The 133,339-nt window shown below is 45.5% G+C and overlaps 1 protein-coding gene and 1 pseudogene across 1 annotated transcript; both read left to right on the forward strand.

The window, feature by feature from the left end:
• Positions 1–1,669: 1,669 nt before the first annotated feature.
• LOC143923554 (putative methyltransferase DDB_G0268948) lies at positions 1,670–41,747 on the forward strand. The gene is made up of 7 exons (XM_077447322.1): positions 1,670–1,793; positions 19,373–19,533; positions 23,952–24,054; positions 24,985–25,095; positions 37,113–37,213; positions 39,501–39,638; positions 40,983–41,747. Exons 1-7 carry the CDS (start codon positions 1,683–1,685, stop codon positions 41,071–41,073), a joined length of 816 nt encoding a protein of 271 aa, XP_077303448.1. The 5' UTR covers positions 1,670–1,682; the 3' UTR covers positions 41,074–41,747.
• A 612-nt stretch (positions 41,748–42,359) lies between these two features.
• Positions 42,360–63,636, forward strand: LOC143925652 (uncharacterized; annotated as a pseudogene).
• The last annotated feature ends 69,703 nt before the right edge of the window (positions 63,637–133,339 follow it).

Raw genomic sequence — 133,339 nt, forward strand, 5'->3', positions numbered from 1 at the left:
GCATCTAAGGATAAAAAGAAGCCTTTGCTCTGGGATGTGGTTAGCCAATGATGTATATTTAGGGTCTTGGTGGTGTTGTCTCTGGCTTCTCTGCCGGGGACAAAACCAACTTGATCGGTCGATATGAGTTGGGGAAGTAGGGGCATGATGCGATTGGCTAAAATTTTGGCATATAACTTAAAGGGGTTGTAAAGTAAAAATTTTTCTTTTTTTAAAATAACAAACATGTCATACTTACCTCCACTGTGCGGCTCGTTTTGCACAGAGTGGCCCCGAACCTGCTCTTCTGGGGTCCCTCGGCGGCTGTCTCAGCTTCCTCCTGCAGGTGCTTCTCACGTTAATGCGAGCTCCCTCGCATTGGTGAGAAGCACTGCGGGCGCGCTCCCGTGATACAGCCGGCGGCTATAGCCGCTCGCTGTATCACAAGGCCCCGCCCCCCGGCGCGCTGCGTCATTGGATGTGATTGACAGCAGCGCGAGCCAATGGCTGCGCTGCTTTCAATCCATCCACTCCAGCCAATCAGCGGCCAGGCTGAGCGGCGAAGAGGACGGCGGGGGCGAGCGCGGGATTTTCGAGGGGTCAGGTAAGTAAAACGGGGGGACTGGGGGCGCCGGCAGTGTGAGATGTTTTTTCACCTTAATGCATAGAATGCATTAAGGTGAAAAAATTTTTACCTTTACAACCCCTTTAATGTTCACATTGAGTAGGGAAATAGGGCGGTAGTTAGGGATCAGCGTGTCATCTTTGCCAGGTTTGGGGATCAGTGTAATGTGTGCTTCTATGAGATCTGTAGTGGATTGGGTGGATGGGGTGAGGTTATTAAAGGTTTTCAGGAAGTGTGGTACCAATAGGTCCAAAAATGTTTTGAAATACGCAGCAGATAGGCCGTCTGGGCCTGGACTTTTACCAGCTTTAAGTTGCTGGAGGGCAGAAATCACTTCTTCCCTAGACATGGGAGAAAACAGCATCTGTTGATCCAAGGGATCAATAGGGGACAGGGAGAATTTGGACAAGAAGGCCCGTATTAATTCTGATCTGTCTCCTACGCCGTCAGTTGGAGAATGTTGTGGTAGATTATACAGCGAGTGGAAATATTTGACAAATTGTTTAGCTATAGCGTCTGCGTCTATTACAGGTTCCCATGAGGGCGTTACAATTCTATGTATGGTATGATTCGCTTTTTTAGTCTGCAGGGCTCTCGCTAGGAATTTACCAGCCTTATTGCCAAATTCATAGAAATAGATTTTATTAGTTAGGGCGAATTTACGTCAAAGAGTTTTTTGAAGTTCTTCTAGAAGAAGTTCCCTGGCTTTGATGAGCTCGGTAAGGCAGGCATCAGCTAGAGTACGTTTATGAATGCGTTCGAGAGATTGAATGCGCAAATATAAGGAGTCTAGAATTGCTTTAACGATCACTTTTCTACATAGAAACCTCTGCTTATGCATTTTTTTTCCCATCATATTTTCAATCTGAATTATTGAAGTTTGGGTACAGGTCCACTTTGAAGAGAGACCGTTTCATCTTTCCCATACAGGATAAAGTGACAGTGTATCTGCAAAGAAAAAAAGGACCCCCAGAAGGTTGTTTTTTTGTTTTTTTTTTATATATATATATATATATATATATATTTTTTTTTTTTTTTTCTTCTGTTTTATCATTATAGGTGATAATCTGAGTCCAAAATGTTGACACAGGAGTTTGAAGGAAAAGATCAAGCATCTGATTATCAGAAATTCAGATTTGAGCCATCACAAGAAATAATAGACCTTATCTTCAGTTATGTGGATAAAAAGGTGAGTGACACTTCTGTCTGGTATTCGCCCAGCTAAAAACAATAGGCCACTTGTAAAATTCAAAACAGAATTCCTTTGCTTAGATTAGCAGAGCCACTCGAGTTATTATTTTCTTTAACCACTTGCTTACTGGGCACTTAAACCCCCCTCAGTCCCAGACCAATTTTCAGCTTTCAGCGCTGATGCACTTTGAATGACAACAGGCATGTACTGGCCATTGGGACTACAGGGAGTTTCCCGGTGGGCCGATGGCTCAGTGGGCCACTCTGATGCAAGGGGGCTGGTGATGAGACACTCTGATGTAAGGGGGTGCTGATGAGACACTCTGATGTAAGGGGGTGCTGATGGGACACTCTGATGTAAGGGGGCGCTGATGGGACACTCTGATGTAAGGGGGCGCTGATGGGACACTCTGATGTAAGGGGGCGCTGATGGGACACTCTGATGTAAGGGGGCGCTGATGGGACACTCTGATGTAAGGGGGCGCTGATGGGACACTCTGATGTAAGGGGGCGCTGATGGGATACTCTGATGTAAGGGGGCGCTGATGGGATACTCTGATGTAAGGGGGCGCTGATGGGATACTCTGATGTAAGGGGGCGCTGATGGGACACTGATGTAAGGGGGCGCTGATGGGACACGCTGATGTAAGGGGGCGCTGATGGGACACTCTGATGTAAGGGCGCTGATGGGACACTCTGATGTAAGGGGGTGCTGATAAGACACTCTGATGTAAGGGGGTGCCGATGAGACACTCTGATGTAAGGGGGCTGCTCAGGGGACACTCTGATGTAAGGGGGTGCCGATGAGACACTCTGATGTAAGGGGGTGCCGATGAGACACTCTGATGTAAGGGGGTGCCGATAAGACACTCTGATGTAAGGGGGTGCCGATGAGACAATCTGATGTAAGGGGGTGCCGATGAGACAATCTGATGTAAGGGGGCGGGTGATGGGACACTCTGATGTAAGGGGCTGCTGATGGGACACTCAAAATGTAAGTGGGCCGGTCTGGATGAAGTCCAGGGCCAAATTTCTTTCCCAGTCCAGCCCTGAATGACAATTGCGCAGGCATACAACACTGTACCCAAATGAAATTTTTATCATTTTTTTCCTACAAATAGAGCTTTCTTTTGGTGGTATTTAATCACAGCTGGGAGTTTTATTTTTTGCTAAACAAACAAAAAAAGATGCAAAAAAAATAAAAAATCATGTTTAATAGTTTGTTATAAAATTTTGCAAACATATCATTTTTCTCCTTCATTGAAGTGCGCTGATGAGGCGGCACTCATAGGCTGCACTGGTGGGCACTGATAGGCTGCATTGGTGGGCACTGATAGGCTGCATTGGTGGGCACTGATAGGCTGCACTGGTGGGCACTGATAGGCATAGTTAAGGCGGCACTAATAGGCACAGATAAGGCGGCACCGATGGGCACAGATAAGGCGGCACTGATGGGCAAACATGGGCACAGATAAGATGGCACGGATGGGTGGCAAAGATGGGTGGCACGGATGGGTGGCACAGATGGGCACTGATAGGTACCACTGATAGATGGGACTGATGGGCACTGATAGGTGGCACTGATAGGTGGCTCTGATAGGTGGCACTGCTGAGCACTGATGGGCGGCACTGATGGGCACTGGTAAATGACACTGATGGGCACGGATATGTGGCACTGGGGTGCAGCTCCTTTGTTGAGGCAGATTATGGGCACTGCTGGGTGGCACTGTGGGCACTGCTGGGTGGCACTGCTGGGTGGCACTGTGGGCACTGCTGGGTGGCAATGTGGGCACTGCTGGGTGGCACTATGGGCACTGCTGGGTGGCACTGACGGGGGGCACTTATTTTTTAATTTTGTTTAGTTATGAGGGGGCAGGTGGGCACTGGCAGGGGGCAGGTGGGCACTGGCAGGGCTGGCCGTGATCGGGACTGATGTCCCGATCACGGCCGCCAGTGATCGGCTTTTTTTTTTATCCTCGCGCTGTCAGCGCGAGGAGGAATAATAGCCGATTACCGGCTCCGTTATATCACATGATCAGCTGTCATTGGCTGACAGCTGATCACGTGATAAGGGGTCGGGATCGACCCCTTGCACGGATCGGTGATCAGGCGAGTCTCATAGACTCGCCGATCACAGGGCGCGCAGGCCGCTCGTGCACGGGACGACGTCAATAGACGTAGTCCCGGCAAAGGAGAGCCGCGCTGTAGCCGTCATTCGGCTATAGCGCGGGTCTCAAGTGGTTAAAGGGGTTGTCCAGCCAACATTTTTTTCCCAGGTCAGGGAAGGGTGCTGTCGGGTGCTGTCTGTGACCCAATAGGGAGATTTCCCCCCAACTTCCTGTCCCAATTAGTGGTGCCACCAGGATGGAGTAAAAATATAAGAACATGACAGAGGGTCTAACTCTTCCAAAAAATGTTTTTACATTTTTTCCTAAATAACAATCTTTTCAAATATTTCCTAAATAGTTATGGACACTGGAGATCTATTTATCAAAAAAAAAAAAAAAATTTTGGAGGAATGTCACACACAATTGTACACGCCACACACATTTTGGCTGTAATTTCTCGAATAAATCAATCCCTACGATCGTCAGCTCCATCTAGTGGCTAACGTGGTATAGCTTTCTGAAATACCTCAATGAGAAAATATACCACATTTTGGCTACTAGACGGTATTAACTATCACAGGGTTTACTGTATATGGAGAAATTACAACAAAATTGCACTAATGTGTTTGACACCCCCCCCCCCCCCAAAAAAACAAAAACATATTTGAAAGGTATTGGGGGTTTGTAGTATGTCCTGTCCTATTCCTCCCCTTGCACTTGCCCACAATTCCTAGCTGTGAAAATTACAGTTACTGTGTAAATACAGATGCTGTAATAGATGATGCTGTCAACAAATGGGCCACAGTATAGAAAGATACAAAGTAACATTGTTTATAAACTTGGATCAGACAGGAGATAGAAAGATACAAAGTAACATTGTTTATAAACTTGGATCAGACAGGAGATAGAGAGATACAAAGTAATATTGTTTATAAACATTGATCAGAGGAGATAGAAGGTAACATTGTGACTTTTATATCTGATCTGTTTCATTTATCTGCAGATGACTTTCTATTGACATGCTTTCAATAAAGTGGTTTTGCACAGAGCAGCCCTGATCCTCCTCTTCTGTCCCCCACTGACGTTCCTGCCCCCTCCCTCCTGCTGAGTGCCCCCCATAGCAAGCAGCTTGCTATGCTCACTCCTGATCCACCTCCTGTGTGTCTGAGACACCAAAAGCTCAGCTTATCCCTGCCCCCCACTCCCTCCTCACTGGCTGTGATTGACAGCAGTGGGAGCCATTGTCTCATCCAATGAGGGGGAGACTTGGGAGAGCTTTATCGCTTCTGCACATCACTGGATCAGGATCAGGTGATTATCAAGGAAGGGAGCTGCATTCAGAAGGTTTTTCACCTTCATGGATAGAATGCACAAAGGTAAAAAGAACCTTCATTCTTTAGAACCACTTTAACTAGTTGCCGCCCATCCACTATCAAATGACGGCGGGGTGGTGTGGCTCTTGTTCTGGGACACTGTCATATGACAAGTGCCACCAATCAGTGCCCATTAGTGATGCCCGTCCTGCCTATCAGAGCTGCCCATCAATGCCCATCAGTGCCACCCATCAATGCCCACTGCGCCCCGAGCCCACCCAATTGTGTGACAATAGCGAATTAATATTTGCAATTGTCTTCCTGCTTCTCCTCCCGGCCAATTATGCCGCATATACATGACCGGACTTTCTGGCAGAAAAGGTCTGTCAGAATCATTTCATCGGATATTCCGATCATGTGTGGGCTTTAGCGGACTTTTTTTTTTTTTTTAAAAGTCTGACGGACCTAGAAATAGAACATGTTTTAAATCTTTCTGACCGAATCAATTCCTATCGGGAAAACCGTTCATCTGTATGCTAGTCCGATGGACCAAATACGATGCAAGGGCAGCTATTGGCTACTGGCCATTGAACTTCTTCTTTTTCTAGTCCCGTCTTACGTCATCGCATTCGAAATTAACGGATTTTGGTGTGATTGTGTGTAGGCAAGTCTGTTCGGTCAGAACTCCGTCGGAAAGACTGTCAGAGTTTATTCTGGCAGAAAGTCCAGGCGTGTGTACACGGCATTAGGAAGCGAGTCCTGAAACCTGGTGAAGGAACTGTATTGGCCAGCGGCGGTTCACAATGCAATCCCGGCTCCTTTGTACTGCTAGCCGCTTGTGATTCCAGGAGCAGCTCTGGGTTGCTAGGAGGGGACATCACAAATCCCCCTTTTGTAAAAGGCAAAGACAAAGCAGATATTACTGTGCTAAGGCTGAGCTCTAGAATAAATGAGGCAACAAGTCCCCCTGGCACACCCTGACCTCTGCACTGCTGATATGCTGCCCTGTGCTGGGCACTAACAGGTTACTACCAGCTAATTATGCCACCTGTAATCATCGGTGCACAGAGATGATGATGATAATGTGCCAGCTCCTGCCTTGCCTCTCTGTTCCCGGGGAATTAACCTGCAACAGCAGTTCAGTAGATCTGGGGAAGGTCAGTGTGATCAGTGGGGAAGTTCTCATCAGGTACTCAGCAAGGACCTGACTCTATTACCTACCTACCTGGAGGATGGCTGGAACATGTATGTCCGTCCTGTACAGTCATGAACCTACCTGCTAATACCTAGGTAAGAAGAGAGCCCAGTTTGCTCTACTGCCTGTCACTCAGGGTCGGGACAAGGGGTGGGCAATTACCCTGTGTGCAGTGAAGTAAACGGGGGCCTAAAAATGGATGCAGGGTGGAACACCCATACTATGGCATGTAATAATAGTGGAGGAGGGGGGCATAATTCTGCATCCTTGCCCTGGACATTGGATAGCTGTGTCCCAGTTATGCTCTCACTGATTGCATTTATAACATGTGAGCACATTAAGGGTATATTAGTACCCATATTTGACCGACTGACTGAACTGGGGGGGTTGGGTGGTTTGTTTACTCCAAAAAATAGAGCACCAGCTGCTACTGCCACCCCCACACTGCAATTAAATCACGGTGGACAAATGATTGCATGAGTGAGACATACATAAGAGGATGATCCTAATGCCGTGTACACACAACCAGTTTTTCTGTCAGAATAAACAATGGAGTTCCGACGGAGTTCCGCTGAAATGGATTTGCCTACACACGATCACACCAAAGTCTGTTAGTTTAGAATGTGATGACGTACGACGGGACTAGGAAAGGGAAGTTCAATAGCCAGTAGCCAATAGCTGCCCTTGCGTCATTTTTGGTCTGTTGGAATAGCATACAGATGAACGGTTTTCCCGATAGGAATTGATTCTGGAAAGATTTAAAACATGTTCTATTTCTAGGGTGGCACAGTGGTTAGCACTCTCGCCTAGCAGTAAAAAGTGTCGCTGATTCAAATCCCAAACACGACACTACCTGCCTGGAGTTTGCATGTTCTGCTTGTGCTTGCGTGGGTTTCCTCTGGGTACTCCGGTTTCCTCCCACACTCCAAAGACATGCAGGTAGGTTAATTGGCTTCTGTCAAAAATTGGCCCTAGTTTATGAATGGGGACCTTGGATTGTGGGCTCCTTGAGGGTAGGGACCAATGTGAGTGTGCAATGTACAGGGATAGGGACAATTGTGGACAGTCACTCAGGTTGAACTGGATGGACTGGTGTCTTTATTCAACCTTACCAACTGTGTAACTATAGGTCCATCAAAATTTTTGATAAAAAAAAGTCAGATGAATCCCACACAGGATCGGAATATCTGATGAAATGATTCAGTTGGACCTTTTCTGCCTGAAAGTCCGGTCTTGTGTACGCGGCATAAGAGTTATAACAGACAATAGGAGTAAAATGGTAGCAGCATTTAAACAAACCACCACAGCAGAAGAACCACCCAGCTCTAGGAAGGAAGACTCCCCCATGACAGAATGTGACTGTAAGAGTGCAAAATTAATGATCTGCAGTGAGCCATTTTTATTTTTACATGACGCTACAGTCAATTATCAAGTGGATATGAGACGATTGATCTATGGGCTGTCTGCTCTACTCTACTGTTGTATGTTTCTTTTTTTTCCCCACTTTATTTGCAACTCGTGTAAAACTATTCCGATAAGATGTTGGACTGCACACCGTGTGGTCTCATCTGGTGCATACCCTGTGGTCCACATGATGCAGCAGAAGGAAGCAAGTGTTATGCCCTGTACACACAATAGATTTTTCTGACAACAAATGTTGGATGTGAGCTTGTTGTTGGAAAGTCCAATCATACGTATGCTCCATAGAACATTTGTTGTCGGAATTTCCGCCAACAAATGTTTGAGAGCAGGTTCTCAAATTTTCTGACAGAACTTGTCGGAAATTCAGAGCGTGTGTACACAATTCCAATGCACAAAAGTCCATTAATGCTCGGAATCAAGCAGAAGAACCGCACTGACTATTGAACTTAATTTTTTTATCGGCTCGTTGTACGTCACCACGTTCTTGACGTTTGGAATTTCTGACAACATTTGAGTGACCGTGTGTATGCAAGACAAGTTTGAGCCAACATCCTTCAGAAAAAAATCCATGGTTTTGTTGTCGGAAAATCCTATTGTGTGTACAGGGCATTAGGAGAATCTTTGATAAAGCAAGATCAATAGTGAACAACACTGAAGATACTGAAGCATTGTAATTTTACTCTTTCAACATGATCACAAGACTCCTCAAACTGCTTACTTACAAGATGAGGATCCGTCTGACTCAGGGCCGGACTGGGAATAAAAACCAGCCCTGGAAATAATTTCATACCAGCCCCATAGCATTATTATACCAGTCCAACAGCATAACGTCATTATTTTCTTGTTCATAAAAGGGAAAACCATGCATTTTAAAGCACATTTGAATAGCGTATTATAATAGGATTTTTATATACAGCTTACCTGTAAAATCCTTTTCTTGAGAGTATATCACGGGACACAAGAGCTCATTACACAGTGGGTTATATAGTCACCTCTGGTGATTGGACACTGGTTAATTCCAATTAAGGAGAATTCCTCCCCTATATAACCCCTCCCACATGGGAGGTACCTCAGTTTTGTAGCAAAGCAATAGGAAACCACGTAAAACCCAAGAGGGGTGGGAGCCCTGTGTCCCGTGATGTACTCTCAAGAAAAGGATTTTACAGGTAAGCTGTATATAAAAATCCGGGACACAGGAGCTCATTACATAGTGGGATGTCCCAAAGCAATGCTCAGATTGAGGGGAGGGAGACACAGATCATAATTATAGACCGCCATGGGCCAGAGGACCTAAACTGCAGCCTGCAGTACACTGCGCCCAAAGGCGATATCCTCTTGCCCTCTGACATCCACCTGATAGAATCTGGTGAATGTGTGGACTGATGACCAAGTTGCAGCCTTACAGATCTGAGCCAGGGAGGCCGAGTGATGCACTGCCCAAGAAGCATTTACAGCCCTAGTAGAGTGCGCTTTCACTTGAAAAGGAGGGATTTTCCCTCTAACATTATAGGCCTGAGAAATAATCTGTCTAATCCACCTTGAGAGAGTGGATTTTGATGCCGCCTGGCCCTTCATAGGGCCTTCCGGCAAAATAAATAAGCAATCAGTTTTCCTTATCTGAGCTTTTGCTTGAAGATATATACTGATTGCCCTAACCACATCCAAAGTGTGCAAGGATTCTTCTTCTGCGGACTGTGGGTCCGGAAAAAAGGATGGTAGGATTACATCTTGATTCAAATGGAATCCCGAAACCACCTTAGGTAGAAAGGACCTGTTGGGGCGCATGACCATCCGGTCCTTATGAACAATTAGATACGGCTCTTTGCTGGAGAGAGCTGCTAGTTCTGACACTCTTCTAGCCGTGGAAATGGCTACCAAGAAAACCAATTTTTTGGTCAAAAGAACTAATGAAGCCAGATGCAAAGGTTCAAATGGTTGCCCCTGCAAAACCAAGAGAACCAAATTTAGATCCCATGGGCATACCGGAGGTTTGACTGGTGGCCTTATCCGCATAGCCCCCTGGATGAAAGCCCGCACCAGGGAATGCGATGCAAATGGCTTCTGAAAAAATACTGACAAGGCCGAAATCTGCACCTTGATAGTGCTTACGGCCAAATTCATTTCTAGGCCTGACTGGAGAAAGGCCAAGATCCTGCTAATGACATACTTTCTAGGATGCCATTCCCTGAGTTCACACCAGGAAACATATGCCCTCCAGATTTTGTAGTAAATAAGCCTGGAGGCCGGCTTTCTGGCATTAAAGCGGTTTTGTACAGAAAACTGCAAGTTCATCTTATTCAAATGGCTTTGGAACATAGATGCAGTTATGACCATTGAAATAAAATAATATGCAGTATTTACCTTTTATTTTTAATGTTTATGCCGACTTCCAGGCTCTCCTCCCGTGGGAGTAGGCGTGTTTATCGACTTTGCAATGGTCCCTGGGAACTTTTTTAGCTATTTCCTAGGAATCCGTGGGGGACACAGTCATGCCGAAATCTCGTGAGATTTCGGAAGGAGGACGCCGGTCACGTGACAAGGGCGTGTCCGAAATTACCATTTTGAAAGTGGGCAGGCAGCTCTATCTGTCATTACCACTATAGCACATGAGGCAAGAGGAAGGAAAACAAAGAGGACACTCAATGAGCATGTGCGAGATGGAGCGGTGGATGCTGGGAGCTCAGCGTCATCGTATCCAGGAAGTAAATGCCTGTGGGCTTCAAACGCCCACAGTGAAAATGGAAACCGCCGGACTGCTTTTTTAAAAGTTTTCCTTAGCAATGAAATCGTCACGCCGGGGGTTAAAAAGACGCCGATCATGACTGCAAAGACACTGTAGGAATCGCCCACCAGTGACACAGGTTAAAAAAAAAAAAAAAACGTCAGCGGAATCCCGCTTTAACCAGAGTAGAAAGGACTGGCCCCGAAAGCCCAAGGTCTCTCAGAAGGTGGGTCTCAGCAGCCAAACCGTCAAATTCAGACTGTGTAAAGCAGGATGGTAGATTGGACCCTGTGAGAGCAGATCTGGCCGGAGAGGGAGGATCCATGGCCTGCCTACGGCCAACTTCATGATCTCTGCGTACCACGGTTGCCTGGGCCAAGCCGGGGCTACCAAAACTCTTCCCAGAAACCGCAACAGAAGCGGGTACGGGGGGAAGGCATAAATCAGATTGTACTGATCCCAGGGAACTGTCAGAGCATCTGACCCCTGAGCAAGTGTATCTCTTGTTCTTGACACAAATTTGTCCAGTTTTCTGTTGAACCTGGACGCAAACAGATCTACGTCTGGAGTACCCCACCTGCGACATATGTCCAAAAACACGTCGGGGTGCAGAGCCCATTCTCCTGGGCACAACTTCTGGTGGCTCAGAAAATCCCCCTGCCAATTTTCCACTCCTGGAATGAAGACTGCAGAAAGGCATGGAACATGCTTTTCTGCCCAGACAAGTATGCGATTCACCTCCTTTTTGCGCTACCAGACTCCTGGTACCGCCCTGGTGATTGATATAGGCCACTGCTGTGGCATTGTCGGACTGAACCCGAACAGGGAGACCCCGTAGTCTGAAAGACCACTTTATGAGAGCCATATAAACTGCCCGGATCTCCAAGACATTTATGGGCAATAGCTTCTCGATCGCAGACCATTTCCCCTGCGAGCACGTCTCCTCTAACACTGCTCCCCAGCCTGTCAGGCTGGCATCTGTCGTAATAACCTTCCATGGAAGGGGAAGAAAGGTTTTGCCTTTCAGCAAATTCTCGGTTTGTAACCACCAGACGAGACTCCTGCTTGTCCCTGGGGATAGACGCATAGGAAGATCCAAGGATTGGGGCTTCCTGTTCCAAGCCGAAAGGATGCATCTTTGCAGAGGCCTTGTGTGGAACTGGGCAAATGGAACAGCCTCTAAGGAGGCGACCATTTTCCCTAACAGTCTCATGCATAACCGAATGGGGGAAGATCTCCTGCCCAGAATTAGGCGCACCAGATCCCCGATGGCCAAGGCTTTTGGCCTTGGAAGAAACACCTTGCCCTGAGCGGTGTCGATAAACATACCCAGGTATTCCAACCTGGTAGCAGGCTGTAGGGACGACTTTTCTAGGTTTATAATCCAACCTAGGCGTTCCAGGTGTTCTAGTGATCTGGAAACACTGTGGTTCAGGAACGCTACTGTTTTCTCCATAAGAAGCAAGTCGTCTAGATAAGCCATGACGGCTATACCCTGAGCTCTTAGGTTTGCCAAGAGAGGGTCCAGAATCTTTGTGAAGACTCGAGGGGCCGTAGCGAGCCCGAACGGCAAGGCCACAAATTGAAAATTGCGCCGCTCTACCACAAACCTTAGATACCTTTGGTGTGCGGGGAAACTTGGCACATGGAGATATGCATCCTTGATGTCTATTGATGCCATAAACTCTCCCCCTTGCAGGGAGGAGACCACAGTGCGAATTGACTGCATTCGGAAGGACCGGATGCGTAAAAACCGGTTCAGATCCTTCAGATCCAGGATAGGTCTGACACTTCCATTTGGCTTCGGAACGGTGAAGAGATTCGAGTAAAACCCTGAACCCTGTTCTTTTGGGTTCACTTCTACTATCACCCCTTGGGATAGTAAGTGATCTAAAGCCAGAAATAGCGGTTTTTGCTTTACTGGATCCCTGGGGATCATTGACCTTAGAAAGCGAGAAGGTGGCTCTCCTGAAACTCTAGCTTGTAGCCCAGAGATACCGAAGAGATCACCCACTTGTCCCGGATCTCTTCCCGCCAGGCTTCCGCAAACTGCCGAAGCCTTCCCCCCCCCTTTCCGAGCGGGGGCGCCCCTTCACAAGGAAGCTTTTGGGCTCTGCTTGGCAGGCTTCCGCCCCCAAGTCTTTTTCTGCCCCTGGGCCCGGCCCTGAGCCTTTCCTGTAGAGGAGGGTTGAGAAGGCCGTCGCCACTGCTTAGAGCTTGATGCTCCGGGAGAGAGAGAACGCCTACATGACGGACGTTTGCTCTTTTTGACTGGAAGGAGAGTAGATTTACCCCCTGAAATCTTTTGGACGAATTTGTCTAATTCTTCTCCAAACAGACGTTCCCCTTTAAATGGGAACCCAATCAAATGCTTCTTGCATGACAGCTCAGCTGCCCAATTCTTTAGCCATAGGGCCCTTCTCATGTGTACCAACAGGAGAGACAAACGAGATGCTTGTTGGACAGAATCCAAAATCGCATCAATCATGAAACACAGAATTTGAGGTATTTCTGCATAATTCTCCACTTCCTCACTGGGAAGGAGGCCAAGCATCCGCTTACAAATATACACACCTCAAATATCGCCACCTATGTGTGTCAACACTGCGCCGGCCCCCACCCTCCCCCAGCTGCCACTTGTGTATAAATCGCTTAATCAATCAGAAGGAAAATATAACCTCACACCTTCACTGTGTCAAATTACTATTACCTTGTGGCGCTAAATTTATAAGGTCGGTCCCCCTGTAGACACCTCCAAACGTATCTGGTGGCAGTATACAGAAGGAACTTTCCAATTTTGTTTAATTTCTCTCAAACAAAATATATGTATGTGTAAAAAACAGAAAAAATACAAGCATATAAATCACAAAATCAAATAACCTTAAATCACTCAATAAGTGTATATGCTAAAAATAGATACTGTTAAATAGCACATTCAATTGTGTCCATATCCCTTGAAAAACACAGTGTATCCAAAAAATACTATGCAAATAGGTGTCCCAAAAATTTACATATGTTTTTTAGCATGAAAAAAAAAATAAAAATTATTTGTGTCTCAAAAATAACAATTATTTTCTAAAAAATAAAAATAAAATAAAAAAAGTCCTCAAAAAACAAGTGTCCCAAAGAAAATCAATAGGCAGTGGTGAATCAACAATCAGCACATCCTTCTCCTGTGTACTTTCTTATGAGTGTCCCCAGATGATAAAAATCCTTCACCACACCAACAGTGACCCCCTATAGATGGAGCACTCACCAGATGGAATGCCTAGCACTCTCGCACCAGGCTCAACAAGCGTTGCAAAATAATTAATTGAAGATCACAGGTGTCCAGCACACAATATTCAGGGAGTATTCATTCCTCTTTGCAGATTCCAATAGAAATATTTCCCCAAATTCCTCAAAAAGAAAAACATAGGCTTCCCATGGTGTAATACTATAAAACAACTTTAATAGCACACTAAAAAGCCACTGAGTAATGCACTCACATGTAAAAAACTTATAACAAGCACTCCAAAATCACTGCAATACTTCACATCAGCAAAACTTCACTCTTAAAGGGGTTGTAAAGGTAAATGTTTTTTCACCTTAATGCATTCTATGCATTAAGGTGAAAAAACATCTGATACTGCCGGCGCCCCCAACCCCCCCGTTTTACTTACCTGACCCCTCGAAAATCCTGCGCTCGCCCCCGCCGTCCTTTTCACCACTCAGCCTGGCCGCTGATTGGCTGGAGTGGATGGATTGAAAACAGCGCAGCCATTGGCTCGCGCTGCTGTCAACCACATCCAATGACGCAGCGCGCCGGGGGCGGGGCCTTGTGATACAGCGAGCGGCTATAGCCGCCGGCTGTATCACGGGAGCGCGCCCGCAGGTGCTTCTCACCAATGCGAGGGAGCTCGCATGAACGTGAGAAGCACCTGCGGGAGGAAGCAGAGACAGCCGCCGAGGGACCCCAGAAGACCACTTTCGGGGCCACTCTGTGCAAAACAAGCTGCACAGTGGAGGTAAGTATAACATGTTTGTTATTTTAAAAAAATATTTTTTTTTACTTTACAATCCCTTTAAGGTATTGGTGGTTATAGTAGAAACTGGTTGCAGTAGCAGTGTCAGTGAAATCTCTCACCCCTCCTCCTGCTGTATGGTACCCTACAGCCAGACTCTCAGTGACACTCTCCCTCCAGTCCTATTCCTCGTATCAGAGGCACACACACTTTCGCCTTGTTTGCAGAGTAGGTTCAATCAATAGTTGCCAGATAGCCACGTCCCGACATGTTTCGTCATGTGACTTATTCATACCCTATGAATAAGTCACATGACGAAACATGTCGGGGGCGTGGCTATCTGGCAACTATTGATTGAACCTACTCTGCAAACAAGGCAAAAGTGTGTGTGCCTCTGATACGAGGAATAGGACTTGAGGGAGAGTGTCACTGAGAGTCTGGCTGTAGGGTACCATACAGCAGGAGGAGGGGTGAGAGATTTCACTGACACTGCTACTGCAACCAGTTTCTACTATAACCACCAATGCCTTAAGAGTGAAGTTTTGCTGATGTGAAGTATTGCAGTGATTTTGGAGTGCTTGTTACAAGTTTTTTACATGTGAGTGCATTACTCAGTGGCTTTTTAGTGTGCTATTAAAGTTGGTTTATAGTATTACACCATGGGAAGCCTATGTTTTTCTTTTTGAGGAATTTGGGGAAATATTTCTATTGGAATCTGCAAAGAGGAATGAATACTCCCTGAATATTGTGTGCTGGACACCTGTGATCTTCAATTAATTATTTTGCAACGCTTGTTGAGCCTGGTGCGAGAGTGCTAGGCATTCCATCTGGTGAGTGCTCCATCTATAGGGGGTCACTGTTGGTGTGGTGAAGGATTTTTATCATCTGGGGACACACATAAGAAAGTACACAGGAGAAGGATGTGCTGATTGTTGATTCACCACTGCCTATTGGTTTTCTTTGGGACACTTGTTTTTTGAGGACTTGTTTTTTTTATTTTTATTTTTTAGAAAATAATTGTTATTTTTGAGACACAAATAATTTTTTTTTTTTTCATGCTAAAAAACATATGTAAATTTTTGGGACACCTATTTGCATAGTATTTTTTGGATACACTGTGTTTTTCAAGGGATATGGACACAATTGAATGTGCTATTTAACAGTATCTATTTTTAGCATATACACTTATTGAGTGATTTAAGGTTATTTGATTTTGTGATTTATATGCTTGTATTTTTTCTGTTTTTTACACATACATATATTTTGTTTGAGAGAAATTAAACAAAATTGGAAAGTTCCTTCTGTATACTGCCACCAGATACGTTTGGAGGTGTCTACAGGGGGACCGACCTTATAAATTTAGCGCCACAAGGTAATAGTAATTTGACACAGTGAAGGTGTGAGGTTATATTTTCCTTCTGATTGATCAAGCATCCGCTTAACCTGTTTCTTGAGGAACTGACACAACCCCACGGCTGCGACTGTAGGTTGCACTACAGGGCCAGTCATGGAAAAGGAGGCTTTTAATAATGATTCCAACCTCTTATCAGTTGGATCTTTAAATACCTGAGCATTATCCAACGGACAGGTCAGGTTTTTATTCACACAAGAAACAGCCGCATCAACAGATGGGACCCCCCACTTCTTGGTGAAACTTTCCTCCAGAGGATAATGCATATAAAACCTTTTAGGAGGAGTAAACAGTTTATAGGGATGTCCCCAATCCCCATACATCAATTTATCCATTAAGGGATGAATTGGGAAGGAAAAAAGCAGTCTGTGGGACTTTCCTGACTCCTAGGGAAGAAACAGAGGACGTAGCGACTTCAGCAGCAGGCATTCTGAATGTGGTACGCACCAATTCAGTATAATACTGCACCTGTTTTCTGAGCGCCTGGGAGGAGGGGACTCTCTCTTCCTCTGAATTATCCAGCTGCTCAAGATCCCTGTCCCAAGACAGGGATCTCTCCTCATTGTCAGAAGTGTCATCTGAGAGAGGAATGTTAGCAGAGGGATCTACCCCTTTTCCTGCTATCTTTCAGGGAAGCAGAAATAAAATTCATGATTCTCCCTTCAAAACCCTCCAATGTAGCCCTAAGGGAGACCTCAGTGACATATACCGGGGCTGGGACATTGGGAGAGGCTGCAAATCCTGACAGGGGCACTGACTCGTCCTTTGAGGCTGGCTCCAGTCTTGTAGGGGGGGGATGGTAACTTACAGGCATTTTTAGAACCCCTGGGCCTAGGCGGCGATTTACCAGTGCCCTTGTTACCTCCCCCTGAGACCCTCTTATGAGGAGACATAGTCCTAAGCTACAAAGCAGAGGTACTAATACAAAGTGCAATCACTGTTGTGCTAAAAATCTCAATATAACATATATATGCTTAATACTGCACAATCTGATGCTGAGTAGGTGTCTAAGGTTTGCCTGGATCCAATCCCCTGGGATGCTTACTGCCCACAGCTCCTGTGTCTCTCACTTACAGTCCCCTGACGCTCTGGGCTTTTAAAACTGCCGCCTGGCGCCTGCGCAGTACAGCGTCGTGCACACCGACGTGCATGGCTCACAACCACACTCCCCCCTCCTCCATTAGCCCGGGAGCGTGCCCGCGTGTGTGCACGAGGACCGCCGGAATCCGGGGGGGGGGAAAGGAGTCTCATCAGAGCTGCGTGGGACTCCCAGACTACGAGGGACCCCTGTATTACCTTGTTGTGGCAGGGACTGCAGTGGAGACGTGAGACCTCTGGAGCATCAGGCTTCCCTGAGGGTGTGTACTGAAAGGCATGTAAGTATGCATCAGGCTGCTCTTACTCCCTCTAGTGGTGGAAACCAGGTAAGACATACAACTACTCAAAATTAAGAAATCCATCATATAAATATATATAGGATTAACTTCCCTTACCTGTCCTCACCGCAGGAATTGCTGAAACAGACAGATTCCAGCCTTCACCCATTACAGCGGGCAGAGTTAGCCAACCTTCAGGTTTATCTGGGGTCCTTTCTCAGAAGAACCTCCTACCTGGACCTTGTAAAAGACTCTGCCAGAAACTTTTGTGCGCTCTGTGTAAACAGTACACCAAGTCTGGTTTTCCCAGAGCCCAGTCTTCCAATGGAGAGGACTTACAGGCCAAACCTTGTTTCTTCGGATGACGAGGCCCGGGTACCATACCATCTTGGGAGTCAAATATCGGCCCGAGATATGGATCCGGTTTGTTGTAGCCCTTAGGCCCCCGCAGGGACCTGCACGGAGCTTTCTTCATAGCACATGTTTTACGTGACCAACCACCATAGACACTGGCGAAAAAACTGAGGTGCCTCCCATATGGGAGGGGTTATATAGGGGAGGAATTCTCCTTAATTGGGGTTAACCAGTGTCCAATCACCAGAGGTGACTATATAACCCACTATGTAATGAGCTCCTGTGTCCCGTGATGTATGATCAAGAAATATAGATAACACAGATATGAGAACACATAGAACTAGGGATATATATATAAAACAGCAAATTTCAGTTAATAGTAGTAAAAGTGGAGCAATCATTAAGGGGGACACCTGGGACTCTGGGAATGTGCTGGGGGGGGGGGGGAACTCTGGTGACCAGAGACCACCTTCCGCAGAAAGAATACACTAATGTAAGGAAGGGGAGGTTACTAATATAGGGGGAAACCTTTATATCCGTGCCTCCTTATCTTATTTTATTCACTCCCCCCCTTACATCAGTAAGGAGGGAGTGGGGGGTTATAGGTAATTGTCTAGTAAACTTGTAAGCAAAAATGTCATAAAAGGGCTGGGTCTTTTTAAGAAAATAAAACAAAAAAATAATCAGAAGGAAAATAGTTGAAGAAAGGATACTAAGGAGTTAATGAGGGCTGATTAGAGTAAACCAAGAGTTAAACAAAGGAACATCTTTTATTTTTACCTGTCAGATTGCTTTAACTAACATCATCTACAGATTGAAGTTTTATCCCTTTGATCTGCAGATAAATGAACAGAATGATCTAAAAGTAACAATATGTTAGTTTGTATATTCCCAACTGAGCAGTGTTATTTAATGATAGTTAGGTGTGTGTGGGTGTGTTTTTTTTTTTTTTTGTAGCAAGGCCAAGATGTTTACCAGTCCCTGGAGTCCAGCACTTTCCTCCTACAGCCAGCTCTCAGTTGCCAGACCCTGGTGCCACTAACTTGAAGCTGGGAGCTGACTGACTTTTTCTCAGGAAATTACAGCCGGCTCCCCGCTGCTCATATGAAAGATTGTGCGGCACTTAAAAAGTGATCCCGCGGACTCCTGGGACGTGTGATGCCAAGTTGCATAGGTCTCACCTAGGCCTGTCAGAAAATGGCACCCACTCCCAAGAAAGAAAAAAAATAAACACAAATTCTGGTAAAGCAGGTAGTGAGGTGGAGGATGGGAATCATTTTCAACCAAAAATAAAATAAAAAATCATTGTTAAAACACTTATAAATGTAACCCACCATGCTTCAGCATCCCTTTAAATGGGTCTTTATGCCGAGGAGGGCGGGACAGAGCTCTTAATCACGTGAAAAATGATTGGAAGCCTGTCCCACCAGCTTCCGATTGGGACTAGAGATGGAGAGCTGGCTATGCTGTGGCTATGACTATGCTGGGGGCATGCAGTGAGCGTGTTCTCAACACAAATCTCGGCTTTCCATGGACTCCTATGTGCAGTGTAAGAGCTTTAAAGCCCACCCTCTTTACAACTACACATATGCATGATGTGGGCAGCAAGAGGTTAAACTGGAAACATCAGTGTCATTATGATGTATTATTATAGATGTTTCTGTCTTCCTAGTTTTCCAAACCATATGGATTTGCTGTGGACGCTGGCTGCGGAACGGGGCAGAACACAAGAATTCTCGCTCCATACTTCAAGAAAGTTCTCGGAATCGACATCAGTGAGGCTCAGATAGAAGAGGCCAAGAAAGCCACAGTGTCACCCAATGTCACATACAGGTGAGGACATTCTAAACATGTTTAATTAGTTACATAAAGGGGAGGACTAGGAAGATTTTTTTCTGGGGGAGCACATCCAACCAAGTAGCCCCTTTTCTGATTAGAGTTGGGTAAACGGTTTGGCCCGAGGATGATTTTGGGCCAAACATTGGCTGTTTGCCCATTTAAGGAACACCCGAATTATCAGGGCGTTTGATCTTTTGTTCGGAACAGTGCATTGGAAGCCCTGATTGGCTGAAACAATGAAAGCTTTGCCCAATCAGTGCACAGAGCGCTGTCAGCGCCATGATTGGAGTCATTACTTTTTCTAATCATGGCGCATTGCTCTTAGTCCCACCCCACACTATAAAAATATTCTTCTCATAGCGGCCATTTGTAGTGTGATATTGGCATGGAGAGAGATAGTATAGGGCTGTGCAGTGCTACGATAGTTGGTGTGCTATTGTGATTCTATTGTCAGTGTAGAATATCAGTTTAGTGTGAATCTAGTGATAGTTCAGTGAGAGTGTAGTGTGACCATTCATTTTTACTTTAGTGTCAGTTTATTTTGTCAGGGCAGGTTTCCTGCAATAAATATCAGTGCATTACTGCACATTTAACGCAGTATATTTTAATTTTATTGCATGTTTAATGCAGTAGATTGTAGTACGTCAGTTCAGTTTTACTGCAGTATATTGTGGTGTCAGTGTAGTGTTTCTGTGTAGTGAGTACTCACGTACATCAAGCGCCACTTTCCATTGATTAAAGCACATCCACGTACACCTTTCCACATCTTTAATATGTTTTGGGAGGCCAACAAATAGAGGCAAATGTTCCCATGGCACTGAGAGGGCCAGCAGTGTATGTGTCCACAGGCAAGAGTGGACATTGTCCGTCCTCAAGCAAGTCATCATTTCCTCTGTTTAGTGATGTTGTCCATGCCATCCAGACACAGCATGCAGAGGAGGTGGTGGATTGGCTTACTAAACAATCGTCCTCCGTCACCCAAGCAGAGGCTAGTACGTGGTCCACTGCAGCTGCCAGAGTGCCTAAACCTGACTCCTTGTCCACAGCTATTCCTGCCACAGGCCCAGCATCAGGCATGGAGGAGTCAGCTGAGTTATTTGAACATAGGGTAAACCACTTGTTCCTTGACGATGCACAGCCATTACTTGATTCAGATGTTGGTTCTGAGGTTGAAGGCAGGAACATGAGCCTACAGAGGAGTGAACACTGGTACGCAAATTGGCATTCATGTTCCCCCAGCTACAGCGTAGTGCCAAGTTGTCTCCAGTGGTAATGAGGATGGAGTAGATGATGAGGTCACTGATGTGACTTGGGTGCCAGATAAAGCAGAGGTGGAAAGTGAGGATGAGGCACAACCCCAAGGAGGCAGCCATCATGGAAGAGTGGAGAGCAGCCACCCTATTCCATCACATTGTGAAGCTGTTATCTTCTGGCCCACTTCCCACAGCTCAGAAGTCTGGGTCTATTATAGTACATGTGCAGCCGATCGTACTGTTGCCATTTGCAAACTTTGTCTCAAGCATGGCAAAAACACCAGTCATTTGGGTACCACATGCTTGACCAGGCATTTAACTTCCCACCACTCAGCCTGTTGACAAGAGCACCTAAACACACAAGGGGCACAAATCTGTCCTTCCTCCTTACTCACCTCAATATGCCCCTGCTATACCTCATGACCTCTCAGCAGCCTCCACTGACATGGATGATGGTATAGCGCAGGGTGGCCCAGGTCTTTACAGCACATCTGCCAGCAGCACCCCACCAGCTGTATACTATAGCTGGCAAATTTCTCTGCCCTATCTGTTGCAGCGGAAAAAACTCACTGCCACCCACATGCCCAGCGTCTAAATGCAGGCTTGTCAAAGCTGCTGGCTCTAAAACTTCTGCCTTTCCATCTGGTGGATTCTGCCCCCTTCCGTGAATTTGCAGAATGTGCTGTACCACAATGACAGGTTCCCAGTAGCAATTTCTCTTCATGTTAGGCCATTCCAGCTCTCTACCAAGACATAGAAGGCAAAGTTGTGGCATCGTTGGGCAAGGAAGTCAGCTGCAAAATCCACATTACTGCTGACACATGGTCCACCAAGCATGGGCAGGGACAATATATTTCATTCACAGCACACTGGGTAACTCTGCTAGCATAGCAACTCGGAAGGATGCAGGACAGGGCTCAGTGCTGCAGCTTGTTGTGACCCCCACGTTTCAATACAGCTGGCGATGATGCAAGATTTGTCAGCTCTACCCCCTCCAGTTTTGGAGGCATTGAAGCAGATGAAGACATACGTCAAACAGCAAGAGGGTTTTCCATCCCCATAACTCTTGGGAATAGTATGTGGCTTGGAGGAGGCAGTTCCAGATACTGTAATACTGAGTGACCACAAGGATTCTGCTTCTCATGCCTCCGCAAATTTGCAGTGCATGGGCTCTCTCATGTTTCAAAGCCTGCAAAAGGACCCAAGCATATGTGGCATAAAGAAGGATTACTATTGGTTGGCAACCCTCCTTGACCACCGTTACAAGGGGAAATTTTCAGAACTTATCCCATCCCCACATATTGCAAATGATAATCTCCTGGACGACTTTTAAAGAGGAGTTTATAGAATGCTTTTCCTGACTCTGGTAGGTTACAGTGTTGTGGAAAACGTAGTTTTGAGGCTTCTGTTGGTGAAGAGGAGTGGTGGAGAAAGTGATGCACTTTTCTTTTTTTTTTTTTTTTTTTTTTTTTAAGTGCCGGTTGTCCGGGGCTGTCTGCTTCTGCATCACATGGTGGCCGATTATCTAGGGGTGAAAACAGATGGAGAGCTTTCCAGTCGATGATCCACTGGCTTACTGAGTCATGAGAATAGACCACTGGCCAGAACTTGCCCCATATGAAATTGAGCTGCTGGGCTGCCCTGCAGTGAGTGTGCTTTCCAAACGGCATTTAGTGGTGCTGGAGCTTTTGTTACTGATAATAGAATGAGTCTGTCCACAGACTCCGTGGATCATCTGACTTTTATCAAAATGAATCAGTCCTGGATTACCAGCAGCTATGAAGCCTCTGATGCCAATGTCACGGATTTAAGTGTTTTTGGGATGTGGAATCTCTGCAGGACTTCTCGGCTGTCTAGTTTTGTGGGTGTTTTCATATGGAGAAATTTTTTGTGTAGGTTTCATGGGCACTATTAACACCCAAAGACCAATTTTTCCGCACCTGTTTGACAGGTGCATATCATTGCAATTTTTGACAGCAAGTCTGATTCTTGCTTTAATCAAGAGTACCTTGATTGGGTGTCGGTGATGTCTTCACACTGTAAACCTGAGACCATTTTTTTCCACACTTGTTACTTCTATCCAAAGTCTGTGAAAGACACAAGAATTTATCCAAAAAATCTCTAATCCTGAGTGCACTAAATTGTGGCCTCCATCATACAGACTTGCTCCCTGAGCAGTTGTTTATAAAATAAAGAGCGCTTGAATGGAAAGTCCCTTTTTAGCTCTATAAATGTCATTGCTGCAGCAGGCTCTATACACGGTAAAGATGTGACAGATTACAGGCAGACTAAGGGACCATACTAGGCAATATATTTAAAGGAAATTTTAATTTTTAGTTCTCATTTTGATGGTTTCACTTTAAGCATCAGTAAATAACTGCTCATTTAAAAATTGTTTTTTACAATTTTTTTTTTTTTTTTCATAGATGCGTGTCCCCCAGGGCAGTACCTGGACCCCCCATAACCATTGTATGCCCAGTTACTTGCATATAAGCCTTCAAAATAGTCACTTTTGATTTTTCCAGTTTGGGTCCCATATACTTCAATGGGGTTTGCTATTCGGTTCTGAACTTTTGTGATGTTCGAAAAGTTCTGCCGCAAACCCAACAGGGGGACATTTGGCCCATCTCTTTTCCTGATCTATAGACAGACCTATTTTGGCTAGAAAGTGCAAGAAAATTTACCATGCAAAGTGTGACATAGTGCTGCAATAACTGGTGGGTATTCCTAATGGACATTGTTGGGGTGATTGGTGGGGTATACCTAAATTATATTGCTGGAGAATGGGGGGCAATCTGTTTGTTTACATTTTGTAAAAATAGATAAATGTGGCCCTTCTAGTGTGTAATGAACACAGTTCATCACTAGGGAGGAACTTTAGCTGTAAATGTGACATTGTTGGTGGTTTACTGGCTGCATTGGCCTGGTACACATTCATTCCAGTGTAAACAGGGAACAGGGTGAATGTGACAGGAGCATATCAGTGAAGGATTCATTGGCAATTTTTTTTTTCAGTGAATTCTTTATAAACAGACCAACCCCTTTGTGCCATCTGGGAAGGGATGAGGTAGAAAAGTCAGAAGCACAGAGCCCAGGGTTGGACTTTCAATCCAACCAGATGGTGTCACTACTTAAAGTCTAATCTGTCATTCTCTGCAGTGTCTGTCCAGCTGAAGAGGTGGCGGTTGGTGACGCTTCTGTCGATCTACTAACAGCGAGTATTGCTGCCCATTATTTTACCATTGAGCCGTTTCTAAAAGAGGTAAAACAGTCTTATTATTTCATTTTATTTGACTGCTGTCCCTTGTAAAATGTGCTGTATGTTACATACACCTGACTGGGGATTCTGTACACTGTGCTGCATGTTAACATAATCTGGACTCCTGAGCAATGTGCTGCATGTTGAATACTGCAGACAGCTGTACAATTTATGGATTTTGTGTGGTCTATTCTGTACCGTGTACATTATGATTTTCTTACATAGTCTAAACTGTATGCTGTGCTGTATGTTGCATACAGTGGATAACTGCAATCTGTTTACTGTGCTATGCAATACATACACCAAACTAAACTCAAATAAGACAGACCCCACACTAAAACCCTCTGTTCCACTGCTGTTTAATCAATTGACGACACACACTGAAAATTTCTGCTGGAAGCCATGCTCTAATGCTTTTCACCCATCACAGGGCTTAATGATGAGTGTACCATTTTAGGGACGTGGATTCTGGCAGGAGTTTTCAGTGTGTGCTGTCAGTGGATCAAGAGTGGACTTCTGGGCTTGAGCAACCGGCTGGTATATAGGAGGTGAAGGAGGATACGGGTTGCTTGTGAGTAAGAATGTGAGTTGGGATCATTGAACATACAACATACAAATGAACGAAGGGCGGACTCTGGATGGTGGGCACAGAATGAGCCCCCCTAAATATTGCACCCGGGGCCACGTCCCCTCTGCCCCTATGCTACACCCCTACATACAATGAACTGCTACACTCTCTATACCCTGTGCTATATATTATACACCAAACGTTTGCACTCTATACATTACTTTCCTCAAATCGCTGAACTTTATATGCTAAAATATAAATATTTTAAAACTTTTTTTTTTTTTTTTTTTTATAAAATCAGTATTTCATTCTGTTCAGCGAAGGGGCACTCTTTTGCTGATATATTAATGTTGATGTTATTTCAGGTCGATAGGATCTTAAAGCCAGGAGGCTGTCTTGCTATCTTCACCTTCTTGCCCAGTATAGAAGTCCACTACAAGGACTGCTCAGAACAGATGACTCAAGTCTTTGCAGAGGTAAGTACTGAATATCTTTGTGTTTTCAGTATCCGTTGCCTTACATACTGCCTTGTCTGGGATCACTGTTGTCTTTGTGAGTGATAAGAAAACCTGGCATAAGTCCGATTTATGAATTTGGAAATGGGCACCTGCACTCCCCTTTCTGGGATACTCAATATGCAAATACTGACTGACTCCAAAGTCAGAGCTATGCCCCGCCCACTCCATGTACAATACTTCCATTGGTCAGAAAGTGGCAGTGCATTGTACTGGGGGTGTGTGTGCTGGTAGCCCTCATACACATAATCTCCTGGGGGTTCAGGGGCCCCTCAGCATGAATATATTATATGTTGTTACCGTTTGTGTGATCTGATTTTAAAACCTTTGGTCAGCTTCAGTGATCCTATGTGTTAAGATGTTTGCTTTAAATACAATATTAATCAGGAGGTACTTGTAATTTTTTTTTCAATTATGCCCCGTACACACGAGCGGACTTAAGTCCGACAGACTTCCAAAGGAGTTCCGTCGGAGTTCTGCTGGAATTCCGACGGAGTTCTGACAGACTTTTCGGCCGAACGGACTTGGCCACACACAATCACACTAAACTCCGACGGATTCGAACGTGATGACGTACGACCCGACTCGAATAAGGAAGTTCATAGCCAGTAGCCAATAGCTGCCCTAGCGTCGGTTTTAGTCCGTCGGAGTAGCATACACACGAGCGGAGTTTTCGAAGGGGACCGGGTCTGGCGGAGTTCCTTCGGGAAAATTTGAAGCATGTTCCATATTCTAAAGTCCGTCAGACTTTGGTGAATCAAAAGTCCGTTGCAGCCCACACACGATCGGATAGTCTGACGGACTCGGTCCTTCGGACTTTGGATGTTGAAAAGTCCGCTCGTGTGTACGCGGCATTAGAATCCAGCGTTGACTCCAAATAGATTACTCAGTGCACAATATGCATTACATAAACAAATTAGTTGTGCATATATAGACACATTGGGGTTGATTTATTAAAGGCAAATAGACTGTGCACTTTGCAAGTGCAGTTGCTCCAGAGCTCAGTAAATGGAGGGGAAGCTCTGCTGACTTCCATCATCCAATCATGTGCAAGTAAAAACCTTTTTTTTTTTCTTTCCTTTCATGTGATTGGGTATTCTTTGCAAAGTGAAGCTTCACCTCTTTTACTAAACTCTGGAGAAACTGCACTTGCAAAGTGCACAGTCTGTTTTCCTTTAGTAAATCAACCCCATTAATGTTTAACAGCCAACTCCAAGAAAGAAGCCCCAATCAGTGTTTAACCACTTCAATACTGGGAGACACAGGGCACTTATACCCCTTGCCTGCCCGGACCAATTTTCAGCTTTCAGCACTCTCACACTTTGAAGGAAAATTACTCCTGCTACACTGTACCCAAACAAAATGTTATCATTTTTTTTCACACAAATAGAGCTTTCTTTTGGTATTCATCATTGGACACAGCCAGTCACATGGTAAAGAGTAGGGATGAGCCGAACACCCCCCGGTTCGGTTCGCACCAGAACTTGCGAACGACCCCCGCGTTCGGTACGAACGTTAGAACCCCATTGAAGTCTATGGGACTCGAACGTTCGAATTGGAAAGTGCTAATTTTAACGGCTAATATGCAAGATAGTGTCCTAAAAAGGGTTTGGCGACCTGCCTCCTGCCTCAGGGGACATGGGTCACTGCAAAAAAAAGTTTTAAAAACTACCGTTTTGGTGGGAGTACTGATTTTAATGACGATTAAAGTGAAAAAAAAAGTGAAATATTCCTTTAAATATGGTGCCTGGTGGGTGTCTGTAGTATGCCTGTGAAGTGCCACGTGTTTCCCGTGTTTAGAACAGTCCCTGCACAAAATGACATTAAGCGGAAATAACACCATTTAAAACTGCTTGCGGTTTTAATGTTATATCTGGTTCCTGCAATATGGTTGAAAATCATTCAGAAAAATGGCATGGGTAGCCCTCCCTGCCCATTACCAGCCTATTTGGGTCTTGTACGCATATTAAGGGGAACCCTGTACCCATATTAAAAAAAGGAAATGTGTGTGGCCCCCAGGCCCTATATACTCAGAACAGCAGTATACAGGCGGTGCAAACAAGACTGGGACTGTGTAGGTTTGTTGTGTTAAGTTGAATCTGTTTGTAATTTTCAACTGGTACATTTTTAAAGTGTAGCTCCAGTCAAAAAAAATATTTTTAAGCTTTTTGGAAAACATAGGGAAGGGTTATCACCCCTGTATAATTTGTTTTGTCGTCCATCTTTTTTCATCTCACTTGCTGTTGTCTCCTTCCGTTTGCAAGTAGGAGATGTTTGTAAGTTGGATGTTTGAAAGTAGGGGCCTGCCCTATATGCTCTGCAGAAATGGCGGAACAAGGTGTTGGTTTTGCAACAACATTGTAAGCCCTCAAAGTGACTCTTGGTGGGCGCTGGAGCGCCCTGCTGTGAACGATTATATCAAGAATTGTAATTACATGCCATTGTTGAACAGTGGTAGAAAAATTGACCTTTGGTGGTTGTGGTGCTGGTGCCACAACACTATAAGTCCTCACAGTTACTCTGGGTGGGCACAGGAAGGGGCCCTCCTGTGAAATATTATATCAAGAATTGTAATTACATGTCCCTGTTAAACAGGGGCAGAAAAATTGGGCCTTAGGCACTGGTGCCATCACACTGCAACCTCTGCCATACACTATAGTTTTATTGCAGGAATTAGCCCTGCTGCAAAGCATTGCATCAAAAATTGTACTTAAACGCCCCTGTTAAACAGGGGCAGAAAAATTGGGCCTTAGGCACTGGTGCCATCACACTGCAACCTCTGCCATACACTCTAGTTTTTTTGCAGGAATTGGCCCTGCTGCAAAGCATTGCATCAAAAATTGTACTTAAACGCCCCTGTTAAACAGGGGCAGAAAAATTGGGCCTTAGGCACTGGTGCCATCACACTGCAACCTCTGCCATACACTCTAGTTTTTTTGCAGGAATTAGCCCTGCTGCAAAGCATTGCATCAAAAATTGTACTTAAACGCCCCTGTTAAACAGGGGCAGAAAAATTGGGCCTTAGGCACTGGTGCCATCACACTGCAACCTCTGCCATACACTCTAGTTTTTTTGCAGGAATTGGCCCTGCTGCAAAGCATTGCATCAAAAATTGTACTTAAACGCCCCTGTTAAACAGGGGCAGAAAAATTGGGCCTTAGGCACTGGTGCCATCACACTGCAACCTCTGCCATACACTCTAGTTTTTTTGCAGGAATTAGCCCTGCTGCAAAGCATTGCATCAAAAATTGTACTTAAACGCCCCTGTTAAACAGGGGCAGAAGAATTGGGCCTTAGGCACTGGTGCCATCACACTGCAACCTCTGTCATACACTCTAGTTTTTTTGCAGGAATTAGCCCTGCTGCAAAGCATTGCATCAAAAATTGTACTTAAACGCCCCTGTTAAACAGGGGCAGAAAAATTGGGCCTTAGGCACTGGTGCCATCACACTGCAACCTCTGCCATACACTCTAGTTTTTTTGCAGGAATTAGCCCTGCTGCAAAGCATTGCATCAAAAATTTTACTTAAACGCCCCTGTTAAACAGGGGCAGAAAAATTGGGCCTTAGGCACTGGTGCCATCACACTGCAACCTCTGCCATACACTCTAGTTTTTTTGCAGGAATTAGCCCTGCTGCAAAGCATTGCATCAAAAATTGTACTTAAACGCCCCTGTTAAACAGGGGCAGAAAAATTGGGCCTTAGGCACTGGTGCCATCACACTGCAACCTCTGTCATACACTCTAGTTTTTTTGCAGGAATTAGCCCTGCTGCAAAGCATTGCATCAAAAATTGTACTTAAACGCCCCTGTTAAACAGGGGCAGAAAAATTGGGCCTTAGGCACTGGTGCCATCACACTGCAACCTCTGCCATACACTCTAGTTTTTTTGCAGGAATTAGCCCTGCTGCAAAGCATTGCATCAAAAATTTTACTTAAACGCCCCTGTTAAACAGGGGCAGAAAAATTGGGCCTTAGGCACTGGTGCCATCACACTGCAACCTCTGCCATACACTCTAGTTTTTTTGCAGGAATTAGCCCTGCTGCAAAGCATTGCATCAAAAATTGTACTTAAACGCCCCTGTTAAACAGGGGCAGAAAAATTGTACCTTAGGCACTGGTGCCATCACACTGCAACCTCTGCCATACACTCTAGTTTTTTTGCAGGAATTAGCCCTGCTGCAAAGCATTGCATCAAAAATTTTACTTAAACGCCCCTGTTAAACAGGGGCAGAAAAATTGGGCTGCTGGCATCACCCAGAACCAAAAATGTTCTTCCAACATATCAGCGGAGGAGGAAGAGGATAGACAATCAACATAACAGGACAGTCACTCAGCATCAGCATAGGCAGTCTTGAAGGGATGTGGTATTTCAAAAAAAATTATTCGGTTACATCAGCTTCAGGTGCTTGGTAGCTGTGGGTGATCCAAGACTGATTCATCTTGATGAAGGTCAGTCGATCAACTGATTCGGTGGACAGGCGCACCCTGTGATCGGTAACAAAGCCACCAGCAGCACTGAAGGTGCGTTCCGAAAGAACGCTGGATGCAGGACAGGCCAGTAGCTCAATTGCATACTGTGCAAGCTCTGGCCAGTGATCCATCCTCAAGACCCAGTAAGCCAGAGGATTTTCAGTGGGAAAGGTGTCCAAGTCTGACCTTGCCCCTAGGTATTCCTGCACCATGTAAATTAGACGCTGGCGATGGGTGCTGGAACCAATCATACCTTGGGGCTGCGGACTAAAAAATTGTCTGAAAGCATCAGTCAGACGGCCACCTTCTCCACCGCTCCTTCTGACTGATGCCTCAGCAACACGTTGTCCAGGACCAGGAGTTTGTGACCTCCCAGTCTCTGGGAACGTGTTGCACAGAGCTTTCTGCAAGGCCTCCCGGAGATGTCTCATCCTCTGCTCCCTCTGCGATGGCAAGATAAGGTCGGCAACCTTACCCTTGTACCGTGGATCAAGGAGAGTGGCCAGCCAGTAATGGTCCCTCTCCTTGATCCGAAGAATACGAGGATCCTTCCGCAGGCTTTGCAGGATCAGGGAGGCCATGCAGCGTAGGTTAGCTGAGGCATTCGGTCCGGAGTCCTCTGGGTCACTAAGGACAACATGATCCGCAGCTACCTCCTCCCAGCCACGTACAAGTCCACGTGTTTCTTGGGACTGTAAATCATCCCTATAAGACTGCTGCTGCTGATGCTGAGTGCCAGCCTCCACCTCCATGCTGACACAATCATCCTCCTCCTCCTCTTCCTCCTCCTCACCCTCTTCCTGTGTGATGGGTGGCACAGCAGGAACACTGTCTGGATAAAGGGGGCCTTGAGAGGCAAGGAAGTCCTCCTCTTCCTGCCTCTGTTCTGCCTCAAGTGCCCTGTCCATTATTCCACGCAGCGTATGCTCCAAGAGGTGGACAAGAGGTATAGTGTCACTGATGCATGCACTGTCACTGCTCACCATCCTTGTGGCCTCCTCAAACGGTGACAGGACAGTGCATGCATCCCTGATCATGCCCCACTGGCGTGGTGAGAAAAAACCAAGCTCTCCTGACCCTGTCCTGGTGCCGTAGTCGCACAGGTACTCATTGATGGCCCTCTGCTGCGTGTGCAGCCGCTGCAGCATGGCCAATGTTGAGTTCCATCTGGTGGGCATGTCACATATAAGGCGGTTCTTGGGCAGGTTCAACTCCTTTTGGAGCTCAGCCAGCCGAGCACAGGCATTAAATGATCGGCGGAAATGCACACAGACTCTCCTGGCCTGTTTCAGGACATCCTGTAAGCCGGGGTACCTGCCCAAGAACCGCTGCACCACCAGGTTAAGGACGTGAGCTACACAGGGCACATGGGTCAGTTGTCCCTGTCGGAGGGCGGAGAGGAGGTTGGTGCCATTGTCGCAAACCACCATTCCTGGCTTAAGCTGGCGTGGCGTCAACCACCTCTCGGCCTGCCCCTGCAGAGCTGACAAAACATCCGCCCCAGTGTGGCTCCTGTCCCCCAAACAAACCAGCGCAAGCACGGCATGGCATCGTTTTGCCTGCGTACTTGCGTAGCCCCTGCAACGCCTACGGAGCACCGCTGGTTCTGAGGACAGAGCACTGGAAGAGGCCATGGAGGAAGAAGAAGAGGAGGGGGTGGAGGAGAGAGGTGTGTCACAACCAATAGTAGCATTTTGGAGGCGTGGTGGCGGAACAACCTCCAATACTACTGCACCTTGTCCTGCATCCTTCCCAGCAGCCAGAAGAGTGACCCAATGGGCCGTGAAAGACAGGTAACGTCCCTGTCCATGCCTGCTGGACCATGAGTCAGCGGTAATATGCACCTTACCGCTGACCGCCCTGTCCAGCGAGGCAAGGACATTGCCTTCCACATGCCGGTAGAGAGCCGGAATTGCCTTCCGTGAGAAAAAGTGGCGTTTGGGGACCTGCCACTGAGGAACCGCACATTGTACAAACTCACGGAAGGGGGCCGAGTCTACCAACTGAAAAGGCAGCAGTTGAAGTGCTAGCAATTTAGCCAAGCTAGCATTCAACCGCTGGGCATGTGGATGGCTGGGAGTAAATTTCTTCCGCCGGTCCAGCAGCTGGGGCAGGGACATTTGTCTGCTATAATCGGACGTGGATGTACCACTAGCAGAGTTCCCGGAAGCACTTGGCTGTGACACACCTAATTCTACACCTTCATTCCTCTCAGAGCAGGTTTCAGAGAGGACTGAAGGTCTAGTGGGGTTGGAGATGCCAGCTGATGAGGAGCAAGGAGAGGTCCGCTTTGTTCTTTGGTGTGGGTCTTTGAGGTATGCTTGCCAACGAGCTGCATGGCAGGTCAACATATGTCTGGTCAAGCATGTGGTGCCCAAGCGGCTGATGTTTTGGCCACGTGAGATACGCTTGAGACATATGTTGCAAATAGCAGCGGTGCGATCTGATGCACTCGTCTCAAAAAAGGCCCACACCAAAGAACTTTTAGAATAACGCGCAGAGGAAGCGCTCTGCGCAGAGGAAGCGCTCTGCGCAGGCGGAGCTCTGCGGTGTGATTCAGTCGGTGTGCTGCCCCTAAGCTGGCCCCCGGAGGGCATCCTGCCTCGTTGGACATGTGCCTCCTCCTCCTCCTCCTCCTCCCTCCTTCCAGGCACCCACGTGGAGTCAGTGCCCTCATCATCCCCTCCCTCTTCATCGCTGTAGCAAACCTGGCAGTATGCTGCAGCTTGTGGAACATGACTGCCAGATTGCTGTCCTTCTTGAGCATCCCCTCTCTCTGTGCTCACGCTACTGCCTTCCTCTAGCTGAGTGTCATCATCAGAGCCCACCAAACACTGGGCATCCTCCTGGAGCATGTACCCAACACTGTGCTCAAAGAGTTCAGGAGACTCCTCAGGAGGACGTGGTGGGTCTAGGGAAGGAGTCACTGATGATGACATTGAGAGGAGGGACGACGATGTGTTGGCAGCTGCTTTTCTACTACCCTGAGACTGGGTGAGAGAGGATGAGGAGGATGAAGAGGGCTTGGTCATCCACTCTACCAAGTCGTTGGCATGTTGCGGTTCAACATGTCCAGCTGCAGAAAAGAAGGACAAGCATGTCCCATGGCCACGTGCTGATGACAATGCACCGCGTCCACGACCAGCACTGTTGTCTCTAGACACAGAGCCTGCTTGCCCTCTTTTATCGGCTCGCGCCTGTCTGCCTCTCCTTGCTGGCCTTCCAGACATGGTAATGGCCTGAAGGGAGTTGGGTAAAACAGTAGTTGGGTAGTTTATATTGTGCTGGAGGCACACAACACCCACTAACTCCTGCAGATGCCTTTTTTATAGAACAGCAGAGTTAAAGGGGTATATACAGATGTATACTGTGCTGTGCTGGAAGCACACACAACTTCCAATAACTCCAGCAGATGCCAATCGGGCCCAAATAGAGAACAGCTATGTAGGTGGATAATAGCGGTATGTACTGGGTACAGAGCAGGCACACAGCACGCACTATCTCCTGAGTGACACTACTGACTGCAAGCTCTATTGTTAAAGATGGACCACTAGCTATATAGGTGAGGTGAATATCACGGTGTATACTGCGGTCAGGGCACGCAGACAATAACCAGAAAACAGCAGAGTTAAAGGGGTATATACAGATGTATACTGTGCTGTGCTGGAAGCACACACAACTTCCAATAACTCCAGCAGATGTCAATCGGGCCCAAATAGAGAACAGCTATGTAGGTGGATAATAGCGGTATGTACTGGGTACAGAGCAGGCACACAGCATGCACTATCTCCTGAGTGACACTGCTGACTGCAAGCTCTATTGTTAAAGATGGACCACTAGCTATATAGGTGAGGTGAATATCACGGTGTATACTGCGGTCAGGGCACGCAGACAATAACAAGAAAACAGCAGAGTTAAAGGGGTATATACAGATGTATACTGTGCTGTGCTGGAGGCACACACAACTTCCAATAACTCCAGCAAATGACAATCGGGCTCAAATAGAGAACAGCTTTGTAGGTGTATATAGTGGTATGTACTGGGTACAGAGCACGCAGACAGCACGCACTAACACTACTGACTGCAAGCTCTATTATTAAAGCTAGATCACTAGCTATATAGGTGAGGTGAATATAGTGGTGTATACTGCGGTCAGGGCACAGACAGTAACCACTACACAAGAGCAAAATAGTAAATCAGCCAAAAACGATTGGTGTGTAACTGTGTTGAAGGTACACAGAACACCCACTGCTTCAGATGCTAACAAACACTACACGAGGCCGCCTGAAAGGCAGCTTTATATAGTGTGGGGCGTGCACTACACAGTCTGAGCTATGATTGGCCACAGGCAGGATGCCTGTGGCCAACCATTGCTCTCCTCGCTACTGGCGCTGCGATTGGCCAAGCATGCGGGGTCACAGTGCATGCTTGGCCAATCGTGAGACAGCAATGCATTGCGCCATCGCAGTGCATTGTGGGCCACACGAATTTTGCCGTGAACGGCCCAAATGTTCGGAATTCGGCGAACGCACGAACGACCGATGTTCGAGTCGAACATGCGTTCGACTCGAACACGAAGCTCATCCCTAGTAAAGAGACAATTTTATTGGCTCTTTACCCTGATTGGGGAGAGACTGTGTCCGAAGGACACGCCTCATTCCCGATCGCTGCGTGCCCCTGGGGGGCATGCAGGAGTGGCGAACGGGCGGACACACATGATGCCTGCCCAGAGGGAGGAGCTCTTCCTGCTGGTGGAGTTTAGTCTAAAGGGAGGGAAGGAGGTACAAAAGGTAATAGCTGCCTGGATGATCTGATGGAGGTGACTCGGGTACAGTTCTTAGATGGAGGCGGGGTAGGCTTCCCCGAATGAGTGAGTTCTCAGCTATCGCCTAAAGTGGACAGGGGAGGAACTGACCGGACATACTGGGGCAGGGAGTTCCAGAGGATGGGGAGGCTCTGGGGAAGTCCTGGAGGTGAGAGTGGGAGGAGGTAACTAGAGTGGAGAGGGTGATATCTGCAGATAAGGTTGGTGATGTAGCTGGGGGCGATGTTGTGGTTAGTATTTTGAATTTTATACAATGGGGTAGTGGAAGCGAGGGATTGGCAGAGAGGGGCAGCAGCCATGGATCGCTTAGTAAGGTGTATAAGCCTGGAAGCAGCATAGACTGAAGGGGGGATAGCCTGTGTGAAGGTTGACCAATGAGGAGGGAGCTGCAGTAGTCAAGGCTGGAAATAAAGAAGTAGTGAATAAGTTGCCTTGTGGTGGTGGTAATCGGGAAGGGGAGAATTCTGAAAATGTTGTGGAGCTTAAAGTGGCAAGATTTGGCCAGTTATTGGATGTGGAGGGTGAAGGAGAGGTCAGAGTCTAGGATTACACCCAGCACCTTGGCATGTGTGAAAGGACCAATGGTTGTGCTGTTGATCTCAATGGTAAAGTCATGGGTAGGGGATCGGGGGGGGGAATATTACAAGCTCAGTTTTAGAAAGACTGGGTGTGAGGAAGTGGTGTGACATCCATTTTATACAGTATTTCACAAAAGTGAGTACACCCCTCACATTTTTGTAAATATTTTATTATCTTTTCATGTGACAACACTGAAGAAATGACACTTTGCTACAATGTAAAGTAGTGAGAGTACAGCTTGTATAACAGTGTAAATTTGCTGTCCCCTCAAAATAACTCAACACACAGCCATTAATGTCTAAACCGCTGGCAACAGAACTGAGTACACCCCTAAGTAAAAATTTCCACATTGAGCCCAAAGTGTCAATATTTTGTGTGGCCACCATTATTTTCCAGCACTGCCTCAACCCTCTTGGGCATGGAGTTCATCAGAGCTTCACAGGTTGTCACTGGAGTCCTCTTCCACCCTCCATGATGACATCATAGAGCTGGTGGATGTTAGAGACCTTGCTCTACTCCACCTTCCATGTGAGGATGCCCCAGAGATGCTCAATAGGGTTTGGATTTGGAGACATGCTTGGCCAGTCCATCACTTTTACACTTAGCTTCTTTAGCAAGGCAGTGGTCATCTTGAAGGTGTGTTTGGGGTCATTATGTTGGAATACTGCCCTGCAGCCCATTCTCCCAAGGGAGGGGGTCATACTCTGCTTCAGTATGTCACAGTACATGTTGGCATTCATGGTTCCCTCAAGGAACTGTAGCTCCCCAGTCCCAGTAGCACTCATGCAGCCCCAGACCATGACATTTCCTCCAACATGCTTCAATGTAGGCAAGACACTTGTCTTTGTACTCCTCACCTGGTTGCCCCCACACACACTTGACACCATCTGAACCAAATAAGTTTATCTTGGTCTCATCAGACCACGGGACATGGTTCCAGTAATCCATGTCCTTAGTCTGCTTGTCTTTAGCAAACTGTTTTGCGGGCTTTCTTGTGCATCATCTTTAGAAGAGGCTTCCTTCTGGGATGACAGACATGCAGACCAATTTGATGCAGTGTGCACCGTATGGTCTGAGCACTGACAGCCTAACCCCTCCCTCTGCAATAATAAAATAAAATGGCATGGGGTCCCCCAAAATCCATACCTGACCCTTATTCGAGCATACAGCATGGCAGGTCAGGAAAGGGAGGGGACGAGTGAGCCCCCCCTCCTGAACCATACCAGGCCACATGCCCTTAACATGGGGAATCAGTGATTTGGGGGGGCTCTGCCAAGGGCCTCTTCCCAGCAACCCTGAGCTATGGTTATTGGGGTCTGCAGGCGGGTCTTATCAGAATCTGGAAGCCCCCTTTACCAAGGGGCCCCCCAGATCCTAGCCCCCCTATGTGAATGGGTAGGGGTACAATCACCCCAAAAAGCAGTGAAATGTTAAAAAAAACAAGAGCTAATTTTGACAAGTTCGTTATTGAAAGAGTGGTCTCCTTTCTTTTCAATAAGGGACTTGTCAAAACCGGCCCATGGGGGTTTAACTTTTTTTTCATATCACTGCTTTTTGGGGTGAATGAATAGGGTACGATGTACCTGATACCAATTCACATGGGGGCAGGATCTGGGGGGCCACCCTTTTTTTATTTTTTAAAGGGGGCTTTCAGATTCTAATAAGCCCTTTGCCTGTAGACGCCATCAACCACAGCCCAGGGTTGTCAAGAAGAGGCCCTTATCCTCATCAACATGGGAGCCAGGTGCTTTGTGGTGGGGGGCACCCCCATGTTGAGGGCATGCTGCCTGGTATGTTTTGGGGGGTTGCTTACTTTCCTTTCCTGACCTGCCGGGCTGCATGCTCAGATAAGGGTCTGGTATGGATTTTGAGGGGACCCCACGCCATTTATTTCGTTATTTTGGTTTGAGGGGTGTATCCCCTCCAAATCCATATTGGACCTGAAGGGACCGGTATGGCCCGAGGGACCCCACAATGTGTGTGTCTGTTTTTTTTGTTTTTTGGGTGCAGTCTCATAGATGTGAACCTATCCTAAATGCAGGTCGGTCATGAAAGAATTATTGTCTCCATGTGTAAAAAGACAGATTTCACTTATTTTTCAGATGGAAGCTAGTCTGGCCCCATATGAGCATGAGAAGGCTCAACATCTCCGGAATGGATACAAGGAAATGTATGAATCCATCCCGTACACCGACAAAAGAAGGTCCGACTGCATCTATATATATCAATCATCTGATCTCTGGTCACCGGCTCCTCCGGCCCTTTAAGGGGTTCTGAACGTTGGGAATTTACAATGTCATACTGACAATTTTTTTCAGAATATAGCTTTTTTTGCTATTTTAATTTAACATTATTTTATAAATAAATAGAAGTGTGTGTGCACAATGCACTGGATGTATAGACCTCTCAACTTTAACCTTTAATTTCATGTCTCTCTAATGGAAAGTCTACAGATCCAGCACTGCTTCCTCCTCCACTATCTGATAAGACACACCTTACAATTCAAAAGATAAGGGGAATTTGAAGGTGAACACTCAACAAGCTCATGCTGAAACTCCCCTTCCTCAGGACATTTCGGCAAGCTTGTAGCTTATTGATGTTTCAAAATAGACTTTATTACTGAGTGATCACCTTTTCAAGCTTTGGGAGTGTCACCTTATCTTTTGGATTATATGCAATTTTATATTCTGTTGAGCATCCAGGTCCTTTTTCTCGCAGATATGTCTGCAGTGACAACCACTGGATTATACACCAGCACCTTCTGTACAGCATTTTGAGCCAGCACTGCTTCCTCCTCTATCTGCCTAGGCATACACATGGCTTAATTCTACTCTTACCTGATGCCCCTGCTCTTTGGCTGGGGTAGATTGTAAGATTGGCAGATCTGGGATATTTTATCATTTGAATCCCAACTCCAGGAAACTTAAAAATGATCCCTTGCAGAGGGGCTCCTCCCACATTACAAGGGTTACTTGCTCATTTAGGTCTAGGGAACATAGACAATTTATATACTCAATCCTTCATGCTGCTAGGCCTGTCCTCAGAGTCTTCTACCTCACACTCCAGCATTCTAAGGTCCTGACATTATCAGGACTGATATGGGGTCCGTAGCTCTGCATTGGGTGTGATGATGCCAAGGAACAAACCACTGTCAGAGTATAGAGGAGCGCCATCTGCCAGGGGAGCGGAGGATCCGGTAGGGAGAAATGCTTTTACTCTTCCTTAGGCTGGGTTCACACCTATGTAAATTGGATGAGGGTTTCCCAATTCCAATTCACATAGCAGGAGATTGTGACCGGCTTTCTATGGAGTGGTTCACACATCTCCGGAACGGCTCCGGTGTGAATTTGCACAGGGGTTCTGTGCGTCTTTTGGTCTGTTTCATGCATACAAGGAAAGGGGGAATATATCTCTACTGTAGGGGATAAGAGGGGTGAACAGCCGGCTCAGAGACAGTCCAATAAGATAAAAACGGCTTTATTCAGCAAACTGCCAAAAACAAACAGAAGACACGACAGGCTTGTCTTGTCACGCAGGTACAGCTCACAGTTCTGCAGCATACAGGTCTACAGGCAATAGTTCATGGATCTAATCAGAGCTCCAATCTTTTATATGGTTAAGCTCACCCAGCAAGTACACAATCCAGAAATGGATACTCTCTCTCTCTCTCTCTCCCCCTTTCAATTAACCCCTTCTTAACCCTGCCCCAGGCTGACCCTCTACACTACATATACTGGAACTTTGAACGAGGTGCGGGGGGGGGGGGGATGCACCTCCATCCCTAATCTGGATACAAAAAAATAAAAGTATGGGAATTTAAGTGAGGCAGGCTGTAATACAGTGTAAAAGTATGCATTTATAGACATGAGTGAGTAAAAGGAAGTATAACAATGTACATGAGGGGTAAATGCTCAAAGCATGCCAAACATGAGTATCAAGTAAACTAAACTTGAAACATAGTAGTACTTTTTTTTTTTAATGCTTTGAGCATTCACCCCTCATGTACATTCTTATACATCCAATAAATGGTTACTACACTGTTACAGCCTGCCTCACTTAAAGTCCCATACTTATATTTTTTGTATTTAATCCATTTCAGGTCTGAATTTAGCCTAAAATTTGGGCTGAAATTGGACCTGAAACATTGAATGGAGACACACCGGACCTCCTGCTGGGAGCCGCAGGAGGCAAAAATGTGAACCTTGGAATAAACGAGCAATTAACATTGTAGTGCAGACTCAGCAACACTGCAAGGGATTTTCACCCTTCCCAGAGTTGGGCTTTAATGTATTACTAACATATATACTTTCTATGTGCTGCAGAAGCTGCAACTAGTTGTCAGGCTTGTATGTATTGGTATTATTTGTATTTATTCTTGTCTGTATCCCTCGTACAGCGCCACAGCATAGGATCCCACTATATAAATAACTGATGTAAAGATTGCATTTGTTTTAACCTCTTCATTAACTCAGTGTTGTTTGCCTTTGTAGGATAGAAAACATTGTGAACAAGATCCGAATGCCATTGGCAAGGCTGCTGGGTTTTATTCAAACCTATCCCATGTACCCGATCTATCTTAAGGCTAAGCCTGAGGAAGCGAAGGAAATGATGAGAACAGCAGAGGAAAGGTGAGAATGGAGTTGAATGGGACGGGAAATGGCAGCAGGGAACAGAGGACAAGAAAGGAACAAATTGTGCAGCAGTGTTGTCACCCTTAGGACAGAGTGATCTTAGCTATACAAGTGCGGTTCGTTTTGGTATTGAATAATTTTCCAATTTCCCCAAAAAAATCTCCAGAGAGAATTAAATAGAATAGAAAATAAAGGAATAGAAAAAAAATAGACTAGAAAAGAATATAACAGAAAATAAAAGGATACAATATGAGTAAAACAGAACGGCTTTTTTTTTTTTACAAAATTGGCGCAAATTTTTATGTTTATAGCCCAAAAAAATAAAAAATGCAGAGGTGATGAAATACCACCAAAAGAAACCTCTATTTGTGGGAAGAAAAGGTCATCAATTTTGTTTGGGTACAGCATCGCGCGACCGCGCAAATGTCAGCTAAAGCGATGCAGTGTTGTATCGCAAAAAATGGCCTGGTCATTAAGGGGGTAAATCCTTCTGTGGCTGAAGTGGTTTAGCATGTGTGCAAAAAATAAACAGCTCTGTCAGCAAAAGGGCTAAGTAAGCAAAAAATTAAAGCCCAAATCTAACTAACACCTTTTAAAGCTATTACAGCTAGGTATAGGCCGAACAACCCCCCCTGTTTGGTTTGCACCAGAACATGCAAAAAATTTGTTCAAACACCGTTAAAGTCTATGGGACACGAACATGAAAAATGATTTCTCCCATAGACTTTTAAAGGGTGTTTCACAGCGTTCGAATTTGTTCGAAATACCCCAAATTGTTTCTTATTCGGTGAACACCCAATGTTAAATGTCGAACTTACGGGGCCCTCAGTAGCTGCTGTTGGAGGGAAGGAGGAGAGGGCAGCTGGCAGCACTGCGAGGGAAAGGGCATGGGGGGGCCTGGTGAAAACGGGTGACATGGGGGCTCAAAGGGGGGCCCGCACAACAGGGAGGTGGGTGTGATCAGAGCGTAGGGGGCACAAGTACTAGAACCAATTCCCCTGCAGTGCAGCCAGAGGGAGAGGAGGAGAAGCAGGGAGCACTACAGGGGGAGCCTCCAGGGGATCAGTGTCAGTGATAGGGCAGTACAGCCTGTTCTCCTGCTTTATTGTTCTCTTCTTCCTGGGCCCCCCTTTTTGAACTGATGGGGCCCGGTACAGGAGGACCGGTTGTATGGCCTTATCCACAGTCCTGACTGACAGCCCCCTAAATTATAAAAAAAAAATAACAGGAAAATGATGTGGGTTTTGGGGGATGGAATGGGGGGATGAATCTAGTTATATTTGGAAAGATTCAATCTTTGGGAATGTTCTCAGACTATACTGTACATGATTCTTGTTTCAGGTTCCTTCGGCTCATGGGGACGTCCTCCAGTGAAACGGAGGTTGAAGTTTGGCTACAAAATGTCCTGATATTGGCTTCTAAACCGCAGTGAAGGAAAATTTTTGAAAACCAATGTTGAACCCTGCAAGCCATGGCTGGAGACCCCGCTAATCAGAATTTTACCATATCAATGTTCTGTTAAAGTGGTTGTAAACCCACATGGGGAAAAAAAAAAGACCTGCAAGACAAAGGCATAATGAGCTAGTATGCCTAGCATAGCATACTAGCTCATTATGTAATACTCACCTGAGATCGAAGCCCCCACTGCGGGGCCCATACACAGCACTGGCTGGGGACATCTCTCCCCAGAGTTACTTCCGGATATCGCGGCTCCAGCGCTGTGATTGGCCGGAGCTGAGATGACGTTACTCCCGCGCATGAGCAAAAGAGTCGCCAGTAATGGCTTTTGCATTGAAGCAAACGGCATGTACGTGCCATTGGTTCAGTGCGCATGTACCAATGACATTGGCACATGCAGATGCAGGACATATCTCCTAAAGGTTTAGGAACTATCTGGGGTAGCTACAGGTAAGCCTTATTATAGGCTTATCTGTAGCAAAAAATGGATTTGAAGGGTTTACAACCACTTTAATAGTTTCAGTATATCAGATGTACAAATGGAAAAATCTAGCACACTCTGCTCTGTATAAAATCAAACCATGAGGTGATGTATACACCTAAGCGTTAACAATGAGACAAAATGATCAAATGTGACAATGTAGCAAAATGTCCAAATAAAGAAAAACATTTCTAAATGTAAAAAATTTGTATCTTTTTGTGATCATTTATCTTCAACTACCACTGTGTATTAATCCTTCCTAATACTGTAGCTCAGTCCCATAGACCAGTGCCTACAAAGAACCTTTTTTTTTCACAAAAAGGCCTACTAAGAACCTTACCTTTACCTTATTATGACTTGCGGCCTACAGTTCTTGATTAACCTCTTCATGGCAGCTTTAGGCACATATGTGGCAGGTGGTGCTTAACACCCATCCTCTGCATATATGTATTCTTGTGGTTTTCTGGGTGGGCATTCAATCCACACCACTAGAATTGTGACTGAACTGTCACTGACTGCTCATGGTCAACTACTGATGTTGGTAGGACAGTCTCCAGATGACATCATCACTGTGCAGCGAATTACAGTGTTCAGGATGATCAGGAACCCTTTCTACCAGTCTTGGGTGTTATGACCTGGTAGTGACAAGAGGTTAAATCAATAGGCTGCAGGAGCAGGAACACACAGCGACTGGCAGGAGGACCTGTTGGCGCATCATCGAGGGCTGGATACAAGAGCATGGAAGAGATAGCCGGCTCCTGATAAATAAGGAAGGGAATATGGCGGTGCAGACTTCGGTTTGTGGCAGAAGACTAAATTTGGTGAACAGATATGCAGAGTTGTCTCCAGAAAACATACTTAACAGGTAAGAGGGGATTCAAAAAAGTACTGGGAGCCTGATATACCATCTTCTGGCATCTCTTACCCACTCATTTAAGTGGTTGTAAACCCATTACAACCACTTTAACCTACAGGCAAGCCTAGATTAAGGCTTATCTGTAGATGGTTGTAATATCTCCCAGACCTGCATGGTCTAGGAGATATTTGTAAATTGCCGTACGGCATTTTCTTCTGCACATGCGCCGGAGTTAGAAAGGGCAAGCTATGCTGTTTCTAGCTTGGGTCATGCCGTGTGTGGGAGTGAAGTCATGCAACTCTGGCCAGTCACAGAGCCGGAGTTTGTGGCCCCGGAAGGAAGAGGGGTGAAGAATGGACGCTCGCTACTAGCGAGGAAGACAGGGACATTGCGGGCTTCTCCTGCAGGTAAGTGTCACCTAATGGGCTACTATGCTATGCATAGTAGCCCATTATGCTTTACCTTTGCAGGGAAACAAAGAGGAAGTCACACCCATCAGGGTTTACTTCCTCTTGAAACAGCTATGTTGTAGCCCCCATCTTTCTTCTTTGTCAGGAGGTATTCTGTGAAAATGCATGCTCAGGGCCCTTCTCTCAATGGGAGGAGATCTGCTAAAATTGGTGCACACAGAATCTGGTGTAGCTGTGCATAGTAACTAACTAGCTTCTAACTTCAGCTTGTTCAATGATGCTTTGACAATAAAACCTAGAAGCTGATTGGTTACTAGAGTTGGGCGACCCGTTTGGCCCAAGCATGAGTTCGGACTGAACATTGATTGTTCGAACGCCCGAATTATCAGGGCGTTTGATAATTTGTTCGGCCCGCCGAACGACCACAATGCACTGTGTCGCAGCACTGTGCATTGGAATAATAAAAATAAGTTGCGCTGAATATGAAGAGATCACAAATCAAGTGACATATGGTGCAATAAATAAACAGTGAACGTTCAAAATTCATAAACACAAAATATGTGTACATAAAAAACAAGTGATAGGAAACAAAGTTGATGGATATATAAAAAAATTTTTTTAAAAGAATAAAAAATACATGAAAACTATCCATTAAAATAAAATGAATAGGAATAAAAAATCCATCGATATACAAAGTACCAAGGGTTGTCCACCTTCACCAACAGAGGAGAAGAGAAGGGAAGGATCCTAATCTGTAGAAAAGAAGCCACTCTATAAGTGGGAACCCTTACCAGAACAGACGGACCCCCTCTGCATTGGAACCCCGATTGGCTGAAGCAATGAAAGCTTTGCCCAATAAGAGCACAGAGCACTGTCAGAGCAATGATTAGAGAAAGTAATGATGACTCTATCCAATCATGGCTCATTGCTCTTAATCCCGCCACACACTATAAAAAGATTCTCCTCATAGTGGCCATTTGCAGTGTGAGAGCACTAGGCCTCCTCTGTAACTCTAAACATGTAACCTGTAAAAAATTTTAAAGCATCACCTATGGAGATTTTTAAGTACTGAAGTTTGGCGCCATTCCACAAGTGTGTGCAATTTTAAAGTGGGACATGTTGGGTATCTATTTACTCTGCATAACTTCATCTTTCAAATTATACAAATAAAAAAGGTCAGGCTAACGTTCAGTGTTTTATTTATTTATTTTCTTTCCCCCCCAAAAAAAAGCCTTTGAAAAACTGCTGCGCAAACACCATGTAAAATAAAAAGTTGCATCAACCACCATTTTATTCCCTAGGGTGTCTGCTAAAATATATATATATATATATATATATATATATATATATATATATATATATATATATATAATATGTGGGTGTTTTGAGTAATTTTTCTAGCAAAAAAAAAGAAAAATTATGATTTTTACATGTAGGAGAGAAGTGTCTGCATTGGCCTGGGTGGCAAGGGGTTAATTAAGTAATATACAAATAATTATTATATGATGATTTTAAGGTAATTTACTATAGTTGCAAAAAACTGTGCTCAAGCAGGTGGCTTAACAGACAAATTACTGAAGTTTGAAGTTCACTTCCAACCAGTAATTTCACAGTAAATAGATAATTAAAAAAAAAAAATATTATGCTATAACATATAGCCAGCAGTGTAAGCCAGGCCTTTAGAGCACATGCGCCTATGATGTCATTGGCTACATGCACTCTGAATATATCCTAAACGGTGCGCGGTAAGCCTTATTATAGGCTGATCTGTAGGTACAAGTGGTCAGGGCTGGTACCTCTGGAAGATTTACCCCCTCCTCCCCTTCATGACCAGACTATCTTTTGCTATTCATCACTGCATCACTTTAGCTGACAATTGGGCGGTCATGCATCTCTACACTCAGTTTAAATGTATATTATTTTTTCCACACAAATCAAGCTTTTTTTTGGTGGTATTATTTTTTGCGCTATAAACAAAAAAAAGACTGACAATTAAAAAAAAAAAAAAATCTTTCTTACTTTCTGCTATAAAACATATCCAATAAAAAAAATGTTAAAAAATCTTCATAAATTTAGGCTAATATGTATTCTGCCACGTTTTTGGTAAAAGAAAAATCCCAATAAATTTCCACTTGCCTGCTTGAAATTGGCGAGTTGAAAAGTGCCAGCATGGAACTGCATGTGGGGGGGGGGGGAGGGGTGCGCACGGCCGACACCAGATCAGATGTACAGCTTTCCTCCTCCTGGTGCAGCAGGTCTGTCCCTCCCATAGGATCACAGCACTGTGTAAACTAACAATTAATTTTCCTCGATTAATCGTTAATTTTTTTGATTGATCAAAATTATTTTGATCGGTAGGCTGCCTGCCCTGGGGCCGCTTTGGGCCAAGCTGTGGCTGCAGTGCAGCGCTCCCCTCCCTCCTCCTCCTCCACTATACGTCATACACAGTCTGCGTGCATCTCCTGCTGTGTGTCTCCGAGCTGTTGCCTGTTGTCTCCTAGATCAGCTCGTGTGATAGACAGAACACTGCATCTATCACACGAGCTGATCTAGGAGGAGGGTGGAACTTTTCTCACAGCGCGGCCAAACTTTTCACACTCTGCTTGGAGACACACAGCAGGAGATGCCCGCAGACTGTGTAATCCAGGCACAGGCACTGACTACAGTGAGGCCACGATTGTGGGCATGATGAGACAGCCTTATGGGCACGGTGAGGCTGTGATTATGGGCATGGTGAAGCTGCTATTATGGGCACAGTGAGGCTGTGATTATGGGCATGGTGAGTCTGCGATTATTGGCATGGTGAGAATGCATTATGGGAACAGTGAGGCTGCGATTATGGGCACGGTGAGGCTGCGATTATGGGAACAGTGAGGCTGCGATTATGGGCATGGTAAGTCTGAGATTATGAGCACGGTGAGGCTGCGATTATGAGCACAGTGAGGCTGCGATTATGGGAACAGTGAGGCTGCGATTATGGGCATGGTAAGTCTGAGATTATGAGCAAGGTGAGGCTGCAATTATGGGCATGGTGAGGCTGTGATTATGTGAACAATGAGGCTGCGATTATGGGCACAGTAAGTCTGAGATTATGAGCACGGTGAGGCTGCGATTATGGGCACAGTGAGGCTGTGATTATGGGCATGGTGAGGCTGTGATTATGGGCACGGTGAGGCTGTGATTATGGGCACGGTGAGGCTGAGATTATGAAGTGTGATGTCCTAGCCATGCCCCGCTATGTCCGGCTTCGGCTGTTGCCATAACAGCGGTGCTAAATCAGCTAAAAGTAGTTGGATACGTATGTGCATTATAATTAAAAAATGTAATTAGTTGATTAATCGAACATGACAGTTTTAATCAGTAGCAGCCCTACAGAAAATCAATCGATTTTATGCTAACTGTACAGTAAAACCACTTATTTGTTGACAGAACAGTTCTAATTTTATTTAGAAGGTCAATATTTTAAATCCACTTAAATCATTCCCTTCTAGGTGAACAACAAGGATATCCAACAGAACTCACACTTGCAAATAGGGAACATGATCAGCCAACTATTCCAAATACATACCCCATATACCCTGCAAGAGAACTGGAATTTTAACAAGAGGGAAATAAAATAAATAAATAAAATGAATGTCTACTATTCATACTATTAATTTATTCTTTTTTTTTTCTATTAAAAAAGGCGTAGACATGCGTAATAAATGCAAAGAGCACGATGGACATAAAGAGCAGGGCGCCCATCTACTCCCTATGTAGCAGCTGCATATCCTGCACCATCAATATCTTTTAGGGACAGATTGAAATTATGATTCTGATAAAGGAGATCCATTCACATGCGACAAAAAAAAATAATAATAAAAAAAGAAGAAAGGAATGCCTTGCGAATAGTTGAAAATGCTGAATCAGCTCTATTGGGCAATAGGGATGGCCTAAGGCATTAAATGATAACTGCCTATCTTGGTCTTGCTAATCCAATTCTGCAAACACTTTTGTCCAGCAAGCTAACAACTTACCTCAACTAACCAGACTGAACTGAGTGGGAGAGCTGTTCTAATGTGTTTTATATGCAGAAGAACAGATTTATTCCATAGCCGTAGCGAAATTACATGACATATTGAATGCAATTTGTGTGACCCAATAGCAGCATACAAACACTGATTCTAAAATCCTTTTCAGAACCCCTAACCAAAAGTGAGAATTATATGCAAAGTCATTATGTCTCAAACTCCTACTAACAGTTTAGATGAATCAGAACACAATAGTCTTGGGGGGAAGTTTTGTTGAGCCTTGTCGCCTTTGATTATGTCCAGACGGGTGAGTATCTTTCCCTTTTTCAATCTTATTTATCCAATGTTTTTTACATTGTTTTTATGCTTTGTCTCAATGTATTATCTGTTTCCTAGACGTTCTCCTCCTGAAGAAGAGGTTTATACCGCAAAACCGGTAGAGGATAATCTTATACTCTACCGCAACATTGGCTCTACGGGGGAACTCGTTAGTTGCCATTGATTTGTGGGGTATTTTTTAATATGTCTGTATGTTTTTTTTTTTATGAATTGTATTAAAGTTTGATTTTTTTTTCACAACAACCACTGGGTCATTGTATCAGTACTGTGATAATCCATCAACCATTCTAGGTGTCCTTGCTGATGCTGACCAATACACAACTGCCCCCACATTTTCACCTTCCCAATTTCCCATACCTTAATTTGCATGATGGTACGATTTTATCTTCCATTTGATTATTAATATCTCAAGTTATACTCAAACTTTATTGATCTACTATGATCTACTAACAGTTTTGATGAATCAGAACACAATATTCTAAGTTGGAGAAGTAAAATTAGAAAAAGATAAACATAAAACTATTTTTCTGAAATAAAAAACTGATAGTTGGCATGTGCGTATGTATTCACCCCCCTTTGTTATGAAGCCCATAAAAAGCTCTGGTGCAACCAATTACCTTCAGAAGTCACATAATTTGTGAAATGATGTCCACTTGTGTGCAATCTAAGTGTCACACGATCTGTCTTTACATATACACACCTTTCTGAAAGGCCCCAGAGGCTGCAACACCTAAGCAAGAGGTAAAACTAACCAAACACTGCCATGAAGACCAAGGAACTCTCCAAACAAGTAAGGGTCCTTTCACACGGGGCGGATCAGTTCTGATCCGCCCCGTGGATATCCGTTTGCTCAGCAGGGATCACTCCGTCGATCCCCGCTGAGCAGGGAGATGACAGGTCCGTCTCTGCACACTGTGCAGGGACAGACCTGTCACAGCGCCGCTCTCCCCTATGGGAGATCGGATGACGACGGACTGCAGTGCCCGTCGTCACCCGATCCGATCCGCAGATGGATGGAAAAATAGCTTTTTCCTCCGTTACACTTTTTCGGATCGGAGCGGGTCGGATGTCAGCGGACATGTCACCGCTGACATCCGACGCTCCATAGAGCTCTATGGAGCACCCGTTCAGGTCCGCCTGAAAAACTGACAGGCGGGCCTGAACGGAACGTCAGTGTGAAAGGGGCCTAAGGGACAATGTTGTTGAGAAGTACAAGTCAGGTTTAGGTTATAAAAAAATATCCAAATCTTTGATGATCCCTAGGAGCACCATCAAATCTATCATAACCAAATGGAAAGAGCATGGCACAACAGCAAACCTGCCAAGAGACGGCCGCACAAAACTCACTGACCGGACAAGGAGGCCATTAATCAGAGAGGCAGCACAGAGACCTAAGGTAACCCTGGAGAGTTCCACAGCAGAGACTGGAGTATCTGTACAATAAGCCATATGCATTGGGCTTTATGGCAGAGTGGATAGAAGAAAGCCATTACTTTCAGCAAAAAACAAAATGGCACTATTTGAATTTGCAAAAAGGCATGTGGGAGACTCTCAAAATGTATGGAGGAAGGTGCTCTGGTCTGATGAGACTAAAATTGAACTTTTTGCCCATCAAACAAAGCGCTATGTCTGGAGCAAACTCAACACATCACATCACATCACCCAAAGAACACCATCCCCATTATGAAACACAGTGGTGGCAGCATCATGCTGTGGGGATGTTTTTCAGCAGTCAGGACCAGGAACACAGGTCAGAGTTGAGGGAAAGATGGATGGTGCTAAATACTGGGATATTCTTGAGAAAAACCTGTACCACTCTTTGTGTGATTTGAGGCTAGGATGGAGGTTCACCTTCCAGCAGGACAATGACCCCAAACACACTGCTAAAGAAACACTTGAGTGGAAACATGTAAATGTGTTGGAGTGGCCTAGTCAAAGCCCAGACCTCAATCCAATAGAAAATCTGTGGTCAAATATAAATATTGCGGTTCACAAGCGCAAACCATCCAACTTAAAGGAGCTGGAGCAGTTTTGCAAGGAGGAATGGGCAAAAATCCCAGTGGTAAGATGTGGAAAACTCGTAGAGACTTATCCAAAGCGACTTGGAGCTGTGATAGGCGCAAAAGGTGGCTTTACAAGGCATTGACTTTAGGGGGGTGAATAGTTATGCACATTTACTTTTACTGTTTTTTTTGTCCTATTTATTGTTTTTTTCACAATAAAAAATAAAAAAATCTTCCAGGTTGTGGGCGTGTTCTGTAAATTAAATGATGCAAATCCTCAAACATTCCATGTTAATTCCAGGTTGTGAGGCAACAAAACACAAAAAATGCTGGGGGGGGGGGGGGGTGAATACTTTTGCAATGTTTTTAATTGTTCAAGACATTGTTCAGTATCGGTACTGGTGTCAGCCTGTGTGAATATTTCTTCTGTGCTAACAATTTTATTCCCAGTGAAACTGAAAATATCCATAGTTGCTAGAAGATACTACCCAAGGTAGTGTGAATGATGGGTGTATATGTGAATGTGTGAAACACACCTGTGAATTCCTGCACTAAATAGGTTCGTTTTCAGTTGGTAATTGTAATCAGTTAAATATCTAATAAGGTTGCTGCTGTCAAAGTGACTGTTCTCAAAGCCAATCACCCATCTGAATATAGAACCAGGCAATCACTGGTTGTTAAGGGTGTTGGTGGCGGCTACTTAACAACCAGTCAATAGCAGAGCCAACCCCCGCAGTTATCCTTAACAATCAGCTATTCACTGCATAGGCTTTGCATTCAATTTAAAAACAATACATTTAAAATGCACTATGCAGTGTGAAAGAACTTTAATAGAGTGATGAGTACAGAGCCAGAAAACAAAAATAGAATATTTTATGTATATAGTCAGGACACGGCTGTCTCCCCATTGGTGGATACAAGCTGCTCAAACTCAGGGTCATCATAACCAATGCTCAAAAACACAAAGGACGAAGAAAACAAACACAGTGCTCTCCATAATAAAGTATTTATTGCTACAAAGTAATTACACTTATAACACAGATCATAGAGTGATGGCAGAAAAAAAAAAAAAAAGTCGTTTTGAATCAAACAAGACTAGACATGCGCACTGCCGAAAAATTAATTCGTTTTCATTTGCTGCTGCCACAACCAAGGTATCATCTCTTCAGGTGGCAGGTCTGTTAACGATGATGGTGGTCTCTGCGGCGGGATCACCATTGGCAGAGGGAGAGGGGTGCTTACCGGAGCCGTCGGCAGAGGTGGAGGCGAAGTCCTATCTGTGGCTGAGTATGGAGACGAGCGAGGCTAAGATGGTCCCCACCCATCTCCATACTATAGCGGGGCGGAAGCGAGTTCAGTTCTGCCCATACATCTTAACCACTTACAGACCAGACCACTTTTTGCAATTCGGCACTGCGTCGCTTTAACTGACAATTGCGCGTTCGTGCGACGTGGCTCCCAAACAAAATTGAGGGTGTGTTGTGTTTTTTTTTTTTTTCCCCCACAAATAGATCTTTCTTTTGGTGTTATTTGCTCACCCCTGCGGTTTTTATTTTTTGCGCTATAAACAAAAATAGAGCAACCATTTTGAAAAAAAAAACACTTTTTTTTTTTTTTTTTTTTACTTTTTGTTATAATAAATATCCCCCAAAAATATATAAACACTTTTTTTCCCTCAGTTTAGGCCGATACGTATTCTTCTACATATTTTTGGTAAAAAAATCGCAATAAGCGATTGGTTTGCGCAAAAGTTATAGCGTTTACAAAATAGGCATAGTTTTATGGCTTTTTTTCATTTATATTTTTTTACTAGTAATGATCAGCTTTTTTAAAAAAAAAATTTTTTTATTATTATTATTATTATTATTGTGACTGACATTACGGCGGACACATCGGACATTTTTGGGGACCATTGTCATTTATACAGCACTCGCTGCTATATAAATGCAGTGATTCCTGTGTAAATGACACTGGCAATGAAGGGGTTAACCAGTGGGTGGCAGTGTAGGGGTTAAGTGTTCCTAGGGGTGTGTTACTAACTGTTGGGGGCTGGGCTTTCATTTTAGTGAACACTGATCTCTGCTCCAATCACATGGAGCAGAGATCAGCGTCACTAGTTGCTAGGCAGAATGGGGAAATGCTGTTAACAACAGCATTTCCTCCATTCAGCCGCCCGTGAGACGATCGCGGGGGTCCCGACCGGCACGCGAGCGCTCGTGATAGCAGGGCAGCATTGAAGATTGGACTTACCTGTATGCAAATATGCCTGCCCGTGCCATTCTGCCAGCGTGCGTCGGTCGGGAACCGGTTAAATGGCCCTGTGAGGCATTTCTGCAATCGTTAGAGCGAGAGCAATAATTCTAGCCCTAGACCTCCTCTGTAACTGAAAACCTGCATTCTGTAGAGAAAATTTTAAACATCGCCTATGGAGATTTTTAAGGGTAAAAGTTTGGCGCCATTCCACGAGCGGGCGCAATTTTGAAGCGTGACATGTTGGGTATCAATTTACTTGGCATAACATTATCTTTAAAGAGCTAGTAAACCCTGATGGGTTTACTTCCTCTTTGATTCCCTGCAAAGGTAAAGCATAATGGACTACTATGCATCGCCAGTAGTCCATTATGTGTCACTTACCCGACACAGGAGCCAGCGATGTCACCGCTGTAGTCTGGGGCACCCATCTTCTTCCGGGTATCGCTGCTCCAGACACTCACAGCGCCGGAGCAGTGATGATGTCACTCCCGCGCACGGGAGTCGCCACTAACTGCATATCGCCGTAAGCGGCGTCATGCTGCTAACGGCGAGAGTGCACCTGCGCGCCGCTATCTACAGCACATGCGCTGTAGACAGCGGTCACTGTCTTTTAGTAAATCTCTCCTAAACCATGTAGGTTTAGGAGATATTTCTTGGACCTACAGGTAAGCCTTAATCTAGGCTTACCTGTAGGTCAAAATGGTTTGTAAGGGTTTACAACCACTTTAACAATATTAAAAAAAATTGGCCTAACTTTTACTGTTTTTTCATTCAAAAAAGTGAATCCTTTTTTTTCCAAAAGTGCGCTGTAAGACCACTGTGTAAATACAGTGTGATAAAGTATTGCAATGACCGCCATTTGATTCTCTAGGGCAGTGATGCCAAACCTTGGCACCCCAGATGTTTTGGAACTACATTTCCCATGATGCTCTTATACTCTGCAGTGTAGATGAGCATCATGGGAAATGTAGTTCCAAAACATCTGGGGTGCCAAGGTTCGCCATCACTGCTCTAGGGTGTTAGGGAAAAAAATGTATAATGGTTTTTGGGGGTTCTACGTAATCTTCTAGCAAAAAAAAGTGAGGCTCAGTCTTGGTGTTTAAAGCCCACTCTCTCTGCAGCCACACATATGCATGATTTGGGCAGCAAAAAGTTAAACTGAAAATACCAGTGTCATTGTGATGTATTTTTGATCTTTTACTGTCTTCCTAGTTTACCAAACCATATGGATTTGCTGTGGACGTTGGCTGTGGAACGGGGCAGAACACAAGAATTCTCTCTCCATACTTCAAGAAGGTTCTCGGAATTGACATCAGTGAGGCTCAGATAGAAGAGGCCAAGAAAGCCACGGAGTCACCAAATGTCACATACAGGTGGGGACATTCTAAACTTGTTTCATTGGTTACGTTCAGGGGAGGACTAGGAACATTTGGCCTGGGGGAGCACATCCAACCAAGTAGCCCCTTTCCTGATTAGAGTTGGGTGATCTTTTTGGGCCAAAGTTTGGCTGTTGGCCTGTTTGAGGAACATTCAAATTTTCCTCCACAATCTAGCTGCTGCTTGTGGCATGGAGCTGCAGGGAATTGGAATGTGTGCGATGACACGGGGGGGGGGCACATCTGGGCTTCCAGCCCCCGCATAGTGGCAGAACTCCAGGGCCCAGTCGCAAGTAACTCTGGTAGTTCCCTCACTGTTTGTGTATATATTGCCACTGGGCACTTGCATAGGCTCCGGGGGCGAGCACAGCGTGATGTCGTCGTTTTGCCCAGCCGTGCCATTCTGCCGCAGTAAAACTGCAGCAGCTTTTTTTTTCTCTGTGCATACTTTATAAACATACCAACCCCTTTGTGTCACCTGGGAAAGGATGAGGTAAAAAGTCAGAAGCACAGAGCCCAGGGTTGAGCTTTCAATCCAACCAGATGGTGTTGCTATTTAAAATCGAATCTGTTGTTCCTGCAGTGTCTGTCCAGCTGAAGAGGTGGCGGTTGGTGACGATTCTGTCGATCTACTAACAGCGAGTATTGCTGCCCATTGGTTCACCATTGAGCCATTTCTAAAATAGGTAAAAACAGTCTTTTGTTTGACTGCTGCCCCTTGTAAAATGTGCTGTATGTTACATACACCTGACCGCTGAATTCTGTACACTGTGCTGCATGTTAACATAATCCGGACTCCTGAGCAATGTGCTGCATGTTTAATACTGCAGACAGCTGTACAATGTATGCATTTTAGGTGCTCTATTCTGCCCCTGTACATTTGCCTACATAGCCTAAACTGCTATAGCTGTGCTGTATATTGCATATAGTGGATCACTGCAATCTGTTTGTTGTTGTGCAATACATACACCAAGCTAAACTCCAATAAGACAGGCCACAAGCTAAAAGCCTCTGCTCCATTGCTGTTTAATCCATTGACAGCATACATACTTGCATAGTTAGTAAGGTTGACTAAAGACACCAGTCCACATCCAGTTCAACCTGAGTGAGTGTCTACAACTGTCCCTATCCCTGTACATTGCACACTCACATCGGTCCCTACCCTCAAGGAGCCCACAATCCAAGGTCCCCATTCATATACTAGGGCCAATTTTGGACAGAAGCCAGTTAACCTACCAGCATGTCTTTGGAGTGTCGGAGGAAACCCACGCAGGCACAGGGGGAACATGCAAACTCCAGGCAGGTAGTGTCATGGTTGGCTGTCATCTTAGGGATGATGAGTGTACCATTTTAGGGGCGTGGCTTCTGGCAGGAGTTTTCATTGTGTGCTGTCAGTGGATCAAGAGTGGACTTCTGGGCTTGAGCACCCGGCTGGTATATAGGAGGTGGAGGATACGGGTTGCTTGTGAGCAATTATTTGGGTTGGGATCATTGAACATACAAAGGGCTGCACTCTGTACACTGTGCTATACGTTGCATTATCTTAACTGCTGCACTCTGAGCAGTGCTATATATTACATACACTGAACTGCTACTCAATATATTACATACACATCAGTGGGTTGTCGGCACCTGGGGCAAGGTAAATAATTTGCACTCTCTAACCTATGGACTCTATGTAGCAGTTTCTTCACTAGTACCATAGTAAGACCTGCCTGACCACTACACAGACCCTCTACAATGACCTTCCTCTTTGCCCTGCCCTCAACCATGTTCATGTCCCAGGGGCCAGAAACAAATCACTCGCCTCTTTCTGTCTCCTGAGTCCCATCCGGAGCATTGGAGAGAAACTGCATGCCAGCATAGACTTGGCTGGACAGCGAGGCAGGGCTCTAGAAGTGGCACTGTGCATGATGCACTCGTGCCCCACCCCATGGCCGCACATGACAACTTCATCACAGGGCAGTGGGCACTATGTCCGCTGCTTGTCCATCACAGAACAGCTGTCAGAACACAGTCTAAGTGGGGGGGAGAGAAGAGAAACGGGCAGGCCATCAGACGGGACAGTGTAGGGTAGTGACTCTGGATGGCAGGCATGTAATGCGCCCAAGGCCACATCCCCTCTGCCCCCTTACCACGCTACTACATACACTACTATACTTTTTATTTTTATCATAAATTTTTATTTATTTTTTCTCCTGAACTCTATATGCTAGAATATACTTAAATTCTTTTATTCCTTATGAAATCCAGTATTTCATCCTGTTCAGTGAAGGGGCACACTCTTGCTGATGTATATGATTTTAGAAGTCATTATTTCAGGTCGATCGGATTTTAAAGCCAGGAGGCTGCCTTGCTATCTTTACTTACTTCCCCACTATTAAAGTTCACTACAAGGACTGCTCAGATAAGATGACTGCGATCTTTGCAGAGGTAAGTACTGAATAGCTTTGTGTTTTTCAGTGTCCTTTGTCTTACATGTGTGAAAGTGCAGAGAAGGGCAACCAAACTGATAAGAGGCATGGAGGTGCTCAGCTATGAGGATAGTGTAACTAAATGTATTCTCTCTTAAAAAGGAGATTAAGGGGAGATATGATCAACATGTACAAATATGTTAAAAAAAACAAAACAAAAAAATTGCTGCCCCTCTAAATGTGCAAAAATCCTACCAAGCAGTGTAGCATGAGCGGTGCTAAATACTCAGTGAATATGCTAATACACACTCTAAACTCAAATGTATCCAATAAAGTATACACATAACATAAATAACATTGATTGTTACCAATTTAAACTATAATTGCAACAAATTATATGAATAAGTAAATGAAGTGTCTAGTCTTTAAACACAAAGTCCAACGTTCATTAGATGATGACCAATGAATCAATTATAATTCGTAAAGAGGAACACTCCTCCACCACACCGCCGTGACTGTGACCTCAATCCCCCTATGTGTACACACTCACCAGATGTTTATGCCTCACACTGCCTTGTTTGGCTATAGACCAGTGATGGCAAACCTTGGCACCCCAGATGTGTTGGAACTACATTTCCCATGATGCTCAACTACACTGCAGAGTGTATGAGCATCATGAGAAATGTAGTTCAAAAACATCTGGAGTGCCAAGGTTTGCCATCACTGCTATAGACGCTTAAACCCTCTTTTCACAGGGATGAAGTGTAACTGATCTTCAGGTGTCAGTCAGAGGCAAATATACAGCTCCCAATTAATCCTCTTTACACACTCCACATGTAAATGAAAAAAGCACAGCCTCTGGTGTAAAACCTTCACACTTTAATCTCATACAATTTCACTGCATTACTCACACGTGGAATATCAAAGGCACACCATAAACAAATTGCACAGCACTCCAAGACCAAAGTAGCTGGATAATGGATGGCCACAGCAGACCCAGGGCTTGCAAGATAACAGCTGTAAGGCTCGCCACTCCTTGTCCCAGCCCCCGTCAGTAGCCACTCTGTGTATATTGGTCAGTGTTCCGTGTCTACCTCAATGATCGTTCTGTAGCCATGCCCCCAACATGTTTCATCATAGAATTTACTTAATCATGGGATCCTATTTACACTATCGGAGGCTGTGCTATTTACATGTGGAGTGTGTACAGAGGATTAATCAGGAGCTGTGTATTTGCCTCTGAAACCTGTGAAAAGAGGGTTTAAGCGTCTATAGCCAAACACGGCAGTGTGAGTCATAAACATCTGGTGAGTGTGTGCACATAAGGCCGGCATGTCCAAAGTCCGGCCCGCGGGCCAATTGCGGCCCGCGGCCCGGTTTTGAACGGCCCGCCTGGTTATTTGGACATACATATCTTTTGTGGCCCCCGACGATCTCCCAGCGCCGGGGCCACAAAAGATATATATCAGCCGTCACTAAATGGCTGGACCGAGCGCTGCCAGTGTAGCAAGCGACAGCAATCACTGGTTTGCTGGGACCGCGGGTTTCCCCAGCAACCAGTGACGCTGCGCGCAAGCGCCCGCCCCCTGCTCCTGGCCGCGTCTCTCGGAGCTGAAGAGACACGGGCAGTAGGGGTGTGACGTCACGTGCGTGCCCCGCCCCCCTGCTGCCCGCGGTTCCCGGATCTCATCGCAAGGCAGCTTCAGTTGTGCCCACACTCCTGCAGTTAAGGTATGTGGGCACATTAGTTATCTATTAGTGATCAGTGTTGTGCACACTGTTGGGCATATTTTAAGGGGCTTTTTTTTGTAAAGGGCACGCTGATGGGAAAATTTTATGTTAAAGGTCACTCTGATGGGCACATTTTATTTTAAGGGACACGCTGATGGATATATTTTTTATGTGCACACTGATGGGCATGTTTTGTTAAGGTGCCCCTTAACAAAATATGCCCATCGATGTGCACATTAAAAATATACCCATCAGCGTGTCCCTTAAAATAAAATGTGCCCATCAGAGTGCCCTTTAACATAAAATTTTCCCATCAACGTGCCCCTTAACATAAAATAAGGGTCACGCTGATGGGCACCTTTTATGTTAAGGGGTAATCCGATGGACAAATTTTATTTTACGGGGCACGCTGATGGGTATATTTTTAATGTGCACATCGATGGGCATATTTTGTTAAGGGGCACGCTGATGGGTACAACAAAATGTGCCCTACAAAATATGCCCATCGATGTGCACATTAACAATATACTCATCAGCATGCCCCTTAAAATAAAAATTGTCCATCAGAATGCCTCCTAACATAATAGGTGCCCATCAGTGTGACCCTTATTTCATGTTAAGGGGCACGCTGATGGGCAGATTTTATTTTAAGAGCAACACTGATAGGTACATTTTATATTAAAAGGGGCACTTTGATGGGCAAATTTTAAGTTAAGGGGCATGTTTTGTTGTGTCCATCAGAGTGCCCCTTAATATAAAATGTGCCCATCAGCATGACACTTATTTTATGTTAAGGGAAATCCTGATGTGCACATTTTATGTTAAGGGGCACTGTGATGGGGACACCTGATGTAAAGGGGCACTGTGATGGGGACACCTGATGTAAAGGGGCACTGTGATGGGGACACCTGATGTAAAGGGGTACTGTGATGGGGACACCAGATGTAAAGGGGCACTGTGATGGGGACACCTGATTTAAAGGGGCACTGTGATGGGGACACCTGATGTAAAGGGGCACTGTGATGGGGACACCTGATGTAAAGGGGCACTGCGATGGGGACACCTGATGTAAAGGGGCACTGTGATGGGGACACCTGATGTAAAGGGGCACTGTGATGGGGACACCTGATGTAAAGGGGCACTGTGATGGGGACACCTGATGTAAAGGGGCACTGTGATGGGGACACCTGATGTAAAGGGGCACTGTGATGGGGACACCTGATGTAAAGGGGCACTGTGATGCGGACACCTGATGTAAAGGGGCACTGTGATGGGGACACCTGATGTAAAGGGGCACTGTGATGGGGACACCTGATGTAAAGGGGCATTGTGATGGGGACACCTGATGTAAAGGGGCACTGTGATGGGGACACCTGATTTAAAGGGGCACTGTGATGGGGACACCTGATTTAAAGAGGCACTGTGATGGGGACACCTGATGTAAAGGGGCACTGTGATGGGGACACCTGATTTAAAGAGGCACTGTGATGGGGACACCTGATTTAAAGAAGCACTGTGATGGGGACACCTGATGTAAAGGGGCACTGATGGGGACACCTGATGTAAAGGGGCACTGCGATGGGGACACCTGATGTAAAGGGGCACTGTGATGGGGACACCTGATTTAAAGAAGCACTGCGATGGGGACACCTGATTTAAAGGGGCACTGTGATGGGGACACCAGATTTAACTTGACAATAAATATTGTTGAAATGCTAAGGAAATTGTACATTTCTCATGTTTTTGATAGATATACAGTTACTACAATATTTCTGAGTCGTAGCACAGACTTGAGATTCGGACCTCGGCCCAAAGAAAATTTTGGCGACCGGACCTCCTTTAATTTTAATTCATTACCCCTGATATATATGCTTCGGAAGGTACAGGGAGGACAGGACCGAGCGCCGTACACAGGAGAATTTCCTGTTTATGGGCGGCCTCTGTAATAGGAAGTCCTTCTCCTGCACTGCCATTGGACGACTTTTCTGTCCATCAAAGGAGGCGGGACTTTCTATTAAAGAAGCCGCCATGTAAACAGGAGATTCTCCTTTGGCGCTCGTCAGTGCATTCCTGGCAATGGTGCTGCGTTCCTGGCAATGGTGCTGCGTTCCTGGCAATGGTGCTGCGTCCCTGGCAATGGTGCTGCGTCCCTGGCAATGGTGAGTCATTCCTGGCAATGGTGCTGCATTCCTGGCAATGGTGAGGCATTTGGAGAGGCATTCCTGGCAATGGTGAGGCATTTGGGGAGGCATTCCTGGCAATGGTGAGGCATTTGGGGAGGCATTCCTGGCAATGGTGCTGTGTCCCAGGCAATGGTGCTGTGTCCCTGGCAATGGTGCTGTGTCCCTGGCAATGGTGGGGGAATTCCTGGCAATGGTGGGGGAATTCCTGGCTATGGTGGGGGAATTCCTGGCTATGGTGCTGCGTTCCTGGCAATGGTGCTGCGTTCCTGGCAATGGTGAGTCATTCCTGGCAATGGTGCTGCGTTCCTGGCAATGGTGAGTCATTCCTGGCAATGGTGCTGCGTTCCTGGCAATGGTGCTGCGTTCCTGGCAATGGTGCTGCGTTCCTGGCAATGGTGCTGCGTTCCTGGCAATGGTGAGTCATTCCTGGCAATGGTGCTGCATTCCTGGCAATGGTGCTGCATTCCTGGCAATGGTGCTGCATTCCTGGCAATGGTGAGGCATTGGGGGAGGCATTCCTGGCAATGGTGAGGCATTTGGGGAGGCATTCCTGGCAATGGTGAGGCATTTGGGGAGGCATTCCTGGCAATGGTGCTGCGTCCCAGGCAATGGTGCTGCGTCCCTGGCAATGGTGCTGCGTCCCTGGCAATGGTGAGTCATTCCTGGCAATGGTGAGGCATTTGGGGAGGCATTCCTGGCAATGGTGCTGCGTCCCTGGCAATGGTGAGTCATTCCTGGCATTGGTGCTGCATTCCTGGCAATGGTGAGGCATTTGGAGAGGCATTCCTGGCAATGGTGAGGCATTTGGGGAGGCATTCCTGGCAATGGTGAGGCATTTGGGGAGGCATTCCTGGCAATGGTGCTGTGTCCCAGGCAATGGTGCTGTGTCCCTGGCAATGGTGCTGTGTCCCTGGCAATGGTGCTGTGTCCCTGGCAATGGTGGGGGAATTCCTGGCAATGGTGGGGGAATTCCTGGCTATGGTGGGGGCATTCCTGGCTATGGTGGGGGCATTCCTGGCTATGGTGGGGGCATTCCTTGCTATGGGGGGGTATTCCTGGCTATGGGGGGGGGCATTCCTGGCTATGGTGGGGGCATTCCTGGCTATGGTGGGGGCATTCCTGGCTGTGGTGGGTGTGTTCCTGGCAAAGGTGGGTCTCCAGATGTGCACTGATTAGGCTGCATTGGTGGGCACTGACCATTATTTTGCTTCACAGTTCTTTATTTAAACATTTTTTTTTCCTGAAACTTCCCTCTTAAAGTGAAGGTGTGTGTTATACGCCAATTAATACAGTATGTACAAATACGCCCAAGCTCATTTCTTCCCACACACAGCCACAAAGGCAAGAGAATTCTTGTTGGGCAGTGTATTAGAGCTCGAACGAACACACTTAGACCGAATTTTAACGATTCAAAGAATGTCAGGCAAAATGGTCGGCCCTCGCGCATGTTCAGTTCATCAAATCCGGCCCTCTTTGAAAAAAGTTTGGACACCCCTGACATAAGGGGACTGAAGTCACAGCGGTGTGGTGAAGTAGTGTTCCTGGAAGTCTTTATGAATTATAATTCACTGGTCACCATCTAATGACTCTTTGTGTTTAAAAACTGGACACTTCATTTACTTATTCATATAATTTGTTGCAATTATTCACGTCACAGGGTTTTGCTATTATAGTTTAAAGTGGTAACAATCAATGTTTATGTTGTGTATACTTTTATTGGATACATTTTGAGTTTAGAGTGTGTATTGGCATATTCACTGAGTATTTAAAACCACTCGTTCTACACTGCTTGGTAAGATTTTTGCACAAGCTCAGTAGATTGCTTTAAAAAAAAAAAAAAAAGGCTTGGATTTATTCCTAAATGACAGAATAACTGAGTACTGGCTAAGTGTTGGAAAAATTGTCTGTTTGAGAGGATCTAAAATATTGGGTACAACACTAGCCAGCAAAGATGGTAACAGCCTAAAGATATCCCTGGTCTATCAGGAAGTATGGGACCTAAAACGCAATAATTAAGTAAATAAGTATAGACCAATGTTAAACTTTTTTTTTTACATTTTATAATGTCCAGGAAAAGTCGTGAAAAAGTACCACTTAAAATCCAGTCTAATGAGTCCTAGAGATTTATCAGTTAGCAGGGAGTTCCTGTCTAGACTTTTCTAATGTGATTGTTCTCATGTAAAACGGCTACATTATAGACCTTCTCAATAAAATCTATCTTTTTAAGAGACACCCGATTATCAAAATCACTGGTTAGAGTACACTTCAATTTTAAGTCGGACAAATTGACACTGAAGTACCAATTTGAGCTAATTTTTATGATGGCAACTGTCGGGGGGGGGGGGGGGAGGGGGTGATTATACAAATTCCAATCCCTTGGTTTAAAAAATGTGCTGGTGATTAGTCTCAGCTCAAACCCTCAAGTCCAAAAATGTAATCCTATTGGCATGGGCCCCATGTGAAGATTATACCTTTATCATTGGAATTCAAGCGACTCATGAACTGTTCCAAAGATTCATGGTTCCCCTTCCATAGGAGAAGGTTGTCTATGTATCTGGCCAAGAGGACAAGCTTGGGCCTAGCACAGACCATATTCTCCTCCCATTTGGCAAAACTGGGGGGCAAATTTAACCCACATGGAAACATCCCTCTTGAATGTTAAACTGATCATTGAACCAAAAATAGTGTGGTGGCAAAAGTAAGAAAATTGAGGATAAAATGACATATCAGACTCCCTGGGTTTTTTTTTTTTTTTTTTCCTGCCTCTCAACCTAACTTGTGGGATATGCATGTGTAAAGTGGTGCAACATCCGCCGTAACTAAAACCCTCACAAGCCCATGTAATATTCAGTAATAATAATAATAAGTCAGATGGTGTTAGTATCTTTTAGATAAGAAGGTACCTTCTTGACTATTGTATGTAGATAGAAAGAAATTTCCTTCTGGGACGACAGCCATGTAGACCACTTTGATGCAGTGTGTGGCATATAGTCTGAGCACTGACAGCCTGGCCCCTCCAACACCGTATGTATGTTCCAGACCCTTATCCGAGCATGCAGCCTGGCAAGGCAGGAAAGGGTGGGAATGAGTGAGCACCCCCTCCCTCAAGCATAACAGGCCACATTCCCTCAACATGGAGGGGGGAGGAATGGGGGGGGGGGGGGCTCTGCCAATGGACTCTTCCCAACAGGCCTGAGCTGTAGTTGTGGGGGGCTTATATGAATTTGGAAGCCCCCTTTAACAAGGTGGGGGCCTCCAGATCCCTGCCCTTATGTGAATGTGTAGGAGTACATCATTCATCCCAAAAAAGCAGTAAAAAAAGCTGGTTTTGACAAGTGTGGGGTTTTTATATATTTATTTTTTTTTGAGAAGGAAACCTGGGGCAGTCTTCTCCCCAGAGCTGGCTTTCATTTCACTGCTTTTTGGGGTGAATGGGTAGGGGTACAATGTACACAATACCAATTCATATGGGGACTCATTTGTTAAAGGGGCTTTCAGATTCTGGATAAGGGTCTGGTATGTTTTTTGGTGGACCACATGCCATTTTTGTCTTTATTTTGGGGGTCCCTTCCAAACCCATATTTAGACCAGAAAGTCCTGGTATGGCCCTGGGGGACTCAACACTGTGTGTGTTGGGGGGGGGGGGGGGTTATGCAGTCGCGTAGATGTGAACTTATTGTAAATGCAGGTCAGTCATGAAGGAATTATTATATTGTCTCCTGTAAAGAGCCAGCTTTCACTTATGTTTCAGGTGGAAAATATTCTGGTCCCATATGGGCATGAGAAGATTCAACATCTCAGGAATGGATACAAGGATCTGTATGAATCCATCCCATACACTGACAAAAGAAGGTCCGACTGCATCTATATATCAATCATCCGATATGTGGTAATCTCTGTCATTCTGCCAAATTTTTTTTTTTTTTTTTGCCCATCCTGTGCCTAATTTACTATTATAACTTATCCTTCCTTTTTTTTTTTTTTTTTTGACATCAATCCATCTCTCCTCCATTGTCCTACCCAGAGGAGGGGAAAAACAGAGGAAGGAAAAACCCTGTCTCCTCCCAAATGCCCCTCACCAGCTGCATCTCAGACCATCTGATCCATAACACAGCATGGCCCAGAAGGGTTTATTCCACCCCTGAGAAGTAATACAGACTTTTTTTTTTTCTGCTACCTCCCCTTTTTCCAATTCATTATAGTGGGACAGTTAGACTGTTTCCAAAATCTAGGTGTCAATATTTTAGCTGCATTTAGCAAATGGGGAGTAATGCTTCTCTTATAAAACCTAGCAGATGGCATCCCATGAAAAAGAAAATTTTAATCAAGAGAATTCTATTCTCTAGGTATAAGTGTAATTTTCTTAATCCAAGGGGCTGTCTCCTCCCATAAAACCTGAATCTTTGGGCAATGCCACCATAAATGTGGAAATGAACCCCTTTTTGGTTACATCCCCTCCAGCAGTTAATATCCGCCTATGAATATATCTGAGCCAATCGAACCAATACCATGTTATGAGGAATAAAAGGGCCGGGGTGCAATTTTGTGTCATTTTAGACCCTTTTCAGGGGGAAAAGGGCTGGGGGTGCGATTTTGTGTCATTTTGGACCCATTTTGGGATAAAAGGGCCGGGGGTGCAATTTCAGTCATTTTGGACCCATTTTGGGGTAAAAGAGCCGGGGGTGCGATTTTGTGTCATTTTGGACCCATTTCGGGATAAAAGGGCCTGGGGTGCAATTTCGGTCATTTTGGACCCTTTTTGGGATAAAAGGGCCGGGGTGCAATTTTGTAGCATTTTGGACACTTTTTAGGATAAAAGGGCCGGGGGTGCAATTTTGGTAATTTTAGACCCATTTCCAGATAAAAGGGCCGGGGGTGCAATTTTGGTAATTTTGGACCCATTTCAGGATAACAGGGACGGGGTGCAATTTTGGACCCATTTTGGGGTAAAAGGGCCGGGGTTGCAATTTTGGTAATTTTAGACCCTTTTTGGGGTAAAAGGGCCCCGGGGTGCGATTTTGGTAATTTTGGACCCATTTCAGGATAAAAGGGACGGGGTGCAATTTTGGACCCATTTTGTGATAAAAGGGAAGGGGGTGCGATTTTGTGTAATTTTGTCCCATTTTGGGGTTAAAGGGCCAGGGGGTGCAATTTTGGTAATTTTGCACCCATTTTGGGATAAAAGGGCCGGGGGTGCGATTTTGGTCATTTTGGACCCATTTTGGGATAAAAGGTGAAATATAAAAAGGATAAAAGGGTGAAATTTCAGTCATTTTGGATCCATTTTGGGGTAAAAGGGCCGGGGGTGCAATTTTGGTCATATTGGACCCATTTCAGGCTAAAAGGGCCCGGGGTACGATTTTGTGTGATTTTGCACCCATTTTGGGATAAAAGGGCCTGGGGTGCAATTTCAGTCATTTTGGACCCATTTTGGGATAAAAGGGCCTGGGGTGAAATTTCAGTCATTTTGGATACATTTTGGGATAAAAGGGCCTGGGGGTGCAATTTTGGTCATTTTGGACCCATTTCAGGATAAAAGGGACGGGGTGCAATTTTGGACCCATTTTGGGGTAAAAGGGCCGGGGTTGCGATTTTGTATCATTTTGGACCCATTTTGGGATAAAAGGGCCTGGGGTTGCGATTTTGTAGCATTTTGGACCCTTGTTAGGATAAAAGGGCCGGGGTGCAATTTTGTAGCATTTTGGACAGTTTTTAGGATAAAAGGGCCGGGGGTGCGATTTTGTGTCATTTTGGACCCATTTTGTGATAAAAGGGCAGGGGGTGCGATTTTGTGTAATTTTGTCCCATTTTGGGATAAAAGGGCCGGGGGTGCAATTTCGGTCATTTTGGACCCATTTCAGCATAAAAGGGCCAGGGTTGCGATTTTGTGTAATTTTGCCCCATTTTGGGGTTAAAGGGCCGGGGGTGCAATTTTGGTCATTTTGGACCCATTTCGGGATAAAAGGGCCCGGGGTACGATTTTGTGTGATTTTGCACCCATTTTGGGATAAAAGGGCCTGGGGTGCAATTTCGGTCATTTTGGACCCATTTCAGCATAAAAGGGCCAGGGTTGCGATTTTGTGTAATTTTGTCCCATTTTGGGGTTAAAGGGCCAGGGGATGCGATTTTGGCCATTTTGGACCCATTTTGGGGTAAAAGGGCCAGGGGATGCGATTTTGGCCATTTTGGACCCATTTTGGGGTAAAAGGGCCGGGGGTGAAATTTCAGTCATTTTGGATCTGTTTTGGGGTAAAAGGGTCAGGAGGGCAATTTTGTTCATATTGGACCCATTTCAGGCTAAAAGGGTCCGGAGGGCAATTTTGGTCATATTGGACCCATTTCATGATAAAAGGGCCCGGGGTACGATTTTGTGTCATTTTGTCCCATTTTGGGGTACAAGGGGGTGCAATTTTGGTCATTTTGGACCCATTTCAGCATAAAAGGGACGGGGTGCAATTTTGGACCCATTTTGGGGTAAAAGGGCCGGGGGTGCGATTTTGTATAATTTTGGACCCATTTTGGGATAAAAGGGCCGGGGGTGCGATTTTGTGTCATTTTACACCCTTTTCGGGGTAAAAGGGCCGGGGTGCAATTTCAGTAATTTTGGACCCTTTTGGGATAAAAGGGCTGGGGGTGCAATTTTGTGTCATTTTGGAGCCATTTTAGGATAAAAGTGCCTGGGGTGCAATTTCGGTCATTTTGGACCCTTTTTGGGGTAAAAGGGCCGGGGGTGCAATTTTGGTCATATTGGACCCATTTCAGGATAAAAGGGCCCGGGGTACGATTTTGTGTCATTTTGCACCCATTTTAGGATAAAAGGGCCGGGGGTGAAATTTCAGTCATTTTGGACCCTTTTTGGGGTAAAAGGGCCGGGGTGGGATGTTTTGTCATTTTGGATCCATTTTGGGATAAAAGGGCCCGGGGTACGATTTTGTGTCATTTTGTCCCATTTTGGGGTACAAGGGGTGGGGGTGCAATTTTGGTCATTTTGGACCCATTTCAGCATAAAAGGGCCGGGGGTGCAATTTTGGACCCATTTTGGGGTAAAAGGACCGGGGGTGCAATTTTGGTCATTTTGGACCCATTTTGGGATAAAAGGACCGGGGGTGCAATTTTGGTCATTTTGGACCCATTTCAGCATAAAAGGGCCGGGGGTGCGATTTTGTGTCATTTTGCGCCCATTTTGGGATACAGGGGACGGGGGTGCGATTTTGGTCATTTTGGACCCATTTCAGGATAAAAGGGACGGGGTGCAATTTTGGACCCATTTTGGGGTAAAAGGGCCGGGGTTGCGATTTAGTGTCATTTTGGACCCATTTTGTGATAAAAGAGCAGGGGGTGCGATTTTGTGTAATTTTGTCCCATTTTGAGGTTAAAGGGCCAGGGGGTGCAATTTTGCACCCATTGTGGGATAAAAGGGCCGGGGGTGCGATTTTGGTCATTTTGGACCCATTTCAGCATAAAAGGGCCGGGGGTGCGATTTTGTGTCATTTTGGACCCATTTTGGGATAAAAGGGCAGGGGGTGCGATTTTGTGTAATTTTGAGGTTAAAGGGCCAGGGGGTGCAATTTTGTATCATTTTGGACCCATTTCAGGCTAAAAGGGCCTGGGGTACGATTTTGTGTCATTTTGTCCCATTCTGGGGTACTGGGGGTGGGGGTGCAATTTTGGTCATTTTGGACCCATTTCAGCGTAAAAGGGCCGGGGTGTGCGATTTTGTGTCATTTTGCACCCATTTTGGGATAAAAGGGCCGGGGGTGCAATTTTGGTCATTTTGGACCCATTTTGGGATAAATGGAACGGGGGTGCAATTTTGTAGCATTTTAGACCCTTTCTAGGATAAAAGGGCCGGGGGTGCGATTAGGTGTAATTTTGGACCCATTTTGGGATAAAAGGGCTGGGGGTGCAATTTTGTCATTTTAGACCCTTTTCGGGGTAAAAGGGCTGGGGGTGCAATTTTCTGTCATTTTAGACCCTTTTTGGGATAAAAGGGCTGGGGGGTGCAATTTGTCATTTTAGACCCATTTTGGGGTAACAGGGCTGGGGGTGTAATTTTGGTCATTTTGTACCCATTTTGAGATACAAGGGCCGGGGGTTCAATTTTGGTCATTTTAGAAACTTTTGGGGGTAAAAGGGGCAGGGTGTACTGTAGCATTTTGGACCTTTTTTTATGATGAAAGGGCCGGGTGCGATTTTGTGTCATTTTAGACCCATTTTGGGGTAATAGGGCCGGGGGTGCAATTTGTCATTTTTGACCCATTTTGGGGTAAAAGGGCCAGGGATGCAATTTCGGTCATTTTGGACCCTTTTTGGGGTAAAAGGAACTGGGGGTGCAATTTTTGTCATTTTGGACCCATTTTGGGGTAAAAGGGCCGGTTTCGGGGTAAAAGGGCTGGGGGTGCAATTTTGGTCATTTTGGACCCATTTCCGGATAAAAGGGCTGGAGGTGCAATTTCGTGTCATTTTGTCCCATTTTGGGGTTAAAGGGCCGGGGTGCAATTTTGGTAATTTTGCACCCATTTCAGGATAAAAGGGCCGAGGGTGCGATTTTGATCATTTTGGATTCATTTCAGGATAAAATGGACGGGGGTGCAATTTTGGACCCATTTTGGGGTAAAAGGGCCGTGGGTGCGATTTTGTAGCATTTTAGACCCTTTTTGGGGTAAAAGGGCCGGAGGTTCAATTTTGGTTATTTTGGACCCCATTTCAGGAGAAAAGGGCCGGGGTTGAAATTGGTCATTTTTAACCCATTTTGGGGTAAAAGGACTGGGGTGCAATTTGTGTCATTTTGGACCTATTTCGGAGTAAAAGGGCCGAAGCAGACATTATGGACCCTTTTTGGGGAAAGCGGGCAGGGGGTGCAATTTTGGTCATTTTGGACCCATTTCATGGTCTCTGGACACAAAAGAGGGCAAGCAGGCTCTATCGGCTCGTGCCTGTCTACCTCTCCTTGTCAGCCTATTGGGTAGTGTATACTGTGCTGGAGGCACAACACCCACCAACTCCTGCAGATGGCTCAATTAGAGAAGAGTAAAATAGGTAGATACAGGTGTATACTGCACTCAGGTCACAGACAACACCCAGAAACTCCTGTGCAGATGTCTGAAAGCTCTATTACAGAAGAGCAAGGACGCTAAAATCGGTGGATAACGGACGTTTATACTGAGTTGAAGATACAGAGAACACCCACTAACTCCTGCAGACGCCAACACTACACAAGGCCGCCGCGCTGGTGGCCCTATATAGTGTGGGGCGTGTACTACACAGCCTGAAATACGATTAGCCACAGGCATCCTGCCTGTGGCCAATCATGGCTCTCCTCGCTGCGGGCGCTGTGATTGGCCAATCATGAGCCAGCAATGCACTGCGATGGCACAGTGCATTGTGGGCCGTGAGTGCCACACGAATTTGATGTGAACGGCCCACAGAGTTCTGGCTTCGCCGAACACCAAGCTCATCCCTATTGGAGAGTAATGTGGCAGAAATCGGACACTGTTGCCGTCTCACACTGGTGGGTTTAGAGACTGATGTGGCAGCTCTGGTATTGTATTGCTATGGTGGTGATCAGACAATGGTTGGCAGCACTGGCATCGGAGTAGACAGCAATCACATCATTTCAAGGTCAATCAGTGGCCCAGTACAATGGATCAGTAATCTGTCCCCAGCAGTGATCTCACTGCACATCAACACCAGGAACAGGCTGCACTGGTGTGTCCTTTTAGAATGATGCCCGTCCTACACGGGCACATGAGGTAGTCAATGAACATTCATGAATTTGTATGTCATCTGGTTGTACATTGATCCTATGAGGTTTATTAGGATTTGTTACCTGCCTCTATGATCCTTAACCAGTCTTGCTAATTGACAAAACACATTGACTTTAAGGGATCCACCATCACCAGGCCATATGAGAATACTTGGCCTATGTATTGTATGTTAGGTTATCCTGCAGGGTAGTTGATATAAAATTTAAGGTCATGCAAATGTGAATTTTAACCAAACTGGAATAAAATGATGTTTTAATATGTGCATGCTCTCATTCTGTACCAGTGAAGTCTAATGAAAGTGTAAAAAGAAAAAACGATGTTAAAGTTGTACATTTTACAAAGTTAAGCAAAGGTGGTTCCTTTCCCCCTCAATTGTCTTTATAGTATTTAATTACCATGTAATCTAAGTGCAAGCACACTACCCAACTAGTTAAAACATAGTAAAGGATGGACGACATTTCTCATGTTTAATAATCATGTCAACATTTATTCTTTAGCCATGTACAATTGTTTTTATTTCACATTGCAATCAGAAGACGCTGGCCCTTTAAGCAATCAGAAAGGCTACTGCCCAATAGTGATTGGGAACCTTTGCATTTCAGATGTTTTGGAACTACATTTCCCATAATGCTCAACTACACACACAAGCATCATGGGAAATGTAGTAACATCTGGGGTGCCAAGGTTCACCGTCACTGGCCCAATACCACCACAGAAAAAATAAAAAGCAAGTTAAAAAAACAAAAGAAGAAATCAGATGAAGTGATAAAATGAGGTCTCTGGGATGATTGAAGTTCACCTCGGCCTTGCTTGCAAACGAACACTCCAAGTATAGTAGCAAAAGTTGTAGACAACAGCTAAAAAACAAAAAAGGAGGAAACGTATAGTGTTAGAGAAAAGATTTCCAAGCATTGTCTTTAAAGTACATTTCCAGCCATATTTGCATTACACCTACTTTTAAATTCGTTAAATGTTGCCATTAATATCGCATAGCTTAGGAAGGTCAACCAGTAATATTTAAAAGCCACCCAAATTTCTTAATTCCTACATGCTCTCCCCACTTTGGTACAGTGTATATTCAGACCCCTCCTAAACATAACAGTTCCTGGACATCTCCATCAACTTATCAAGGATAGGCAAAGTGTAAAAAAAGTTCATTATACCAGATGCTGATGGAAATTGAATAGTGCCAATGTTGGCTTAGCCCTTCTATAGACTGTATGCAATCCGTTTCCAGCCATAGGGTTTCCATAAATGACCTGCAGAAAGCTAGTATTGACCATTTATAAAAGATTCTGAAAGGAAGAGAGCATATGGACCAGACACTTGCCAAAAAACCCAACCCTCTGCCCCCCCCACCCCCCATGCTTTTGTTAAGCTTATGCGCATTGTCTAAAGGACAGATCAAAAGATAAACCCTTAACAAAGATTTCCTGGAAATATTATGTATGGATGCTTACCAATCTCCCACACCAGTCTTGCCAGAACCAGTGTTGCTCAGCCAGCCATCTGAATGAAATGGAGGTACCATTAAAAACACAAAGGATAAAAGGCCTCTAAAACAAGTAAAGAAACTCCACTGCAAGGCCCGGCTCACATGGATGTGACAGACATTGTAAAACCACAATATGCATTCCTGGCTGGGCTCTTGAAGAACCAGCAGTGAATCAACCAATATTTTTAAAATCCCTTTAACTGCCCCAGTGTCTCAGATTAAATAAATAAATAGCTGTGCTAATGGGACCAAAGCCTGCAACCAACAGAACATTTGCATTCTTCACTGCATCAGGGTGGGCATAAAATGACCAGCAAAGGGGAATCACTGGCATTGTATACAACCACCACTAGAATGAGCTTCAGGGATCTGCAAGAAAATACTCCACAAGAGAACAAGGTGCGCAGGACAAAGTGGGCAGAGAACAAAGTGGGCAGTGAACAAAGTGGGCAATCTGTTTAACTGCCTTTGTGGCGCTTCACAGCAAGACCAACCATTTAAACCTATTTGTTAGATGGGAATGGCACATGTTAGAACACTTATGCCCTTAAGGGAAAAGGTCTATCACAATACCAAAAAGTCTGACCCAAGAATAAGAGTATTGATGTTGGCTTGGTACAAAGTGTTCCTTGACTCTAGTATGGTGCCCTCACACTTTAACCAAAAAACACCATGGAGCATTCCAAATCAACACTCTGTATTCCCAGGTAGAAAGAATGCGCAGTCAAAGAATTCCCCCAGTCGCATCATGAGCTATGATTGAGTCCCTAGACCAACTTCCAAGCCGCACTGCAGCAGAGGGCAAGAAGACTGAATCAGCCCTAGAACTGACCTTCATGAAGAGCTGGGCACTCGCCCTCAATCAAGCAAGGACTGAATATCGCACCCCCGTCCCTTTTATACCAAAATGAGTCCAAAATGACCAAAATCGCACCCCTGGCCCTTTTATCCTGAAATGGGTCCAAAATGACACAAAATTGCACTCCCGGCCCTTTTATCCCAAAATGAGTCCAAAATTTTCAAAATTGCACCCCTGGCCCTTTTATCCAAAAATGAGTCCAAAATGACCAAAATCGCACCCCTGGCCCTTTAATGCTGAAATGGGTCCAAAATTACCAAAATTGCACCCCCGGCCCTTTTATCCCAAAATGGGTCCAAAATGCTACAAAATCGCACCCCCGGTCCCTTTTATCCCAAAAAGGGTCTAAAATGACACAAAATCGCACCCCGGCCCTTTTATCCCAAAAAGGGTCCAAAATGACCAAAATCGCACCGCCGCCATTTTTACCCCAAAATGGGTCCAAAATTACCAAAATTGCACCCCCGGCCCTTTTATCCTGAAATGGGCCCAAAATGACCAAAATTGCACCCCGGGCCCTTTTATCCCAAAATGAGTATAAAATGACCAAAATCGCACCCCGGGGCTTTTATCCCAAAATGAGTCCAAAATGACCAAAATTGCACCCCCTTTTATCCCAAAATGAGTCCAAAATGACCAATATCGCACCCCCGGCCCTTTTATACCAAAATGAGTCCAAAGTTGCACCCCCGGCCCTTTTATCCTGAAATGGGTCCAAAATGACCAAAATCGCACCCCTGGCCTTTTTATCTGGAAATGGGTCCAAAATTGCACCCCCGGCCCTTTTACTCCGAAATGGGTCCAAAATGACCAAAATTGCACCCCGGATCCTTTTACCCCAAAATGGGTCCAAAATAACCAAAATTGCACCCCTGATCCTTTTATCCTGAAATGGGTCCAAAATGACCAAAATTGCACCCCCGGCCCTTTTATCCGGAAATGGGTCCAAAATGACCAAAATTGCAACCCCGCCCTTTTTACCCAAAATGGGTCCAAAATGACCAAAATTGCACCCCCGGCCCTTTTATCCCAAAATGAGTCCAAAATGATATAAAATCGCACCCCGGCCCATGTATCCAAAAATGAGTCCAAAATTGCACTCCCGGACCTTTTATCCAAAAATGAGTCCAAAATGACCAAAATTGCACCCCCGGCCCTTTTATCCGGAAATGGGTCCAAAATGACCAAAATTGCACCCCGGACCTTTTATCCCAAAATGGGTGCAAAATGACCAAAATTGCAACCCCGCCCTTTTTACCCAAAATGGGTCCAAAATAACCAAAATTGCACCCCCGCCCTTTTATCCTGAAATGGGGTCCAAAATGACCAAAATTGCACCCCCGGCCCTTTTATCCCAAAATGAGTCCAAAATGATATAAAATCGCACCCCGGCCCATGTATCCAAAAATGAGTCCAAAATTGCACTCCCGGACCTTTTATCCAAAAATGAGTCCAAAATGACCAAAATTGCACCCCCGGCCCTTTTACCCCGAAATGGGTCCAAAATGACCAAAATTGCACCCCCGATCCTTTTATCCTGAAAAGGGTCCAAAATGACCAAAATTGCACCCCCGGCCCTTTTTACCCAAAATGGGTCCAAAATAACCAAAATTGCACCCCCGGCCCTTTTATCCCAAAATGGGTCTAAAATGACATAAAATCGCACCCCTGGCCATTTTACCCTGAAATGAGTCCAAAATGACCAAAATGGCACCCTTTTATCCCAAAATTAGTCCAAAATGATATAAAATCGCACCCCGGCCCATTTATCCAAAAATTTGTCCAAAATGACAAATATCGCACCCCCGTCCCTTTTATACCAAAATGAGTCCAAAATGACCAAAATCGCACCCCTGGCCCTTTTATCCCAAAATGAGTCCAAAATTTTCAAAATTGCACCCCTGGCCCTTTTATCCAAAAATGAGTCCAAAATGACCAAAATCGCACCCCGGCCCTTTTATCCCAAAATTTGTCCAAAATGATATAAAATCGCACCCCGGCCCATTTATCCAAAAATGAGTCCAAAATTGCACCCCCGGCCCTTTTATCCCAAAATGAGTCCAAAATGTTCAAAATCGCACACCCGGCCCTTTTATCCCAAAATGAGTCCAAAATTACCAAAATCGCACCTCCGGCCCTTTTATCCCAAAATGAGTCCAAAATTACCAAAATCGCACCCCCGGCCCTTTTATTCCAAAATGAGTCCAAAATGACCAAAATCGCACCCCGGCCCTTTTATCTCAAAATGAGTCCAAAATGACCAAAATGGCACCCCCGGCCCTTTTCCCCCCGAAATGGGTCCAAAATGACCAAAATTGCACCCCCAGCCCTTTTGCCCCCGAAATGGGTCCAAAATGACCAAAATTGCACCCCTGGCCCTTTTATCCCAAAATGAGTCTAAAATGACATAAAATCGTATCCCTGGCCATTTTACCCTGAAATGGGTCCAAAATGACCAAAATGGCACCCCCGGCCCTTTTATCCCAAAATGAGTCCAAAATGATATAAAATCGCACCCCGGCCCATTTATCCAAAAATGAGTCCAAAATTGAACCCAAGGACCTTTTATCCAAAAATGAGTCCAAAATGACCAAAATCGCACCCCTGGCCTTTTTATCTGGAAATGGGTCCAAAATTGCACCCCCGACCCTTTTCCCCCGAAATGGGTCCAAAATAACCAAAATTTCACCCCCGGCCCTTTTACTCCGAAATGGGTCCAAAATGACCAAAATTGCACCCCCGATCCTTTTACCCCAAAATGGGTCCAAAATAACCAAAATTGCACCCCCGGACCTTTTATCCGGAAATGGGTCCAAAATGACCAAAATTGCCCCCCCCCCGGTCCTTTTATCCTGAAATGGGTGCAAAATGACCAAAATTGAACTGCCGCCCTTTTTACCTCAAAATGGGTCCAAAATAACCAAAATTGCACCCCGGCCCTTTTATCCAGAAATGGGTCCAAAATGTCCAGAATTGCACCCCTGGCCTTTTTATCCCAAAATGAGTCCAAAATGACCAAAATCGCACCCCCGGCCCTTTCGATTTCAAAATTAGTCCAAAGTGACCAAAATCCCACCCCCGGCCCTTTTATCCCAAAATGAGTCCAAAATGATATAAAATCGCACCCCGGCCCATTTATCCAAAAATGAGTCCAAAATGACCAAAATCGCACCCCCAGCCCTTTTATCCTGAAATGGGTGCAAAATGACACAAAATTGCACCCCCGGCCCTTTTATCCCAAAATGGGTCTAAAATGACATAAAATCGCACCCCTGGCCATTTTACCCTGAAATAGGTCCAAAATGACCAAAATGGCACCCCCAGCCCTTTTACCCCGAAATGGGCCCAAAATGACCAAAATTGCACCCCGGCCCTTTTATCCCAAAATTGCACCCCCGGCCCTTTTATCCGGAAATGGGTCCAAAATGACCAAAATGGCACCCTCGGACCTTTTATCCAAAAATGGGTCCAAAATGACACAAAATTGCACCCCGGGGCTTTTATCCTGAAATGAGTCCAAAATGTTCAAAATCGCACACCCGGCCCTTTTATCCCAAAATGAGTCCAAAATGACAAAAATCGCACCCCCGGCCCTTCTATCCCAAAATGCTTCCAAAATGACCAAAATGGCACCCCCGGCCCTTTTATCCCAAAATGAGTCCAAAATGACAAAAATCGCACCCCCGGCCCTTCTATCCCAAAATGCTTCCAGCACTTTTATCCCAAAATGAGTCCAAAATGACCAAAATGGCACCCCCGGCCCTTTTATCCCAAAATGAGTCCAAAATGACAAAAATCGCACCCCCGGCCCTTTTATCTCAAAATGAGTCCAAAATGACCAAAATCGCACCCCCGGCCCTTTTATCTCAAAATGAGTCCAAAATGACCAAAATCGCACCCCCGGCCCTTCTATCCCAAAATGGGTCCAAAATGACCAAAATGGCACCCCCGGCCCTTTTATCCCAAAATGAGTCCAAAATGACACAAAAAAAAAATCGCACCCCCGGCCCTTCTATCCCAAAATGCTTCCAAAATGACCAAAATGGCACCCCCGGCCCATTTATCCAAAAATGAGTCCAAAATTGAACCCAAGGACCTTTTATCCAAAAATGAGTCCAAAATGACCAATATCGCACCCCCGGCCCATTTATACCAAAATGAGTCCAAAATCGCACACCCGGCCCTTTTATCCCAAAATGAGTCCAAAATGACCAAAATCGCACCCCTGGACCTTTTATCCCAAAATTAGTCCAAAATGACAAAAATCGCACCCCCGGCCCTTTTATCCAAAAATGAGTCCAAAATGTTCAAAATTGCAGCCCCGGCCCTTTTATCCCAAAATGAGTCCAAAATGACCAAAATCGCACCCCCGGACCTTTTATCGAAAAATGGGTCCAAAATGACCAAAATTGCACCCCCGGCCCTTTTATCCGGAAATGGGTCCAAAATGACCAAAATTGCACCCCGGTCCTTTTATCCAGAAATGGGTCCAAAATTACCAAAATTGCAACCCCGCCCTTTTTACCCAAAATGGGTCCAAAATAACCAAAATTGCACCCCCGGCCCTTTTATCCTGAAATGGGTCCAAAATGACGAAAATTGCACCCCCAACCCTTTTACCCCGAAATGGGCCCAAAATGACCAAAATTGCACCCCCGGCCCTTTTATCCAAAAATGGGTCTAAAATGACATAAAATCGCACCCCTGGCCATTTTACCCTGAAATGAGTCCAAAATGACCAAAATGGCACCCCCAGCCCTTTTATCCCAAAATTAGTCCAAAATGATATAAAATCGCACCCCGGCCCATTTATCCAAAAATTTGTCCAAAATGACAAATATCGCACCCCCGTCCCTTTTATACCAAAATGAGTCCAAAATGACCAAAATCGCACCCCCGGCCCTTTTATCCTGAAATGGGTCCAAAATGACACAAAATTGCACTCCCGGCCCTTTTATCCTGAAATGGGTTCAAAATGACACAAAATCGCACCTCCGGCCCTTTTATCCCAAAATGAGTCCAAAATTTTCAAAATTGCACCCCTGGGGCTTTTATCCAAAAATGAGTCCAAAATGACCAAAATCCCACCCCGGCCCTTTTATCTCAAAATGAGTCCAAAATGACCAAAATGGCACCCCCGGCCCTTTTATCCCAAAATTTGTCCAAAATGATATAAAATCGCACCCCGGCCCATTTATCCAAAAATGAGTCCAAAATTGCACTCCCGGCCCTTTTATCCCAAAATGAGTCCAAAATTACCAAAATCGCACCTCCGGCCCTTTTATCCCAAAATGAGTCCAAAATATTCAAAATTGCACCCCTGGCCCTTTTATCCAAAAATGAGTCCAAAATGACCAAAATCGCACCCCCGGCCCTTTTATTCCAAAATGAGTCCAAAATGACCAAAATCCCACCCCGGCCCTTTTATCTCAAAATGAGTCCAAAATGACCAAAATGGCACCCCCGGCCCTTTTATCCCAAAATTTGTCCAAAATGACCAAAATCGCACCCCGGCCCTTTTATCTCAAAATGAGTCCAAAGTGACCAAAATTGCACCCCCAGCCCTTTTCCCCCGAAATGGGCCCAAAATGACCAAAATTGCACCCCTGGTTATCCCAAAATGACCTAAATTGCACCCCCGGCCCTTTTATCCGTAAAAAGGTCCAAAATGACCAAAATTGCACCCCCGGCCCTTTTATCCCAAAATGAGTCCAAAATGACCAAAATGGCACCCCCGGCCTTTTATCCCAAAATGAGTCCAAAATGACAAAAATCGCACCCCCGGCCCTTCTATCCCAAAATGGGTCCAAAATGACCAAAATGGCACCCCTGGCCCTTTTATCCCAAAATGGGTCTAAAATGACATAAAATCGCACCCCTGGCCATTTTACCCTGAAATAGGTCCAAAATGACCAAAATGGCACCCCCAGCCCTTTTACCCCGAAATGGGCCCAAAATGACCAAAATTGCACCCCTGGCCCTTTTATCCCAAAATTACCAAAATTGCACCCCCGGCCCTTTTATCCGGAAATGGGTCCAAAATGAGCAGAATTGCACCCCTGGCCCTTTTATCCGGAAATGGGTCCAAAATGACCAAAATTGCACCCCCGGCCCTTTTATCCCAAAATGAGTCTAAAATGACATAAAATCGCATCCCTGGCCATTTTACCCTGAAATGGGTCCAAAATGACCAAAATGGCACCCCCGGCCCTTTTATCCCAAAATGAGTCCAAAATGACAAAAATCGCACCCCCGGCCCTTTTATCTCAAAATGAGTCCAAAATGACCAAAATCGCACCCCCGGCCCTTTTATCTCAAAATGAGTCCAAAATGACCAAAATCGCACCCCCGGCCCTTCTATCCCAAAATGGGTCCAAAATGACCAAAATGGCACCCCCGGCCCTTTTATCCCAAAATGAGTCCAAAATGACCAAAATGGCACCCTCGGACCTTTTATCCAAAAATGGGTCCAAAATGACACAAAATTGCACCCCGGGGCTTTTATCCTGAAATGAGTCCAAAATGTTCAAAATCGCACCCCCGGCCCTTTTATCTCAAAATGAGTCCAAAATGACCAAAATCGCACCCCCGGCCCTTTTATCTCAAAATGAGTCCAAAATGACCAAAATCGCACCCCCGGCCCTTCTATCCCAAAATGGGTCCAAAATGACCAAAATGGCACCCCCGGCCCTTTTATCCCAAAATGAGTCCAAAATGACCAAAATGGCACCCTCGGACCTTTTATCCAAAAATGGGTCCAAAATGACACAAAATTGCACCCCGGGGCTTTTATCCTGAAATGAGTCCAAAATGTTCAAAATCGCACACCCGGCCCTTTTATCCCAAAATGAGTCCAAAATGACAAAAATCGCACCCCCGGCCCTTCTATCCCAAAATGCTTCCAAAATGACCAAAATGGCACCCCCGGCCCTTTTATCCCAAAATGAGTCCAAAATGACAAAAATCGCACCCCCGGCCCTTCTATCCCAAAATGCTTCCAAAATGACCAAAATGGCACCCCCGGCCCATTTATCCAAAAATGAGTCCAAAATGGAACCCAAGGACCTTTTATCCAAAAATGAGTCCAAAATGACCAATATCGCACCCCCGGCCCATTTATACCAAAATGAGTCCAAAATCGCACACCCGGCCCTTTTATCCCAAAATGAGTCCAAAATGACCAAAATCGCACCCCTGGACCTTTTATCCCAAAATAAGTCCAAAATGACAAAAATCGCACCCCCGGCCCTTTTATCCAAAAATGAGTCCATAATGTTCAAAATCACACCCCCGGCCCTTTTATCCAAAAATGAGTCCAAAATGTTCAAAATCGCACCCCCGGCCCTTTTATCCAAAAATGAGTCCAAAATTTTCAAAATTGCACCCCTGGCCCTTTTATCCAAAAATGAGTCCAAAATGTTCAAAATCGCACACCCGGCCCTTTTATCCCAAAATGAGTCCAAAATGACCAAAATTGCACCCCCGGACCTTTTATCGAAAAATGGGTCCAAAATGACCAAAATTGCACCCCGGGGCTTTTATCCGGAAATGGGTGCAAAATGACCAAAATTGCACCCCCGGACCTTTTATCCCAAAATGAGTCCAAAATGACCAAAATCGCACACCTGTCCCTGGCCATTTTACCCTGAAATGGGTCCAAAATGACCAAAATGGCACCCCCGGCCCTTTTATCCCAAAATGAGTCCAAAATGATATAAAATCGCACCCCGGCCCATTTATCCAAAAATTAGTCCAAAATTGAACCCAAGGACCTTTTATCCAAAAATGAGTCCAAAATGACCAATATCGCACCCCCGGCCCTTTTATACCAAAATAAGTCCAAAATCGCACCCCCGGCCCTTTTATCCCAAAATGAGTCCAAAATGACCAAAATCGCACCCCTGGCCTTTTTATCTGGAAATGGGTCCAAAATTGCACCCCCGGCCCTTTTACTCCGAAATGGGTCCAAAATGACCAAAATTGCACCCCCGATCCTTTTACCCCAAAATGGGTCCAAAATAACCAAAATTGCACCCCCGGCCCTTTTATCCGGAAATGGGTCCAAAATGACCAAAATTGCACCCCCGGCCCTTTTATGCTGAAATGGGTCCAAAATGACCAAAATTGCACCCCCGGTCCTTTTATCCTGAAATGGGTGCAAAATGACACAAAATTGCACCCCCGACCCTTTAACCCCAAAATGGGTGCAAAATGACCAAAATTGAACTGCCGCCCTTTTTACCTCAAAATGGGTCCAAAATAACCAAAATTGCACCCCGGCCCTTTTATCCCAAAATGAGTCCAAAATGACCAAAATCGCACCCCCGGCCCTTTCGATTTCAAAATTAGTCTAAAGTGACCAAAATCCCACCCCCGGCCCTTTTATCCCAAAATTAGTCCAAAATGATAGAAAATCGCACCCCGGCCCATTTATCCAAAAATGAGTCCAAAATCGCACCCCCGGCCCTTTTATCCTGAAATGGGTCCAAAATGACACAAAATTGCACTCCCGGCCCTTTTATCCCAAAATGAGTCCAAAATGACCAAAATCGCACCCCTGGCCCTTTTATCCGGAAATGGGTCCAAAATGACCAAAATTGCCCCCCCGGCCCTTTTATCCCAAAATGAGTCCAAAATGACCAAAATCGCACCCCCGGCCCTTTTATCCCAAAATGAGTCTAAAATGACCAAAATAGCACACCCAGCCCTTTTATCCAAAAATGAGTCCAAAGTGACCAAAATCGCACCCCCGGCCCTTTTATCTCAAAATTAGTCCAAAGTGACCAAAATCCCACCCCCGGCCCTTTTATCCCAAAATGAGTCTAGAATGACATAAAATCGTATCCCTGGCCATTTTACCCTGAAATGGGTCCAAAATGACCAAAATGGCACCCCCGGCCCTTTTATCCCAAAATGAGTCCAAAATTGAACCCAAGGACCTTTTATCCAAAAATGAGTCCAAAATGACCAATATCGCACCCCCGGCCCTTTTATACCAAAATGAGTCCAAAATCGCACCCCCTGCCCTTTTATCCTGAAATGGGTCCAAAATGACACAAAATTGCACTCCCGGCCCTTTTATCCCAAAATGAGTCCAAAATGACAAAAATTGCACCCCTGGCCTTTTTATCTGGAAATGGGTCCAAAATTACCAAAATTGCACCCCCGACCCATTTACCCCGAAATGGGTCCAAAATAACCAAAATTGCACCCCCGGCCCTTTTACCCCGAAATGGGTCCAAAATGACCAAAATTGCACCCCCGATCCTTTTACCCCAAAATGGGTCCAAAATAACCAAAATTGCACCCCCGGCCCTTTTATCCTGAAACGGGTCCAAAATGACCAAAATTGCACCCCCGGCCCTTTTATCCGGAAACGGGTCCAAAATGACCAAAATTGCACCCCGGCCCTTTTATGCTGAAATGGGTCCAAAATGACGAAAATTGCCCCCCCCGGTCCTTTTATCCTGAAATGGGTGCAAAATGACACAAAATTGCACCCCCGACTCTTTAACCCCAAAATGGGACAAAATTACACAAAATCGCACCCCTGGGCCTTTTATCACAAAATTTGTCCAAAATGACCAAAATTGCACCCCCAGCCCTTTTATCCCAAAATGGGTGCAAAATGACCAAAATTGAACTGCCGCCCTTTTTACCCCAAAATGGGTCCAAAATAACCAAAATTGCACCCCGGCCCTTTTATCCGGAAAAGGGTCCAAAATGATCAAAATTGCACCCCCGGCCCTTTTATCCAGAAATGGGTCCCAAATGTCCAGAATTGCACCCCTGGCCCTTTTATCCGGAAATGGGTCCAAAATGACCAAAATTGCACCCCCGGCCCTTTTATCCCAAAATGAGCCCAAAATGACCAAAATCGCACCCCCGGCCCTTTCGATTTCAAAATTAGTCCAAAGTGACCAAAATCCCACCCCCGGCCCTTTTATCCCAAAATGAGTCCAAAATTATATAAAATCGCACCCCGGCCCATTTATCCAAAAATGAGTCCAAAATTGAACCCAAGGACCTTTTATCCAAAAATGAGTCCAAAATGACCAAAATCGCACCCCCGGCCCTTTTATCCTGAAATGGGTCCAAAATGACACAAAATTGCACTCCCGGCCCTTTTATCCTGAAATGGGTGCAAAATGACACAAAATCGCACCCCTGGCCCTTTTATCCCAAAATGAGTCCAAAATGACAAAAATTGCACCCCCGGCCTTTTTATCTGGAAATGGGTCCAAAATGACCAAAATTGCACCCCCGACCCTTTTACCCCGAAATGGGTCCAAAATGACTAAAAATTGCACCCCCGATCCTTTTACCCCGAAATGGGTCCAAAATAACCAAAATTGCACCCCGGCCCTTTTATCCTGAAACGGGTCCAATATGACCAAAATTGTACCCCCGGTCCTTTTATCCTGAAATGGGTGCAAAATAACACAAAATTGCACCCCCGACCCTTTAACCCCAAAATGGGACAAAATTACACAAAATCGCACCCCAGGGCCTTTTATCACAAAATTTGTCCAAAATGACCAAAATTGCACCCCCAGCCCTTTTATCCCAAAATGGGTGCAAAATGACCAAAATTGCACCGCCACCCTTTTTACCCAAAATGGGTCCAAAATGACCAAAATTGCACCCCCGGCCCTTTTATCCGGAAATGGGTCCAAAATGATCAAAATTGCACCCCCGGCCCTTTTATGCTGAAATGAGTCCAAAATGACACAAAATCGCACCCCCGACCCTTTAACCCCAAAATGGGACAAAATGACACAAAATCGCACCCCCGACCCTTTAACCCCAAAATGGGACAAAATGACACAAAATCGCACCCCCGACCCTTTAACCCCAAAATTTGTTCAAAATGACCAAAATTGCACCGCCGCCCTTTTATCCCAAAATGGGTGCAAAATGACCAAAATTGCACCGCCGCCCTTTTTACCCCAAAATGGGTCCAAAATTACCAAAATTACACCCCCGCCCCTTTTACCCCAAAATGGGTCCAAAATGTTCAAAAATCGCACCCCGGCCCTTTTATCTCAAAATGAGTCCAAAATGACCAAAATGGCACCCCCGGCCCTTTTATCCCAAAATGAGTCTAAAATGACCAAAATCGCACCCCGGGGCTTTTATCCAAAAGTAGGTCCAAAATGACACAAAATTGCACTCCTGGCCCTTTTATCCTCAAATGGGTGCAAAATGACCAAAATTGCACCGCCGCCCTTTTTACCCCAAAATGGGTCCAAAATAACCAAAATTGCACCCCCGGCCCTTTTATCCTGAAATTGGTCCAAAATGATGAAAATTGCACCCCCGGCCCTTTTATCTCAAAATGAGTCCAAAGTGACCAAAATCCCACCCCCAGCCCTTCTATCGCAAAATGGGTCTAAAATGACATAAAATCGCATCCCTGGCCATTTTACCCTGAAATGGGTCCAAAATGACCAAAATGGCACCCCCGGCCCCTTTATCCCAAAATTAGTCCAAAATGATATAAAATCGCACCCCGGCCCATTTATCCAAAAATGAGTCCAAAATTGAACCCAAGGACCTTTTATCCAAAAATGAGTCCAAAATGACCAATATCGCACCCCCGGCCCTTTTATACCAAAATGAGTCCAAAATGACCAAAATCGCACCCCCGGCCCTTTTATCCGGAAATGGGTCCAAAATGACCAAAATTGCACCCCCGGCCCTTTTATCCGGAAATGGGTCCAAAATTACCAAAATTGCACCCCCGGCCCTTTTATCCTGAAATGGGTGCAAAATGACACAAAATTGCACTCCAGGCCCTTTTATCCTGAAATGGGTGCAAAATGACACAAAATCGCACCCCTGGCCTTTTTATCTGGAAATGGGTCCAAAATAACCAAAATTGCACCCCCGGCTCTTTTATCCTGAAACGGGTCAAAAATGACCAAAATTGCACCCCCGGCCCTTTTATGCTGAAATGGGTCCAAAATGACGAAAATTGCACCCCCGGTCCTTTTATCCTGAAATGGGTGCAAAATGTAGAAGATTCCAGCCGCTTTCTGGCATATGGATTCAGAAGGAGTTTCTCACTGAAAGAATCACTGTTTTGGACTTTGGATTTACATTTATATTTTTTTGGTTCTAGTATCCAATTGGGACTTTTTCTATTATTGTTTATATCATCTATTTGTTTGTAATCATTTGTTTTTTACCATTTTTTGGTGATAGGTTGTGCATTACTTTAGATGTTTTATGATTATCAATTTTCACATTTGTTTTAAATATTGTTTATTTCGTTTTCCACATTTACAAAAAGACAGTACAAAATATTCCTTATACATACTTTTAGAAATCACTTTGTTTAACATTCATGTTATTTCAGTATTTTCAACATTCACATAAAAACAGACAGTAAAAAAAAAGTACACATTGGGTGCCCGACCGGATCGATCTTAAATATCCCGAGAGGGAAGGAGAAGAAGATAGAGAAAAAAAAAAAAAAAAAAAAAAAAAAAAAACACCCCCTCCTCCTCCCCTCATGTGTTCAAAATTGTCCTTTTGTGATTTTATCTTGCCCATATTTGTTACCCCTCCCACGTGACGCTTTTTCTTAATTCCAATTTGTGATTTGTGTAAGGTGGGGATTCCTCTCCTTCCATCCCCACTCCCTTCTACCAAAAAAAAAAAAAAAAAAAAAACCCCAGACAAACCCCCTAAAGGACCCTAAAACAAGGGGTCCCCCCATCTCCTCCCCCCACAAAAAAAAAAACCCAGACAAACCCCCTAAAGGACCCTAAAACAAGGGGTCCCCCCATCTCCTCCCCCCACAAAAAAAAAAAAAAAAAAAAGGGGAAAGGGATCTTTTCCTTTTCCTTTCCTTCCTCCCCCCTCTCTTCTTCCTTCCTTTATAGAAAAAAAATATAAGGGGTTATGAAGTATATGCATCCAACCTCCCTCCCCTAGACGCCCACTCCATCCCCCATAATTCCAAGATATATTGAGGATTTTCTAAATTCCATCCAGTTCCTCCAAGTCGCCTGGAATCTCATTTCGGCTCCCCGTTGAAGGTATATTAATTCTTCCATAATCCTCAATCTATCTATTTCCCTAAACCAATCTCTTATCCCTGGTGTTTCCTTTACTTTCCAGTATCTCGGGATCAGTACTTTCGCTGCGTTTAGCAAAAATGGAGTTAATGCTCTTCTATATTTTTCCCTAGGGCCCTCGGCCGCGTGAAACAAACATTTCCAGGGATCCAGTTCTATTTCCTTCCCATCGATCTCTTTAATTAAGCCCACCACTTTTTCCCAATATAACTGGATTGCACTGCATTGCCACCATATATGGGCATGAGTTCCCTCCCTCCCACATTCTCTCCAACAAAGGGGTGATAAATCTTTGTTAATCTTATGCATTTTCGATGGAACATAATACCATCTAACCAATAATTTATAGTTCATTTCTTGGATCTTTGTATCTATTGAAGTGGAGTGGGTATAGTCTATAACTTTCCCTTTCAGTTTTTCTGGGATTGATTGATTCAATTCCCCTTCCCATCTCCCAAAAGCAGGTATCGCCTCATCCTCCATTAAAGATATTAAGGTCCTATATATCTTAGAGATCCCCTGTCTGCCCGCTCCTCCTCGGTCAATCAATTTCTCCCAAGGATTTAAATTGTCACCAGAGCGGAGAGGTTTTGGAAGGGACTCAACAAAATGTTGGAGTTGTCTGTATCTCCATCCATCCCATGGTGTTCTTCCATATTTCTCTCGTTTCTCCTCTAATGAGCATAAGCTATTTACTTTTATCACATCCCTTAACCTTAATATGTCCCTATGAGTCCACTTCAGGAACATTTTGTTTTCTTTCCCCGGAGGAAAATAGTTATTTCCTGACAGGGGCATTAGAGGGCTATTATTATTTTGTCCTTCTGTACCTTTAAGTACCCCATCCCATGTTCTTAATGTTTCCATTGTAATCGGGGATATTCCTCTAGAGAGACCCCTAAACTTCATTGGAATCCAAATGGTCTGACTCAGGGCAGCATTACTCATATTATCTTCCAGTGATACCCACTTTTTATATGGAGCATTATAAACCCAATCCAAAATCCTCCTCATTACCGCTGCTGAATGATATTTTTGAAAATCTGGGAGAGATACCCCTCCCTTATCCTTAGGCCTATTCATTACCTTATAAGAGACGCGACTTCCTCTTTTGTTCCATATAAATTTCTGAATCAGGGATTTAATAATTTTAAAGTAGGCCCCTGGGATATTTATCGGGAGGCTCTGAAAGATATATAGAGCCTTTGGAAGAATCATCATTTTAATTACGTTTATCCTGCCAAACCATGACAGTCTATGTGCAGGGTATCCTTTAAGTTCTTGTTTAATTTTATTTAAAAGAGGGAGATAATTATCTTGATATAGATCTGTAACTGATGTCGATAAGTATACTCCTAAGTATTTCAGGCCCCTCTCTTTCCACACAAAGGGGAAAAGAGCTCTAAGTTCTCTTCTCTCCTAAGAATAGACATTTAATATCTCAGTTTTCTCTCTATTGATCTTAAAGTTCGAGACATTCCCGTATTCCTCCAGCTCCTGCAGAATCCTAGGAAGGGACAGTTTGGGGTTCGTTATATAGAGCATAATATCATCTGCAAATGCAGATATCTTATGCTCATTCTCTGAGACTTTTATTCCCTCAATGCCTTGGTTCGCTCTTATAGAAACCAAGAGAGGTTCTAGAGAGAATACAAAAAGTAAGGGAGATAGTGGGCATCCCTGACGTGTACCATTATAAAGCCCAAAAGAGTTTGATAGGGTCCCATTCACCTGAATCTGAGCTGTAGGGTTAGAGTATAAGGCCTCTATCCACCGCAGCATTCTTGGGCCTAAACCAAATTTATATAATGTCTGCAGCATATATTCCCATTCTAACCTATCAAATGCCTTTTCCGCATCGACCGATAGGAAAAGGGAAGACTGCTTCTTCTTCTTCTTAACTTCCTGCATTAAGAGGGTTATCCTCAGTATATTATCTCTCGCCTCCCTTCCAGGTACAAAACCTGCCTGATCTCCTTCTATACAATCTGGCATATGTTGTTTCAGCCTCTCGGCTAAAATCCTTGCATAAATTTTTACATCCTCATTAATCAGAGAAAGGTCTAAAGCTAGAGCATAATGTTGGATCTTTCCCTTCCTTTGCTAATATAGTTATAAAGGCCCCCAAAGCTTCCTTCCGTATCTCCCTTCCTTCCCCAATTGAGTTCATGTACTGATGAAAATAAGGTGTCAATGGTCCCAAAAACGTTTTAAAGTATAATGACGTGTATCCATCGGGCCCTGGGCTCTTCCCATTCTTACTATCCTTAATTGCTCTCTCTATTTCCTCCTTAGAGATATCCCTATCGAGCATATCAGCATCCTCCTCTGCTATCCTCGGTAGATCTACCTCTCGGAGATATTGTGCAATTTTTTCCCTTCTCTTTTGTTTATCCTTAGGGTCCTGGTTGCCATTTACTTTATACAGTAGTTGGTAATATTCTGAGAAGATGTTACTGATGTCTCTTGTTGCGTATTTCATTACCCCCTTCCTATCTTTAATTTTTGCAATATAATTAAAATTTCTTCTAGGTTTAATTACCCCTGCCAGGATTCTCCCCGGTTTATTTCCAAATTCATATTGTCTTTTAGCGGACTTTAAAAAGGCCTGCCTGGTTTCCTGTTCCAGTATATCTCTCAGTGCCTCCCTTTTTCCCATAAGTTCGACCATTATTTTATGGTCATTTAAGCCTTTATGTAACTGTTCCAACTCCTGGATTTCCTGTAAGATCAGTGATTTTCGCATTGACCTTATTTTCCTCCTCTTAGCTGCTTCTGCTATCAATCTCCCTCTCATATATACCTTGTGGGTCTCCCACAACAAAGTTGGTGTAATATTCTCTACATTATTTTCTTTAAAAAATAAATTCATATCTCTTTCCAGAGCCTCAAATATTTTATGGTCATGCAAGAGGGATTCGTCCAGCCTCCATACTCTCTGTCTGATCGGTATATCCTCCAAGTCCAGAACAGCCATAACAGGGGCATGATCTGAGAGGGTTATTGATTTTACTTCTGCTTCCTTTAACCCCTCTAGAAGCTGATGGTCTAAGAGGATATAATCGATTCTTGAATAAGAGTGATGTACCTGGGAATAATAGGTAAAGTCCTTTCCCCCTGGATGCGCAATTCTCCACACCTCCACTAGTTGCTGTCGATGTAGTTTTTGTTTAATTATCTTTAGGTATTTACCTTCTGAGCGTAGGGATGGGGGTTGGGCATCCAGGGTTGGATCGAATACAAAGTTAAGGTCCCCTGCCATAATCACCCCCCCTTCCTTAAAACATTCTAATTTATTCAACACTTTCCCAAAGAAGGGACAGGGGAGATAATTAGGGCAGTAGACACTGACCAGCGTATACATTTTATTAAAAATTAAACCTTTGATAAATAGATACCTCCCTTCAGAATCCGATTCCATAGCCTTTAAAGTAAATGGGGTATTTCTGTCAAACCCAATAGCAATTCCTCTTGCCCTTTTACTAGAGGAGTATCTGTGAAACCAAGTTGGGTGATTTTTAGACTTCAGGCCAATATTATGGGACCATTTAAGATGAGTTTCCTGTAGGAAAACAATATTTGATGACCATTTTTTCAGCTCCTGCAAAATCTGATACCTCTTATTGGGACTATTTAACCCTCGAACATTATATGTAACAATCTTCAACGGGGCCATCTTTCATAGAGATCGATTATAGCCCGCCATAAACATTCCATCATAAAATCAAAACCAGAAATAAACGTATATTTTTTACCTAGATCGATCCAGTCGGTGCGCCCTTCATTGATAAATGTGAAACAACATATTTTCCCCTCCCAATATTTTCCTCCCTCCCTTCCCACCCCCCCGCCCTTTACACATTGAATATCAATGTTACCGTCCTCCAGGCTAGTGCCTATTTACCAGACCCCAGCCCTGGTTGGACCTTCCTTGAGGGAGTATAAGTGCCCGCGTGAGCCCCCGAGCCTCACCCCCTCTTGGAGGTGGTCTCGGGGGGGGCACGCGGGCACCGCCCCGCCCCCGGCGCATACCTCCCCCCCATGCGAGCCTACTCAAAATCATCCTTGCCTATAACCTTTATTTTTCCCTTTCCTTTCTTTCTTTCTTCCTCTTCTCTTTTCCCTTCCTTTCCTCCTCTCCCCTTCTTCCCTACCTCCTTCCCTTCTCCTCCCCTCTCTTTCCCCCTTATTTCCCCTATTCCTTCCCAGCAACTTGTCAATATTTATTTACCCTAATTTTTCCTCTTCCACCCCCCTCTCCTCCTCCCCAATCCAGCAAAGGAGAAAGAGAGAGGAGGGATAGGAGAAGAGGCCCTACACTCTATTCCAAGGTTGTTCTCTTAATTTCGTCCAGTCTAGGGGTTTTTTCTCCCAGTTTTCCAAATTAACACATGGTATATTCAGTTTATTGCAAAATTCCTTCAAGTCCTCTGGGAATCTTAGAATGGCTGATATCCCTTGGTTTTTAGCTATCAGACATGCGGGAAAGCCCCATCTGTAAGTGATCTTCTTCTCTTGTAGTTGATTTATTAGGGGTTTCAGTGCCCTTCTCCGGCTCAGTGTCTCTTGTGAGAGGTCAGAAAAGAAAAGCAACGTAGCTCCCTCATATTTAATAGTTTCAGAGCTTCTTGCATCTTGCTGAATTTGTTGTTTTGTTTCGTATTGAGTAAACCTCACAATCACATCTCTCTCTATCTCAGGTCTTGGCTTCTCTTTTGTTTGAATTCTGTGTATTCTATCAAAAGCTATATGGGATGTTACTTCTTTTTTCATTATTTTATTAAAGACTTCTCGAAGCACAGTCTCCAACTCAGTGTTTTTCACGGATTCTGGTAGACCACGAATTCTTAAGTTATTACGCCTGTTTCTGTTTTCCTGGTCTTCTAATTTATATCTAATATTTCTCATTTCTATCCAGTCCATATCCGCTCTTTTTTGTAATTCCGAGATAGCTTTTTTATGCTCTTCTAATTGTATTTCCGATTCTTCTACCCTTTTTAATACGTTTTGAATATCTGCACGGGTTGCCTTTAATTCTCCCTTAATCATCCCTTCCAGGTGTGACATCATTTCTGCCATGTCCTGTTTAGTAGGGAGTGATTGGGGATTAATTCCTTCTTTTTCTGGTTCCCACATTTTTCCTGATTCTTTTTGTTGATGTCGTTCTTTCAAGCTTTTCTGTGGAGTTGTACCTTCCTCTGTATTAGGTTTTTTATTCATCTGTTCTTCACAGGAAGGTGATGTTCTTTCTCCCCTTTCAGCCTCCCTTTCTTCCCTCTGATCTACTCTGCCCTGGGCCATATACGTTTTTATAGAGTTCCCTTTCCCGCTTTCTGTTTGTCCTGCTTTGGCTCCCCTCCTTACCATGATCCTTTCTTGCCCCCTTCCCCTTCGGTTTAATCTTTCAAGTTTATGCAACTAAGCATTGATATTATTTAATTCTATTACCAGCCTAATCTTCCCCAGATTATAGCTCCTCCTGGGGAGCAGACACTCTTTCCTTGTTTATTCCCTTCTTCCTTTCCCCTTCCCTCTCCACTTCCCCCAATATATTTGTGTACAAATCCGTCTTCAATTACAATACATCCTCAGTATTATGCAATTTTTATATAATTTTTCCAAAACTATATATTATATATATTATGTATCCTCACTCTTCAAAAAAGAAAGAAAAAAAAAAAAAAAAAAGGGGGATAGAGAAGGGTTTTCCTTCCCCCCTTTCTTTTCTCCCCTTGAGTTAAATGCAAAAAGTGCATAAAGTACAAAAAAAAAAAAAAAAAAAGATGCACACAGTGCAAAAAGTGTTAAAGGTAGTGAATTTTGCCAAAAAAGTGCAAAAAGCGCAAAGTGTAACGGTGCTAAAAAAAAAAAAAATTTTTGTAATAAATAAATCAGTGCAGTTAATGCAACAGGTGCCAAAAAAAATAAAAAAATAAAAAAGAAAGTTTTTTTCCTTTTCTTTCCTTCCCCTTTCCTTCTTTTCCCTTAAAAAAAAAAAAAAGGAGGGAGGGGGGGGGGGGGGGGGGAGTCCGACTTCAAAAAGTGCAGAGAGTGCAAGATTGTCAAAAAGTGCATAAAGTGCATAAAGTGCCGAAATTACAAAAGAGGGGGAAGGAGGGGGAAATGTAATACTCCCAAGGGCAGGGATGGGGGGGGGGAAGGGGGGTACTTATTATTTCTTAGTTTGTCTACTTTTTTTTTACCAAGATTTTTTTTTTTTTAGTCCAAACCCTATATCCTCTTTATTTACCCCCCATCAAAAAAGAAAAAAAAGGGGGGGGGGGGAGCAGATAACAATATGGGAGGGGGGAAAAGAGGCAAGTTGTTGTGTTAGGTATACTAGGTATACTAAATGTATGCTCTAATCCTAGTTTCTTAATCTCTGCACAGGAGGAGAAGTGATGTCCAATAACTTTTGACTTCAGTCCCTAGGAGCAGTTGGGCAGTTTTTTCAGCAACCATTAAACTCTCCTCTATTATCTTATCAGTACATGTACACAGGGGCATTTATACTCATTTAACCACTTGCTTACTGGGCACTTAAACACCCTTCCTGCCCAGACCAATTTTCAGCTTTCGGTGCTCTCACACTTTGAATGACAATTACTCAGTCATGCAACACTGTACCCAAATGAATTTTTTGTCCTTTTTTCCCCACAAATAGAGCTTTCTTTTGGTGGCATTTGATCACCTCTGGGGTTTTTATTTTTTGCGCTATAAATGAAAAAAAGACCGAAAATTTTGAAAAAAAACGCATATTATGTTATATGTTTCTGTGACAGAATTATGCAAATTATTAATTTTTCTTCATAAATTTTGGTCACAATTTATACTGCTACATATCTTTGGTAAAAATAACCCAAATTAGTGGATATTATTTGGTCTTTGTGAAAGTTAGAGAGTCTACAAGCTGTGGTGCGAATCGCACAAAATTGATCACATCTGATGTACTGGTGGCCTATCTCGCTTCTTGTGACCCGAACAAGTCAGGAAAGTACAAATACCCCCCAAATGACCCCTTTTTGGAAAGTAGACATTCCAAGGTATTTAGTAAGAGGCATGGTGAGCTTTTTGATGTTGTCATTTTTTCCCCACAATTCTTTGCAAAATTAAGATTTTTCATTTTTTTTTCTCCACAAAATTGTCATTGTAATAGGTTATTTCTCTCACATGGCATGTATATACCACAAATGACACCCCCAAAAAAAAATTCTGCTACTCCTCCTGAGTATTACAATACCACATGTGTGGGACTTTTTCACAGCCTGGCCACATAGAAAGACCCAACATGCAGATAGTGCCATCATGTGTTCTAGGAACATAAATTACACATCTAACTTGTTGACTATTTATTACACTTTTGAAGCACCAGGACAATGACACGTGACACTGATGACAGATGGCACTGATACGTGGCAATGATGACACTTACACGTGGCACTGATGACACGTGGTACTGATGACAGATGGCACTAATACATGGCACCGATGACGCGTGACACTGATGACAGATGGCACTGATAAGTGGCATTGATGACATGTGACACTGACAACAGATGGCACGTGACACTGATGACAAATGGCACTGATACGTGGCACTGATGACAGATAGCACTAATATGTGGCACTGATGACACGTGGCACTGATGACAGATGGCACTTATACGTGGCACTGGGGCAGGATGGCACTTTTTTTTTTAAATCAAATCAAAGCAAAGCAGAATGGCTGCTGCTGCAGCCGTTCATCTCTCCCCTCTCACACTCTGTCTGTGTGAGGAGGGAGAGCGGCACTGAGAGATGATCTCATATGTTTACATATGAGATCATCTCCCATGGGACACGCCGATCGCGCTGTAAACAGCCGCTGTGATTGGCCGTTTACAGCGATCTGTGTTTGCCTGTCTCAGCGGCGGCGTGCATTGCGGAAGTAAACATTAGGACATCCAGGGACGGCCACCCAGACGAAAGTGCCTGCTTTATGGCCGTCATTCGGCTATAAGGCGGGCGCGAGGTGGTTAAAAAAAAATGGTTTCAGGACTGACGTTCAGAGGCATTTAAAATGCCAAATGCCTGTAACAGCTTGTAAACTCACGTAAAAGTTGTAACCTGAGTCTAGGCACGTTTTTTTTTTAATGGTGCAGCTTTCCTCTTACATGTCCCAATGATAATTGTACATTAATGGGTTCAGACCACCGATCTGTGGTAAATGATAATGGTATTTGGCAAAGACAATGCCGGGTCTCTCATAGTCTCAAAGTTCACCAACGATATAAAAGGTGGAAGAAGGGAAGAGGTCTGCCAAAGTCAAGATTAATAATAAAACCTTTAAGTATTTTCTGTACCTCATACCATGGGCATCCGCAGAACTTTTTTCGGGGGGCATCGTTTTGAGGTCACCCATTCTCTGCCCCTTTTCAACTGTCATTATGGTCAGAGACTGCAGACATAGCACAGATACATTACACCCCCCCCATACACCCAGATATATTACATCCCCCCCATACACCCAGATATATTACATCCCCCCCATACACCCAGATACATTAACCCCCCCCCCCCCCCCATACACCCAGATACATTGAAAAAAGATCCAGAAAGTCGACAAAACAAACAGAGATTTCACCGCTCCAAGTCAAAACCACTGACAGGCTGCTAGCTCTCCAAATGGGGTTCCAGTTGCAGGCTGATTGCATAAGCCAAATGTGTAGAAACAGAATGAAACTCTGGATAGCCGCACTCCGGATTGTGTAAAAATTAGATGCCTTTATTTCTTCAAAATGCAAGTGCAAAACTCCATTGAACAAAACGTCACAGCAAAAAGGGAACAAAAAAGGATTTTTGAATAAAATTTCTAACGCATTTCACGCCACAAACAGCGCTTACACATAGCTAGCTTATGTTCTGAATAATATTATATAATTATTATATTATTATTATAATAATTATTATATAATATATACTGTTCATGTATAAGCACACCACAGTGAAATCAGAGGTAAAACCATGACAGCTGATAAAGCGATCATCATAGATTCTCCACACATGCATTCCACACCCAGTTGTTGGTTGGTAAAAAATAACTGGGAAGAGAAAAAAGGGAAAAGGGTGAACATATCTGTGTGTTGAAACGTGATTTGATGAAAAGTATAAATATGTAAAAAAAAAATATATATATATATATATATATATATATATATACATGTAGAAGTGAAAATAACAAAGTGTAAAAATAAAAAGAAAAATGTATATATGTATATAGACGTGTATAAATGTGTGTATGTAAATATATTGGTGTAAATGTGATAATAATACTTGTAATTGTGCACTAGTGCGGAGTAACCTTTTAATGCATAGATAAAGAATATGAATAAATGTCATACAATTCAAAGTGAAACAGTATTGAATGTTTATATGTATGTAAATAAACTCAAATATTTAGAGAATAAACTGTGATATAAAGGGGCAGGGATAAACATGCACTAAACAAAATCACATCGGATTGATGGCCATATTTATGTGAACTGTCAGTGAAAAAAGAAAAGGATAATAATAAAAGAGCCAATATGAAACCATACAATTGATGGACTTATTTCGATGACAAGTAGTATGCATGCATGGAAAATCCAAGATTCAGATGCAGATCACAATTGCCAAATATTTCTAAAGTTGTACATACACCAACCAATCTCATGTTTTTATCGATGTGTAAATGAATGTGAATACACCAATCAATGCATAAAATAAAGTATATACCTGCAACTACCACTATAAAAACACACAAATATACAAATATAACATGTAAAATAGTTAAATAAAAACAGAAACAAAAAAGAAAAACAAAAAATCTTTTAGAACCCTCACGGACACTAGAATAAGCCGAGACGCCTCAATCAAGTGCCTAAAACAGTAGATGCACCCAAATGAGGCGTATGCTTTAGGCAATCATCCATCTACTTGAATGTTCCATAAATATTACGATTAATGGGCGAGTAAAAGAAGAAACATTAATAAGGAGGGGGGGGGGGGAATTAATAACACCTTCCCTCCTAAACTATAATTAACTCGTGTTGTTCACACGGGTCGCCCATATAAAAACCAGTCCAGCGGCGTGTAGAAATGTCTGTAATACAATAAATGCAACTAGTGTACAGACACCATCTGTTCTACATAGAATAGTGATATATAGTGTGTGATCGCAGTGTATATAAAGTCACTTAGACATTTTTTATAGGTTGTATAGTATGAAAAGGAAATATCTCACTATAATGCTGTGAAATATCTCCTTTTCTTTGAAGACCAATGACCTGAGTGAATATTATGAGAGAGTCTATGATGGAATAGAAGCAAGGATGCAATGGCTATAACGGGCGATTGAACATAATCAATTCCGCATGAGATAAAATGGTGATATATATATAACCACAATATGTATAAACTCATGTGAACACAGTTTGTGGATTATATATATGCAGAAAGGATCACGCTGCAATGCTGTGAGATATCTCTTGATTTCTATTTTTTATTTTATTTATTATTTATTTATTTACCTAGTGTAAATGACACCTCTCTAGGTTGTCTAAAGTAAAAAAAATATATATAAATTTACTTGTTAAAAGACTATAGTCACAGAAAAAAGAATATTTCCAGATCTGTACAATGGTTGAATGTGAAATGTACTGTATATAAACCGCATCAATAAATTGCATAAACCGCAAAGTGTGTAATGCGGTACATACAAATTCCCCAATATCTGGGTTATATCAGTAAACCACATACATGTAAAACAGTAAGTGTGTCCCATATCTGTGAGACTGTACCCATATAGTGTATACTGTATCTGAAAATATCTATATATGGGTAACATTCACAATCTAGACAAAAACCCCCCTCTATGGTATTAGTAAATATGGGGAAGAAATGTCAATTACCACCCACTTGGTGTGTCTGACTAGCGCACACATGTATCATTTTAGGCATTCGCATGGATGTTATCATTTTGATCCCATGTGACAAGCTTATAGAGAGTGTTATTGTGAATGAACCTATGACTATTATAACGTTAAATTTCGGGATGGATGGAAGAGATGATGAAAAATAAGAAACAAAACTGGAACACTAGTACATCATAAAAGATAACATTAAATTGGGGTAATCTTAATCCTGAAGGGGAATTACAGTTTTTCAAAAGATTTCTCAATCATAATAATATGAAACATCCCAATCAAAATTTAACCCTGTCGGAATTCTGGTTTCTAAAAAGAATATCCAGAAAACCTGACGTTTACAGAGTATGAGAAATCTGTCACCTCCTCGCTTGGGGGTCACCACCTTCTCCATCCCCTGTATAAATAGATTTGAGACATCCTTCCGATGTACAGCGTTCCAGTGTCTAGCCACATTAGTGGATTTGTTCTTTTCAATGTCATATAAATGGTCATATAAGCGATCTTTAAGTCTGCGTGTAGTGCGTCCTACATATTGTATATGGCAAAGATTGCATGTGATGACATGAATTAAATACTTAGTGTTGCAATCTATGAAAGATTTAATGTCAGCAATTTTATTATTAACACAAGAAGTAATCTGTGTACCTCTCATGATTTGGCAACAGTAAGCACAACCTGTGCCAGCGCATTTGAAGTTGCCTGTAAATCTTAACCAATGTTGGTCAGATTTACTACTTGTAAATAAACTGGGGGATAAGGTATGCCCTAAAGTAGGTGCTCTACGAGAAACCGTTTTTATGCCTCTGGAAAGGATTTGATTGTATGCAAAATCATTAAATAAAATAGGGAGATATTTAGTCACTATTTTCCTCACGTCATTGAATTCTGAGCTATAAAATGTGGAGAACACAGGGATGTTTGTCTCTAGAGAAGAAAATTTACTTTTATTGCTATTTCTACTAGAGGAACGTTTATTTTGTAACAAAGTGTCTCTTGGGATGGTACTAGCTGAAACCAAGGCTTTTTGTATATTGGCGGGTGTGTATCCTCTTTCCTTAAATCTATTAGCCATCTCATTGGCTTCCAGCTGAAAAATTTCCGGGGTGCTGCATAAACGCCTCAACCTCAAAAATTGTTCATATGGTATCCCTCTGATGGTATGACCAGGATGGGCTGAGTCTGCTCTTAAGAGTGTGTTACCTGTGATTGATTTTCTATGTAGACCAGAGACTATATTTTCTTCTGAACCAGTCAGATTGACATCTAGAAATTCTATGGTGCTTATTTTCATGACTCCAGTAAATTGTAAATTTAAATTATTGTCATTAAAATAGGTAAGCCAATTTTCCAAACTGGCACACTCATCAGATGAAATGAATAACAGATCGTCTATGAAGCGCCCAAAAAATATGGTATCTTTGCGGCGGGGGCTATCATGTCCAAAGATGCGGGACCTCTCCCACCAACCCATATAAAGGTTGGCTAATGAGGGCGAAAATTTCGCTCCCATGGAGGCCCCACATCTCTGGAGGTAATAGGCCCCGTCAAACATAAAGAAATTATGTGTAAGTAAATATTCTAAAGATGACAATATAAATTCTTGAAGTGCTAGAGAAAAACTTCCAGATGTTTATAAAAAGTAAGCTACTGCTCTTAAACCCAGGTGGTGTGGAATGCTAGAATACAGACTGGTAACATCACAGCTGATCCATCTGTATGTAGAGTGCCACTTTAGATTCTGTAATTTACTCAGCAAATCACCGGTATCTCTGAGCTATCCAGGTAAACTTAGGACTAAAGGCTGGAGTAAATTATCCACCCACTCTCCTAATCGTTCGTTGAGAGAGCCTATTCCTGCCACTATCGGTCGACCCACAAGGGGATTTAACCCCTTGTGGACCTTAGGAAGATAGTGAAAAATAGGCATGACTGGATTCTCAGGAATAAAAGAGATTTTGTCATTTTTAGACAGAAGACCGGCCCTGACAGCTCTATTTAACAAATTAGAAAGTTCAAGTTTAAAGGAGGCAGTGGGGTTAGATCGCAGTAATTGATAAGTGTTGGTATCTGAAAGTTGACGCAGTGCTTCTGCTTTATAGTCACATGAATTCAGGACTAGTGATGGCCAAACAGTTTGCACGGCGGTCGTTTTGCGGCGAATTTCGGCTGTTCGCGGTCCACCAGTTCGGCGGACTATTGGCGCCGTTCGCCCGGCGGACTTCCGTGTTTTTACTGTGTAAAGGAACTTTGACCTGATGACACATCCATCATGGGGTACAGGACAGCCAATTGAGACATTACAGCACATGGACACTTGGACATTCCCCCTAACTTATAAATACACCCGATCCGGCGGCCATTTTACATTTTTCTTCTGTCACTATAGGGAAAGGTTGCTGTGTGGAGTAGGGAGAGATAAAACGCTAGCTATTTGGTACACAAAAGTTCTTTTCAGGACTGGTATAGGTGTTAGGTGTATATAGGTTTGCTGTGCTACTGATTGTTGCAGCAGCCTGAGTGTCTTTTGTCAGTTTAGAGAAAGGGACAGGGCGCTGTGTGCTGCTATTGTAGGGACAGCCAGATTAGTCATCATCATCATTAGCTGTTACTATCAGGTCCACAAAAGTGCTATCCCAGTAACCAGTTATTGTTCCAGTAGCCTCTGTTTTGCCAGTTCATATAGGGACAGACAGGAAGCAGTGTGTCAGGCAGTGAGGGTCAGTTTAAACAGTAGCTGTTACTATTAGTTCCACAAAGGTTCTTTTCAGGACTGGTATCAGTGGTATGGTAATAGGCTTGTACACGTATAATATTCTTTCTTCCAAATATAGAAAGAATATTATACTTGACTGCTGCCCTTCTGCTGCAGTCTGCTAATCAGTCACAACTCACTTGTTCCACAAAGCTCTTTATCAGGACTGGTAACTTGGTCTGTCTAGGGTGCTATAGTACATAGGGTTAAGTGAGGTACAGTCTGCTATTCTGTAAGGACTGGTATCGGTCCACAATACATAGGGTTGAGGTGCACTACTGCTGACCGCTGCCCTATACTGCAGCAGTACTTCAGCAGTATAGGGACTGACGTACAGTCTGCTAATCAGTCACACACAACCTACTTGGTCCACAAAGGTCTTTATCAGGACTGGTAACTTGGTGTAGGGTGCTACAATACATAGGGTTGAGTGAGGTACAGTCTGCTGTTCTATAAGGACTGGTATCGGTCCACAATACATAGGGTTGAGGTGCACCACTGCTGACCGCTGCCCTATACTGCAGCAGTCCTTCATCGGTATAGGGACTGAGAGTTTTGTCACAGGGTCATTTAAAAAATGACAGGCAGAGGAAGAGGCAGGCCCTTCCGCAGGGGTGGTAGGGTTAGGGCAGGAGCAACAGCCTTGAGCCAAAGTGGGAAGTTGCAGAAGGTGCGTTCAATTACTTTAAAGGACGCACCAGACTTGGTTGAGTGGCTCACTCAGCCTTACTCTTCTGCACCCTCCTCATCCTCTCGATCTGCACCCTCTTCTTCACTCTCTGCTATGTGCACCCCCAAAGACACTACCACCAACAACACCACCACCACCACATACCTTCCGCTTGAGTCACAGGAGTTATTTTCCGATCCATATCAAGAGGATATTTCTGATGCGCAGCCACTCTTGGTATTGGATCAGGAAGAGGAGGTAGCAACAACCGCTACTCAGCAGTCTGACGACAGTACCCAGATCAGCCCAAGGAGGAGGTTGGTCCCCGGTGTTGCTGCCTACTCCGAGATCTCTACTTATAGCGGTGGGGAATGTGACGTTGATGATGACGTGTCTAGTGATGTCACGTGGGTGCCCACAAGAGAGGAAGAGGAGGGGAGTTCAGAGGGAGATATGGACCAGCAGATAGGGAGGAGAAGCAGGAATAACTTACATTGCACAGGAGGGACAAAGCAGACTGCAAATGTATCAGGAGCGAGTCATCGACCATGTAGGGTCACATCTGGCGCTCCCAGGACACCGGCACATGGCTCCGCAGTGTGGGCTTTTTTTAACGTGTCCGCTGCTGACAATAGCGTTGCCATCTGCAATCTTTGCAGTCAACGCATTAGTCGCGGTAAGCCCAACACTCACCTAGGGACGACCGCCTTAAGAAGGCACATGGGCAGCCATCACCGAGCCGAGTGGGAGCAACGGAACACACAAAGCCACACTGCAGGCTCTCGCCGTCCAGCCTCGTCTTCTACTTCTCCTTCTCCTCTCTCCTCACAATTGTCCTCCACTCCACCTTCCATCACGCCAAGCTCACGTTTTTCTGCAAAAAGGCAGGCTTCCGTGGGCCTAATGTTCGAGCGTAAAAAAATGATGACGCCGGATAACCCTCTTGCCCAACGGTTGACGGCTGGCTTGTCAGAACTCATAGCCCGCCAACTACTGCCATAAAAACTGGTGGACTCGGAGGCCTTTCGCAAATTTGTGGCCATTGGAACACCACAATGGAAGGTCCCAGGAAGTATTTCTCAGAGAAGGGCATCCCAGAGCTATATGGCCATGTTCAGCGGCAAGTGAATGTATCTCTGGCACACAGTGTCGGTGCCAAGATACATCTGACCACAGACACGTGGTCTAGCAAACACGGGCAGGGAAGGTATATCACTTTTACTGCCCACTGGGTGAACCTTCTGACGGCCGTCAAGCATGTAACCCGTGGCACCCGTGTAGATTTGGTTTTACCGCCACGGATTGCATGTAGGCCTGACTCTTCTTTTCCTCCTCCTCCTCCTACTCCATCCTCCTCCCTCTCCTCCTCAGCTGGCTCCTCCTTTTCCGCTGCTAGCGTCTCTTCCGCTGCACCGCCCAAGCTCCCCAGAACCTATTCCACATGCCAGGTGAGACGTTGCCATGCCGTGCTGCGTCTGTTGTGCCTGGAAGCCAAGAGCCACACTGGCCCGGCACTCCTTTCAGCTTTGCGTTCACAGGCAGATCAGTGGCTAACACCGCTCAATTTGACAGTAAAGTGGTGTGTGACAACGGTGCCAATCTGCTTAGCGCATTGAAACAGGGCAAAATCATGCACGTGCCATGCATGGCACACGTCTTAAACTTGGTCGTGCAGCGATTCCTTGTCAAATACCCTGGGGTCCAGGACATCTTGCGGCAGGCAAGGAAAATCTCGGCCCATTTCAGAAGATCTTACACGGCCATGGCTCGCCTTGCTGACATTCAGCGGCGACACAATCTGCCGGTCAGACGTCTTATTTGCGATTGCCCGATGCGATGGAACTCAACCTTCTATATGCTTGATAGGCTGCTCCAGCAGAAACGTGCAGTTAATGTCTACCTATATGAACTCTGCGGCAGAACCGGTTCTGGGGAGCTGGGTTTTTTTCACCGCGCCAGTGGCTGCTCATGCACGACGCATGCAGACTTCTGCGGCCATTTGAGGAGATCACCAAACTGGTCAGTCGCAGCCATGGCGCCATCAGTGACATGGTACCTTATGCCTTCTTTAAGGAGCATGCATTGCGTCGTGTCATTGATCAAGCTGTGGAGGAGCAGGAGCGGGAAGATGAGGAAGTCGCAATGCTGGATGAATTCCCAGGGGGGCTACTCTATCTGAGACAAGTCAACAACAGGAGTCTGAAGAGGAGTCAGAGGAGGATGGTGCCGGGGCGGATGAGGAGGAGCAAGAAGAGCATGCTTTAAACCTTTCTGGGATCCCTGTTGTGCGTGGATGGGGAGAGGAGAATGAAGAGGACGACATTATCCTGGATGATGAGCAGGAGCCAGGCCACCACACCGCTTTCACTTTAGTGCAAATGGGAGCCTTCATGCTCCAGTGTTTTAATAGGGACCCCCGTATAAAAAGCATAAGGGTCAAGGACCAGTACTGGGTGGCAACGTACTTAGACCCCCGGTGCAAACACAAAATGGCGGAAATGTTAGCGCCGTCGCAGAGGGCTGTCAGAATGCAGCACTTCCAGGCCTTTCTTCGAGAAATGCTGCATTCTGCTTTTGCGTGCGCTGGCAGAGGAGCAGTTCCCACTCCCAGAGAAGGAGTTGCGGGTGCCAATCCAACAGCGCCTGCAAGAAGAGGCCAATTTGAAGATGTGTTGGTGACTTCGGATATGAGGTCATTCTTTCAGTCGACCCATCGACAGGTGTCATCCGGATCCAACATCAGGGAACGCCTAGACCGTCAGGTATCCGACTACATTGGGTTAACGGCCGATGTGGACACTCTGAGGAGTGATGAACCCATGGACTACTGGGTGGGCAGGCTTGACCTCTGGCCAGAGCTTGCCCAATTTGCTTGCCCCTCATCCAGTGTCCTGTCCGAAAGGACGTTCAGCGCAGCAGGGGGGATCGTGACCGTTAAGCGTACTCGCCTAGCTCACGACAGTGTTAACTACCTCACATTTCTAAAAATGAATGAGGCATGGATCTCGGAGGAATTCAACACATGTGACCAGTAGACCATGTATATGTCTATAAACAATTTTTTTAATCAAGCACACAGACCTTCTTTCTTCATTTGGCTCACTTCCTTGTCCAAAAAAAGCACACCGTACTATATGCCCGTACCCTCCTCTTTGAAGAGGTTGAGCGGTGTCATATTTCTACTGGGGCTGCTTATTATGAGGGGCTCACACCATCCCTGTACTGTGCTGATTTACTCCTGGGGCTGCTTTATTATGAGGGGCTCACACCATCCCTGTGCTATGCTGATTTATTCCTGGGGCTGCTTATTATGAGGGGCTCACACCATCCCTGTGCTGTGCTGACTTACTCCTGGGGCTGCTTATTATGAGGGGCTCACACCATCCCTGTGCTATGCTGATTTACTCCTGGGGCTGCTTATTATGAGGGGCTCACACCATCCCTGTGCTGTGCTGACATCCTCCTGGGGCTGCTTATTATGAGGGGCTCACACCATCCCTGTGCTGTGCTGACATCCTCCTGGGGCTGCTTATTATGAGGGGCTCACACCATCCCTGTGCTGTGCTGACTTACTCCTGGGGCTGCTTATTATGAGGGGCTCGCACCATCCCTGTGCTGTGCTGACTTACTCCTGGGGCTGCTTATTATGAGGGGCTCACACCATCCCGGTGCTGTGCTGATTTACTCCTGGGGCTGCTTATTATGAGGGGCTCACACCATCCCTGTGCTGTGCTGACATCCTCCTGGGGCTGCTTATTATGAGGGGCTCACACCATCCCTGTGCTGTGCTGACTTACTCCTGGGGCTGCTTATTATGAGGGGCTCCCACCATCCCTGTGCTGTGCTGACATCCTCCTGAGGCTGCTTATTATGAGGGGCTCACACCATCCCTGTGCTGTGCTGACTTACTCCTGGGGCTGCTTATTATGAGGGGCTCACACCATCCCTGTGCTATGCTTATTTACTCCTGGGGCTTCTTATTATGAGGGGCTCACACCATCCCTGTGCTGTGCTGACTTACTCCTGGGGCTGCTTATTATGAGGGGCTCACACCATCCCTGTGCTGTGCTGACATCCTCCTGGGGCTGCTTATTATGAGGGGCTCACACCATCCCTGTGCTGTGCTGACTTACTCCTGGGGCTGCTTATTATGAGGGGCTCACACCATCCCTGTGCTATGCTGATTTACTCCTGGGGCTGCTTATTATGAGGGGCTCACACCATCCCTGTGCTGTGCTGACTTACTCCTGGGGCTGCTTATTATGAGGGGCTCACACCATCCCTGTGCTGTGCTGACATCCTCCTGGGGCTGCTTATTATGAGGGGCTCACACCATCCCTGTGCTGTGCTGACTTACTCCTGGGGCTGCTTATTATGAGGGGCTCACACCATCCCTGTGCTGTGCTGACATCCTCCTGGGGCTGCTTATTATGAGGGGCTCACACCATCCCTGTGCTGTGCTGACTTACTCCTGGGGCTGCTTATTATGAGGGGCTCACACCATCCCTGTGCTGTGCTGACATCCTCCTGAGGCTGCTTATTATGAGGGTCTCACACCATCCCTGTGCTGTGCTGACTTACTCCTGGGGCTGCTTATTATGAGGGGCTCACACCATCCCTGTGCTATGCTGATTTACTCCTGGGGCTGCTTATTATGAGGGGCTCACACCATCCCTGTGCTGTGCTGACTTACTCCTGGGGCTGCTTATTATGAGGGGCTCACACCATCCCTGTGCTGTGCTGACATCCTCCTGGGGCTGCTTATTATGAGGGGCTCACACCATCCCTGTGCTGTGCTGACTTACTCCTGGGGCTGCTTATTATGAGGGGCTCACACCATCCCTGTGCTGTGCTGAATTACTCCTAGGGCTGCTTATTATGAGGGGCTCACACCATCCCTGTGCTGTGCTGACTTACTCCTGGGGCTGCTTATTATGGGGGGCTCCCACCATCCCTGTGCTATGCTGACTTCCTCCTGGGGCTGCTTACGGTGCAGGTGTCAGTGCTGTATATCACGGTGCTGATGTCAGTGCTCTCTGTCACGGTGCTGCTGTCAGTGCTGTATATCACGGTGCTGGTGTCATTGCTGTATGTCACGCTGTTGATATCAGTGCTCTCTATCACGGTGCTGCTGTCAGTGCTGTATATCACGGTGCTGGTGTCATTGCTGTATGTGACGCTGCTGATGTCAGTGCTCTCTATCACGGTGCTGCTGTCAGTGCTGTATATCATGGTGCTGGTGTCATTGCTGTATGTCACGCTGCTGATGTCAGTGCTCTCTATCACGGTGCTGCTGTCAGTGCTGTATATCACGGTGCTGGTGTCATTGCTGTATGTCACTCTGCTGATGTCAGTGCTCTGTATCACGGTGCTGTTGTCAGATGACTCTATCACGGTGCAGGTGTCATTGCTGTATGTCACGCTGCTGATGTCAGTGCTCTGTATCACGGTGCTGCTGTCAGATGACTCTATCACGGTGCAGGTGTCATTGCTGTATGTCACGCTGTATGTCACGCTGCTGGTGATCATCTCCTGCACCCTCTTCTTTGCCTACCCTGGTCCCTGACCTTCCCTCTCCTTCATTGCCTTCATGCGCTCCACAGTCCTGAATTGTCAGAACAATTTCCCATATAAAAAAAGAATGCTTGTAGTTGTCGATCCCAGATTCACCTCATACATGTGTTATGTCATTGGCCATGTGGTGGGACTATGTTTGCACAGCTATTAATTATTTTGTGGCTGCAAATTTGACCTATAGGTTTGCGAAGTTCGCCTCCCATTGAAGTCAATGGGGCCCGCCGCGAACTATCGGCCGCGTTCGCGGTCCCCATTCGCAAAACGTCCCGTCGGAAGTTCGTCGATCACTATTCAGGACCACCACACTGCCTCCCTTATCCGCATTCTTGATAACTATGTTTTTATCTGTTGACAATGATTTGAAAGCATTTCTTTCGGCATTTGTTAAATTGTCAAGAAATGTTTTTTTATGACAAGTGCGAGCAAGGCGGGTCAAGTCTCTCTCCACCATTTTTTGGAATAAATCCAGATCCTTGCCCCTTGACTCGATAGGGTAAAAATTGGATCTAGTCTTAAATGACATTTTTAGGGAAACATCGATTGGGTCAAGGGGGAAGGAATCCGATTCCATAGCAAGATCCTGTAAATCTAGTAATGCACAAGTATCACAAAACTTGACAGGTGAAGGAAAATCAGGAGACTCACCCCGCTCACAGGTGTCAAAGGAAACCTCAGCTTCAATGTCTGTGGGAGAAATGTCCAAGAAATGTTTCTTGAGTGTTAAAGCTCGTGTAAACCTATTAACATCTAAAATAGTTCCAAACAAATCAAAGTGTCTATTGGGGCAAAAACCAAGTCCTCTCGATAATAAATGACATTCCTCTTTCAATAAAATTCTCTCTGAAACATTGATAACGTTTAGGGCTATCTTCTGGTTCTCATCCGTGACATGTGCTGAGTGTCCTTCGCGACTTCTGTGTTTCTTGCCCCCTCTCCTGACTTTTTTATGGATGTTTTTTTCTTTTTGGTTTGACTGGATCTTTGAGGGTTTCCCGGTGTCCCGATCTGTAGTAGATTTAATTGAACCTGACGGTTCTATAGAACTTGTGAGGTGTTCTGGAGAAGAATCTGACATGGTATACGCAAGGGTATCATCTCCCAGGTCACTGTCATGATCTGAGAAACTGACTTGTTCAATTGGATTCCTCCGAGAACGTCCAGGAAAAAATCGTGGCTTCTTCCAAACATAGACTTTTTTTATTCTCATAGTCTGTTTTATCACGAGCCATTTTCCCTCTTTTACTGTCGATCACCGATTTTTCCCTTTTTTTCCAATTTGCTGTTAAGTCGGCTGTCTAGATTCAAAAAGTCAGGGTGAGTTTGCATCCTTGCTAGGTCTGTTTGAACGGAGGTTATCTCTGTTTGTAGCACTTCTATTTCTTTTTGTTTAGATGACACTAAAGTCTTCATTAAGGTGAAGGAGCAGATATCCAGTGCTTCAGTCCATTCCTTCTTCATGTCATCATTGAATAGTTCTGAAGATGGAAACTTTTTAATACGCAGTCCTTGTGGAATGTGTGCTATAGAAATATATTCTGTCAGAAAACTAATGTCCCAATAAACTCTGATCTCTTTGGCCATCAGATGCTTAAGTTTCCTGAATTGACGTATTAAAGGCACACTATCATCGTCCAAAGATTGTACCGCGTGTGTCTGTAATGTTCGTCGTAATGGATTATTGGACGGCGCCGTGAGGGTTCTACTGAATGTTCCCTCTGCTGTGGTTGTTGGGATGATGGTTGGATCCATGTTAAGAATTGTTCGGGCAGAAATTTTCGCCCCCTTTATATTGGTTGGTGGGAGAGGTCCCGCATCTTTGGACATGATAGCCCCCGCCGCAAAGATACCATATTTTTTGGGCGCTTCATAGACAATCTGTTATTCATTTCATCTGATGAGTGTGCAACTTGAGCATCTGATGGCCAAAGAGATCAGAGTTTATTGGGACAGTTTGGAAAATTGGCTTACCTATTTTAATGACAATAATTTAAATTTACAATTTACGGGAGTCATGAAAATAAGCACCATAGAATTTCTAGATGTCAATCTGACTGGTTCAGAGGAAAATATAGTCTCTGGTCTACATAGAAAATCAATCGCAGGTAACACACTCTTAAGAGCAGACTCAGCCCATCCTGGTCATACCATCAGAGGGATACCATATGTACAATTTTTGAGGTTGAGGCGTTTATGCAGCACCCCAGAAATTTTTCAGCTGGAAGCCAATGAGATGGCTAATAGATTTAACCACTTCGGACCCAGGCCAATTCTGACATTTCTCTCCTACATGTAAAATTCCTAATTTTTTTGCTAGAAAATTACATAGAACCCCCAAACATTATATATGTTTTTTTTTAGCAAAGACCCTAGAGAATACAATGGCGGTCATTGCAACTTTTTATCTCGCACAGTATTTGCGCAGCAATTTTTCGAACGCGTTTTTTTCAGAAAAAAAACTGTTTCATGCTTAAAAAAAAAAAAAAACAGTAAAGTTAGCCCAATGTTTTTGCATAATGGGAAAGAGGAGGATACGCCGAGTAAATAGATACCCAACATGTCACGCTTCAAAATTTCACGCGCTCGTGGAATGGCGCCAAACTTTGGTATTTAAAAATCCCCATAGGCGACGTTTTCAATTTTTTTACTGGTTACATATTTTGGGTTACAGAGGAGGTCTAGGGCTAGAATTATTGCTCTCGCTCTAACGTTCGCGGTGATACCTCACATGTGTGGTTTGAACACCGTTTTCATATGTGGGCGGGACTTACGTATGCGTTCGCTTCTGTGTGCGAGCTCTCGGGGACAGGGGCGCATTAAAAATTTTTTATTTTTTATTGTTAATTTTATTTTTATTTTTTTAGTTTTACACTTAAAAAAAATAAATAAAAAAAATTGATGACTTTTATTCCTATTACAAGGAATGTAAACATCCCTTGTAATAGGAATATGGCACGATCGGACCTATTTACAGTGAAATATGGGGTCAATAAGACCCCATATGCCCCCTTTAGGGTGGGAAGAATAAAAAAAAAAAAAAAAAAAACGATCATGGCTTCCTAGCCAGATCGGCGCCGTTAATTTGAATACCGAGGCTGGGCGTCATAACATCGCGCCCGGCCTCCGAACGATCATAGAGACTCTGGGGACAATCTAGTCCACTGGAAATCTCTATGATTACTTGCTGGGGCCAGCGGATCCTGTCACCGACTCACCGATGGAAACGGTGAGTCAGTAGAAGCACCGGGGGGGGCGTCCCCTCCCGCCGCCCGTAAGAACGATCAAACGGCGGACCAGCCGCTATGATCGTTCTTATGGTGTAGGGAATCGCCGGCTGAAAACGGCAATATCTGAATGATGTCTGTGGACTCAGGCATCATTTAGATATAACCAGCGAAACCCCATGACGTCAATAGACGTAGTGCGGGTCTCAAGTGGGAAAGAGGATACACACCCGCCAAGATACAAAAAGCCTTGGTTTCAGCTAGTACCATCCCAAGAGATACTTTGTTACAAAATAAACGTTCCTCTAGTAGAAATAGCAATAAAAGTAAATTTTCTTCTCTAGAGACAAACATCCCTGTGTTCTCCACATCTTATAGCTCAGAATTCAATGACGTGAGGAAAATAGTGACTAAATATCTCCCTATTTTATTTAACGATTTTGCATACAAATCCTTTCCAGAGGCATAAAAACGGTTTCTCGTAGAGCACCTACTTTAGGACATACCTTATCCCCCAGTTTATTTAAGTAGTAAATCTGACCAACATTGGTTAAAGCGGAGGTCCACCCTAAAATGGACCTCCGCTCATCGGAATCCTCCCCCCCCTCCGGCGCCACAATTGGCACCTTTCAGGGGGGAGGGGGGTGCAGTTACCTGGATAATCCAGGTAACTGCACCGACTTCCGGGATAGCTATCTGCGGAAAGGGGCATAGATTACGCCCCTTTCCGCAAGTGCCCACCCCCTTCCGCAAGTGCCCCGCTGCCTGCTGGGAAACACACAGATCCCAGAGGCAGCGGGGACCGTCCTCATTGCGCAGCGTGACTCGCGCATGCGCAGTAGGGAACCGGGAAATTAAGCTGAAAGGCTCCATTTCCTGATTCCCATACCTAAGATGGCGGCGGCAGCACCCGAGTGACGATCTACAGATCGGCTTCGGGTGCCGACATCGCGGGCGCGCTGGACAGGTAAGTGTCACTATTTTAAAAGTCAGCAGCTGCAGTATTTGTAGCTGCTGGCTTTTAAAAAAAAAAAAAAAACGCGGAGTCCCGGCGCATATACATTACACCCCCCCATACATGCAGATACATTACACCCCCCCCCCCCATTCACCCAGATACATTACACCCCCCCATACACACAGATACATTACCCCCCCATTCACCCAGATACATTACACCCTACATACACACAGATATATTACACCCCCCCAATACATGCAGATACATTAACCCCCCATACACCCAAATACATTACACCACCCCCTTACACGCCCCCATACACACACATACATTACACCCCCCCATACATGCAGATACATTACACCCCCCATACACCCAGATACATTACACCCCCCCCCCATACACCCAGATACATTAACCCCCCCATTCACCCAGATACATTACACCCCCCCATACATGCAGATACATGAACCTCCCCATACACCCACATACATTACACCACCCCCTTATACCCCCCCATACACACACATACATTACACCCCCCCATACACCCAGATACATTACACCCCCCCATTCATCCAGATACATTACACCCCCCCATACACCCAGGTACATTACACCCCCCCATACATGCAGATACATGAACCTCCCCATACACCCACATACATTACACCACCCCCTTATACCCCCCCATACACACACACATACATTACACCCCCCCATACACCCAGATACATTACACCCCCCCATTCATCCAGATACATTACACCCCCCCATACACCCAGTTACATTACACCCCCAATACACGCAGATACATTACACCCCCCCCCATACACCCAGATACATTACACCACCCCCTTACACCCCCCCCCATACACACACATACATTACACCCCCCCCATACACCCAGATACATTAACCCCCATTCACACAGATACATTTCACCCCCCCATACACCCAGATACATTACACCCCCCCATACACGCAGATACATTAACCCCCCCATACACCCAGATACATTACACCACCCCCTTACACCCCCCCCCATACACACACATACATTACACCCCCCCCCATACACGCAGATACATTACACCCCCCCCATACACGCAGATATATTACACCCCCCACCAATACATGCAGATACATTAACCCCCCATACACCGAGATACATTACACCCCCCCCATACACCCAGATACATTAACCCCCCCATTCACCCAGATACATTACACCCCCCCCATACACGCAGATATATTACACCCCCCCCCAATACATGCAGATACATTAACCCCCCATACACCCAGATGCATTACACCCCCCATACACCCAGATACATTACACCCAGATACATTACACCACCCCCTTACACCCCCCCATACACACACATACATTACACCCCCCCCATACATGCAGATACATTAACCCTCCCATACACCCACATACATTACACCCCCCCATACACACACATACATTACACCCCCCCCATACACCCAGATACATTACACCCCCCCCCCATACACGCAGATACATTACACCCTCCCATACACCCAGATACATTACACCCAGATACACTATACCACCCCCTTACACCCCCCCATACACACACATACATTACACCCCCCCATTTACCCAGATACATTACACCCCCCATACACACAGATACATTACACCCCCCCCATACACACAGATACATTACCCCCCATACATGCAGATACATTACACCCCCCCATACACCCACATACAATACACCCCCCCCATAAACACAGATACATTACACCACCCCCATACACGCAGATACATTACACCCCCCCCCATACACGCAGATACATTACACCCCCCATACACCCAGATACATTACACCCCCCCCCCCATACACGCAGATACATTACACCCCCCCCATACACGCAGATACATTACACCCCCCCCCCCCATACACGCAGATACATTACACCCCCCATACATGCAGATACATTACACCCCCCATACATGCAGATACATTACACCCCCCAATACACCCAGATACATTATAACCCCCCAATACACGCAGATACATTACACCCCCCAATACATGCAGATACATTAACCCCCCCAATACACCCACATACATTACACCCCCCCATACACGCAGATACATTACACCCCCTCATACACCCAGGTACATTACACCCCCCCATAAACGCAGATACATTACACCCCCCCATACACGCAGATACATTACACCCCCCCAATACATGCAGATACATTACACCCCCCCATACACCCAGATACATTACACCACCCCCTTACACCCCCCCCCCATACACCCAGATACATTACACCCCCCATACACGCAGATACATTACACCCCCCAATACATGCAGATACATTAACCCCCCCAATACACCCACATACATTACACCCCCCCCCCATACACCCAGATACATTACACCCCCCCATACACGCAGATACATTACACCCCCCCATACACCCAGATACATTACACCCCCCCATACACGCAGATACATTACACCCCCCCATACACCCAGATACATTACACCCCCCCATACACCCAGATACATTACACCCCCCCATACACGCAGATACATTACACCCCCCCCATAAACGCAGATACATTACACCCCCCATACACCCAGATACATTACACCCCCCCATACATTACACCTTCCCATACACCCAGATACATTACACCACCCCCTTACACCCCCCCCATACACCCAGATACATTACACCCCCCCCCCCCCATACACGCAGATACATTACACCCCCCATACACCCAGATACATTAACCCCCCCATTCACCCAGATACATTACACCCCCCCATACATGCAGATACATTAACCCCCCCCATACACCCACATGCATTACACCCCCCCATACACACACACATACATTACACCCCCCCATACACGCAGATACATTACACCCTCCCCCATTCACCCAGATACATTACACCCCCCCATACACACAGATACATTACCCCCCCATTCACACAGATATATTACACCCCCCCAATACATGCAGATACATGAACCCCCCATACACCCAAATACATTACACCACCCCCTTACACGCCCCCATACACACACATACATTACACCCCCCCGCCATACATGCAGATACATTACACCCCCCATACACCCAGATACATTACACCCCCCCCCATACACCCAGATACATTAACCCCCCCATTCACCCAGATACATTACACCCCCCCATACATGCAGATACATGAACCTCCCCATACACCCACATACATTACACCACCCCCTTATACCCCCCCATACACACACATACATTACACCCCCCCATACACCCAGATACATTAACCCCCATTCATCCAGATACATTACACCCCCCCATACACCCAGGTACATTACACCCCCCCATACACCCAGTTACATTACACCCCCCCATACACCCAGATACATTACACCCCCAATACACGCAGATACATTACACCCCCCCCCCATACACCCAGATACATTACACCACCCCCTTACACCCCCCCCCATACACACACATACATTACACCCCCCCCCATACACCCAGATACATTAACCCCCATTCACACAGATACATTACACCCCCCCATACACCCAGATACATTACACCCCCCCATACACGCAGATACATTAACCCCCCCATACACCCAGATACATTACACCACCTCCTTACACCCCCCCCCATACACACACATACATTACACCCCCCCCCATACACGCAGATACATTACACCCCCCCATACACGCAGATATATTACACCCCCCACCAATACATGCAGATACATTAACCCCCCATACACCGAGATACATTACACCCAGATACATTACACCACCCCCTTACACCCCCCCATACACACACATACTTTACACCCCCCTATTCACCCAGATACATTACACCCCCCATTCACCCAGATACATTACAGCCCCCCATACACGCAGATACATTACACCCCCCATACACGCAGATACATTACACCCCCCCATACACCCAGATACATTACACCCCCCCATACACCCAGATACATTAACCCCCCCCATTCACCCAGATACATTACACCCCCCCCATACATGCAGATACATTAACCCCCCCCATACACCCAGATACATTACACCCCCCATACACCCAGATACATTAACCCCCATTCACCCAGATACATTACACCCCCCCCATACACCCAGATACATTAACCCCCCCATTCACCCAGATACATTACACCCCCCCCATACACGCAGATATATTACACCCCCCCCCCAATACATGCAGATACATTAACCCCCCATACACCCAGATGCATTACACCCCCCATACACCCAGATACATTACACCCAGATACATTACACCACCCCCTTACACCCCCCCATACACACACATACATTACACCCCCCCCATACATGCAGATACATTAACCCTCCCATACACCCACATACATTACACCCCCCCATACACACACATACATTACACCCCCCCATACATGCAGATACATTACACCCCCCCATTCACGCAGATACATTACACCCCCCCCATACACGCAGATACATTACACCCTCCCATACATGCAGATACATTACACCCCCCCATACACCCAGATACATTACACCCAGATACACTATACCACCCCCTTACACCCCCCCCATACACACACATACATTACACCCCCCCATTCACCCAGATACATTACACCCCCCATACACACAGATACATTACACCCCCCCCATACACACAGATACATTACCCCCCATACATGCAGATACATTACACCCCCCCATACACCCACATACAATACACCCCCCCCCATAAACACAGATACATTACACCACCCCCATACACGCAGATACATTACACCCCCCCATACACGCAGATACATTACACCCCCCATACACCCAGATACATTACACCCCCCCCCCATACACGCAGATACATTACACCCCCCCATACATGCAGATACATTACACCCCCCCATACACGCAGATACATTACACCCCCCAATACATGCAGATACATTAACCCCCCATACACCCAGATACATTACACCCCCCCCCCCCCATACACGCAGATACATTACACCCCCCCATACACGCAGATACATTACACCCCCCCATACACGCAGATACATTACACCCCCCCATACACGCAGATACATTACACCCCCCCATACACGCAGATACATTACACCCCCCATACATGCAGATACATTACACCCCCCATACACGCAGATACATTACACCCCCCATACACGCAGATACATTACACCCCCCATACATGCAGATACATTACACCCCCCATACATGCAGATACATTACACCCCCCCAATACATGCAGATACATTAACCCCCCCAATACACCCAGATACATTATAACCCCCATACACGCAGATACATTACACCCCCCAATACATGCAGATACATTAACCCCCCCAATACACCCACATACATTACACCCCCCCCCATACACCCAGATACATTACACCCCCCCATACACGCAGATACATTACACCCCCCCATACACCCAGATACATTACACCCCCCCATACACGCAGATACATTACACCCCCCCATACACGCAGATACATTACACCCCCCCCATAAACGCAGATACATTACACCCCCCATACACCCAGATACATTACACCCCCCATACACCCAGATACATTACACCCCCCCATACATTACACCTTCCCATACACCCAGATACATTACACCACCCCCTTACACCCCCCCATACACCCAGATACATTACACCACCCCCCATACACGCAGATACATTACACCCCCCATTCACCCAGATACATTACACCCCCCCATACACGCAGATACATTACACCCCCCCATACACGCAGATACATTACACCACCCCCCATACACGCAGATACATTACACCCCCCAATACATGCAGATACATTAACCCCCCCAATACACCCAGATACATTACACCCCCCCATACACGCAGATACATTACACCCCCCCCATACACCCAGATACATTACACCCCCCCATACACCCAGATACATTACACCCCCCCATACACCCAGATACATTACACCCCCCCATACACCCAGATACATTACACCCCCCCATACACGCAGATACATTACACCCCCCCATACACGCAGATACATTACACCCCCCCCATAAACGCAGATACATTACACCCCCCCCATAAACGCAGATACATTACACCCCCCATACATTACACCCTCCCATACACCCAGATACATTACACCACCCCCTTACACCCCCCCCATACACGCAGATACATTACACCACCCCCCATTCACCCAGATACATTACACCCCCCCATACACGCAGATACATTACACCCCCCCATACACGCAGATACATTACACCCCCCCATACACGCAGATACATTACACCCCCCCCCATACACGCAGATACATTACACCCCCCCATACACGCAGATACATTACACCCAGATTCATTACTAAGGATGAGCTCAGGCGTGTTCGCATGCTCCACGTTCAGAGCCTGCCAGGAAGTCGGTGAAGTGCTGCGCTAATCAGAGGCAGTGAGACTTTTCCCCTATGGGTGGCTGCAGAGATCGGAGCAATGTCTCACTGTCTGTGATTAGTGCAGCACTGTGCCGACTTCCTGGCAGGCTCTGCACGTGGAGCATGCGAACACGCTGGAGCTCATCCCTATACATTACACACACAATCATTAGTGTGGAGAACTCCCCTCCAATCAATTTCTATATTGCAAGCTTCAGATGACATTAGAGAGAATTAAATGGATTACTAACCCCAGAAACATGCCAAGCTCCTCAGATGAGGCTGGGGCCCCATGTTGTGGGTGTTCTTGGGGCCCTTATCTAGAAGGGAGTGCTGGACCTCTCACACATGTCCAGGTAGAGCAAACACAGCCGGCAGTCCGAGCCGAGGGAGAGGAGAGAAATCATCAGTGATCTGGTTGGGCTGAGCATTAGCAGACGCTGTCCAGGCAGCAGGTGAAAGGTAACAGGTAAGCTATGGGAGAGCTTTGTATTCCCTGCCTCTGGTCGTGCTACCCCCCCTCATCTCAGGGGCTGCAAACACCATCACTCCCTGACACTCCACGTTGTGTATGTGACTCCTGTCATAAAACCATCACCCTCTCAATTCAGAGAATCCACAGATACCGGTCATAAATACCTTAAAGTGGAGTTCCACTCCTAAAATTATTTTTGCATTATTCAGCTGCATTAAAAACAATTAATAACATTAACGTACTCACCTTGTCATGACTGTTGCTAGGGGGGTCCCTCGTAATCTGCCTCTTCCTCTCCGTGGCGCCTGACTTCATTTCCCTCGGCGCCCGTGCTCGCTAGTGCTCCTGGGAGATTCTTGTCATCATTTCCCAGGAGTAGGGATGGCCGAACGGTTTGCCCAGCGGTCGTTTCTCGGCTGTTCGCCATCCGCCCAATCGGCGGACTATTGCCGCCGTTCACCCGGCGGACTTCCGTGTTTACTGTGTAAAAGAACTTTGACCTATGATGACACATCCATCATGGGGTACAGGACAGCCAATTGAGACATTACAGCACATGGACACTTGGACATTCCCCCTAACTTATAAATAGACCTGATCCGGCGGCCATTTTACATTCTTTCTTCTGTTACTATAGGGAGAGGTTGCTGTGAGAAGCAGGGAGAGACTTCAGTGACCCAAATCACTAGCTATTAGGTCCACAAAAGTTCTTTTAAGGACTGGTATCATGGTATAGGTGTTAGGTGTAGTTCAGGATATAGGTTTGAGGCAGTGCTGTGCTGGGGTTGCCACCTGTCCAGGATTCACCCGGACAGTTCGGGTTTGGAATCATATGTCCGGGTTTCAAACTGCCTGAAACCCGGACACATTATTCAGACTAGGCTATGGCCTCCTAGCAGGGTTGCTGGTTGCAGTTGACGAAGCCGAGAGTGTCTGTTACACTCTCTTTCACACTGCACAGAGCCAGCACAACAACCCCCCCACCCCCAAACACATACACAGATGGGAGAGGAGAGAGGGCTTGATCTGCTCCTCTTCCTCCCTCCCCTACCCCTCTGTGTCTGCCCACATTCCAGTCCCTGACACCGTGCCTCAGAAAAGGTAAGTGGGGGCCGGAAATTTGAAGTCCAGCAGCCTCAGATACATCTGGATGAGAGGTGCTGACTGCCAAGGAGTGAGTGAGCTTACCAGCCATCCCTGTCTGTAACTGAAGTCTCCCCCTTCCCTCTCCTGCCTGTGAATGAGTGCACTAAGGTAATTCAGGGTCCTCAGAGCACCCCTTACATCAGAGTTCCCCTTTACACCAGAGGCCACAGTGTCACCCCTTACATCAGAGTCCTCTCGATGCATCAGAGTTCTCAGTTTTCCCCTTAAATCAGGGTTTCCAGAGAATCCCTTATGTCAGAGTCCCCAGAGTTCTCTCTTACAGCAGAGTCTGCAGAGTCCCCTCTTACAATGTAAGATAACTCTGCAAGTGGATTCAGATGTAAAAGGGGAACTCTGTGGACTCTGATGTAAAGGGGGATTCTTGTGATTAATTTCATATGATTAGAAATGTTAGTTTATTGTAAAATATACAGTATGTATAGTTTATACTATAAAAAAAGAAAAATTCTATGCACCGCTAAAGTGTCAGGGTTTGACTTGAAGAAAAGGTGGCAACCCTATGCTGTGCTAGTGATTGTTGCAGCAGCCTGAGTGTCTTTTGTCAGTGTAGAGAAAGGGACAGAGCGCTGTGTGCTGCAGGAACAGTCAGTTTAATCATTAGCTGTTACTATTAGGTCCACAAAAGTCCTTTTCAGGACTGGTATGGTAAAGTAGTACAGGATATAGTTTTGAGTGCTATTCAAGTTATTATTCCAGCAGCCTCTGTTTTGTCAGTTTAAATAGGGACAGGCAGGAAGCTGTGGGTGGCAGTGAGGGACAGTCAGTTTAATCAGTAGCTGTTACTATTAGGTCCACAAAGGTTCTTTTCAGGACTGGTGTGGTAATAGGCTTGTACACATATAATATTCTTTCTTCCAAATATAGAAAGAATATTATACTTGACTGCTGCCCTTCTGCTGCAGTAGTCCTTTATCAGTATAGGGACTGAGGTACAGTCTGCTAATCATTCACAACCTACTAGGTCCACAAAGGTCCTTATAAGGACTGGTAAGGTATAGGGTACTACAGTACATAGGGTTGGGTAAGGTACAGTCTGCTATTCCTTAAGGACTGGTATAGGTCCACAATACATAGGGTTGAGGTGCACTACTGCTGACTGCTGCCCTATTCTTCAGCAGTCCTTTATCAGTATAGGGACTGAGAGTTTTGTCACAGGGTCATTTAAAAAATGACAGGCAGAGGAAGAGGCAGGCCCTTCCGCAGGGGTGGTAGGGGTAGGGCAGGAGCAACAGGCTTGAGCCAAAGTGGGAAGTTGCAGAAGGTGCGTTCAATTACTTTAAAGGATGCACCAGACTTGGTTGAGTGGCTCACTCAGCCTTACTCTTCTGCACCCTCCTCATCCTCTCGATCTGCACCCTCTTCTTCACTCTATGCTATGTGCACCCCCAAAGACACTACCACCAACACCACCACCACATACCTTCCGCTTGAGTCACAGGAATTATTTTCCGATCCATATCAAGACATTTCTGATGCGCAGCCACTCTTGGTATTGGATCAGGAAGAGGAGGAAGCAACAACCGCTACTCAGCAGTCTGACGACAGTACCCAGATCAGCCCAAGGAGGAGGTTGGTCCCCGGTGTTTCTGCCTACTCCGAGATCTCTACTTATAGCGGTGGGGAAGGTGACGTCGATGATGATGTGTCTAGTAATGTCACGTGGGTGCCCACAAGAGAGGAAGAGGAGGGGAGTTCAGAGGGAGATATGGACCAGCAGATAGGGAGGAGAAGCAGGAATAACTTACATTGCACAGGAGGGACAAAGCAGACTGCTAATGTATCAGGAGCGAGTCATCGACCATGTACGGTCACATCTGGCGCTCCCAGGACGCCGGCACATGGCTCCGCAGTGTGGGCTTTTTTTAACGTGTCCGCTGCTGACAATAGCGTTTCCATCTGCAATCTTTGCAGTCAACGCGTTCGTCGCGGTAAGCCCAACACTCACCTAGGGACGACTGCCTTAAGAAGGCACATGAGCAACCATCACCGAGCCCAGTGGGAGAAACGGAGCACACAAAGCCACACTCCAGGCTCTCACCGTCCAGCCTCGTCTTCTACTTCTCCTTCTCCTCTCGCCTCACAATTGTCCTCCACTCCACCTTCCATCACGCCAAGCTCACGTTTTTCTGCAAAAAGGCAGGCTTCTGTGGGCCTAATGTTTGAGCGTAAAAAAATGATAACCCTCTTGCCCAACGGTTGACAGCTGGCTTGTCAGAACTCATAGCCCGCCAACTACTGCCATATAAACTGGTGGACTCGGAGGTCTTTTGAAAATTTGTGGCCATTGGAACACCACAATGGAAGGTCCCAGGAAGGAAGTATTTCTCAGAGAAGGGCATCCCAGAGCTATATGGCCATGTTCAGCGGCAAGTGAATGTATCTCTGGCACACAGTGTCAGTGCCAAGATACATCTGACCACAGACACGTGGTCTAGCAAACACGGGCAGGGAAGGTATATCACTTTTACTGCCCACTGGGTGAACCTTCTGACGGCCGTCAAGCATGTAACCCGTGGCACCCGTGTAGATTTGGTTTTAACGCCACGGATTGCATGCAGGCCTGGCTCTTCTTTTCCTCCTCCTCCTCCTACTCCATCCTCCTCCCTCTCCTCCTCGGCTGACTCCTCCTTTTCCGCTGCTAGCGTCTCTTCCGCTGCGCCCCCCAAGCTCCCCAGAACCTATTCGACATGCCAGGTGAGACATTGCCATGCCGTGCTGCGTCTGTTGTGCCTGGAAGCCAAGAGCCACACTGGCCCGGCACTCCTTTCAGCTTTGTGTTCACAGGCAGATCAGTGGCTAACACCGCTCAATTTGACAGTTGGTAAAGTGGTGTGTGACAACGGTGCCAATCTGCTTAGCGCATTGAAACAGGGCAAAATTACGCACGTGCCATGCATGGCACACGTCTTAAATTTAGTCGTGCAGCGATTCGTTGTCAAATACCCTGGGGTCCAGGACATCTTGTGGCAGGCAAGGAAAATCTCGGCCCATTTCAGAAAATCTTAAACGGCCATGGCCTGCTTTTGCTGACATTCAGCCGTGACACAATCTGACGGTCAGACGTCTTATTTGCAATTGCCCGACGCGATAGAACTCAACCTTCTATATGCTTGATAGGCTGCTCCAGCAGAAACGGGCAGTTAACGTCTACCTGTATGAACTCTGTGGCAGAACAGGTTCTGGGGAGCTGGGTTTTTTTTCACCGCGCCAGTGGCTGCTAATGCGCGACTCATGCAGACTTCTACGGCCATTTGAGGAGATCACCAAACTGGTCAGTCGCAGCCATGGCGCCATCAGTGACATGGTACCTTATGCCTTCTTTATGGAGCGTGCATTGCTTCATGTCATTGATCAAGCTGTGGAGGAGCAGGAGCGGGAAGATGAGGAAGTCGCAATGCTGGATGAATTCCCAGGGGGGCTACTCTATCTGAGACAAGTCAACAACAGGAGTCTGAAGAGGAGTCAGAGGAGGATGGTGCCGGGGCGGATGAGGAGGAGCAAGAAGAGCATGCTTTAAACCTTTCTGGGATCCCTGTTGTTGTGCGTGGATGGGGAGAGGAGAATGAAGAGGATGACATTATCCTGGATGATGAGCAGGAGCCAGGCCACCACACCGCTTCCAGTTTAGTGCAAATGGGGGCCTTCATGCTCCAGTGTTTTAATAGGGACCCCCGTATAAAAAGCATAAGGGTCAAGGACCAGTACTGGGTGGCAGACCCCCGGTACAAACACAAAATGGCGGAAATGTTACCGCCGTCACAGAGGGCTGTCAGAATGGAGCACTTCCAGGCCTTGCTTCGAGAAATGCTTCATTCTGCTTTTGCGTGTGCTGGCAGAGGAGCAATTCCCACTCCCAGAGAAGGAGTTGCGGGTACCAATCCAACAGCGCCTGCAAGAAGAGGCCGGTTTGAAGATGTGTTGGTGACTTCGGATATGAGGTCATTCTTTCAGCCGACCCATCGACAGGTGTCATCCGGATCCAGCATCAGGGAACGCCTAGACCGTCAGGTGTCCGACTACATCGGGTTAACGGCCGATGTGGATGCTCTGAGGAGTGATGAACCCCTGGACTACTGGGTGGGCAGGCTTGACCTCTGGCCAGAGCTTGCCCAATTTGCAAAGGAACTGTTGGCTTGCCCCTCGTCCAGTGTCCTGTCCGAAAGGACGTTCAGCGCAGCAGGGGGGATCGTGACCGATAAGCGTACTCGCCTAGCTCACGACAGTGTTAAATACCTCACATTTCTAAAAATGAATGAGGCATGGATCTCGGAGGAATTCAACATGTGTGACCAGTAGACCATGTTTATGTCTATAAACAATTTTTTTAATCGAGCACACAGACCTTCTTTCTTCATTTGTCTCACTTCCTTGTCCAAAAAAAGCACACCGTACTATATGCCCGTACCCTCCTCTTTGAAGAGGTTGAGCGGTGTCATATTTCTACTGGGGCTGCTTATTATGAGGGGCTCCCACCATCCCTGTGCTTTGCTGACTTCCTCCTGGGGCTGCTTATTATGAGGGGCTCCCACCATCCCTGTGCTGTGCTGACTTCCTCCTGGGGCTGTACCTCTGCTGTGCATATTATGAGGGGCTCCCACCATCCCTGTGCTATGCTCATTATGAGGGGCTCCCACCATCCCTGTGCTGTGCTGACTTCCTTCTGGGGCTGTACCTATGCTGTGCATATTATGAGGGGCTCCCACCATCCCTGTGCTATGCTCATTATGGGGGGCTCCCACCATCCCTGTGCTGTGCTGACTTCCTCCTGGGGCTGTACCTCTGCTGTGCATATTATGAGGGGATCCCACCATCCCTGTGCTATGCTCATTATGAGGGGCTCCCACCATCCCTGTGCTGTGCTGACTTCCTCCTGGGGCTGCTTATTATGAGGGGCTCCCACCATCCCTGTACTGTGCTGACTTCCTCTTGGGGCTGCTTATTATGAGGGGCTCCCACCATCCCTGTGCTATGCTGACTTCCTCCTGGGGCTGTACCTCTGCTGTGCATATTATGAGGAGCTCCCACCATCCCTGTGCTATGCTGACTTCCTCCTGGGGCTGCTTACGGTGCAGGTGTCAGTGCTGTATATCACGGTGCTGGTGTCAGTGCTGTATATCACGGTGCTGGTGTGAGTGCTTTATGTCACGCTGCTGATGTCAGTGCTCTCTATCACGGTGCTGGTGTCAGTGCTGTATATCACAGTGCTGGTGTCAGTGCTTTATGTCACGCTGCTGATGTCAGTGCTCTTTATCACGGTGCTGGTGTCAGATCACTCTATCACAGTGCAGGTGTCATTGCTGTATGTCACGCTGCTGATGTCAGTGCTGTATATCACGGTGCTGGTGTCAGTGCTGTATATCACGGTGCTGGTGTCAGTGCTGTATATCACGGTGCTGGTGTCAGTGCTGTATATCACGGTGCTGGTGTCAGTGCTGTATATCACGGTGCTGGTGTCAGTGCTGTATATCACGATGCAGGTGTCATTGCTGTATGTCACGCTGCTGGTGATCATCTCCTGCACCCTCTTCTTTGCCTACCCTGACCTTCCCTCTCCTCCATTGCCTTCATGCACTCCACAGTCCTGAATTGTCACAACAAATTCACATATAAAAAAAGAATGCTTGTAGTTGTCGATCCCAGATTCACCTCATACATGTGTTATGTCATTGGCCTTGTGGTGGGACTATGTTTGCACAGCTAATAATTATTTTGTGGCTACAAATTTGACCTGTAGGTTTGCAAAGTTCGCCTCCCATTGAAGTCAATGGGGCCCACTGCGAACGTTACGGTTTGTGAATTATCGGCCGCGTTCGCGGTCCACGTCCGCGAAACGTCCCGTCGGAAGTTTGTCCATCACTACCCAGGAGTCACTGGGCAGCGGTGAGGGCTTCGTTGCCATCACAACATGGTTCGGCACTTCCGCCGCCGCCCGTTGTACGACGCTGCACCGTACCTACGGCGCATGCACGAGAAGGGGCAGTGCATGCTGTGGTCATTCAGCTGCACCAGAGCCCGGAAGATGGTGCTTGTTGGCTTCACATGCCCGCAAGCACTGTGGAAACTTCCAGCATAGAGGAATATAAAATATATTCCTCTATGAAGTGGGCAATCTAGCACCGACTCAAAACAAAAAAGTGAGTGCTATAAATAATCTTTAGAAAACATATTCACCCAAAAAAAAAAATAGTTTAATAATAGCACAGCCATATTATGGACTTACTTAGTTTCCTCAGATAATTTGAAATGCTTCAAGTCCAGACTAGGGATGAGCCGAACACCCCCTGGTTCGGTTCGCACCAGAACTTTCGAACGGACCCCGCGTTCGTTACGAACGTTAGAACCCCATTGAAGTCTATGGGACTCGAACGTTCGAAATGGAAAGTGCTAATTTTAACGGCTAATATGCAAGATACTGTCCTAAAAAGGGTTTGGGGACCTGACTCCTGCCTCAGGGGACATGGGTCAATGCAAAAAAAGGTTTTAAAAATGGCCGTTTTGGCGGGAGCACTGATTTTAATGACGATTAAAGTGAAAAAAAAAAGTTAAATATTCCTTTAAATATGGTGCCTGGGGGTGTCTGTAGTATGCCTGTGAAGTGCCACGTGTTTCCCGTGTTTAGAACAGTCCCTGCACAAAATGACATTAAACGGAAATAACACCATTTAAAACTGCTTGCGGTTTTAATGTTATATCTGGTTCCTGCAATATGGTTGAAAATCATTGAGAAAATGGCATGGGTAGCCCTCCCTGCCCATTACCAGCCTATTTGGGTCTTGTACGCATATTAAGGGGAACCCTGTACCCATATTAAAAAAAGGAAATGCGTGTGGCCCCCAGGCCCTATATACTCAGAACAGCAGTATACAGGCGGTGCAAACAAGACAGGGACTGTGTAGGTTTGTTGTGTTAAGTTGAATCTGTTTGTAATTTTCAACTGGTACATTTTTAAAGTGTAGCTCCAGTCAAAAAAAATATTTTTAAGCTTTTTGGAAAACATAGGGAAGGGTTATCACCCCTGTATAATTTGTTTTGTCGTCCATCTTTTTTCATCTCACTTGCTGCTGTCTGATGTTTGTAAGTTGGATGTTTGAAAGTAGGGGCCTGCCCTATATGCTCTGCAGAAATGGCGGAACAAGGTGTTGGTTTTGCCACAACATTGTAAGCCCTCAAAGTGACTCTTGGTGGGCGCTGGAGCGCCCTGCTGTGAACGATTATATCAAGAATTGTAATTACATGCCATTGTTGAACAGTGGTAGAAAAATTGACCTTTGGTGGTTGTGGTGCTGGTGCCACAACACTATAAGTCCTCACCGTTACTCTGGGTGGGCACAGGAAGGGGCCCTCCTGTGAAATATTATATCAAGAATTGTAATTACATGTCCCTGTTAAACAGGGGCAGAAAAATTGGGCCTTAGGCACTGGTGCTGGTGCCACCACAATGCAACCTCTGCCATATACTCTAGTTTTATTGCAGGAATTAGTCCTGCTGCAAAGCATTGCATCAAAAATTGTAATTAAACGGCCCTGTTAAACAGGGGCAGAAAAATTGGGCTGCTGGCATCACCCAGAACCAAAAAACTCCTGCAGATGCCTTTTTTATAGAACAGCAGAGATAAAGGGGTATATACAGCTGTATACTGTGCTGTGCCGGAGGCACACACAACTTCCAATAACTCCTGCAGATGGCAATTGGGCTCAAATAGAGAACAGCTATGTAGGTGGATTATAGCGGTATGTACTGGGTACAGAGCACGCAGACAGCACACACTATCTCCTAACACTACTGACTGCAAGCTCTGTTATTAAAGATGGATCACTAGCTATATAGGTGAGGTGAATATCACGGTGTATACTGCGGTCAGGGCACGCAGACAATAACCAGAAAACAGCAGAGATAAAGGGGTATATACAGATGTATACTGTACTGTGCCCGAGGCACACACAACTTCCAATAAGTCCTGCAGATGGCAATTGGGCTCAAATAGAGAACAGCTATGTAGGTGGATTATAGCGGTATATACTGGGTACAGAGCACGCAAACAGCACGCACTATCTCCTAACACTACTGACTGCAAGCTCTATTATTAAAGATAGATCACTAGCTATATAGGTGAGGTGAATATAGTGGTGTATACTGCGGTCAGGGCACAGACAATAACCACTACACAAGAGCAAGATAGGAAATCAGCCAAAAACGATCGGTGTGTACTGTGTTGAAGGTACACAGAACACCCACTGCTTCAGATGCCAACACACTACACGAGGCCGCCTCAAAGGCGGCCTTATATAGTGTGGGGCGTGCACTACACAGCCTGAGCTATGATTGGCCACAGGCAGGACGCCCGTGGCCAATCATGGCTCTCCTCGCTGCTGGCGCTGCGATTGGCCAAGCATGTGGGGTCACAGTGCATGCTTGGCCAATCACGAGCCAGCAATGCACTGCGCCATCGCAGTGCATTGTGGGCCACATGAATTTTGCTGCGAACGGCCCAAACGTTCGGAATTCGCCGAACAGCCAATGTTCGAGTCGAACGTACGTTCGACTCGAACACGAAGCTCATCCCTAGTCCAGACACCCCTATGCCAGATCCTATGGGAAACCACTGGCACCCCTTATTCCTCCTTAAGTGAACTAGACATTGGAGACCGGACATGTGTGTATTTGTTTTGAAGAACATGTCACGCTGATCAATAATCTGGATATTGGCAGTCTGTAAACTGTAGAGATGCAGAGATATTTATATTTATCACAAAGTGAACTTGAGACTTGGTACAAGGTCATGAATGTAGATGCCTCCCAGCAACCAACACTTAAACAATGTGACCAGATGATTGATCACTGTTCACTGTCAACACCCCCTTTGATCTGATAGAAAAGAGGAGCTGCGAAGACAATGATCAGTTCTCCTTTTACCTTCCAAGCAGGAACATCTTCCAACTTTGAGAAACAATTACCCAGCTCATCGATCGATCTCTGATCAACCCTCGGACACTAATTGCAAGTATTCTTCCTCCCCAATTCTACCTTATTTCTTGGTGGCTGTATATTGTCTTTATCTCTTGGAAACATTTTTTCTGAAAATATTTTATTTGCACCAACTTTTCATATCAAACCCTTATGTTGAAAAGTGTTAACTGTGGGGGTGATTTACTAAGATATTTACATTGGCTTTGCACTCAATTGAAGCAGTTGTGTTTCCGTGGAGGTTTTCAATTGACTCTGTAGTGCGTTTATTTATTTATTTATTTAGCATTTTCTCTGCACTTTATCAAAATAGTAATTTTTTAAGAGACTGTTTTTAGTTACTTACCTTTGTTCACTTGATTTTCATTTATTTGGATTCTATCACCTCTGTGGTGTGTTTATTTTATTTAATGTAGCACTTTGCACTTTTTGATATTATTCAGTAGACATTTATATATATATATTTTTATATTACACTATTGATTTATGTAACTAGGCATTATACTTATCACCCTCGGAGGGTTATTTAATATAGGGGCAGCGCAATACCAACATATCTTTAGTTTTTGATTTACTAAGACGAATGCGCTGCGCCAGTTCATACCTTAATTAGTGCGCTGGAAAAGCCATTAACCGAACCTGCGGACTGGCGCACTTTGAAGCACCAAACGATGATAATATGTAAACTGCCCCTGGCCGCTAGGGTAACTGCGGTTTTCTCATTGATAATAGCGCATGCCCGATACAATTGGTTCATTTCTTCTCATTGGATGTGTCTTGTTAGGCAATTAGTAGGTGTTCTCAGTTACCCACTTCAGCCCCGGATCATTTTGCTGGCCAAAGACTAGACCACTTTTTGCGATTCTGCACTGTGTCGTTTTAACTGACAATTGCGCGGTCGTGCGACGTGGCTTCCAAACAAAATTGACGTCCTTTTTTTCCCACAAATAGAGCTTTCTTTTGGTGGTATTTGATCACCCCTGCGGTTTTTATTTTTTGCGCTATAAACAAAAATAGAGCGACAATTTTGAAAAAAAAAAAGCATTATTTTTTACTTTTTGTTATAATAAATATCCCCCAAAAATATATTTAAAAAAAACATGTTTTTTCCCCCAGTTTAGGCCGATACGTATTCTTCTACATATTTTTGGTAAAAAAAATTGCAATAAGCAATTATTGATTGGTGTGCGCAAAAGTTATAGCGTTTACAAAATAGGGTATAGTGTTATGGCATTTTTATTAATAATTTTTTTTTTTTTATTAGTAATGGCGGCGATCAGCGATTTTTATTGTGACTGCGACATTATGGTGGACACATCGGACATTTTTGACACATTTTTCGGACCATTGCCATTTATACAGCAATCACTGCAATATAAATGCACTGATTCCTGTGTAAACTGGCAGTGAAGGGGTTAACCAGTGGGTGGCAGTGTAGGGGTTAAGTGTTCCTAGGGGTGTTACTAACTGTGGGGGGGGGGGCTGGGCTTTCATTTAGTGAACACTGATCTCTGCTCCAATCACATGGAGCAGAGATCAGCGTCACTAGTTGCTAGGCAGAACGGGGAGATGCTGTTTACAACGGCATCTCTCCGTTCAGCCGCCCCATGAGACAATTGCGGGTATGCCCGCGGCGATTGAGTCCGAGGGACCCGCGGGGGTCCTGACTCACGGGGGTCCTGACCAGCCAGCGGCGCGCTCGCGATGGTAGGGTGGCATTAAAGATTGGACGTACCTGTACGCCAATATGCCTTCCCGTGCCATTCTGCTGAAGTACATCGGCGTGCGCTGGTCGGGAACTGGTTAATTAACCCTCCCCCTTCCCTTTTTTAATACATAACAAAGAACAGAGAAGTGTTTCTAAACCCAATAAATTTTATATTTTTCAGATCTTGATCTTTAAAAGGTGACCATACACTGCAATCAGATCTTTAAAAAAAATTTGATTTAGTGTAAGAGCCTGTTTGATTTGCTAAAAACACTCTCACATTCGGAAAACCTAACCCACCATTACATTCACGTCTACACACATATTTTCGCTTGACTCTTTCCATTTTCGTCCCCCATAAAAAAAGTAAAAAACAACAACATTCATTTTCTTCAATCTTATCTCCCCAGGAGGGAAGATATTGGTTGCATACAACATTAAAGGTAACATTATTGACTTGACTACTAAAATTTTCTTATAAATCGACAATTTTCTTAGACACCATAACCTCAACTTCTTGGCTATCTTTTCACCCACTTCATTCCAGCACGCTTCTCCTTTCATTCCATGGTCAAACACAATACCCAAAATCCTCACTCCATCCTCAACCTTCCCAATTTGATCAACCACACATTCCACTTACCTCCCATACACACCCAAACTACACTTAAGCCGCATACACACGGGGCGGACTGTATGGCCAACTTAGTCCGTCAGACAATCCGACGGACAGTCCGTCATACTTTCAAATGAACGGACTTGACCACACACACCACTTTTTGAGCGGACTAATACGGCGTACTAAGTCCGCCATACTATCCGCCCTACTTTTGAAATGAACGGACTCGCCCACACACGCGGAGGAAAGTCAGCTCATTTCGAGCGCGTCTCCAGGTAGGCGGGGCCCGCGAAGGAGACGTCGCTTGCCCCGCCGCCTGGTATGGACTTAAAGGGGAACCCCAACGCCGAAAAAAATCGGCGTGGGGGTCCCCCCAAGTCCACAACAGACCCTTGTCCGAGCACGCTACCCGGCCGGCCAGGAAAGGGGGACGAGCGAGCACCCCCCCCTCCTGAGCCGTACCAGGCCGCGTGCCCTCAACATGGGGGGTGCCTTGGGGAAGGGGGGGCCGCGCGGCCCCCCCACCCCAAAGCACCTTGTCCCCATGTTGATGAGGACAAGGGCCTCTTCCCGACAACCCTGGCCGTTGGTTGTCGGGGTCTGCGGGCGGGGGGCTTATCGGTATCTGGGAGCCCCCTTTAATAAGGGGGCCCCCGGATACCGGCCCCCCACCCTATGTGAATGAGTATGGGATACAATGTACCCCTACCCATTCACCTGTAAAATAAAAGTACAAAAAAAAACCACAACACACGAGATAAAATACTTTATTGCACAGCTCCGGGGGTCTTCCGTCTTCGGGGGTCTTCTCGCCGGACTCTTCCGCTATCTTCTTGTAGCTCTTTTGCTAGCAGAAGAGTCCGGCTTTCTTCCTCGCCGCCGCGGCCTCTTCTTCCGACTTCGGGGGTCTTGTCCCCCTCTTCGGTTCTTCTGCCGCCGTCGCCGCCGCCTTCCGTTCTTCTTCTTCTTCTTCTCCTTCTTCTCCAGGAGATGTTGACTCGACGGTCTCTCCGGCCACAATGCCAGGACCGTGCTGCGCGGCCACTTATATAGGGACAAGGGGCGGTGTCACATGGCTTTATGTCACACTGCCACCACGTTATCCATATAACCTAAACATTTCACAATCTTCCCCCCACTCCCAGGCACCAAAAAGCCCCTCACCACTTTATCCCTCTGTATCATCTTTAAAAGTGGGTCAATAAAACAAATAAAAAGAATAGGGGACACCCCTGTCTCACTATGTGACTATTGATTCCACCCCCCCCCCCCCAATATTTCATTTACCGGCCCCTTCCATTCTTGAATGAACAAAGTGAGCGATTGGTACCAATCATTCCTGTATCCATTCGTTACTTCCCCCTGCTCTCCATCCTGAAACATCCCCCTGTGTACCGGCAGGAGAGGAAAGGAGGGAAGTGGGGGGGAAAGAGACATACAGGGGGGAGGACTGAGCAGCATATGGAAGGGGTGCATGTTCTAGAACCAGTTCCCCTGCAGTGCAGCTGGAGGGAGAAATAAGAGGAGAAGCTGGCAGCACCGCAAGGGGAGGCAGAAGAGGATTGGTGTCTGCAATAAGACAGTACAGCCGGACCACCTGGTCTGGGCCCAGTACAGGAGGGCTGGCTGTACTGCCTTATCAGGTAGTGTCTACCTCTTAGTGCAATGATAAGTGCTCTCTCCACACCCCAAGTGAAATGTGCGCTTATCAGATGTAAGTGGCAGACAAAGCAGCCTAAACGCTGTGTGCCAAAAGTCCTCTGATATTCATCTCCTCTCCACTGAAGTCCTCTGGTCTGCCCCTCTGGAGATCTTTATGGAATAACTTCTCATATCATTGTGCATGGAGTAAAACAATCCAAGGAGTAGATCATTGTGCAGTATAGTTATTAAAAAACAGTCAACATGTAGAGTGAAATAATGTCAGTGAGACACCAACACATACAGCTCTACTCAATCAGTTGCAATAGCACGCTGCTTGTGGCCACCGAGCCGGCGTGTGTTCCAGATGGGTGGAAAATGAACGAGTGTCTAACCAGGTATAACGATGCGGCTCAGTTTAAATACATTTCACGTGTAATGCGTCCTCAGGATACTCAGCTGGTGCCATTTTGTTGGAGCCTTTTATAGCTTCTCTTGGGCTCTGTTCACACCTAGACAACAAGACAAATCCCGTTCATTTCAATAATCCCTGTTCACATCTGAACGTTCTGTCAACTAAAGCAAAACGCCTGTCACTCAAAAGTACAGGAGATTCTTTTGGCAGATTACAGGTGTTTTTCATTCTTTTATGTTTTTTTGACCTGTACAAAATCACAGGAAAAATTGTGCAAATTTCTGCCTGGAAAAAAAATACGCTCAGGTGTGAACTATATTGTCGGAAAATCCAATCGTGTGTGTGTGTGTGTGGGCTCTATCGGACTTTTTCCATTGGAAATTCAGCCGGAGAAAATTTTGAGAGCGGGATCTAACATTTTTTCCGACAAAAAAATCAGATCATTTGTAGAGAATTCCAACTGACAAAGTGCCACGCATGCTCAGATTAAATCACGAAACCAAAGCTATTGGCTACTGGACTCTACGTAGTCTCGTCGTAAGCAACGAACGTCACCACATACGATTGGATTTTCCAACAACTTTGTCCGACCGCATGTATGCAACACCAGTTTAGGACAAAATCCGTCGGAAAAAATTCAGATGGATTTTTTTGGTCGGAATGTCCGACCGTGTGTACAAGGCATAAGAAGTCGATTGGATAAATTTAAATTTGCTTCTCAACGAAAAGCTAGAACCGTATATTTTATGTAAGCGGGCTGTATATGTTGATGTCAAATTGCCACGTGTGTGTGTGTGTATGTATATATGTGTATATATATATTTATGGTCGGAACCCTCCGCTGTAAGAGATATGAAAGAACACATAAACACGTCACAAGACTAACAACATAAAATAGACCTGAATTGTGCCCTTGGTCTGCTGTAAGGTAAGCCCTGGTGAGCTGGGCGGTGAGCCCTGCTCTGCTGGGCGATATGCCAAGAGAAGGCCGCATACCTTAAGAAAGTAAATGGATGTTTCTGTAGAGAAACGTGTTTCAAGTGAAGTACTCTGAGAAGGGAAATGGGTGGGTGGGTACCTTGCACTGGAACCGACACAGACCGTTGTGGGTAGTCTGATTATATACCCTCCGGGCTCCTCCCATAATTACGGGACACCATACTGGCCCTCTTATTTATGGTCGGAACCCTCCGCTGTAAGAGATATGAAAGAACACATAAACACGTCACAAGACTAACAACATAAAATAGACCTGAATTGTGCCCTTGGTCTGCTGTAAGGTAAGCCCTGGTGAGCTGGGCGGTGAGCCCTGCTCTGCTGGGCGATATGCCAAGAGAAGGCCGCAAAAGATTTGGTGTAGGGAGGTAATTATTAATTTATGTACAGCAAGACACTACGGGGCAAAGTTTCTGAAGGCTCAGGACATTTCCACTTGTGGATTGGAGATGTATCGAGTAAAGCAGGTGGATTCCCGCCTGCCCATCTTTGATCGCATGGGCTGGGACCCCGTTTCGTGAGGCTGCTGATGCTGCTCCAATGCGAAAGAATGTCCAAGAAAATGACCAAGGTCCTGGCCTAATTTGCTCAAAAAGGAACCTGACGTGACTAATGAACTGGTTGCTGCCTGGGGTACTAATCGAGAACGGTAGTAATGGGCTGTCCTGCGAGGGATCAAACATATGGGCCAAAAATTGATCTAGGATGGACACGGGGCACCAGGCTTTGAGAGTTTGGAAAGGTTTTATGTCAACCCCTGGACTGGACTATTGTGTTTTGGACACGCTGAGGAGCAAGATGAAGTCTGATGGCGTGTGAGGTGGTGTCTACAGAACACTTTACAACTGGGATGGTGACAGTATTCACTGGGGCGTAAGAAGCTGTAGAAAGCCAGGTAGATGGCTGCTTGAAGGACCAGGCTGAATTTAGCCAAAAGGGGAATGTGACAGGATGAAAGACATGTCTCGGAATATGGCGCTGGTGACGGGTAGCCGTTTGATACTGATTTGGGGTCATTGCCTGTGAATACCACACAACATGGTCTTGACCGTATGGGCGGCGAACAAGACGGTTTGTTAGGATCTCATAAGGGGATGAAATACTGGATGTCAGCTGAGTGGGGTCTAAGGTATTGTGTGACAATGCCAACTGTGTGCGGTGGCATAATATGAAGACCAGGATGTGATGGAGACCTCTTGGTATTGCTCTGGGGTTTGAGGCTAGTAACCTGACATAGAACCTCTAGGCTGCCCGGTAGGCCTTCAGGGTGTTGTGAGATAATGAAAGATTAATAAGGCAGGTAGCGTCGTGAAAGTGTTGTTTGAATCCGAGGTTAGCTACGACCAGTGTGGGATAAGAGACATGGTCGGGTCGGTTCCAGGTTCCTGCAAAAAATAACAAAGCAAAGTTAACGGGTAGTGCATCGGCCAGATTATTGCGTTTGTCTGGGATGTGGACGCATAGGACGTTAGATTGGTGCTGTGGGGATAGTGGCACCAGCCTGCACAGGAAGGCCACAATGGCCAGCTACTAGGACCTCCTTTATTTATAATACTGGCTGTAGCTTGGTTGTCTGTGGCGAACGTCACCGTTTGTCCTGCCCAGTTGTTGCACCAGACTTGAGCTGCTGTGACAATGGGGTAGAGGTCGAACAAAGAGGAGGACTAACTGAACCCAGGAATCAAGAGGATTTCTGACGGCCATGGCCCTATAACCCAATTTGGCCAAAATAGAGGCGAGGACCTGTGGAGGCTGCGGTGACCATGACTACCTGAGATGAAGAGAGAGATGCTGAGGGAATACACATTGGCATGCCATTCCAATTTGTGAGAAAATCGACTCCCATGGGCAGATCTGCTATAGCTGGCACATCTTAATTTAAGGATTTAGTCAGGGTCTTTGCCTGGCAGAGAAACACTAAAAGATGGGAGGTAAAAGATCCCCTTGAGTCTGGCTGCTGCCTTGGCTGAAAATGAGCAGTGATAGTCAAAGGATGGGCACCCTGCGTACTTGTGACCTGCTGCCTGCAGATACGGGTCCAATTTTACCCTCCTGTTGGGGTTGCTCTGCCTAACATGTCTCTGACTGTCCCCAAGGCCCGCACAAACTCTGTGACAGTGAGCTTGCGATTAAGGAAAGGGTCTTTGGCCTTCAGGATGACGGAGACATCTCCCCGCGAATATGATTTGTTCTAGGCCAAGTTGTGTACTGCTATGAGGAGGGATGCTAAGTTAACGTCGTTGTCATCCAAGATGTCCTCCTAGATGCCCTGCTAGGGCAAGGTGTGCAGGGAAGACGATGGTGCAGAAGTTGGGTGTATCTGTAAGTGAAGGTACGGGAATGACGGTGGTGACT

Source organism: Lithobates pipiens, unplaced genomic scaffold, assembly GCF_037356315.1.
Source record: "Lithobates pipiens isolate NorthernLeopardFrog02 unplaced genomic scaffold, aLitPip1_a1.2 Scaffold_22, whole genome shotgun sequence".
Lineage (NCBI taxonomy): Eukaryota > Metazoa > Chordata > Amphibia > Anura > Ranidae > Lithobates > Lithobates pipiens.

Excerpts from the sequence above, each read along its gene's own strand:
- LOC143923554 (XM_077447322.1), top strand. The coding sequence starts at position 1,683 with ATGTTGACACAGGAGTTTGAAGGAAAAGATCAAGCATCTGATTATCAG. Across the intron at positions 1,794-19,372 it reads TCAGTTATGTGGATAAAAAG|TTTTCCAAACCATATGGATT; the intron begins GTGAGTGACACT and ends CTGTCTTCCTAG. Across the intron at positions 24,055-24,984 it reads TTGAGCCGTTTCTAAAAGAG|GTCGATAGGATCTTAAAGCC; the intron begins GTAAAACAGTCT and ends ATGTTATTTCAG.